Source organism: Macaca mulatta, chromosome 12 (assembly GCF_049350105.2).
Source record: "Macaca mulatta isolate MMU2019108-1 chromosome 12, T2T-MMU8v2.0, whole genome shotgun sequence".
Lineage (NCBI taxonomy): Eukaryota > Metazoa > Chordata > Mammalia > Primates > Cercopithecidae > Macaca > Macaca mulatta.
This window is the reverse complement of record NC_133417.1, coordinates 145,189,210-145,332,349: the sequence shown is the minus strand read 5'-3', so window position 1 is coordinate 145,332,349 and position 143,140 is coordinate 145,189,210. Positions and strand designations below refer to the sequence as shown.

The 143,140-nt window shown below is 46.3% G+C and overlaps 3 protein-coding genes across 4 annotated transcripts; all 3 read left to right on the top strand.

Annotated features, from left to right (window-relative positions):
* The first annotated feature begins 39,443 nt into the window (after positions 1 to 39,443).
* LOC715023 (olfactory receptor 6B3) lies at positions 39,444 to 43,243 on the top strand. The gene is made up of 2 exons (XM_028831308.2): positions 39,444 to 40,852; positions 41,715 to 43,243. Exon 2 carries the CDS (start codon positions 41,740 to 41,742, stop codon positions 42,664 to 42,666), a length of 927 nt encoding a protein of 308 aa, XP_028687141.2. The 5' UTR covers positions 39,444 to 40,852; positions 41,715 to 41,739; the 3' UTR covers positions 42,667 to 43,243.
* An 8,606-nt stretch (positions 43,244 to 51,849) lies between these two features.
* On the top strand, positions 51,850 to 52,788 carry OR6B2 (olfactory receptor family 6 subfamily B member 2). The gene has a single exon (XM_028831307.2). It carries the CDS (start codon positions 51,850 to 51,852, stop codon positions 52,786 to 52,788), a length of 939 nt encoding a protein of 312 aa, XP_028687140.2.
* Positions 52,789 to 57,397: 4,609 nt separating this feature from the next.
* On the top strand, positions 57,398 to 122,972 carry NDUFA10 (NADH:ubiquinone oxidoreductase subunit A10). Of its 2 annotated transcripts, XM_028831306.2 has the most exons (11): positions 57,398 to 57,503; positions 60,372 to 60,540; positions 61,294 to 61,509; positions 63,845 to 63,931; positions 67,582 to 67,703; positions 70,524 to 70,603; positions 75,315 to 75,369; positions 77,434 to 77,519; positions 91,916 to 92,024; positions 100,060 to 100,136; positions 100,975 to 101,077. In XM_028831306.2, exons 1-11 carry the CDS (start codon positions 57,429 to 57,431, stop codon positions 101,060 to 101,062), a joined length of 1,164 nt encoding a protein of 387 aa, XP_028687139.1. In that variant the 5' UTR covers positions 57,398 to 57,428; the 3' UTR covers positions 101,063 to 101,077. The 2 variants fall into 2 exon arrangements, with proteins under 2 accessions (XP_028687139.1, XP_014966984.1); XM_015111498.3 differs by lacking the exons at positions 100,060 to 100,136; positions 100,975 to 101,077 and adding an exon at positions 122,516 to 122,972.
* The last annotated feature ends 20,168 nt before the right edge of the window (positions 122,973 to 143,140 follow it).

Below are 143,140 nucleotides of genomic sequence, written 5' to 3'. Positions count from 1 at the left end.
AAAGTGAGTAGGAATGGAGGACAGATACATAAAATTCAATGTGAAGTTAACAAATTTTGAAATAGAGAAACCAACAATGGAAAAAAAATGTTTTCAGAAAGATAGTAGAAGGGAATTTTATGGCATTGAAGAAGGAACCACACTGAGAATTTAGTTTTGGGGAAAAATTGATGCAGAAGCCAACTCTGAGATGTACCCTAACAGCATGATGGTGATGATGAAGGTAGAAAATTTAAATATATGCAAAAGTAGAGAGTACAGTATAATGCACCTCAAGCAGCCACCACGCAGCTTTCATAGCAACCAACTCCTGGCCAATCTTGCATCCTCCCTACCCTACACCCACAGTCTCTGTAGTATTTTGAAGCAAATATTAGACAAATAAGAGTTTTATCTGTAAATATTTAGCATGCATTTCTTTAAAAAGACCATTTCTCCTAAAAATATCTACAATACCTAAAGAAATATAATTTCTTAATATCAAATATTCATCAGTGCTCAAATGTTCATTTTCTCATAAATTAAATGTAATAGATTTTTAAACTAGAGCTTGTTTTAATCAGTCAAAAATGGTTCACACTCTGTGACTGGTATAAGGCCCTTTTAATATGGCCTGACGCTGTCTCCCTCCCTCCCTCCCTCTCCTCCTTACTTCTGAAGGAAGGAAGGAAGGAGGGAGGGAGGGAGGGAAGGAAGGAAGGAGGGAGGGAGGGAGGGAGGGAAGGAAGGAGGGAGGGAGAGAAGGAAGGAAGGAGAGAGGGAGGGAAGGAAGGAGGGAGGGAGGGAGGGAAGGAAGGAAGGAAGGAGGGAGGTAGGGAAGGAAGGAAGGAGGGAGGGAGGGAAGGAAGGAAGGAGGGAGAGAGGAAGGAGGAAGGGAGGGAAGGAAGGAAGGAACATTCTTCTTTTTCTGTGCTTTTTCACATTATTATGGAAAGTTGGTACTATTAAGATTACAGTACCAAAATCTGACAAGGACACTATAAAAAAAGAAAATACATGGTGTTCTTACTCATAAACACATATGTAAATTTCCCAAACAAAATATCAGAAAACGTAATTCAACAACATATAAAAATAATAATATATCCACAACTCAATTGTCTGTATTCCAGGAATGCAAGGTTAACATTTGAAAATCAATTTACTTCACGCCTGTAGCAGAATAAAGAGAAAAATCATGTAATCTGAATAGACGTAGAAAAAGCACTAAAAAATATCAACATCCAGTCTAGGAGAGGCCCTGAGAGAGTCACTCTGCAGAGCTAATGGCACACATCTTTCATGGTGGACTATTGACAGCTTTGCCTTGAAATGGGAGCAAGGCAACATTGTTCACTCTCACCACTTCCATTCAGTGCTGTGCTGGAATCCTAGCCAGTGCAGAGAGGCAAGAAGAAGAAATAATTATGAGGGTTGGAGAGAAAGAATTTAAAGCTGTCATTTATAACAGGTGATATGATTGTATAGATAGGCGATCCATAATATGCAACAAAATTGTTAAATCTGATTATTAAATTAATTTTAATAATTAATTATCAATAATTAAATTAACAAACTATGAATTATTTTATATTTCAAAATTATTGAAATCAATAAGTTCATTTAGAAAGTTTGCTGAATAGCAGGGTAATGTAGGAAATTTGTTTTATATTTATGCATCAGCAACAACCAGAAAACGGGCATCCAAAAGTGACATCACTTAAACTAATATACAGATACAAAATATTGCAAAACCTCTTTGCTGCAAACATTTGAGAGAAGCCAAAGTAGACTTAAATACCATGACAGTATGTGCTATCTTTATAAACTGGAAAACTCAATTTTGCATAGAGGTCAATTCTCCTCAAACCAAACGGAGTTAATGCAATCTCAATAGTGTTTATTTGCGGAACTTAAGAAGCAGATCTTAAAATGTATATCAAAACGTGCAAAACCAAGTATGTCCAAGACATTCTTGAAGAAGAAAAACCAGCGAGAGGATTTGCTCAACAAGCTCCAGACTTAAATTCACAGCAATGAAATTGTGGTAGTGCCATGAGGATAGAGAAGTATACTAATGAATAGAATGGAGAACCTAGCACGATTCAACCCTGTGTTGATACAGACACCACATTTATGAAAAAGGCAGTCTATGGAAAAGTGGGGAAATCTAGGAAGATTGGATCTCCGCATGTTAAATGGTGAACTTTGACTCTCACCCCTACTCTACACGAAAAGCAATTACAGGCTGCGTGTAGAGCTCAATGTGAAGGCCAAACAGTGAAGGTCCTGGAAGGCAACACAGGAGACTATTTTCACAGCCTCCGTGCAGGGAAGGGTTTCTCAAATTTTGCAAACAGGAAGCGAAAAGTACACAATACATCGGAAGCACTTTGTGATGGGAGCCACATGAAAATGGAGATGTTCTTCAGTGTGAAAAGCCAGACCACAGTGTGAGAAAGGAAAGGAATAAATAGAGTACGATATGCTTGTCTATGCCTGCAATCTACACAACAGACAAACGAGGCATGTGCTTACTGTATGAATAATCCTACAGGCAAATAAGAAAAAGACAACCCAGTAGAAATATGGCAAGACACGTGTAGAAGTGCTGCACAGGAGAGAATATTCAAATGGCCAATAAACATTTGAAAACACACATCATCCTGTTAATCATCAGAAAAGGACCAACTAAAACCTTACAGTAATACCACTACCTACGCATAACATTGAACAGATGGGCTGTTACCAGGGTTGTTGAGGACGGGAGCAACTGGAAGGCAATGTGAATCAGTACAAGTTTGATATTTTCTTCTGAAGTTGAAGATACCTCGCCTTACCTATGACTTAACTTACCCTCTCGAAGGTATCTACCCAACAGAAATGTGCACACCGGTGAGCCAGAAGACCTGTCCAAGCCTGTAGCATTGATTGTGAGAGCTGCACATGGGGAAAAATGCAAATACCAATTCCTGAGGAATAAATAGAGTGTGATATACTTGTCTGATGGAATTCTACACAACCGTGAAAATGAACACACCACTGGTACATTAAACAACATGGATGTATCTCATGGGCATATTTTTGCGTAAGTATCATAGTCAAGGATGTCACTGTCACCAAGTCTATGGCAGTGCAGATCAGAGTCCACAGGAGCCTGGCCCTTTGCTGACCCATGGTCAGCTGCCACCACTTCCTCCTTCCTAAAGGAGCTCAGACCAAACTGAAAGGAAAATGTCCACTGCACTTTATTTACTTTGCAGATACCTATTAATCACCTGCTTTGTTGAGGGTCAGAGAGACGCCAGGATGAGTTAGAAATTCCCCTGCCTCAAATCGCTTGGGGTGTACTAGCAGCTTTAACCGCCACTCACAACTTCGTAGCAAGGATTCACCTTGGTCTTGGTAACCCGTCTTTCTTTCCTTGGTTCCTGACCTAGCTCTCTGGCTGCTTTTGCTAATCACCTTTTCAGGTCAACCATTCCCTGAGCGCCCATTTAATGGTGGTATCTTCTACCACGAAGGTGGTGTCCCTTCCTTAATTAAGGGGTTCTCAATGTCATTGTTTGCTGGAATCGCCCAGAGAGCTTGTGAAAACATGATCACCAGACCCCACAGTGAGGGTGTTTAATTCAGCAGGTCTGAGGCAGGGCCTCAGAATTGGCATTTCTAACAAGTCTGCAGGAGATGCTGATGATGCTGGCCCCAGAGACCACACTTTGAGAGCAGCTGCTAATTAAATCTCCAGCTTATGTCTCCCTTACCCTCAAGGTTCATAATTCCAAATGGTGACTGGTCGCTGATATGGTTTAGCTCTGTGTCCCTACCCAAATCTCACGTCGAATTGTAATCCCCACATGTCAGGGCAGGGACCCAGTGGGAAGTGATTGGATCATGGGGGCGGACTTCCCTCTTGCTGTGCTTGTGATAGTGAGTGAGTTCTCAAGAGATCTGGTTGTTTAAAAGTGCATGGTACTTCCACCTTCTCTCTCTCTCTCTCGCTGCCTTAGAAGGCATTTGTTTTTCCTGCGCTTTCCATCATGATGGTAAGTTTTCTGAGTCCTCTCAGTCATGCTTCCTGTTAAGCCTGTGGAACTGTGAGTCAATTAAACCTCTTTTCTTCATAAATTACCCAGTCTCGGGTAGTTCTTTATAGCACTGTGAGAACGGACTAATGCAGTAACTCCACCAGAACACCAATTCATCGTGTTCAAAACTGTTCATCTATATCCTTATGAAAGAACTTTCTGTCTAGGTTAGGGGCAGTGCCACCCACCAGCCACCCCAAACCCAGTTCGCTTTCCTCCTGGCAACATCCAATCTGCACCGCCTGCAACCTGTTCCACCTCCAACTGCACCACCTCCCACCTGTACCACCTCCAAGCTGCACTACCTCCTGACATTCTCCGCATTCAATCTTCCTCCCTCCACCTCTCCTGTTTGGCTTTGGTTTTTTGTACCTGTCAATCAGGCAGCTGTCATGGTTTGCAGACGAGCTCCAGCTTGTCCATTCCCCGATTTGTTTCCTACACAGCCCCCTCACACGCAATTGAGTCAAACAATCTGCAATTCAGATTTGTATTGCCCCTAATGCAAACAGGCAATAACTTCCCCACAGTCTGCAGAATGCAGGAAAGGGAAGCCGTGGAAGGACCTTGCTCCACTCCAAGTCTGCCCCAGACTGGTCCTCCACTGGGGGACCGTGCCCATCTGGAGCCTGCTCAGGACCTTCTTACTGCCCTTGTCCTTTTGAATTCCATGTCTTTGTTTGCATTCTGCATTCCCACAGAACCATGAGGTCCCAAGGGCTGGAATTGGTCTGATTTATTTCTGCATCCCTGACAGCACCTGACCGTGGTGCTGCGCTCAGAAGCCTGGTGATGCTGCTGGAGCCTGAGGAATGTGTGGCTGGTGACGAGGAAAGGGTGGTACTCCCTGTACCCCTCTGTTTATAATGAAAAGCTGTCCCCTCAGTATAAATGACTCTGCAGACGAGGCCAGGGCTGTCCAGGACAGGAGAGTGGTCACTGCTCCACCTGCAGAGAGCAATCCCTGAGTGCTTACTGCATACTTCAGCCCTGCTGCCTCCTTAGAGACATGAGCCCATTCGACTCCTGGCAGCTATGACAGGTGGGCACCTTGACCTCACCTTTTCCAGGGGAAGTCATGACTCACCCAAGGCCACACGGTCAGGACCTGCTTTCCCAGGGTGACCCGGGCTCCTGACTCTGTTCTAGGCTGATGATAATGAGGTGGGCATGGAGGATCACCGGCCACTCTGCACTTCAGCTATGGCTTCCTGTGCAAGGAAGTGAGAGTAGGAAGGGACAGAGGTGGCACCTGGAGTCCCAGTAAGCATGGCCCGGTTGCTCCAGGTTCTGGCTGCGAGAAGATCCTGGGTCTCTGGTGGAAGAGGGGAGGGAATGGGCTCATGCACCTTCCTCCTCACCTCATCCTGTCAGTCCAGTCTGGCAGCTGGTCAGGGTGCCTGCACTTGGGATTACTGTGCTGGGGAAGAGCCTCTGCATCTGGCAGGGCTGGGACTCGGGGCCTCTGGCAGCCAATTAGGTGAGACTCTGCCACCTCTGCAGTGCACCAGCCTGCCAGCTTCTCCAATATTTCTAATTTCTTAAAACAAACATTTGGTTTGTAAATTTTATATCTTTACTTTTTAATTTATATGTATATTTATACTTATTTATTTTAAAAAATTTGTATATATTTATGTACATATTTATTTTTTAATTTATATAGGCATATTTTAAAATTTATATATATATATAATATGTTTGAGACAGTCTTACTCTGTCACCCAGGCTGGAGTGCAGTGGGGCGGTCATAGCTCACCGCAGCCTTAAATTCCTGGGCTCAAGCGATCTTCCTGCCTCGGTCTCCAAAGTGCTAGGATTACAGGTGTGAGCCACTGAGCTCAGACTTTATTTTTTATTATGAAGATATTTAAGGTTTTAAAATATCCTCTGAGTGCAGTTTTCGCAGTGTTTCGTAGATTTGGTTTGAGGTTTTCTTATTTTGTTTCCCAGATAATTTATGATTCCTCTTTTGATTTTCCCCTTTGGCCCAAGGCATAGGTAGAAATATGATTCTTAATCTTTAAAAGTTATAATTCTTTGGTTCTTTCTAATAAATATTTTTCATTTGATTGCAGAAGAGGAAAGACCCTTGTTTTAAAAATCATTATTTTTTGTAATTAAGATTTCAATTTCACCTAGTCATGAGCCATTTCTGAAACATTCCACGAACAAACAAAATAAACTCAGCATATTATTTGTTCAAAGAATCCAAGGTTTCTATAAAAATATTTATTAAACAAGTTTGTTGACTGGTTTATTCTTATTATCTGTGTCCTTTCTTATATTTTTGCTGCCATATTTTTCCAATTCTGTAAAAAATCTCTCCTATCTAATAGCTTTAACTTTATGCATTTAACTCAATTTTTGCTGCATAGAATTTTATGATTGCTATATCATATGCATGAATTTACCTATTATTATTTTCTAACTCTTTATCCTGTTTAGAACTTTTGCCCTTAAGTTTTTGTCTGCTATTGATAATCCCTCTCACTTTTTCTACAAATTTAACTGCTATCTCTTCGCTAAAATAACAAAACATTGTTACTTTTAGCAGTTCATTTTTATTTTACTTAAGTTTCTTGTCCCTCATTATATAGCTGCCTTTTATTTTATCCCAACCTTATAGTCTGTCTTTTACTGGAGAATTCAATGCGTTTACATTTTGTGTAATGACTTTATATCTTACTCTCTATGTATTATTATTATTATTTTCTTTTTTGTTGTTGCTGCCCAGGCTGGAGTGCAGTGGTGCAATCTCAGCTCACCACAACCTCCGCCTCCCAGGTTTAAACAATTCTCCTGCCTCAGCCACCTGAGTAGCTGGGACTACAGGCATGTGTCACCATGCCCAGCTAATTTTTGTATTTTTATTAGAGACAGGGTTTGGCCATGTTGACCAGGCTGGTATTGAACTTCTGAGCTCAAGTGATCCTCCCGCCTCCGCCTACCAAAGTGCTGGTATTACAGGTGTGAACCACCAAGCCTGGCCAATCTTACTCTTTATGTATTATTAATAATATATTGGGATGCTTTACAGCAATGAAAATGAAACTTGCTGTAAGCAACAAAGAGATGAATATCCTAAGTACAATAATGAATAGAGGAAGGCAGACATGTAAGAATACCTACCATATGATTCCTCTTAGTTAAACTAAAGAACAGACAAAATTAATCTTCAGCATTAAAAGTTAGGGTAGTGACTAATTTTAGAGACAAAAAAGGGAAGATCAGAGGAATTCTGGATGATAGTATTAATTTTTCCTTGTCTGCAAGATAGTTTATATAGAGTGCTTAGTTTTTAAAAATTTATTGAGCTCTATATTTTGGTTTTATTCAACTTTCTGTTAAAATACCACCAACAGTGTAAAAGCGTTCCTATTTCTCCACATCCTCTCCAGCATCTGTTGTTTCCTGGCTTTTTAATGATTGCCTTTCTAACTGGCATGAGATGGTATCTCATTGTGGTTTTGATTTACATTTCTCTAATGACCAGTAATGATCAGCTTTTTTTCATATGTTTGTTGGCCACATAAATGTCTTCTTTTGGGAAGTTTCTATTCATATCCTTCACCCATTTTTGATGGTTTTTTTTTTTCTTGTAAATTTGTTTAAGTTCTTTGTAGATTCTGGATATTAGTCCTTTGTCAGATGAATAGATTACAAAATTTTCTCCCATCCTATAGTTTGCCTGTTCACTCTGATGATGGTTTCTTTTGCTGTACAGAAGCTCTTTAATTAGATCTCATTTGTCTATTTTGGCTTTTATTGCCATTGCTTTTGGTGTTTTAGTCGTGACGTATTTGCCTTGGCAATTCCTCAAGGATCTAGAATCAGAAATACCATTTGACCCAGCAATCCCATTACTAGGTATATACCCAAAGGGTTATAAATCATTCTACTATAAAGACACATGCAGCACTGTTCACAACAGCAAGGACTTGGAACCAACCCAAATGCCCATCAATGATAGACTGGATAAAGAAAATGTGGCACATGTACACCATGATATACTATGCAGCCATAAAAAGGATGAGTTCATGTCCTTTGCAGGGACATGGATGAAGCTGGAAACCATCACTCAGCAAACTAACACAGGAACAGAAAACGAAACACCACATTTTCTCACTCATAAGTGGGAGTTGAACAATGAGAACACATGGACACAGGCAGGTGAACATCACACACTGGGGTCTGTTGCAGAGTGGGGGGCTCAGGGGGGGGATAGAATTAGGAGAAATATCTAATGTAAATGATAGGTTGATGGGTGCAGCAAACCACCATGGCACATGTATATCTATGTAACAAACCTGCATGTTCTGCACATCTATTCCAGAACTTAAAGTATAATAAAAAACATAAATACAAATAAAATAAAATATTATATTTAAATATATTACTTTTTTCTGATCTATGAACATGATCATGTTGTCTGCAAATAATGGTCATTTTGATTATTTTCTGAGTCCTGTTTTTGCTATCCCTGGGCCCCGAATTTACATTTTAGTTAGTTTTTAACTTATTGCACTTGCTCGGAGCTCCAAAACAATGTTGCATTTAAGTGGCAATAGAAGGTGTTGCATCCTTGACTTGTTTTCAATTTTAAGGAAAAACTTTCAATATTTCTAAGTAGAAGTTTTAGGAAACCCTATTCCTAGTTTGCTAAGAGTTTTTTTCAAAATGAATATTGAATTTCCCCAGATGCTTTTACTGCAGCTCTTGAGATGATCAGATGTATTTTCTTTTTCATTCTGCTCATAATTTAAGGTACAAAAATTGATTTTTAAGTATTTAACAACCTTGCATTTCTGATGTAAACACAAGTTGGTTGTAATATATGATATTTGTCTATATGTATATGTATGCATGTGAACACACACACACACACACACAGAGTGAGACTCTTAAGACTTTTGTTGTTTTCCTTTCTTTGTTTCTTTTTTGAGACAGGGTCTTGCTCTGTCACCCAGGCTGGAATGCAGTGGTGCAGCCACAGCTCATTGCAGCTTCAACCTCCCAGGTTCAAGTGATCCTCCATCTGCCAAATAGCTGAGACACAGATGTGTGCCACCATGCACAGCTTTTTTTTTTTTTTTTTTTTTTTTGAGAGACAGAGAGAGACAGGGTCTCCCAATATTACCTAGGCTAGTCACAAACCTCTAGGCTCACGTGATATTTTCATTTTAGCCTCCCAAAGCATAAGATTTTTTTTGTTTGTTTATTTGAAAAATTTTCCATCTGTATTCGTGAGAGAGGAGGGCCTGCAGTTCTCTAATGTCTTTGTCAGATTCAGAAATCAAGATAATGCTGGCCTTATAAAATGAATTCATTAGCGTTCTTTCTATTTCTAATCTTGGGAATGCCATGGTCATGTTTTTTTCTTAAAAGTTCGGGAAACTCATTGGCAGAGTTTTCTGGGTCCAGAATTAATACACACGCAAAATTTGTAATTTTGAATTTAGTGTCTTTGCTTTCTGTATAATCTCTCAGCTTTTTAATTTCATCTTATGTTGGCTTTGTTAAGGTTGCATTGCTGTAGAAATATTTGTCCTTTGCATCTAAATTTTCGGTTGATTTGATGTTGCTTATAACATCCTCTCACCACTGTTTTAACATTAGTAGTCTCTGTGTGATGCCCTCTTTCATTCCTGACATTGGTCCCTGATGCTGTTTTCTTTTTGCTTAATCCACCTGGCCATGTGTTTATCATTCTCATTAACCTTTAAAAAGAACAAATTTTAACTTGATTGATCCTTTATATTGGGTGTTTATTTTTTATTTTATTAATTTATACTCATCATTATTTACTTCTTTCTACATTATTTGAGTTACATTTGCCCTTTTACTAATTTCTTGAGATGGAATGTCATTGAAAGAGATAGTTGTCTTTCATAAGATGATATGAATTTTTTTCTGTTGCTGCTTTTAGATTTTCCATAAAAAATTTAGTTTCCATAATCTTAACTGACATACCCAACTATTAGTTTTTGGTAATAAATATCTTACTTGAGGTTTCATCAATTTTGGAAAACTCTCACCTATTATTTTTTTCAAACATTGCTTCCAGCCCATTCCCTCACTCCTGCACTCAAGGACTCCACTCTTACATATGTTAAGCCTTATTACCATATTATTCCCTGTGTCTTTTCTACTTCTTCAGCATTTTAAAATTCTTTTGTCTCTTCATGCTTAAGTGTGGATATTTTCTTTTGATCTATATTCCAGTTAACTAAATCTCTCTATAGCTACATCTAATCTGTTGTTAAACTGATTCATTGAGTTCTTAATTACAATTACTTTATTTTTTAATTCCTGGAACATACTAATCATACTTATTTTGAAGTACATGTCTGAAGGATTCTGTGAATCTGCTTCTAATGGCTACTGTTTCTCCTTGTTTTTTGTCATTTTCCTGTGAGACTGGTTATTTTTGATTATATACCAAATATTGTATATCTTAAAATGTGTGGATAATCTCAGGCTCTGGATGATGTCAGCATCCAGACAAGCAATCTCTGACTACACTAATTCAATCTGAAATTGATAAGATTTGAATTTGGGAGATAGTGTGAAACCTTGTGAAAGCTAGTCTGCTTTTAGTTTACTGCTACTTCTAGGATATTGCTCTTCAAACACCCTTGTATTAGGTGCCAATTTGTGTTCACTAAACCCATGAATGCTAGTTACTCTTCAGCATCTCAGTAGCAACTTTAGCTGTTGCCAATTTTCACAAAGGAAAAAGCCCAGTACATTTTATTCTCACCTATCTTGGTTTCATCTACATTTCTATCTCAGTCCCCTAATCGTTGCTATCCTAGTCACTGTCTAATTATTTTAAACAATGTAAAAATATTTTTAAGTATTTCATATTTCATCAAGAGGATTTGTGTAAAGTAGTTCTTTTTTTCCATTGCTAGGAACAGAATTCCTGTTTTATCATTTTCCATTCTTTTTGAACTTTCTGTGTCATTTTGTTTTAAATATATCTCATGTATAAAGCATCAAAAACAAGTAGTTGTTTGTTTGTTTGTTTGTTTGTTTTACCATTCTGGGAGCCATTTCCTCTGAATAGGCTAATTTACTACATTTATCTTTGTTGGGCTTTTGATATTTTTAAATTTATAACTCATATATTTTCTTGTATTTTGTGTTGGCCATCTTACTTACCTCTTTTCTTACTAATTTGTGTACAAATCATTGAGTTTTTACTTCCACTTTTTATTCTCAGTATTTGTATATTACACATTTATTTCTATTTTTCCAGTAGTTACTCTTATATTTTTAATATACATGTTAAATATAAACTTTGTATTGATGTCTGGAGTGAATCAGAATCTCCATTCTTCAAGAAACCCAGAACATTAAAATGATCTTCCCCTTAGACCACCACCGTAATATTAACATCCTTCAAGCAGCTTAGATTTAAAAATACAAACATTGTATTACATTCTATATCAAAAGTCATGAGGCTTAAAATATATTTTACTTTTTTGTTTTTCACCATGATTTCTTTTACCTGTCTTTATCTTTCTTGAAAACATTTATTTTTCTGGAACACACCATGTACAACTGTCTCATTGTTTATTTGATAAAGGGGACCAGAATCTTGTCTTGTGACCTCTTTGCCACCCATCTGGGGATATACCTCTCTCTGCCTCCAGTTACTGCAAAGCATCACTCTTCAAACCTGTGGACAGGCACCTTCCCATATGCTATGAGAAAACTGGGGAGGAGCTGGCTGATCTAGACTGGTCCAAAAGTAGCGCCCAAGAGCATCACCTGGTGGATGGCCCGGAGTCTCTTCCTGTGTCCCGCATCTGTTCATACAGCCCAGCCATGCTTATCCCTTAGCAATCTTCTGTATACGTTTGGGGCTTTGTACTGTATTACTTACTCCAGAGATTTTTTTTTCCTTTCTGAAGAATTCTTCAAAGTGCCTTCTTGCTGATTACATTCTTTCTTGATTTTCCAAATTATTATGGATTTATTACATTCAGAAACTATCTTTTGTATTATCTACTGGGATCTGGTGTGGGAGAGAGAAAAGAAAATATGCATATTCAGTCATCTTGATACAATACAGCATTAATTTGTATAATGACATAATCAATGACACTTATGTCAGCCAATGTCAGTCAAGTATTTTGACTTTTATTATGAATTTTTTATTACCTTTCAAATTAATTAAAGCTGTCCTTTGCTATCTGGTCTCTATTCTAGCCCTATCAGAAGTGAGTCAGCCATCACTTTGAACTGTTTACTAAGAATCCCAGAACTTATTTGTTGCAACCCGAAAGTAACATACTCCCCCGGGGTTCTACCTTCAAACTAACTCTGCTGCTAACAGGCTTGAAACTCTTGCCTCATTAAAGAGTTTCTAATGAGCTAATCAAACATGGATAGAGTTTGGCCAAAGAAAGGCCCTTGGAGAATCTGGATTCTGAGACAGAAAGGAGAGGGAAGTAAACCCTGGAGACCTCAGCCTAGACAACATGAGAATCCTAATGAGCTGGGCCTGGCTGGCAGCCAGTTCAGTGAGTACGTGCAGTCAGCAGATCATAATGAGCCTGGACTTTTGGCCCCAGCCTCTAGTGAACTCGCTTGGCCAGCTGCATCTTCTAAGGGATTCAAGTTGTCAAACCACCCATATCTGCAAAGGCAGGTCCATCCATAGGCCCAGATGAGCAACCCATCCCCACGCAAAGCTCCTCCTTTGTCTAAACCATCAAAACACTGGGGTCCACATAGCTCAATATCTCATGGGACTAGAATCAGAGAACCTGGAAATATTCAAAAGTTCACTTAGTCCAATCCTGTCATAAAATGAAGCCTAGACAAACCAAAATTTTACAAGCTGTGTGCATTTTACAAGCCACATAAATTCCAATGTTAATCATAAACAGAAAAGGTGTAAAAATGACAAAAGCTAGAAAAAGAACAATGAGGTGGGATTTTTTTTTCAACCAGATGTTGACATTTATTATAAAAGCAGTGATTTCTGGCACTGTTGGCTGCCTAGAGAGTCAGCCATTTCGTCTGTTATCAAGTGATTAGCATCGCCACCCTTCCATGACAGAGACCAGACATGCAGATGGTAGCGCTCCATCCCCCTTGCAGCTGGAGTACCCATATTTGATGCAGTTGTGATTCATCATTTGGAAATCATCTGGGAAATACTTTCCTCGTGACTGAAAGAGACCGTAGGGCAAGATAGACTCTGTAGAAGAGATTAATGGCTGTCCTTTAACACTGATTTCCTTGTGTGCTGTTGTAATAGAATCCTTGTTGGTAGCTGTTCCGTATTCACCCAGAATAAAGACAGGAGCTTTCATCCTCCTGCAAAACACTGTGGCCGTGTAACCAAGTTGTGGTTAAAGTAGTATAGCCGAAGTGTCACACAACAGTGTCCCAGAACCTTCCTAAGACACAGCATGATATGTCTGCTGCCCTCTCATTTTTCTCTTCCTTTATCCTGCTATTTATTAGGCAGATGTCACCATGTCATCAAGTTTAACATTGGTGGAGCAAAAAGGCAGAAGGAATGTGAGTTACCATCATGCACCAGTGCTGCACCACCTGCCAGGAACTTCACATAAAAATAAACGACCCTGGCCGGGCGTGTTGGCTCACATCTGTAATCGCAGCACTTTGGGAAGCTGAGGCGGGCGGATCATGAGGTCAAGAGATTGAGACAATTCTGGCCAACATGATGAAACCCCGTCTCTACTAAAAATACAAAAATTAGCTGGGTGTGGTGTCACGTCCCAGCTACTCGGGAGGCTGAGGCGAGAGAATCGCTTGAACCCGGGAGATGGAGGTTGCAGTGAGCCGAGATTGCGCCACTGCACTCCAGCCTGGGCAACAGATTGAGAATCCATCTCAAAAAAAAAAAAAAGAAAAAGAAAGAAAGAAAAAAGAAAATGACCCTTTCTTTTATTTAAGCCACAGTTGTTTGGGTTTTCCATCACTCGCAGCTACTTGAACTGTAAGTAACAGGACTTTTCTCCATGTGCCTTGCCTTTCTGTCTGTGGCTATGTGGGAGTGAAGTATGATGTCCGGAGCTACAGTAGCCATCTTCTGCCATGAGTCAACCACCCTGAGCGTGAAAGTCAACACTCTGAGGGGCAGCGAGGAGGAGGAAGGAAGAAACCTGCACCTCTGAGCACTTGAAGCAACCTTCAGACCAACTAGTCCTGGGCTTGTTATGCACGATAATAACACTATTAATTTTAAACTACTTTTAGTCAAATATTGGTTACTTTCAGCCAAAAACATCCTAAATGAATCAGATATGTTAATTGAAACTGAATTGTTAGTGGAGAAATAGACAAACAGATCAGTAGAATAACCTCTAGAGTCCAAAACAGATGTTTATAAACATGGGATTTCAAACCAGTGGAGTTTGGGGCAATAGGCTTTTTACTTGCGGGGAAAAGTTAGAATCCTACCTCATATAATACAAAGATTAAACTCCAGAGGGATTGAAATCAAAATATAAAAGTAATATAAATAAACAGAAGAATATTTTTATGGTCTTGGAATAGAGAAGTTTTTTTTTTAAAATAAAACTACAAATCTTAAAGGCAATAAAAAAAATTTAAGCTTCTCTATAATGAAGGACACCAGAAATGAAGTTGGTAGATAAATAGAAAACCTGGAAACAATATCCGAAACATGCCAGGCAAGTGAAGAATAATTATTGGGATATATCGAGAGTTCCTACACATCAATAAGAAAAAGATTTTTAAAAAACTAACTGGAAGCTGGGCGCAGTGGCTCACGCCTGTAATCCCATCACTTTGGGAGGCCGAGCAGGGTGGATTATGTCAGGAGATCGAGACCATCCTGGCCAACATGGTGAAACTCCATCTCTACTAAAATACAAAAAATTAGCTGGATGTGGTGGCTGGCAACTGTAGTCCCACATACTTGGGAGGCTGAGGCAGGAGAATTGCTTGAACCCAGGAGGCAGAGGGTGCAGTGATGAGCCAAGATCACACCACTGCACTCCAGCTTGGTGACAGAGCGACTCCATCTCAAAACAAAACCAAAAGCAAAACTAAACTAACTGGAAATGGACAAAGGTTAGAAACACACAAATACAGTAGAGAAAATACAAATGAATGATCAACATGAAAAGATTGTAAGTCTCAATGATAAACGTCAATTAACCGGGAACAAACTATGAGGTTAAATATGCTTAACCTCAATTAAGAGATGTTAAATTCCAATGATTGGGGAAAATAAAACCCGAAATAGTTATGTTTTGTTCATAAGTTTATGAAACATTAAAAGGATCGCTGGCACCTGGTTTTTGATAAGAATGTCATCTTCACTTGGCTATCTCAGAGATCTCTCAAAATGGACCTATCCAAAAAATCCTCTATTAATCTTTTCTTCCCAATCTCTTATTTCATTTCTGGATCTTCCATTCATCACTCAAGCCAAAAACCTGAAATTCTTAAAAAATTATTTTTCTTTCTCTTACGATATCTAACTTATTTCCAGTCTTAACCTGCATCATTAAGACATTTAAAAGTGGAAACAAAGCCCAGCACCATAGCTCCTGCCTGTAATCTCAGCACTTTGGGAGGCCGACGTGGGCGGATTGCTTGAGCTTAGGAGTTCGAGACCAGCCTGGGCAACATGGCAAAACCCTACCTCTACAAAAAATACAAAAATTGGCTGGGCATGGTGGTGCACACCTGTCATCCCAGCTACTTGGGAGATTGAGGTGGGAGGATCGCTTGAGCCCAGGAGGTTGAGGCTGCAGTGAACTGTGATCATGCCACTGCACTTTGGCCTGGGCAGCAGAGTGAGACCCTAACTCAAAAAAGAAAAGAAAAGAAAAGTGAAAACAATAACACAAGTTTTAACATATGTAGGATAACTTCATTCATGTTAGAAACATTCAATACATACCCATGTGAAAATCAATGTATATAAATGCAAAGGGAAAGAACTGGGTGATGTAAGTCTATTTACATCACTTACCTCTGACAAGCATAATGGGGAAGGAGAAGGTAGATTGGAAAGTAAGAGGGGGCTTCAGTGTCTCATTTCTTATTCTTATATATTTATAGACTTCTTTCCATGTGACTGTGTTCCCAAGAAATAAGATAGCTGAATCAATAAACTTATTATTTTAAAAAATATGAACTACACAGAAGGCTATAGCTATTATGACAATTCCCCATAAATACCCAAACCCATTTTCCATTTTTTACTCATCTGTTCTAAACACTTTGTTGCATATTCTTCCAGATTTTTATATTTCTGGGTGCCTATCTCTGTGTCTGTCTGTTATTTTCTCCCACTCTTTTTCTGATAGATTCACAGTTTTTCTCTGTATGGGTGGACTACAGTTTAAATGCTTTATTTAACCAATGTCCTATTGAAAGATTTTTTTTTTTTTTGGCAGGGTCTCACTCTGTCACCCAGGCTGGAGTGCAGTGGCCTGATCTTGATTCATTGCAACCTTTGCCTCCCAGGTTCAAGTGATTCTCCTGCATCAGCCTCCTGAGTAGCTGGGATTACAGGTGCATATCCCTATGCCTGGCTAATTTTTGTATTTTTAGTGGAGGCGAGGTTTCACCATGTTGGCCAAGCTGGTCTCAAACTCCTGACCTCAGGTGATCTGCCTGCTTCAGCCTCCCAAAGTGCTGGGATTCCAGGCGTGAGCCTCCATGCCCGGCCCCTATTGAAAGATTTATAAGTTGTTTCTTATATACTTATAATTTGTTTCTTTATTTCCATTGTTTCCTAAGGGACTGTAACAAAACTCTGTCTGCACCAGAACAATGATTTTTGGAAGTGAGATTCATAATAATAGATGAAAAGTGTCAGAAGATAGGTTCCTTTTTCATGGACTGATAAATTATCCTCCAAACATGAATGCTAATTAACACTTCAAAGTGCTGAGTTGGCCTATTTCCCCACAACCTGTGATGATTAAATTTAATTCGTATTTTTGAATTTCAGCTACTCTGACAGGCCCGAAGAAAAAATGATACTTCAGTGTTATTTGTCAAACCATATTCACTTTTGAGTGATGTCAATCATATTTTCTTGCATTTCTTGGCCACTGATAATTCTTTTTTTGAAGTTTTAATTCATATTCAGTGTTTATCTTGGAACACAGAAGCTGTTGGAAAGTTTACCTCTCATAAATCCATTTTTTTTAATTACTAGAAATTTGACCAAATGCAGCTTGACTTGGGATAAAACATCAATTTAAGGAAAATAAATGTTCAAGAAACACAGCAGTGATTCAGAGGCAGAACTTCCAAAATGGTGGTGTGAGGGTTTCTATAAACCTGATCCTCCAGGCCAGGTACAGTGGCTTATGCCTGTAATCCCAGCCCTTTGGGAGGCCGAGGCAGGCAGATCACCTGAGGTCAGGAGTCTGGCCTGGCCAACGTGGTGAAACCCCCATCTCTACAAAATACACAAAAAATTAGCTGGGCAAGGTGACAAATGCCTGTAATTCCAGCTACTTGGGAGGCTGAGGCAGGAGAATTGCTTGAATCCAGGAGGTAGAGGTTTCAGTGAGCCAAGATTGTGTCATTGCACTCCAGCCTGGGGGACAGAGACAGACTCTGTCTCCAGAAAAAAAAAAAAAGACCTCCATTAAAGTAACCAGAATACTGGCAAAATTATCAAAGTCAACTTATTCAAAATTCCAGAAATTAGCCAAAGTTTATGACACTCTGAAAAGTGTTTACTAAAGAAAAAAATGACTGAAACTTGGTTAGAATAGCAAGGGCTATGGCGTTTTAACTTGATATCTCTCATCTCATCTTTCCTACCACCATGATGTGGCAGCCTTGAAAACCAGCAGCCTTACAGCCACCAAAAGGGGAAGGTTGGTTTTGAAACTTCTCAAGAAGCCTCAACCCTAGAGCATTGCCACTGTGACCTACAGTTCCCTGAGAAATCCATATTTATGTCATGGCTATTGGATCTGACCCAGAGAGCTAAGCTGTACCCACAGGGCATTGTTGATGAGTCAGTAGCAATTGTTTACTTTTGCAATTGCCTAATGCTGCAATATCATTATTTCTAGGGCAAAAAATTTAAAGGAAAGATATGGGGTGTAAGATATCCAGAGACTTTGAAAAGCTCCTATGTATTCCTGGGGATCTCTAAGTCTGCATACAAGCATATGTCTGCATACCTGCCCAGGAAAGACTAGAGCAGCCCCGTCAGTCACCTCTGACTGACCTTGAGGCCCTGTACAAGCAGAAAATAAAGGTTAAGACAGATTTGAAGGAGTGATCCCAAACACACACAGATATCCTTAGGAAAGGGTGGAAGACCTACTGGCTGATGGCATTTAAGAAAATCTAAATGAACGCTGACGGACAAATAAGTCAAGGTGAGTCAAGGGTGACTCTTAGAAAGCCAAGCTTAAAAATAAAAACCAGAATTCAAAAAATATCCAGAGGTTTCAGTGGCCATAAACTGTAGAGAAAACAGACTCTATAGAATAATCTGAGGAAGGTCATCAAACAAACAAATAGCAACAAAACCACCTACAACAAACCAAGAGTGGGCTTATTCCAGAGTTGTCACATTATATTATCTAAAATGTCAATGTATCAATGAAAAATGATGAGACACAAAGAAACAGGATAGTATGTCTCACACAGAAAAATAAAGCAGTCAGTTAAAACTGTTCTTAATGGGACCTAGATGGTGGTTTGTCTAAAATTTACTAGACAAACACATGAAATCAGCCATTGCAAACATGTTCAAAGAACTGAGGAAAATCATGTTTAAAAAATTAAAGGAAAGTATGTACAATGATGTCTTATCAAATAGAAAATACCAATACAGAGATAGAAATTACACATCATATTATTATATATAATACACATTATATATAAAGATATATATGTATATGTCCATTCACAAATATAAATTTTGGGGACAAAAAGTACAATAACTGAAATAAAATAATTTACTAGAGGTGCTCAACTATAGAAAAAAGAATCAGCAGACTTTAAGATAGGTCAATAGAGATTATTCAGACTAAGAAACAGAAAGACTAGACAATGATTCAGAATAATCAGAGCTTCAGAGACTTATAGGACACCATCAAGTGTACCAACCCATGCATACTAGGAGACCCAGAAGGAGAGGAGCAAATTAAGCATGAAAAAGATTTGAAGAAATAATGGTGGAAAACATCCCAAACTTGATGAAAAACATTAATCTATAAATAGAAGAAGCTTAATGAATTTCAATTACAATAAATCCAAAGGGATCCACTCCTAAACATATCAAACTTTCAAAAATAAGAGAAAGCAGCAAGACAAAAAATGACTCCTCATATATCTAATACTCAATCAGATTAATGCCTAACATCATCAGAAATGATGAAGCCAGAAGGTAGTGGAATAACATATTCAAACTGCTGAAAGAAAAATTATATAACGCTGGAATAACCTAATCTAACACTGGAATAACATGAAAAATGGCATCTGACTTTTCCTTGTACACAATGGAGGTTAGAAAACAATGGAACAACATTTTTAAGGTATTGAAAGGAAAACACTGTCAACATAGAATTCTATGCCCAGCAAAAATGTTCTTCAAAATGAATGCTAAATGAAGACATTATTAGGCACAGAGAAGCTGAGATCATTTGGAACCTTCAGACCTGCACTAAGAGAAATTCTAGAGGAAGATCTCCCAGCATAAAGAAAATAATATTAATTGGAGCCATGAATCTTCAAAGAAGGAATAAACAGACTTGAAAGGGTAAGAGTGAACATACGAACAAAGATAAAAGAATTTTTTTAGAAAGCATAAGACAAAAAAAGCAAAAAGTTCAGGAGGGGAGTAAATGAAATTATACAAATGTAACATTTCCATATAGTTCATCTTATAGCATAATATTAATTGAAGATAGACTGTAATATGGTAAAGGTGCATATTTCAACTTCTGGAATAACCCCTGAAACTAACTGTATTAACTTCCTATTGCTGCTGTAACAAACTCTATTATCTTACAATTCTAGAGTTCATAAAGTCTAAAACAGGTCTTATGGAGCTAAAATCAAGGTGTGAAAAGAGCTGTATTTCTTCTGGAGTCAATTCAGAAGAGTCTGGGTTTTCCTGCATTGAGAGGCTGCCCACATACCTTGGCTCTTGGTTGCATCACACTGGCTTGGGTTTCCACCATTACATCTCCTTCTGTGATTCTTGCCTCCCCCTTCCATATTTTAAGGGTCCCGTGATCACATTGAACCCACCAAGATAATCCAGGGTAATTTTCCTATCTAAGGATCCTTGTCTTAGTCACATCTGCAAAGTCTTTTTGCCATGTAGGGTAACTTTAGCAGATTCTGGAGATTAAAATGTGAACATCATTAGGGGATTATTATTCTGTCTACCACACTAACAAAATAAATGTAGCTAAAATATCAATATGGAATATAAAGCAGAACATTTTTAAAGTGCATAATTTATCCAAAAGAGGAGAGTAAAAGAGAAACAAAGAAACAATGAACAAAGGAAATAGAAAGACATTAAAATAGGAAACTTAAAACATGTCATTTATTATATTAAGTGTAAATTGAGTAAATACTTTAAACAAAAGAGTTAACTTTATTTTTAAAAAGCATTTTATAATTTTAAAATACGTAACTTTGCTTTAAAGAAGCAAATTGTTTTGAAACAATGAAGTTGAGTGCTGTTGACTAAACTTCTCTGCTGAATTCAAAGAGGCCTGTCTCATTTCCTTAGTGGTTTCCTGAGTTCTAATAGGAACAAGCATCTTTCTCCTCAAATATCCATTGCAAAGGCTGAAGAGTATTAAATTAGCATTTTCCCTTTCCCAGGAAGAATGGGGGATGTAGGCCAAGCAAAGCAGAAGAATTTTCCAGAAATGCTTGACTGTTGACAGGTTGACCAGTCAAAATAATTTTCATCCTATAATTAGCTCTAAAACTCAAAGACTAAATAGACAAACTAAAGTAATCCTTATGGTTAATATTGGTATTGCATTGCTTAGAAGGAAAGCTGTTCCAATAGAATTCTCTCTTTTTCTGAGAGCAGGAACCTCACAGAGATCCAAGGAATATTTAAATTTAGCAAAAGATTATTTCAGAAAGGTAGCAGAAAGGAAAGTTAGTGGAAAACAAATCACCTCAGACATTTTGTGGTGCTTATCCATATTTTTGCCAGCATGAAATGTCTTACCTTTCTGAAAAATGCCTTCCCGCAACACTGTGTGGTTTGGATGGATGCTGCCATCTTCTGACACGTTTGGAATCTTTGTCACTTTTGTTTTGCCAGAAGAAGGTACCTAACAGCAAATGGGACCTAGAGGACTTCCTTGAGATTTTTTGAAGCTGATAACCAGACGAGCAACCCACAACCCCCTGAGGAGGTGAAGCAGGATAAACAAAGCATGGAAACTGTTGGCAACTTTTTTGCTGTGTAGAGAAAGACCTCTGGGACAAAAAAGGCCAACTGATTAACAGACTGTATGAAATTCGAACATCCCTTGAGCCTTGTACCCAGGTACCCTTGAGACCAGCTGATCACCTGCTCTGCCTGCCCTTCCAGAAACCTTCCAGCAAATTCCTATTCTTCAATGTCTTAGTTGCAGTTGGAATCCCTTCCTTTCCAAGGTAGAATATATGATATTTTTCTCATAAGCGACTCTTCCCCAAGACAGCAAATATTTCTCTCCACCTCAGAGGTGACTCTTTTCCAAGTAGTTAGTAGTCATTCCAATTAGAGCTGAAGACCTCATACTATGATTTGCCTTTCTGACGTAATGTTTACTTTCTAGCTTCTGAGCTCATAATTGACAATCACATTACTTTTATTTGCAGCAGGATTTCTAGATGTTGCAAAAATCATTAATGAGTTTCTTTGATTTAGGCAGTTATAAAAAGTGAAAAAAATTAAAATGGCCTTTTTTTGTCTGTGTCAAGGACAACCAATATTGAAGATGACTGGAATTATAATAATAGTATGCCAATAAATTCAACAACTTATTATTTTTAAAATAGAGCCAGTGTCTCCATCACCTAGGCTGCAGTGGCACTATCATTACTCACTGCCACTTTGAAATCCTGGGCTCAAGCAATCCTCCTGCCTCAGCCTCCTGAGTAGCTGGGACTACAGGCACGTGCCACCAGGCCCAACCGAAATTCAAAAACTTCAGTGAAAAGTGCAAATATTTTTAAAATGTACCTAATCAAAACTGAAACAAGCACAATAGAAAACCTGAAAAAGCCATGCATCTATTAAATAAATGGAATTTGTAAACAAAACCTTCTTACCAAGAAAATGCCAGGACTATGTGGTTTCACTGAAATTGTTAACAAAAAAATTAATGAGAAATAACACGAATCTTTCAGAAACTGTTTCAGAAAATAAACGAGGTGCTCTTTTCCAACTCGTGGTTGAAGCTAGTAAAACCCTGCTATCGAAACATAAAGAAGACGCTACAAGAGAAGAAGACTTCAGACCAAGCCTTCATTAACATAGGCATAGACACAAGAGTCTCTAAAAATATTAGCAAACAAATCCAGCAATCCAAAATAGGGCATCTCATCATGACCAAGTAGGGTTTCTCTATGAATTCACCATTCGAATACCCATAACTTACCGTGTCAATAGAATAAAAGAAAAACACCATATGATCATCTCAATAAATTCAGAAGAAAAAAGACCTTTGGCAAAAATTCAACACACATTCGAAGTAAATAGTTCAGAAAATAGGAACAGAAAAATTGAATAAAACTGTCTCAAGCCCGAAAAAAAGCATCGACAAAAGTTAAAATTGACATCATGCATGATGTTGAAAAACTGAATGTTTTTCCCCTAAGATCAGCAATAAGGCAAAGATATCTGCTTTTACTACTCGTAGTTAACATTGTGCTGAAGGTTTCAGCAAATGCATAAGGCAAGGGGAAAAAACCACATAGAGACTGGACCAAAAAAAAGAATTATATGTTGTTTATTCACAAATAACACAATTTTCTACATATAAAATACTCAAGAATCTATAATTCAACTATTAAATCTAGTAAGTAAATTTGGTAAGGCCACAGGACATGATTATACAAAGATGAACTCTTTTTCTGTCTATTAGCAACAAACAAATAGGAAAAATAAAAATTTCTAAAAGTATGGAAGATGCCTACACTAAGAATGCAAAACTTTGGTAAGAGAAATTAAAGAAGTCCTAAATAGAGAAATGTATAATGTTTATATTATCTAAATGTGAATTCCCCCTAGTGATCCCAGATGGAACCATCAAAATATAAAAATTAATAAAGAGTAATTGAAGTATTTATAAGTAGGTAAACAATTATCAGCTGTTCGAACAATAAGAGTAAGGATACATACTTTAAGATTTATGTAGAATTTTCCAAAAGTTGAGAAAGATGAAATGAAATTAAACTGTTTTAAAGATCTAACATTATCTTAGTGGTTATAAATGTAATCATTCTTAATAGATTGTAATAAGAGAATAATGCATGTTGTCTTTTGTAGGATAGCCAGAAAACAATAAAGAATATATAAAAATTTAATAAAGGAAAAATTGAAATACAAAAAAAGTTAATTCAATTGAAAGCAGATAAATGTAAAAATGGGGATATAAAAGAGAGGCCAATTTTTTAAAAATAGGCAAAAGATGTCAAGAAAATTATGTCAGCATTTACGTTAAATTATTTAAATATTCTGTTTAAAAGACTGAGATTATCAGGTTGGCTAAGACACGCCTTAAATATAAGGACACAGAAAAGATGGAAGCAGAAGTAAGGGGAAAATCTGTGTCATAAAGTTAACCAAAAGAAATCTTGGACAGGTGTACCAATATCAGATGACTCTACCTTAAAGCGAGAAGTCATTCAAGAAATCAAGAGAAATGTTACAGTGATAGAGGTGGGTTTGTATGTTGTGCAACCTCGGCAGGTTGTCTTACAGCCCTTCATGAGCTCAGAATTTCTTGGCAGTGATGGAAACTCACCTGATGCAGTATCCACTTGAACCACTTAACGTTATCCTCGTGGCACCTGGGAATAGGCAAGGGGAAATGATGCAAGCATGAAGTTTGTACTTTCTCCCACGTCATGAGTAGTAAACTCTGTTGTCTCTACCTCCTGTCGGCATCCATGAAAGTGTGGCAGACTTAACTGGTAGCTCATAATTAGGTAAAATTTCAAATTCTTCACAATTCCTGACATATATGGATGGCCAATAAGCCCATGAAAACACGCTCAACATTGTTAGTAGAGAAAAGGAAATTAAAATCACAATAAAAGACCTGGCACATTCACTTGAAAAGCTAAAGAATGGCATTACTAAATCTAGATTAGGATGCAGAGCAACTAAAACCCTCATATGTTGTTGAGAATGTAAAATGGTACAGCCCATGAAAATTTGTTTATAAGTTTCTTATATAGCTCAAAATACAATTTCTACATAACCCAGAAATTGCATGCCTTATTTATCCAACAGAAATAAATCTCTGTACACACAGATATATAAACAAATATTCATAACAGCTTTATTCATAATAGCCAAAATATAGAAACAACTCAAATATCAATCAACAGGTAAGGAGATTAAAGTGTGTAGTATATTCGTATGCTGAGGATACTGTTCAACAATAAAAAAGGAACAAATTATCCACCCAACAATATGGATGAACCTCAGAAACATGTTGAGCAAATGAAGCCATACTGTATGATTCCACTTACACAAAGTTCTAGAAAAGGCAAACATAACCTGTAGTGACCAAAAGCAGATCGACAGTTCCTTGAGACAGTAGGCAGAGATCATTTGCTGCAAATAGACATAAATGAACTTGTTTGGGATGACTGAATATTCTATCTTGATTGTGGTAGTATTACACAATTGTATACATTTGACAAAATTCATAAAACTTTACACTTAAAATAGAGTATTTTAATACACTATAGCTCATAAGGTTGTATCAAAAGGAACATTCCAATAAGAAAAATCTACAGCAATTCGATACTTGGTCAAATATTATACGTTCTCCTACCTCCAGCCCCCACACACACCCCACACACAAAAACATTCAGGTTAATTTATTCTTATATCCATTGTTTCAAGATAATTTGTTGAAGAGGCTATCTTTCCCCATCAAGCTACCTTAGTACTTTTACCAAAAATCAATTTACCATTTATATGTGGTCAATTTCTGAATCACAGCATATTCTATACCACTGGACTACATATCTGTCATCATGCCAATCTCACACTGACTTAATTACTGTAACTTTATACTAGGTGTTGAAATCAGGCAGTAGATATCCTCCAATGTTGTTTTTCTTTTTTTTTTTTTTCAAAATGGTTTGAACTCTTCAAAGTCCTTTCCTTTCTATACAAATCTAGAGTCAGATTTTCAATTTGTAAAGCCTGCTAGTATTTTTATTGGGAGTGCATTAATCTATGGATCATTTGGGAAGAATTAATATCTTAACAATATTGAAATTTTTAATCCATGAACATGATATATCTTAGTTTAGTATGGTATATTTTATTTTAGGCCTTTGTCATTTTCTTTTGACAGTTTGTTTTAGTTTTTGGTGTTTTGCTTATCAATATTTTGCAGTACTCAGGCTGAGAATTGACAAATCAGTAGGGTCTTCTGGTTCAACAACTGGTTGGAGACCCAAACTCATATGTACATGTGTGGGTAAAATGGCTGAAAGGTGAGACTAATTTTTCTGGGACCCCTTGGCACAGGAGTCCAATGCACTGTGGCTTCAAACCTGTTGGTAAAGTCCAAAGGGGAGCTACAGTTAGATTGAGTAAATTGGACACACTAAATGAGACTCCATGGAATTGCCCAAACTCATAGAGGTTATTAATTTGAAACAATATAGAACACCTGGCAGACTAAAAGAGATTACCATTTTAATTGACAACAGAAGCTGGATTGGTTATAAACAGATTTTTCATTCTATAGCTTCGTGGGGCCTGTGAAAAGGTAGATGGATCATGGACACTATCAGTAGATAATCAACCCTTAAATAAAGTGGTGAAGCCAATAGCTTCATCAGTTCTTAATATGGTCCCAATAATGCAAAAAAAAAAAAAAAATACAGCAAGCAAAAGGAGATTGTGCTCAGTGACTGGTCTTGGAGGTGCTTTTTTCTCAATCTCAATCTCAGAAAAGAGCCAACTGCTTTATCTTTCATGTAGAAAGGATCTCAATTTACATTTATTGTACTGCTACAGGGTTGTTTGAATTTACCAGCTTGCTGTTATAATTTAGTTAGAAGACATTTCAAACTGATGCAGGTCTTGAGTGTAATAAAAACATAAAAAATTGATATCGCAATAATATCAGAAACTGAAAAGCTAGCTAGAACTGACCTAAAGAGGATGCTGATACACGTGACTAACAGGCTGGTTGATAAATCCAGTAACAATAGAAGGGCCTGTCCAAAGGGTGAAATTCTTAGGAATAACATGGGCAGAAACCACCCTTGATGCTCCACAGGCGGCTAAAAATTAATTGCTGTCATTGCCTACCCCTGGACCTAAGGAAGAAACAGTGCATGATTGGGGCATTTGGATTTTCAAGGATGCATATTCCGCAGCTGGGAATATTGGTAGCTCCAATTCATGAGACTGCCTGAAGGAGGCCACATTTGAACAGGGACCTGAACAAAAAGCAGTAGCTCTATCGATGTTCTTAGGAGCCCTAATGAGACACACTCAGACATAATTCCGGAATTATCTGCCACTCACACTGCATGCAGGCAGGAGCTTATAGCTAAAGCCTAGGAGTGCCACCCAGTGGCAAACACAGGGATTTTTAACCAGAATATTTCCAGATGCATCATAGACATCGACCATTTGAGAGATAGTAACTAGTTTGCTATTGGGCATTCATTGATACTGCCTCTGTGATTGAATGACAGGAAACAATCTTGAAACCTGAAATTCCCATAATGTCTTGGCTGATGTCAGAGAGACACTCTCATCAGGAGAGCCACTCCCAGAAGAGTTCCAGAATAAAATGGAAATGGTTTACACAAGAGCATGCTACAAGGGGATGCCTGGAAAGTACTCGTTGTATTCATAAAACAGTAGCCTCTTTTCCTCCATGGCTGACTTTAGGACCACCTGAGGGACTGCTAGATCCCACTGCCACATGGGAGGTGCCCTATGAGCAGCTCTGGATTGGCCAAGGATAAGCTGTTTGGTTTAGGGACAGCGGTTCCAAGGAGGATGGGTAGCATCCTGTTTGGAAGGCTGCCACCCTATGACCAACTGATGGAAAAACTGCTTGAAGAAGTTAAGAATAAACCAGCTCAGTGGGTGGAAGTGCATGCTGTTTTCCTTGTGGTATTGGAAGAATTGAACAACAATAAGAGCCCTTGTGTTTGGGTGTTTACTGACTCATGGGTGGTGGCCAATGACCACCCATGAGGGCAGGCGGGTGGGTCATGGAAACTGCACTATTAAAGAATTGGGTAATTCTTTAAAAATAGGAATTTCAGGGGGTGCGTTGAAGGACATATCACTGTCTGTCAGAAGAACCCCCTTCCAGGATCGGAACGTGATTGGAACCAGCAAATGGAAAACCTGGTGCACTCACTTGAGGTGGCCACCAGGTCCATGGAATGAGTGGACGTGGGGGCTGGGGCTGTGCAAGGAGGGAGTGCACCTGGATATGTGCCCCCTGCACCCTCTGAGGCACAAGAGTCCAGCAACAACTGTCCTGTCTTCAAATAAGAGGGACGGAGAGTGCAGACGGTGTGAAGCAGACTCCCTGGGTAGGGAGGGGAAGGCCCCACACATAGCCAAGCAGTAGACTGTCACAGCACTACAGGTCACTCCAGGACATTATACATTAAACTGGCCATGCAGGAAGAGACACTTGCTCTGGACTGGGCATTGCATACCCAGTGGTAAATGCGAATGCTCGAAATACGATGAAAGGATTGGAAGAGAAGATGCTACACCAGTTTGCTCCATGGAGTTACATTTCCTCAAGCAAGAGCCTAGGAGAGCCAGAGTGACATCATTTTAAAATCTACTCCATCTTAAAACTAGCCGGGAACACTCCTTGCCAGTCACGACCCACGGTCCTAAGATGTTCACAGCTGTGGAGGCAGCTTGGTAGCGCCTGCAAAAACACACTCCTCCAACAACAGAAAGTCCAGACGTGCCAAAGCCCATAACAATATAGGCTTTCTAGGTAATTCTAGCTACGCTTCAATGGACTCACACATGAAAATGTCAAGGACAGTTTTCTTTAAATCAATAGAAGAATGCATTTTGTCATGCTGTCAGCTCACCGCACACAGACACAGCTTATCTTAGTCATTGCGTAGACGAGACCCTCATATAAGAAAAATGTAAAACAAAGCTGAGGTGCTCCCCATCTTGCTGTTTTTTTTTTTTTTTTTTGAGACAGAGTCTTGCTCTGTCAACCAGGCTGCAGTGTAGTGGTGCGATCTTGGCTCACTGCAACCTCCACCTCCCGGGTTCAAGCAATTCTCCTGCCTCAGCTTCCTGAGTAGCTGGCACTACAGGTGCACACCACCATGCCCGACTGATTTTTGTATTTTTAGTAGAGATGGGGTTTCACCATGTTGGTCAGGCTGGTCTTGAACTCCTGACCTCAGGTGATCCACCCACCTCTGCCTCCCAAAATGTTGGGATTACAGGTGTGAGCCACCATGGCCAGCCTCCGTCTTGCTTTCTGAGAATACCCTGCTCTGTAACAGAGCAGCTTTCAATGAACTCTCTTCTCACTGCACTCTGTGACTGGCCTTGGATTCCTTCCTGCGTGAGACCCAAGAATCCTCTCATGGGGTCCGGATCAAGGCCCTTTTTTCCCAATAACAGACCCAACTTAAAACAGGTGAAAGGCTTGAGCAGGCACATCAGGGAAGGAACCACTGGCCAAGCAGCATGTGAGCAGGTGCCAGTGTTACTAGCAACGAGGGGAATGCACACTGGAAACACAGGCAGGTACCCAGATGGACAATAAAGATAGAAAATGTGAAATCATCCATGTCGTGTGGATTGATATTCATTTGTTCTGATTGCCAAACAAGACCCCAGCATACAGATGCACTCCAGTGTGCTTATCCATTGACCAGCAGGGCCATTGCCAGCTTTGGGAGATGATGGATGGGGCTGCTATAAACATTCATGTGCAGGCTTTTGTGTGAATATACGTTTAACTCAGTAACTGCGTGAGAAGCTGTGAGACCATTTTCCAGAGCAGCAGTAACATTCTCTGCATCCACACCAGCAGCGTGCGAGGCCCCAGCTTCCCTGCCTCCCAGACAGGACGTAGTGTTGTCCCTGTGTTTTATTTCAGCCACTCTAATGGGCATGCAGTGGTGTCTCGTGACGGCTTTGATTTGCATTTCCCTTGTGGCTAATGGTGATACACATCATATAAATCCTCTTTGATGAAGTGTCTGTTCCAGTCGTCTGCCCATTTCTTTTATTCTTTCTTTCTTTTTTTTTTTTTTTGACAAGGTCTTGCTCCATTGCTGAGGCTGGAGTGCAGTGGCACAATCACAGCTCACTGCAGCCTCTACTCCCCTGCTTGCTCAGGTGATCCTCCCACCTCTGCCTCCCGAGTAGCTGGGACTACAGGTGCGTGCCGCCACACCTGTCTGTTTTCTTTTTTTGTAGATATGGGGTCTACTATGTTGCTGAGGCTTCTATTTCTTAATTGAGCCCTCCTTTGCTCTACTAGCCTTCCTCAGAGGCAGAAAGACCTTGGCAAGTTGGACTATTTATTTACAGGAATGTCAACCCTCCCCCACTGCATTCTCCTCTCTTGGGTTGGGCTTCTCCAAACAGTGTAGCTCCCAGACTTCCTGGGCAGGGACAGGCCTCTAGGTGCTCCCATTTCTTTTGCCACCAGAAAACTATCTTTTGGAAATATTTGTAAGGCAGGCCTGTTTGGGTTAAGACTGATACAATGGTGTCTATGTTGGTCGTCTATTTGAGAAAAGAAATTAGTATCTTATGTCAGCAACTCACATTTCCCTGTCCCCTTGAGAGTGACAACATTCCTGGATTCTGGAATAGAGTAGGGTCCCTCCCAGTCCATGTTCCCTGGACCAGGCCATGGCCACTGAGTCTAGGAAATGCCTCTGTCCCCACGCAGAAGTCACAGTCCTCTCTGACCCCAAAGAGAGAGGGCAGCAGAAGTCGGGGTGGAGACAGGGCTGTATGGGTGGACTCTGAATGGACAGGGGAGGAAGGTTGGTCAAGAGGCCTGAATGTCTGGACAGGGCACCAAGGATGGTCAGCAGTAAGTGGGGTGAGTTTATTCCATCCAGGGTTGGGGCCGCTCCTCAGCCAGGCACCACCCCACACATGAGATTCCAGGCTAATTGGCAGTGTGGGGCAGTGACTTCTCCATGGCAGGATAATTGGACCCTGGAGTCCCCACATCTGTGCACGACAGGGAAGGAAGACACAGCCCCTTCTTCCCTGGTGCCACCTACAAACCAACTGGCTCTCAGGACTGGCCGGGCTGCATCAGAGGCCAATGGGTCAGAGGTGCCAGTGGGCAGGACAGAGGGAAGTGCTGGGCTGCGTCAGGCTGAGGACAACCACCGTGACCCACAGCTCTCCAGGGTAGGTTCCTTCTGCCAGCGAAGTGACTGGTCTGCGGGTCAGCCCTGGGATCTTGTCCCTCAAGGGCAGTGGTCGGGGTTGGGATCCTGCCCCACGACTGGCCGGGATGTGACTACACAATGTGGGACTCCCCCTCACAGGGTCCCACCTCCCACCCCAGCTTCCTCTCCCTCTGCAGCCTGAAATCTTCACCCAGGGGCACAGGCAGGATTCCTATTCCCATGTGCCCACCCCCTGGTTTGCCTGCCTGACCCCCAATGTAGAAAGATGGGAGAAGACTGCAGGTCTGCTCACCCTGCATCTGTGCCAAGCGTGGCATGTGGGTGGCACCTCCTCTGCCCTCACGCCCGTCCTGCCTGTCCACTGCACACCGCCTCTCCCTCCCTCCTGCTGCAGGCTTCTGAAAGGACGCTGGCAGGCACATTTCCGAAAGGCTACATTGGCTGGGTATCATGCCAGTGACTGGTTCCCTGCCGGCTGCAGGCCCTAAGCAGCCAGGGCTGTGCTGGGGGGCAGGCGTGGGAGGTGGTGGGCTAGAGCTGCTGCCACAACACCCACCTGTGCCTGTGCCCTCCCCTTGGGACACGGAGGGACCAGAACTCAGGGGTCAGGACCACCTCTCACCTGCTCCACCTCCTCTTCTCTAGTCTTCCTGCTCACTCTCTGTCTTCTTCTCTCCTCTTCTGCCTCCCTCATTCGAACTTCCTCTTACCCCATCTTTGATGAGGCTGAAAATGAAAGGAGGTTTTCCTTGCAATTGTGAGGTTTGAGGACTGCGAGAAAGGCAAACAGACTCAACAAAGCCCTGGGCATCGCTTCCCACAAACAAGCTGCTCCAGCCGAGTGGATCAAGGTGCCAGGGAGGTGTCCGTTTCCCGGACCCTGATCCAGCCACGGGCCTGACCAGTCCCCCTGCCTGACTCCCACGGGGAAGGATGGTCCTGAACCATCACACGAGGCCCCAGACTCAAACCTGTATCCAATCCCAGGCTCACCCCAAACTCCATCGCCAACTAGCAGCTGGGGGGCTCCCCTCATCCTCTCACAATGGGCCTGGGCCAGACTTCACCGTCTTGGTGATCTTGGGGACAGGCGTGATAAGGGATGGGCAGGAAGACACAGGTTTCTAAGCCCCTCCAACCCCCAGACCTTGCTGCTGCATCCTCTCCAGCCAGCACACTCATCTCCACTGCAGCTCAGAAGCATGCGCTCCAGGCATCGTCCCTGGGGACGGATCTTCCCCAAAAACATTCTGGAGGACTCTTGTTCGGTGTTTATACTTTCCATTGTGATATTAACTCCACAGAACTGGATTCAGAAAAGCTTTCAAGTAAAATACCTACTTAAACTTCAAGATACCAGAAGTAAAAGGATGAAATGTTTTGGGAAATGGTAAATTGCAAAAGTATACTAAATTGTATCATTGTTTTCCTTCGTCCTGAGAGGCGTCTGTTCCTGCTAGCTCTGTGCCACTTCCTTTCCAATTCTGCCTGCCCCGTTAACATTGAGCTTCTGCTCCCAAACCCTCCCTGATACGTTTTCCCTCTGCGGTTACCAATGGCCTCCTACCTGCCAATCAGGCTCCTGCCTCTTGGAGGAGCCCCCGTGTCCTGGCTTCGGCCACACGTCCCCGAGTGTCGCCCCACCTCTCCCACCACCTTCACCAGCTCCTCTTCCTCCTCTCTTCCTGCTTCTAGAGGGGGAGGCTTCTCAACCTTTATTCTTTGCCCTCTTCATCTTCACACTTTCCTTGGTCAATCTCATCCACATCCCCACAGTCAGCACAGATTGACTTGCTGGTGTCACTTTGATTCTCAGGGACCCAGCCGGGAAGCCTTGTTGAGGCTGCCTTCAGCACACACCAGAGAGGTTTGCTTTTCCCACGCCTCCTGCCCTGGCCTGCGCTCCTGCAGCCTCTTGCCCTGATGACCTCAGGGTCTCTGCACGGGCTCCCCCTCCTCACCTGACCCCTCCAGCCTGATCGCAATGCAGTGATCAGAGCCAGCCATTTACAGTGTGGGTGGTGTCATGCCACTGCTGTCAGAGTGAAAGCCAACGTCCTCACCATGGCCAGGAGGCTCTGAGTGGGCTCCTCCCGCTCTTGGTTGACACTGTCTCCATCCACTCCCTATCACTCTGCTGCAGCCAGCCTTGCCCCAGCCCTGTAACCCCTTCTTGCACTCCCCAGCCTGCAGCCTTTGCACCTCATCATCTCTCCACCTAGGTGTGTTCAACAGACAGACACAGGCTAACTCACATCTTCTTCAACACTCTGCCCTGGTGTCACCTCTTCTCTGGCATATTCCACCATGCCCAGGCCGCCCAGTCATGCCCACCCTGACCTCTTCCCATCTGCTCACCACCTCTCACACTCTAAATAATTTCCTTACATGTCATGGGTATTGTTTATTTTTCTGACTTCTTTCCTGGCTTCACTAGAATTTACATTTCATGCAGGCAAGAGTTTGGGACTGTTTTTTTTTTCCTCCTGATTTATCTCAATTGCCTGAAACAATGACTGGCACATATTAGACACTTACTACACCTTGGACAGAACACCCCTCCCGCCCCCCATCTTGACATCTGACCTCAGTCTCTGTGGGCGTTCTGGGTCTCAGGGATACTCCTGCAGCTCTCTACAGGGTGTTCTGTGGGCGCTGCAAACCCAGCATGCCCCAAACTAAGCGCCTCATCTTCCTCTCTCTCCACAAATGCACTTTTCCCCTCCACAGGGAAACCCTAATGCAAGCAGAAGCCTGGAGACCCTGAAATTCCCCATGTCTGGGAGCATCTAACAGCATCGGGAGCTCAGGTGAGCCTATCGGGAGGAAGCGACGCCTGGGGCAAGTCCTGAAGGGCAACTGGCAGCAGTGGGGACCGAATCAGCCTGGTGTTCTCATGGCGCTGAAGAGGGGCCTCCTGCAGCAGCCAGGGGTTCCAGGAGGGGCAGGAGCAAGACAGGCAGTGAGGCCACAGAGAGGCTGACTCGGGAGCAAGGCGTTTACGCTAAGAACATGTGATGGGCGTGGCCAGGAGACAGGGCTGCGTGTCATTCCCTGTCACTCGGATGATGGATCAGACAGTCAGGAGAGACTGGAGGAAGACCAGTGAGAGAGCGGTGACCGGTGACAATAATCCAGCCTGGGAGGGACGGAACTGAACAAGGACAGGCTGGAAGGCAGCCCATGAACGTGGAGACAGCAGACCTGATTCTGGAGGCATTTAAGATGTGGGGGAGAAGGACTCAGCGCCTGCTCAGGTGTGGAGGAAGGAGAGGGGAGGATGATGGAGCTCCGTGGGGCATCCAGGCAGAGTGGAGGCCGCACCACTCCCTGAGAGGAAGAGCACGGGGGCAGGGGCTGGACACAGGAGTTGGTTCTGCAGAGGGGTCAGGGGCGGCCTGGGGGTCGTCAGCTGGAGGTGACCACAGGAACCACAGGGGTGAGTACATTGCTCTGAGTATGGACAGTGGGGACGGAAGGCTGGGGCCACAGCACCAGACACTGAAGGAAAAGGGAGCAGAACAAGAGCCAAAATGTGGGCCCAGAAATGAGCCAAACATTGCTGGCATCTGGGGACAGCCAGTCCCGGAGGTACGCGGCGACAGAAGCCGCATGGCAGTGGGAGGAGGGAGTATGACTGCCAGTGAGTCTTTATGTATGGGAGGAAGCGGGGCACGTCAGAGGCATTCGTGTGAATGTGCACCCCAAGAAGAGAGGAGACATGGGGACCCAGAGGTATCTGAGCAGGAGCAGAGACACATCATTGCCTGACTCATGCCCTGCTCTGCAGCTGCAATCAGGTAACCGGTGCGCAGACGGGGCAGGTGCTCCCAGAGAGACGGGCCATGCTGGGAGCAGGGTGCATCTTGCACTGTCCACAGGGTGCACTATGAGTGCAGGACCGTGAACAGGGTTGCCTCAGATCTCCCAACTTTTCAAAAGAAGCCAGATGTCGGTGCCTCTGTGTGAAATGTTCTGATTTTCAAAAACAAAGGTCAAAGTGAAAGTTTTAGTGAATTGTCCTCTGAAACGTGCAGGATAAATGACATCCCAATATACCCAATATACAGGCATGTGAGGAATGGGCTTGAAGGGTGCTCAGAAGCCACTGGAATTCTCACCGTGCCCCCCATAAAATCTGTCTCCCTATTTATGTTTAAGAAGCGGTTGCTCATGCCCATAATCCCAGCACTTTGGGAGGCCGAGGTGGGTGGATCCCCTGAAGTCAGGAGTTCGAGACCAGCCTGGCCAACATGGCGAAATCCTGTCTCTAGTAAAACAAATACAAAAATTACCTGAGCGCCTTTAATCCCAGCTACTCGGGAGGCTGAGGCAGGAGAATCACTTGAATCCGGCAGACAGAGGTTGCAGTGAGCCGAGATCATGCCACTGCACTCCAGCCTGGACAGAGTGAGGCTCTGTCTCAAAAAAAAAAAAAAAAAAAAAAAGTCACAAATAATCTTTAATTGGATTATTCTTTAAAAATCAGTGCTGAAAGGAAATCAACGAGCAGACTATGCGTGTTGGGCCCACAGGCTTCCAGCTGGGGCTCTACCCTGTCTCGTCCACAGAACAGCAGTTTAGGAGAGGCTGGGGGACCTGCAGGCATAAAATAAATATCTTTAATATTTATTTTATTAAATTATTATCTTTATTTTTATTGTAGTTTTTCTATCCAAAATAGAAACTCCTCTTCATTAATCTGCTTCTCTTTTCTTCTTCCTGAATTATTTTAGCTGTTCTTATCTGTTTATATTTCCAGATGATTTCAAGAATTATTTCATCCTGTTTCAAGAAAAATAAAATTTGGTGAGATTTCAAATAGAATTGAATTAAATTTCAAAATTGATTTGGAGATGTTGACATCATTACAATACACTTTTTTTAACCTAAGAATATTCTAATTAGTAATTGTTGGTATATGGGAAGACTACATTTTAAATATTCATTTTGAAATCCTTTAATTCTAATAGTGCAGCAGATTTTTCGGGTTAAAAATCCTGTCATCTGGAAATAATGATAATTTTGTCTACTTCTCTATTGTGTTCTGTGGTAGCCAGTACAGTGGCACATTGTCACACAGCAGCAGTTACAACCAAGAGCCCTGTCTTCATCTGACCTTGGCGGAGCGGGAATGATCCTGGTATTTAGCTGTGGGGATGCTGCAGGCTGTTGCTTGAGGCTAGTATTATTTATCATATGAGGAAAAATCACTTCTTTGGGGATGACAAATGCATGAAAGCTTGGGGAGAGTTTTTAATCAAAGCCTTTTAGCATCAGCTAGACTTGAAATGTGATCCTTTTAGCAGATTTGCTGACCTCGAAGTCTCTTTGCATTGCGGAAATAATCATGCCAGTGCGACGTGAGCTCTTTTAATGTGCTGCTGGGTCCTGACTGCTGACATTTTATTTGAGTTTTGTAACGATAGTTAAAAAAAAATCATTGATGCATAGTTTTTCTTCCCTGCAATCTTCATCAACCTTTTGTATCAGGAGTTTGCTATTTTGTAAAATGAATGGAGACTTTCCCACACTCTCTAAGGGTTTACCTAAGGTAGGAAAGATCTACTCCTGGCATAGCTAGAAGCTGGGCACAGGTCAAGTATGTGGGCCTGTCGGTTTTCTTTGAAGCAATTTTAACATCATGATGCTGCTGAGTTGTCTTCACTTCACTCCGTTTTCTCAGAAATAGACCTTTTTCTTGACGTTAACATTCACTCTTACATGATTGCTTTTAATAATCGTCTAAGCCCCCAGTCTTTCTTGTCATCTGTAAACTGAAGCTGTAAGAGGACCACTGAATAGAACACATATGAGGTGCTTAGTAAATAGCGCCAACCCTTCCTGTCATTTGGTGCATCTCCATCTGCAGTTTACTTTTTATAGTCTCTGAAATTGGGTTGCATGCTCATATTCTCCTGCTCGTTAAACTAGCTAGAGTTCCATCATTTTACTGTCCTCAACTCAGCCTACGTCAGAACAAGTTTTTGCTGCTATCGATCAATTCTATTATTTTTTCTAATTCATGAAAAATGATTTTTATGCCATTGTTTTTAGGAAAATGTGTTATCTGTGATTCTGCTTTGGAGAGAGATTGAACATTTTTTGATGCTATTGCAGATGATTTCTCCACGTTTTCTAAACAAAGGTGTATGTTTTCTCAGGGCTGTGAGTTTATTATCCCTCAAATCAACATTTCAAAAATTATATTATTCTAATTCTAATACTTGGCATTCTAATTTGCTTTTACCTTTGAGATCTGTCAAGTAGTGAGAGGCATGTACTAGAGTCTGCTGCTGCTACTTTATTTCTGTCTATTTCTTCTTCTTCTTCTTCTTTTTTTTTTTTTTTGTTTCTTTCAGATGGAGTCTTGCTCTGTCACCCAGCCTAGAGCGCAGTGGTGCAATCTCCGTCCACTGCAACCTCCGTCTCCAGGGTTCAAGTGATTCTCATACCTCAGCCTTTGGAGTAGCTGGAATTACAGGTGCCCATCATGACGCCAGGCTAAGTTTTGTATTTTTAGTAGAGATGGATTTCACCATGTTGGCCAGGCTAGTCTCGAACTACTGACGTCAGGTAATCTGCCCGCCTTGGCCTCCCAAAGTGCTGGGATTACAGGCATGAGCCACTGCGCCCAGCCCCTGTCTATTTCTTCTGATACTAAAGTCAGGTTTTTGCTGACTCTGTGTTAAGGATGTATTATTCACTAAAAGGTTTATAAATAAAACAGACCATTTGGGGTCTGAAATTTTACTTGATCAAATGTTAATTCTGCAATCATGCTTTCTTTTTGTTTGATTATACATCTGAACCTATGGTTGTCATTTCAACCTGAGTTGAAGTTTTTTGTTATGTATCTTGGCATATTACCACAACTACGTTTGCACCAACCTAATAAAATAGATTCTTTTTCTATGACTTGGGCGTTTTTTCCTTTTACTAGGTGAGTTTATCCTACTTACATTTATTGTCACAACTGACTTTTTTCTTGTTGTTTTTTTTCTTTTTTTTTTTTTTCTTTTTTTGTTGTAGTTAGTTTTAGGTGCTTTCTTATGATTTCCTTTATTTCTATATTTTTTGTTCTTTCAAGATTTATAGGATCTATATCCTTTTAAAAACCATGATTTACTATTAAAAATTTTAAGGACTCATATTACTCTAACAATAAACTCCAGGAATAAAACATAGCCTTTTGATTATCTCATCTGAAAATGAGGCAAAACACACTTTTTTTCTTATTACAATCTTATCCTCTCCCAAGTTTTTCCTCATGGAAAAACAATTAGATAATCAGTAATTGGGAAAAGAAGAGAAACTGGTTTAAATATAGTTACTGGCTTTAACTGTATTTAAGCCCAGTTTCCCTTTTTTCTTTTTGCAAACAATTACTATTTTTCATTATATATTATCTCAATAAACAAGGACAGACCTTTGCATTTTGTTTTGTAGCTATCTGGACAACATTTGCTGGAATTGTATATGCTGTGTTTGAATGTGGTTTTCTTCAGACGCTGTGTTTGAATGTGCTTTTCTTCACTGCCTGTGTTTTTATGCTGTGAAAGTCTTGGTCAAGGATTGTTATTATGTCTCAAGTTAATACCTGTGACATTTTGAGTTTCATATTGAGGAAGAGTTTAAAACTCCTACATGCAAATCAGGTGCTTGTGCAGGCTGCCTCTCTGTTACCCTCAGGCGTGAATACTTCCAGGTCTGGACACAATATTCGAGTTTCATATCCTCCAGCCCTCTCTAGATGTTTCTCTGCTGTTTTCTGGACTCTTAAGTTTTTGATGAAAACTAAAGCTAACTCAACGGATGTTCTATTTTATATACAAAATTATATATATTTTATTCTGGCTGGATGCCTTTAGGGTTTTTTTTCCTTGAAGTTCCAAAACTAGCCATGATCTCCGTGGTACCTGCTGATAATGCTGCTATCCTTACTCTGTTTACAGCCACCAAGCTGCCCAGCCAGTTGCCTCTGCCCTTCTTAAATTTTGCTGATTTGGAGCCACAAAAGGATTTCCAAATACTGCATCCATCAGCCATACACCCCACTCACACCCAGCCCTCAGCCCTCCTCCCTGCTGACCCAGACAACTGTGAGATCCAGACTCCCACCATCCATGTCCCCTGGACCACAGAGCTCTCCGGGCACCCCGATGAGGCTTTCTGGACACCTTCTTCCCTCCCATGGGCAGGAGGGTGGTGACATCCTCAAAGACTCTTGGCTCTGGGCCGCCTTTCTTCACTAGCATTTGTGTCATGAGGATAGCCCTCTAGTTTTACATTTTATATGGAATTTCTCTTTTTCTTTAAAGATCTGGGATTTGAACACTAAGAGGAGAGAGAAGAGGGGGCAGGTGGTTGTGGTGGTGAAAATAAACACGTGCCACCACCCACTCTGCCAGCTTTTGCTGTACCATGTTAGTTTGGGCCCTTGTCACTCCTTTAACCTTCCCATCGACATTCGTTCCCCTATGGCTTGTGGAGTTTCTACTGCGTGGTGGGAAGTGCTCTTAGTGCCTTGGTCCGTGGTGAGAGAGGTATAGCTCTTGTCCTCCGAAGCATGCGGCCCAGTGGGTGGGCAGCAAAAGGCGCTTCACGAGCACCTTCCAGATAGAGTTTCCATCAGTCGTACAGCCCGGTCGCACCCAACCCACATCCCTCCTCCCTCATGAACATAGCAAGTGCAACCAGGAGAGACAGGGCAGAGAGGGGGGTGGGTGTGGGGTGACGGGAGCCCAGAGGACGGCCACAGCAGAAGCAGCCAGAGTGGGGACGGGGCTGGGGGGCATTCCAGGTGCAAGAAAGGATGTCAGCAAAGGGTCAGGGACTCCACTTCATGCAGTTCTACGACACACACTGCTGTGGTTTAAGTTCGTTTTGTGTTTAATCGGTATATGCAAAAGAAAGCTGTTTTATTAGATTTCATTCATGTAACTTCTAGGCACAATCTTGCTACCATTTATGGAAGGACTACTGCATGCCAACATGAATCAGGTGTTTTAACAACTCCCTACATTTCCTATGTGTTTTCTTTAAGGATCTGTTAAATTCATATTACTTATTTATATTCTTAATAATTTACCTACTTATTCATGCTCTAATAGATGCCATCAATATAGTTCTATTTAATCTTTAGTTTCAGTTTTCTTTTCTGTATTTCAATTTCTCTACTATTTGGGGAAGAAAATTGCTGTTGAGATTATTCTGCAGTTTCTGATCCATCCTCTGTTTTCATTACTCTTTGCAATATCATAATTGAAACCTTTGTCATTTTTAAGGCACATGATATACTGCACAATACACTTTATGCTCATTCAGCCATTTAATCTATGTATATTTTTCAGTATAGATTCGGAACTATGGTCTGGGAAAGTGCTGACTTAGTGAATTGCTAATCCAGTGTGTAACCTTTTCTTTTTAAAGGAGAATGTAGTATTTGCAAATAAGTAATGCTTCACTATTTTGAATAAATAATACACTCACGTGAAGCAAAATTCGAAAGACAGAAAAAGGGTTGCCATAAAAACATTTCCCTGCCATCTGTGTTCCAGTATCCTGCTCTCCCCCTCAGGGACGGTAAGTGTCCCCATCGCCTTGTGTGACTGTCACAGGTCGTCTGCCCTATTTACATACTTTTACTTGTATGAGCAGAGGCATACGATCCGTGCTGTTTCGAACATTTAAAACTGTAACTACAGACCTTGGAAACCATTCCATATCGACAGACAAACCTGCCCCTTCTTCAGTGACCACATAGTGTTCATAATAGGGATGTGACAAAACTTACTTAGCCCACCTCTTATTCATAAAAAATATGGTTGCTTCCAAGTCTTTTGCTTATTAATTCAAATATTGGCTTTAGGTTCGTTAAACCAACCGATGCCCTATATCCCCGTATTTCCTTCTGAAGGGGTCTTCTCTGCCTTTTTTTCTGAATAATACTATTTGTTTTGTGACTTTTTGTTTTCATTGCCTGTTAGTGTCACAGGGCAACCAGCAACTGTATCTACACATCTTTATAATTCAAGTGTTCTAGCCCACATCCACATGAGTTCACTGCTTCTGTTGTGGAAACCGCATTGAAAGGGCAGTGGCCCTGGTGTTAGAAGATTCCAGTCTGTGTCCTGGTGCTGCCCCGACCCTGGGTAAGTCCATGAACCTTTCTTTATGAGTCTTAGACTTTCCATCTCAACATAGAGATGTAAGCCTTGTTTTTCTCACGACTGTAGTGAGGATTAACAGTTGTGATTTATGTTAAAATACACATGCAGGTGTGGGTGGACAGCTCCTCCCTCAGCGACAGGCCCCTTGAAAATGTTCTAGACTTCCTCCTCTCTGCTGCCATCTGTTTTCTCTCTTCCAGGATTGTGTTGCAATCTCTCCCTCGCTGATATTCCCCTCAGATCTACAGGGATAAGGATGTGGCCACTTTCCCTTCTTGGCCGGGGAGGCTCCGGCTGCCGCTGTGGGTGTGCCTGGGTCTGGGGTCTGGCTAACTTGGACCTGGGCCTTACCCCTGCTATGGTGTCTCTTCCTTCTGTAAAATCAACCCTAAAACCGGGCGACAGGTCATACATATATCTGACAATTTAGAAAGAACGCATCAGACTCAAACAATACACCCAGAAGCCTGGGGCAGTCTGGGCTCGTCACCTGGAGGACACCAGACACCCTGTGGACCCCCTTCATGGTTATCAGGTCCCTTGGAGAAGTCCAGATGGTGAAAAATAGGACATAGTTTTGAGACGGATGAGGGAGACTGGTGGTGGCAGGCTCAGGAGGGTGTTCCAGACCCAGTGTTAGAGGCTCTGAGACCTAGAATCTATATCATCGGAGGTTAATGCTTAACATGCATCAGGGTGGGGAGCTGCTTTTGTTCCCCACTGGTGCTCTGGGGAGCCGCGTGGTCTCTCTTTGCACCCAAACTCCCCATCCAAGTCCAGCTCCATTCTCTCTCTGCCCCAGCTGCCCTGCAGCCCTTTCCTCTTGCTCTTTGATGTTTTGCAGGCCCACAGCTCCCAAGCACAGAGGCATGAGCGGGGAGAATGTCACCAAGGTCAGCACCTTCATCCTGGTGGGCTTCCCCACGGCCCCGGGGCTGCAGTACCTGCTCTTCCTCCTCTTCCTGCTCACTTACCTCTTTGTCCTAGTGGAGAACCTGGCCATCATCCTGACTGTCTGGAGCAGCGCCTCCCTCCACAGGCCCATGTACTACTTTCTGAGCTCCATGTCTTTCTTGGAGATCTGGTACGTGTCTGACATCACCCCCAAGATGCTGGAGGGCTTCCTCCTCCAGCGGAAACGCATCTCTTTCGTCGGGTGCATGACGCAGCTCTACTTCTTCAGCTCCCTGGTGTGCACCGAGTGTGTGCTTCTGGCCTCCATGGCCTACGACCGCTACGTGGCCATCTGCCACCCGCTGCGCTACCACGTCCTCGTGACCCCGGGGCTGTGCCTCCAGCTGGTGGGCTTCTCCTTCGTGAGCGGCTTCACCATCTCCATGATCAAGGTCTATTTTATCTCCAGCGTCACATTCTGTGGCTCCAACGTCTTGAACCACTTCGTTTGTGACATTTCCCCTATCCTCAAGCTGGCCTGCACGGACTTCTCCACTGCTGAGCTGGTGGATTTCATCCTGGCCTTCATCATCCTGGTGTTTCCGCTTCTGGCCACCGTGCTGTCATATGGGCACATCACCCTGGCTGTCCTGCGCATCCCCTCGGCCACTGGCCGCTGGAGAGCCTTCTCCACCTGCGCCTCTCACCTCACCGTGGTCACCATCTTCTACACAGCCTTGCTTTTCATGTATGTCCGGCCCCAGGCCATTGATTCCCGGAGCTCCAACAAGCTCATCTCTGTTTTGTACACAGTTCTCACCCCCGTCTTGAACCCCTTGATATACTGCCTGAGGAATAAGGAATTTAAGAATGCCTTGAAAAAAGCCTCCGGCTTGGCTTGAGCTGTGCCATAGAGGGCAAGCTTTCTACCTTTCTGGAACTCCATCTCGGAATACACAACCAGCCCCTCTGAGGAGGCCATTTGACTGTCTGCATTATGGTAGTACCGCATTCATTTAAAAATTACTTCCAAATCCATTTTTCTCTTTCCAGAAAAAAACTGAGGTTGAGGTTAATATCATAGGTATTGTTGTTGGTGTTGTAATACCAGTACTTTCTTCTTTTTATAGATGCGCAAAGCCGTACTTAGTAAAGCTTAATAAATTTTCCTCGCCTTTAAAATGACCACGCACATTTCAGAAAGCAGCAAAACATGCCAGGTCATCTGAGATCGTAAAGTCCCCAATAAATTGCAGTGTGTTAAAGCACTGAAATGTTTAACCATGTGGCAAAATGAGCTCCACATGTCCCCAAAGCAAAATGTGTCTCGGAAGAGTAAGGACACGTAGCTTTCTGTTTTATACCCAAAGAATGTTCTCTGATTGTCCTGGATGGACGCCCCTCTACCTTTTTCCTACATAAACCCCTACTCCGTGCCCAGTCAGCTGCTGAGAAAATAAAAAGTGTTTTATTATTGCATGAGTTGATTCTGATTGAACCTAAATACACGCAGATGCCCAGGCAGGCAGGGCCACCTCTGTCCTGTTCACTGTTGGACCTGGCAGCCCAGCACAGTGTCTGGTGCCCAATGGGCATGCAGGAGACAGAGGCTGGGTATGGGCTGGGTTGGACGTGTAAGGGATCCACAGTGCAAGGAGAGATAAAGCAAACCCAAGTGGGGGCTGCAGGGAGGGGTGGAAGAGGGTCACCTGGATGGCATGATATTTACACCTTAAAACAGGAATAGAGGTTATCCAATTTAAAGGGTGGAAAAGAGGAAGGGTGTTCAATTTCGATGATAGCAAAGCCTCAGAGGCAGGAAGCAGCATGGAGCTGTGCAGAGTTCAAAGATGCAGCATCACGGGAGCCTGGTGTTCACCAAGGGGGAGACCTGAGACAAGAAGAGGACAGAGCCCCAAGAGCTCACACGTATGGTGGGTCAGAGCCCTGAGAGCTCCCAGGCGTGGCAGGCAGATCAGGACCTGAGAGTTCCCAGGCATGGCGGGCAGATCAGGACCTGAGAGCTCACAAGTGTGGCGGGCGGATCAGGACCCTGAGAGCTCCCAGGCGTGGCAGGCAGATCAGGACCCCGAGAGCTCACAGGTGTGGTGGGCGGATCAGGACCCCGAGAGCTCACAGGTGTGGCAGGCAGATCAGGACCCCGAGAGCTCCCAGGCGTAGCAGGCAGATCAGGACCCCGAGAGCTCCCCGCGTGTCAGGCAGATCAAAGCCCCAAGAGCTCCCAGGCGTGGGGGGCAGATCAGAACCCCGAGAGCTCCCAGGTGTGTTAGGCTGATCAGGACCCTGAGAGCTCCCGGGTGTGGCAGGCAGCATGGACTCGTCTGGCAATTAAGGTGGGGGCAGAGGTACGTTCAGTTTCCTGCCTTGGACAGGCTATTTGGCAGGTGTGTGAGAGATGTAGAGGGGACCCCGTGGGAGGCAAGGAGGCTGTGGAGGAGGCTGCTGGGATTGTCCACGTGAGGGATGAGCACTACCCTGAGTTGAGCAATGGATGCAGGAGCTGGATGTAGTGGCCGGGCCCATTTGAGAGCCATGTAAGTGTTCAAATCAGCATTTGGGGTTAGAGTGGGAACACAAGGAACTGAGGAGTGCATCCAGATATCTGCTGGGGACCCAGTGGACGCCAGAGCTGAAGGAGGACGTGCAGACGAGCGAAGGCTGTTGGGGGCTGAGGGAGCGGGTTTGGGCTGTAACTGCCACAGAGGGCCCCAGGGAGTCAGAACTGGTGGCACCTGATCTTACAGTAGGCAAAGGGGTAATTCCTATCAAATGGGTAGAAATCAGATCCAGGTGAAGACTTGTTCCAAGGCCAAGGGAGATGTAGGATTTCATGGGAGGGCAGGATGGGGTAGCAAAGGGCTTCATGGGGTCTGATTTAAGGGATCAGGCTGACTTGGGGTCAGGAATTTAGAGCCTGCCTCTCAGCGGGTGTGAGCAGGAGAGGGCGTCGGGCTTGGGTTTTGCTTGCTCCCAGTGAAGGCTGGTGGTGCCTTGGCCACATGCACACCTGTTCATCCACAGCTCTTCATCCACAGCCCTTCATCCATGGCTTTTCGTTCATAACTTTTCATCAACAGATCTTCACTCATGGCCCCTCATCCACAGCTCTTCACCTATGGCCCTTCATCCATGTCTCTTAATCCACGGCTCTTCATCCACAGCCCTTCATCCATGGCTTTTCGTTCATAACTTTTCATCAACAGCTCTTCACCCATGGCTCATCCACGGCTCTTCACCCACGGCCCCTCATCCACAGCTCTTCACCTATGGCCCTTCATCCATGTCTCTTAATCCACGGCTCTTTGCCCACGTTCCTTTATCCATGCCTCTTCACCCACGGCCCTTCATCCACGTCTCTTCACCCACGGCCCTTCATCCACGTCTCTTCACCCACGGCCCTTCATCCACGTCTCTTCACCCACGGCCCTTCATCCACGTCTCTTCACCCACGGCCCTTCATCCACGTCTCTTCACCCACGGCCCTTCATCCACGTCTCTTCACCCACGGCCCTTCATCCATGCCTCTTCATCCACGTCTCTTCATCCATGCTTCTTCAGCCACAGCTCTTGCCTGGTGGGCTGCTCACAGCAGGGCGATGTCTTCCTACCATCCCTCTCCTTGCTGCTGTCTGCCAGGGCCACCTTCAACACCTGTCTTCTTGTTTCAAACACGTACTTTCTAATAAGCTCTTACTAAATCTATCTTAATCAACTCTGGCATCCATCCAGTCCTCTGCACATTTTTGAGCCAGAGACAACCAAGAAAACCTTCTTCAGCTCATACTGTTAAGTTTCATCCCACTCTAGAATTGACCTTGTGAGTCTGGTTTTAATATAGAAACTGTTTTGTAGTTGATCGCAGCATCCTCAGACTGCACAGAACCCTGAAGCCCATCCTCCTCTGTACCGGCCAGTTCCCTGCCAGCTCCCAGGTGGCCAGGTCTGCTCTCACCCTCTGGGAGGAGGGCCACTCAGACCCCTGGGAACCCAGTTGGCTTGGAGCAGCTGTCTGGGCAGGAAGGTTGCACAGTGGTGCATCAACCACCACTGTACGTCCACCACCGGGAAATGATGAAGGTCTAAAATCTGCCTGTATCTGTATCTGAGTTATGGAGAAGTTGCTTTTCCTCCTCTGTACTCATTCTGACTGAGTTTGGATCTGTTTGCAGAGCTCGTGTCCACCCCATTAAAACCCACTTGTCACTTCCACATCTGCCAACCCCATGCTTGACACCCATGTTGTTGTATAGAAGCACCACCGTCCACTGACTGTCCACCTCCAGCTCATGTCCTTTCCAGAGTCCACTGTCCTTCTCTGGCCCCCTCTAAGCTGGTACAGAGTGAGTGCCGAGACTTCCTGCCACCCACAGTCAGGACCTCCCTCCTGGGCCTCCTGGGTGTCATGACCTTGAGTTTACCTCCTTTGTGTGCAATTGATCATCTGGGTCTCCACCCCTACTTAGCCGGCTGGGTCAGAGCCCATGTCCCTGCCTTATTTGGAGGAAGGGCACTAGGCTGGGTAGCCAGCCCAGGGACCCAGGCACAGGCTCAGAGCGATGCTACTGGTGCCATTCTCGGGGCTGTGGAGAGCTGATTTTTCCATCCCAGGCAGCTGGGCCAGGACATGGTTTGTCTCCAGTTAAATTACTCCATATCCTCTGTCCACACCCTTCTCTGGTCACAACTAACTGAGTCATTCATTCATTTACTCATTTATTCATCCAAGCACCTACTATGTGCCAGACACTCAAGGTAAACGATGAACAACATCGACAAAAATCTCAGCCCTCATACACTTTACATTCTATTAGATGACAGAGAAATACACAAAATAAATAGGTAAAATACTCGAATGGTATTCAGGGATACATGCTAAGGAAAATAAAAATACATCAGCTCTAGTCAGCTGAAAAATGGCCCCAAAATATAGGTCTATGTCAAATCTCTGGAACCTGTGAATACAACTTTATTTGGAAAAAGGGTCTTTGCAGATGTAACTAAATTAAGGATCTGGAGATGGGGAGATCAGTGTGGATTAACCAGGTAGGCCCTAAATGCAGTGACAAGTGTCCTCATAAGAGCCTGCGTGACAGGCAGATCAGAGCCCCAGGAGCTCCCAGGCATGGCAGGCAGATCAGGACCCGAGAGCTCCCAGGCATGGCAGGCGGATCAGGACCCAAGAGTTCCCAGGCATGGCAGGCATACCACCTGACTTCCAATTATACTACAAAGCTACAGTAACCAAACCAGCATGTTACTAGCATAGAAACAGACACATAGACCAATGGAACAGGACAGAGAACCCAGATATAAATCCACACATTTACAGTGAACTCATTTTCAACAAAGGTGCCAAGGACCTATGATGAGGAAAGGATAGATTCGTCAATAAATGGTGCTGGGAAAACTGGATATCCATGTGCAGAAGAATGAAACTGGACCCCCATCTCTCACCACATAAGAAAATTCAATCCAAATGGATTAAATACTTAAATCTAAGACTCAAAACTACAAAACCACTAGAAGAAAACATTGTGGAAACACTCCAGGACATTGGTCTGCGCAAAGAATGATTTTGTGCAAGACCTCAAAAGAACAGGCAACCAAAGCAAAAACAGACAAACAGGATTACATCAAACTAAAAAGTTTCTACACAACAAAGGAAACAAGCAACAGAGTAAAAAGGCAACCCACAGAAAATAATTACAAACTATCTATCTGACAAGGGATTAATAACCAGAATATATAAGGAACTCAAATAACTCAATGGCAAAAAAAAAAAAAGCAAAAAAAAAAAACAAAACAAATAATCTCATTTAAAAATGGGTAAAATATCTGAATAGATATTTCTCAAAAGCATACATACAAATGGCAAACAGGTATGTAAAAAAATGCTCAACATCACTAATAATCACAGAAATGTGAATCAAAACCACAGTGAGATGCCATCTCATCCCATTTAAAATGGCTTTTATTTTTAAAAAGACAGGGAATAATAGTTTTTGGTGAGAATGTAGAGAAAGGAGAACGCTCATTCGTTGTTGATGAGAATGTAAATTAGTACAGCCACCATAGGCAACAGTATGGAGGTTTCTCAACAAACTAAAAACAGAACTACCATATAATCCCACATTTCCACTACTGTATATATATCCAAAAGAAAGGAAATCAATGCACTGAAGGAGTCTCTGCACTCCCATGTTTACTGCAGCACTATTCACAATAACCAAAATATGGAATCAACCTAAGTGTCCATCTGAATGAATGAATGGATAAAAAAAGTGGTACTATATGCAGTGGAATATTATTCAGCCATAAAAGAGAATGAAATCTTGTTATTTGCAGGAACTGGATGTCATTATGTTAAGTGACATAAGCCAGGCACAAAGACACATATCGCATGTTCTCACTCATATGTGGGAGCTTAAAAAGTGGATCTCATGGAAATAGTAGATTGGTGGTTATGAGAGGCTAGGAAGGGTACGGGGGACTGGGGTGAAGCGAGGTTGATTAATGGATGCAGATATATAGTTTGATAGAAAAAATAAGACTGAGGTTAGAGATCAGTAAGGTGACTATAGTTTTCAGTAATCTATTGCATATATCAAAATAGCCATAATTTGAATGTTTCTGGTATAAAGAAAAGACAAATATTTAAGGTGATGAATAGCCCATTTATACTAATTTGATATTTACAAATTATAATTGCATTCAATCGTATGTACTCCAAAAATATATACATCTATTATGCATAAATTTGAAAATAATAAACACACACTCAAAGAGACACACAGGAGAGATCTGACACACAGACCATGGGGAGGCGACGTGACCTGAGATGCAGAGATCGAAGTGTTGGTGCCACAGACCCTGAAGCCAGGAGCCCCCAGAAGCTGGGAGAGGCTGGACAGGGTTCCTCCCCTGGCAGCCCAAGCTGACTCATCTGGCAGGAGAGGAAAAAGGAATGTCCTGGCTGGGTGTGGGATTGTAGGAAGTGAGGGAACAGGCGGGCTGATGCAGAGGGAGAACATTCCAGAAGGCACAGTGAGTCCTAAAGCCCCAAGCAGGGTGGCAGGAGCCAGCCTACTTGAGGAGCACCTGGGGCCATAGAATTAAAGTGGAGAGAACAGGGGAGGTCAGAAGAACTGGACCAGAGAGGAAACAGAAGTCAGGTGGGACAAATCCTTCCCTCAGAGGGTGTGGGCTGCACAGGAACAAGGGTGACCCATGGACAGCAGCGCCTTCAGTAGGGAGTGTGGGAGATAGCCACTGAGGAGGGTGAAGGGCCCAAACGGGGGGGCCAGGAGTGGCTCAACAGCCTCTGCTTGGATGCCCTCAGCCAGGCAGGGGCCAGCCTGGCCCCAGAGGCACCGGCTCACCTAATTGGCAGTGTGGGCCTTTCCATCAGCAGGGGGATAATTGGACCCTGGAGTCCCTGTGCTCATCAGAAAAAGCCACAGTGGTGTCTCCCCAGTGCCTCAGGCAGCCCACTTCTCAAGAGCACGTTCAAGGCTTGTCTGGTCACTGTGGCCAGCCTGGGAGTTGCTGGACACAGGCAGAAGCTACTCTTCACTCCTGCAGGCAGCTGCAGCCATTTGCAGTGAGGCTTCCCGACAGGCCAGGTAGGGTCCAGCACTTTCCAAGTTGCTGATGGGCTCATTTTGCTGTGATTTTAGGGTACGATGTATTCCTTGCTTGGGGAGAGAGCTCTTCGTTTGTGTGTGTGATTGACACTCCCCACTCCACATGCCCCCCACATACAATCTGGGGCAGGGATTCCCCTCTGCAGTCTCATGGCCAGCACCAAGCAGGATGGCTCATGGATGCTCCATAAGTGGCCCTTGCATTTTTGAGTACTGTGCTGAGCACATATTCATAGGCATCGGGTTATGCCCTGATGTCTAACATCTCACCCAGAATTAGCCAGCAGCCTCAGGTGGCTGAATGGGGCAGAGAGCATCTGCTCACTCATCGTTGATGAGGATTGGTTCTAGGTGGCTCTGCCAGGCACCAGGGAAGGCATCAGAGTAAATGGCGGCAGGCTGATGGTAGGTGCAGCCGGGAGGAGCTACCGCAGTACCCGTCTCATGGACCACCCCAAAATACGTCCGCTCTGTGGCATGGAAAGCTTCACTTTCCTCTCTCAGATTGGAGACCTAGGTTTGAATTTGTGACTGGGCAAAAACAGTCTTTGTAACACATTGGAGAACCTTGTTTATGATGAGAGGATGCCAGCCTCCCTCGGCAGCATCCGCTTGGCCTTTCAGTCTGTCTACAGAAACCAGGGAGGCACAGCCAAGTTAAAAAGGCAGCCGTGCCCGTAGCTATGGGGGACCCTGGAACAGAAACGGGCATTTGAGGAAAAAAAGATGAACGCCAAAGTCTGGAGTTCAGTCCACTGTAATACCAACGTCAATCCCTTACTTTGATGAACAAACCCTCTTCATGCAGGAGGAAGCTGAATGCAGGGGCTCCCGGGGCTCTCTGCACTCTCTTTGTAACTTTTCTGTAAATCTAAAATGATTCCAAAATAAAAAGTTTGTTTAAAAGAAAATGCAGCCATTGTCTAAAGTTCAGGGGATGGAGACAGTGTGTTGTAAAGGGCCCTGAATTTGTCAAGTAACACAGTTTCAATTTAACGAATCAATCTGGTATTAACTAGCCAACCCATTAGAGATCAGTTACCACTATCCAAATCAAGAGAAATCTATAGGGGCCTCCACTGTCCTGGGTTAAAAGCATAAGAACCAAAGCTCGCTACCCCCACCGCCAGCTCTCCCCAGCAAACCCAGTTGACAGGTGGGGGCCGCTGGCCTTCCAAGGAGCTTCTGTGGCCCCCAACTTTCCTCCTTGTGGACTTTAAAGCCCTCTGTGGCCACTCAGCTGGGAAAGGCACACAGTCACCACCCTGGATGGTGTCTAAAGAGGCAACATTCAGACTCATATCTGGAGATCCCTTTAACGGCAGGGTTCTTATTGCTTTTGTTTTGGGGAGATAGTAGGCAGTGACTGCAGTGAGTAGCAAATGCTTGTGAAATTGATCCTAAACTCTGAACTGCACGCTGGCATTTTAAGGCAGGGAATGGCCATGCCACCCCAGTGGGTGATCTTGAGTTCCCACAGAATGCTCACCCTAGACAGCAGCAGTACAGGTGCGTTTCTCAGTATAAACCTGTCCCTGGACAATTCCTTTCTAGAATTTCGTTTTTCAGCCTGGAACTCATCCATGAACTCCAGACTCGTATAGCCAACCCCCTACATGTCACCGTGAGGCTCTCCAGGAAGTGCCGTGCACCACACCTCCCCCAGCACAGCCTCCCGATTATTCGGCACCCACCTGGCCCTCTCCTAGTCTTCTCATCAATTTTCAGCATTCTGGGCCAGAAACCTGGAGTCACCCTCCCCAGCTGTGAGCTGGTGGAAGTCTGCCATTCAACCACCTAGACTGCCAGTGAAGCAACCACCAGGTGCCCTGTGGGGCAAGGGGCTGCGGCTACCCTCTCTCTCCCTCGCCTGTGGACCAGGTCCCCGAGAGCCAGGCAGCCCTCTCCTGGGAGCCCTCCCTGCATTCCTCTGGCTGGTTAGCCCGGTTTGGGGTCCTGCCCTGGTAGGCTGATAGCCCCTCACCTCGGGCCAAGGTTGCTGCTGTGACTTGCAGGAACCCTCAGGTGAAGGACCCTAAGGAGGGCCAGCTCTGTGTCCATGCCCACTTGGATTCTGAGAGCTGCCCCGAGCATGTGTGGACTGGTAGTGCCCCTAGACTCAGAGGTTTGGGTTTCACCCACCCAGGAGCTGCCCGGCTCTGTTCCTCAGCATATTCTCTTCCTTATTCCTACTTCATGGTTATATCTAAATGCAAGCACACAGAAGTTTTCTACTTTAAAACTCAGAAGATCAGCAGATCACTGCTCTCTCCTGGTGTTCTCAGGAACCGTGTGGCCTCTCTTTGTACCCAAACTCCCCATCCAAGTCCAGCTCCATTCTCTCTCTGCCCCAGCTGCCCTGCAGCCCTTTCCTCTTGCTCTTTGATGTTTTGCAGGCCCACAGCTCCCAAGCACAGAGGCATGAGCGGGGAGAATGTCACCAAGGTCAGCACCTTCATCCTGGTGGGCTTCCCCACGGCCCCGGGGCTGCAGTACCTGCTCTTCCTCCTCTTCCTGCTCACTTACCTCTTTGTCCTGGTGGAGAACCTGGCCATCATCCTGACTGTCTGGAGCAGCGCCTCCCTCCACAGGCCCATGTACTACTTTCTGAGCTCCATGTCTTTCTTGGAGATCTGGTATGTGTCTGACATCACCCCCAAGATGCTGGAGGGCTTCCTCCTCCAGCGGAAACGCATCTCTTTCGTCGGGTGCATGATGCAGCTCTACTTCTTCAGCTCCCTGGTGTGCACCGAGTGTGTGCTTCTGGCCTCCATGGCCTACGACCGCTACGTGGCCATCTGCCACCCACTGCACTACCACGTCCTCGTGACCCCGGGGCTGTGCCTCCAGCTGGTGGGCTTCTCCTTCGTGAGCGGCTTCACCATCTCCATGATCAAGGTCTGTTTTATCTCCAGCGTCACGTTCTGTGGCTCCAACATCTTGAACCACTTCTTTTGTGACATTTCCCCTATCCTCAAGCTGGCCTGCACGGACTTCTCCACTGCTGAGCTGGTGGATTTCATCCTGGCCTTCATCATCCTGGTGTTTCCGCTCCTGGCCACCGTGCTGTCATATGGGCACATCACCCTGGCTGTCCTGCGCATCCCCTTGGCCACTGGCCGCTGGAGAGCCTTCTCCACCTGCGCCTCTCACCTCACCGTGGTCACCATCTTCTACATGGCTATGATTTTCACGTATGTCCGGCCCCAAGCCATTGATTCCCGGAGCTCCAACAAGCTCATCTCTGCCGTGTACACTGTTGTCACGCCAATAATTAACCCATTGATCTACTGCCTGAGGAACAAGGAATTTAAGGATGAATTGAAAAAGGCCTTGGGCTTGGGTCAAACTTCATACTAAGACAACTAAATGTCCTAGGGTAAAAATCTGTAGTGATGAAACAACATTGTATACGGCACTTTGTGCTCTTTGAATTAATTTTTAAGTGAAATTTAACAAACCTACAGAACTGTGCACAAGTAATTAGCCTTCGTCTACATATGTTTTCACAAAAGGACCGTGCTCATGGAACCAGCTCCCAGATCAAGAACTAGAAGCTGCCTTCATGCCCTCTCCCAGTCATTATCCCTCCTCCACGAGAAGCACTATCCTGACTTCCAAAACCAGATGCTAGCATTGGTGTTTTTGAAGGGTTTATGCATAAAGTATGCACCCTGTTATGTTCAGCTTCTTTCATTCACTGTGCTGCCTGCCCGAATCCTTGATGTTTTTGCATGTAACAGTAACTCATGCATTCTCATGGCTGTCCAATATTCATAATTCATAATACATTTATACTGCATAGTACATAAAGCATAATACATTTAAACTGGATAATACATATACTGGAATAATGCATATACTGTATTATGTATTATGTATACATAATACATTACGCTGGGAGAAACCCTGTCCTGCCTCTCCCAGGAGGCATAAGCCACGGTGCTTGGCCACAATTTAGGTATCTAAATATAGAAAAGGTAAGTAAAAATGTAGTATCATAATCTTATGGGACCACCATCTTATATGCTGTTCGCTTCATCATTCACCAAATGTCGTTATGTGGTGCGCTACTGTGTCAGTTGAGAATATGGCTTATTTCTGGATCCTCTGTTCTATTTAATTGATCACTGTATCTATCAATATCACACCCTCCGTCCACACTACACAGTCTTGATTGATATGATTATGTAGTAAATCTTGACACTGGAAGAATGACTCCTCCTACTTTATTACTCTGTTTCAAAATTCTTGTGACTATTGTACGGCCTTTACATTTTTATACAACTTTTATAGTAAGCCTGTCTATGTCTACAAGAAAACCTTGCTGAGATTTTGCTAGAAATTCCATTAAACCTAAAAATCAATTTGGGAAGAACTGACTTCATGACTCTGTTGAGTCTTTCAATCCATGAACATCGTAAGCCCCTCCAATCACTGCGGTCTTCTTCATTGTTTTAATCAGTGTTTTGTACTTTTTAGTATGCAGATTCTGTGTATGTGTTGCTGGATTTAGACCTAAATATTATATTTTCTTTGAAGCAACTGTAAATGGTATTCCATCTTTTATTTCAGTTTCCGTCTGTTTGTTGTTAGTATGTAGGATGCAGTTGATTTTCATATGTTGACGTTTCAGTCTGCAAACTTGCTGCGCTCACTCATTAGTTCTAGGAATTGTTTGTAGATTCCTTTGGGTTTTCTATGTGAACAGTCATGTCAACTAAAAACAGAGTTTTATTTCTTCCTTTCTGATCTGTATGAATTTTATTTTTTGCCTTCTTGCATGGCCTATTACCAGAACTTCCAGTGCTCTGTTGAATAAGAGTGGGCAGAGCAGAAATCCTTGCCTTGTTTCCTACTTAGAAGACGAGCACTCAGTCTTTCATGATTACGTACAATGATGCAGTTTTCGTGCATGTGCTTATCAAGCTGAAGCAGTTTGCTGAGAGCAGTTTTTGTTTTTACCATAAATGAGTATTTAGTTTTGTCCTTATTTGCTGACAGCAGTTTTATTTGCTGATAGTTTTTGTTTTTACCATAAATATTTAGTTTTGTCCTTATTTGCTGAGAGCAGTTTTATTTGCTGAGAGCAGTTTTTGCTTTTACCATAAATGAGTATTTAGTTTCGTCAAGTGATGCAAAAAACTGCATCAGGCAATCTGGTCATAGATTTTTTCTTTCACCTGCGGATAAGGTGTATTACATCGGTTGATTTTCAAATACCAGATTAGCCTTGCATCTTTTGAATAAATCACCTTGGGTTGTGGTGTATTATTCATTTCATATAGTGTTGGATTCAATTTGCTAACATTTTGTTAATGATTTTTGTGTCTATGTTCATGAGCGATAGTAGTCTATTGGGGTTTGAAGTTATTTTCATCCTGTCTTTGTATGGTTTTGGTATCATAAAACAAGTTGCAAAGCCTCTTCTGCTTTCTGGAGAAGATTGTATAAAGTTGTTTAAACATTTGCTAAAATTCTCCAGTGAGATTATCTGGAACCGGGAATCTTCTCTGGCGGGGGGTGGGAAGTGGGTTGTGTGTTAAAATTACAGATTCAGCTTCTTTAATGGGTACAGGACTGTTCAGGTTATCAAATAATTAACAGATTAGGGCTCATGTCTGCTGTGTTTTGTCTTGTTTCCTTTGCCTTTTTTTTTTTTTTAACCTTCCAATGAATACAGTACATTTTTTTAGAATTCAATCTTGATTTACTGATAATGTCTTGGGAAATATCATTAGGTATAGTTTTTGTAGTGGTTGCTCTAGGTATCACAGCACACAGATGTAACTTCTCACAACCTATTTGTGTGGATGTTTTACTGCTTCAAGGGGAGTATCACAGAATTCTTTCATGTAGGTGCTTTTACCCTCCCCATTTTTTATATAGTGATGGTCGTATTTCCTGTATGTGCAGTAAGCACTACATCGACGATGTTATGATTTTTGTTTTAACCACCAAATATAATTTTAAAAACTCAGTGAGGGATCGTTTACTATATTTTTCTATTTTACCTATTCTGTTGTTCTTCCTTCCTTCTGAAGGCCCCAGCGTTCTTGTGTTACTTTCTGTTTGAAAGCTTCCTTTAGCCAAACTTTAAAGGGGGGAAGAGCTCACTGGAAACAAAGTCTCTTAGATTTTTCATCACCTGAGAATGCCTTCGTTTCTCTCATCCCCCCCACCCACCAAAGAATCGTTTTGCTGGGTGTAGGATTTGCTGCCCAGCGGGGCTCCTTGTTCCTCTGGATTGACGAGCCCTCCACCACCACCAGGTGAGCCAGGCACCATCAACCAGAAGCCCCGCCTCCATGGATTTTATCTCCTTCAGTCCTGAGGCCCTGGAATCCAGCTCCCGATGAGTATGTCCAGGGAGAAGGCAGTGTCAGAAGTGCCTGACACGGGGAGCCAATTTCCAAAATATAATGGTAGGTAATAAATAATACCAAATGTTCAAAAGAAGCTTTAGGACGGCGACGTCCGGTAATTATTTAATTTTATATTGTTTCCTATGGTGATCTCTCTCCTTTTCTTATACCATCAGTAAAAGGTGAAACACTAGAATCTTACCTTAGAAAATAAGATAAAGGCGTGTCTTCACCTGGGGTAAAGCTGATGAGAAAAATCTGAAAACGTCCCCGCCATCCCCCATTCATTTCCCAGAATTCTCAGAAACACCGAAAAAGATGCTGGGCTTTCTAGAGATATGGAGATGTGAAGGGAGGCCTTGAGTCCTTCTATTTGAAGATTATAAGCTGTGACTCAGTGGGGCTGGAGGATTCAGGGCTGTCTGGTTACACCCTCCAGTTGTATGTGTGTTCATACAACTTTCTTTGTGGCATATGTGATGTGTCAGGAGCTTTGCATGGGGCTGGGGGCACAGCGAAGGATGTGGACGTGGTCCCTGCTCACGGAAAACAGAGTCTAGACCAGTATTTCTCTCATGTGGACTATTTGCATCAGAATTGGTTGGAAGATTGTTAAATGGATTTCAAGGTCCCTCCAGGATCTGAAAACCAGGCCCCCCCCCTGCGTTGGGGACGGGGAATCCGTATTTCTGACAAAAAGCAATTCTTCAATTATGGAAACATCCATACAACCGGCCTTAGTTTACACAGCCGCATTCCCACTGTTTTACAATCGCATGATCATTTCTGAAAAGTTGAAAACAAAGTTAAAGAATATTTCAGGGGTTAAGAACAAAAAGCCCGAGGAACACAAAAGATCATAAAAACCCTTCCAAACAGGAGGCGTACTTGGAAGGAAACCTCACACGCAAGGTTCCTACGTGGAGCCCAGAGCCCAGGTCCTGACGGGAGCACAGGTTTAAGAGATGGACTTGGAGCGTGTGCTTTTCCGTTTGTTTTCCCCTCTATTCAATGTGTTCACAGCAGGTCCCCTGGATGAGACCACTCAGCCTTCAGCCCCAGAGGCGACCCAGGCCGTCCTTGCCAGGTCCCTGTCCCGGACTGGCGCCCCGCGGCAGAGGTTCCACCCCGTCCCTCCGCTCCTCGCCCCGCTTTCCCCGTTTCCCTCCCCAGCTAGAACGTTCTGAGAGCTAGGAACGTTCTCTAGGAGGTCGCTTTGACGTCCACACCGCGCCTGCGGGATTCGGGGACGCGGGGAGCACAGGACCCTGGGACGCAGGACCCTGAGACGCAGAGGTCGCTCCACGCCCGGGGCTGCCTCAGCTCTCCCGACACTGCAGCAACTCAGAACCTAGGCAGGGGCCGGGCAGCGAGCCTGCTGCCCCCACCCTCACCTCCAACCCCCGCCTCTCAGCCCTCAGCCCAACCCGCAGGACCCCCGGCAGCCCGCTGGCGATCTCCGCGGAAGCCCCCGAGGGCCTCGGCGCAGCACCGCCCGGACGCGCCGCTAGAAGGTTCCCGACAGGCGCCGCGGGCACCCCAGCCGTGACGTCACGGCAGCGCGCCTGCCGCAGGAAAGGGCCCCGCCGCGACCGCGTCCCCTTGGGTCCTTGAGCCTGAGCTGACGGGGTAGCCATGGCCTTCCGGCTCCTGAAACTGGCCCCGACGACCGCGTCCGTCCGGGTCCTGGCGGCGGGCGCCCAGCGCGTGGTGAGCGGGCAGCGGGCGGCGGCGGGCGAGGTGGGGGAGGGGGGCAGTTCCACATCTCACCCGGCCTCTGGCGGCGGCTCCCAGGGTCGCTCTCGGGGTGGGTTTGGGGGACCCCTCCGGCCTCCGGAATTGTTTGGTCTTTGGTCGTGGACAGACTTCAGGGGGGCCACGAGCTTCTGCAGGCCATTTTATCTCAGCTTTAAGCAAAACGCTGGAGCGCGGAGGTGATCGCCCGGAGGCTGCCCTGATGCGGGAGGCCAGTGTGCGGGTGGCAGGCCGGGGGCACGCGCGCTTGTCATTCGATAATTCACGTAGCAGCCCTGTCAAGAGCCATTTAAAGGTCGGGCCCTGCTAGGTGCTGGGGTGATGCGATGTTGAGCAGAAACGGAGTCCAGTGCTTGTGTTCTCTTCCTTCTGCCTTTACTCTTACTGACTACTCATTTCTTAGCAGTTTGCCCCCGCCTTTTTCAGTGAAATTGTTTCATACATTTGTAACACAGTTGGATTGCTTTGTCATACTCTGCTTTACATCCTGGGATCCTTCTACCTAATGAGTTTTCAAAAATGTGCATACATTGCATGCATTCTTTGTGCTATAAGGTTCTATGGATTTTTTTCTTTGTGCTATAAGGTTCTATGGGTTCTGACAAGTGTATGATGGCATGTCGCCACTGTTATAGGTTCATACAGAGTAGCTTCCCTGCCTTAAAAAATTCGCCTCTGCTTTACCTATTAAACCCTTCTTTTCCTCGAACCCCTGACAACCACAGGTATCATTACCATTTCCATAGTTGCCTTTTGTGGAATGTCATATAATTAGAATTATACAATATATTGCCTTTTCAGACGCCTTGAATACTTGGAAGTATCTGTGTAAGATTCACTTATGTCTTCGTGGCTTGATAACTCATTTCTTTTTAATCACTGAATAATATCTCATTGCATGGATGTATTTCAGTTAATCCATTCAGCAATTGAAGGGCATCTTGGTTGCTTCAAGTTTTTGGCAATTATGAATAAAGCTGCTGTAATCATGTATGTGCAGATTGTTTTTGGAAACACATTTTTATATCAGTTGGGTAATACCTGGAAGAGTGATTACCGGATCATGTAGTAAGACTAGTTTTCTAAGCAGGTGCCAAGCCATCTTCCAGAGTGACTGTGCCATTTGACTCCCACCAGCAGTGAAGGCTCTCCTTGTTGCTCTGCATCTTGCCAACGTGCGGGGCTGTCCGTTACTTTGGATTGCTATCCATTCTGATAGATGCGTAGTGGTATCTTGTTTTAACTTTGGAATATCTCATGACATACAGTGTTCAGCATCTTTTCATATGCTTATTTGCTATCTGAGTTAATTTCATTTGCGAGAGGTGTTCACATCTTTTGCCCATTTTTAAATTGGGTTGTCTGCTCTGCATTGTTTTGTAACTTGTTTCTTCCTTACTCTTCAGTTATCAAATAAATCAAGATCGAAAAATATCTTGATATTTTATATTCTCCTGTTTTATTTAAATTTCACAAAGAAGTATTTTAATATTTTTATATTTTCTTGAGTACTTAGTATTCCGTAATATGGATATGCCTTACATTTTTTTTAACTATTCCTTCGTTGTCGGACATTTAAGGGTTTCTGTTTGCATTTTTGATGTTCCATATCATACTTCATTGAGCATCCTTATAGGTCAGTCTTATGTATATAGCCTTTGAATGGATTCCTAATGCTGTAGACCCAGTGTCCTCTAGGTTTCATTACCATTAGCAGTTTAGGATGGTACTCATTGTGTTGTCCTAACTCTGTAATCATTTTAAAAATTATTTCTCATTTTGATACATGAAAAACTAATGTCTCTTGATGATAGTCTTTTGTTTTTTTTGTAGCAAGATTAACCACTTTTTCATGTGGTTTTTAGCTGTATTTTATAATTTTAAAATAAGCTATGTGTTTTTATTCTTTGTTTTGCTTCTTGTGCTATACAATCTCTGTATATGGTAAGGCTATTATCCCATCATACGTGTTGAACTTTTTCAGTTTATTTTACTTTTGGTTATGTTTTTTTTTCTTTTTTTGGAAGGATTGTTTTGGTTTTAGCGTGGAGAATAAATTGGGACGCTGGAGACAGGAGTTGAAGCAGGTCTTTGCCTTATAGATGAGAGGTGTGAGGATGTCTACAGAGTCAGCACATAGCATAGGGAGGTGATGCAGTGTCCAAAGAGTTTGAAGAGTTAGGATTTTGTGCGTAATTCTGCAGTTGAAGGAAGGTGTCACTCAAATTTGCTCTCTCTTGCTTGTTAGGTAGTGGATATTCCCTGCTGTGAGGGAAAGCAGATTTGGGGGCTTTTCACCTTAGCTGTGTTACCTTCAGGTGCCTTCAGGACATCTAGGTGGAGCTGTTTAATAGGCAGTGGAGTAACTAGGTCAGGAGCTGGGGACAGAAGCTTGGATTAGAGAAATATTTTTTATTCCCTTCCCTTCACTCCCAAGCTCCCCTCCATCCCTGTCTTTCTTCCTTCCGTCCGTCCGTCCATCTGTCCATCCATCCACCCATCCATCCATCCATCCCCCCTCCCTCCCTCCCTCCAATTTTTATTGAACATAGTAAACATATTTAATAAAAATTTCAGACACTGTTCCAGGGCCTGAGGATTTAGCAGTGAACAAACAGACAATATATCTGCCCTTAATGAAACTTGCATGTACAGAGTGGTGGGGGATAGACAGCTAATTAAACAAATTAATAGGCAATAAAGATGTAGATGTTGGCATTTTTATCACCAAGAGATTTCTCAGTATTTTTACCTAATAATTGCTAATGCCTACAGGAACCAGAGTGGTCACAACGTGCTGCTGTGTGATTTTGTGTTTTTCAGAGAGGAATTCATAGCAGTGTGCAGTGCAAGCTGCACTATGGAATGTGGCGTTTCCTATTTGGGGATAAAACAAGCACAAGAATGACAGAGCACAGCAAGGTGATAACTGTAGATGGCAATATATGTACCGGAAAAGGCAGACTTGCAAAAGAAGTAGCAGAGAAACTAGGTACGATTTTATGTTATACAGAATGATACGTTTTTCTCAGATATATGGTTGCTTATTTCACTGGTGTTTCTTCAATATTAATATTAAATAATATTAAATGTTTAATAATTGGACCTAAGATGGGTATTTCACATTTTTGTTTATTGAAAAAGCTGTTTTATAAAACAAGAAAAAGCTGTTTTTAATCTTTTGTGTTTGGAAAATTTGTAAAAATCCATGATGGTTGTCAGTTTGAATTGGAATTTTATGTGGACAGTGTAAGCAGGGCACTTCCACGTAAACTGTTGTGTTTGAACTTTGCGACAGCCTCTGAAATAGAGCTGAGGATGGTACTCACTCACAGATGGGTATACTCCTAAGTGAGCGGCTGCCACATAGCTGGGTCCCACAGCCAAGGTTAGAGCCCCTTCCGGACTCCTGGTGCAGCTGTGTGTCCCTCGTACCTTTCTGTAGCACCTGCATGACAGCAGCTGCCCGCTAGAGGGGGCTCCTGTGGTTACAGGGAGCAGTGCTTTCAGGAGGAACCTGGATAAGGGCACGGTGCAAGCTCCTTCGCTCACATGCTTGCTCGTATATGTTGTGTATTCCCTTCATACATGATGAAACCCAGGCATGAAGGTGACTTTCTCTAGGTCTTTGACGCCATCCCTGGTGGTGATAATCGGGCAGGCTGTGTGTTTTGGCTAGGCCACACTGCTCCCTGCGGGAAGTGAGTGATGTACGTGAGACTGCATCGATTGTTTCTCTTTTCAGGCTTCAAGCACTTTCCTGAAGCGGGGATTCATTATGTAGACAGTACCACAGGAGATGGGAAGCCCCTCGCCGAAGACTATAGTGGCAATATTAGTTTGGAGAAATTTTATGATGATCCGAGAAGCAATGATGGCCACAGTTACCGCCTGCAGTCCTGGTTGTACAGCAGTCGCCTCCTGCAGTACTCGGATGCCTTGGAGCACTTGCTGACGACAGGTGCAGTATTTCTGGGCAGTTAGACTTGTTCTGTACTTGAATGCTGTTCTAGAATTCAGCCACGTTAAATTGCCACTGAGTCGAGCTTTCCTTTAAGGGTGTTTGATGAAGTAAGCTCTGTCTTTCCAACAAGATCATGAATTTCTTGAGATTGTGTTATTTTTGCTTCAGAATTAATTTAATGCTATTTCACTGTGGATACTGGAGTGAGATTTATGGATTGTATAGAATTCTCAAGGCACTGCTTTAGGCTTCTATACTTACATATTCATTTATATATGAAATGTGTCAAAACAAAGGGGAAAAGAGAGCATAGAAGTGTCCAGGAGGAAATGGGATCACACTTATGAAGATTGTGCATGTGCCATACAGACAGAGATGTGGATGCCAACAAAATAGGGTTGTTCTGGAGGGCCCAGAGATAGGCTGGAATTCACCATAAAGCCACAAGGTAGACGTTAACCTTGATAAGATGACGGGGGTAGGGAGAACACGCAGAGTCCCATAGGCCAGTGCAGGAGGAGAGGATGCTTCCCTTGAAGATGTCCAAACAGGAAGGAAATGGGCAGGAGCTGTGTACTGGGGAGGCTGGGAGGTGGAGACGGGGATCAGAAAGTAGAGCTGTGTACTGGGGAGCCGGGGAGATGGAGACAGGGACCAGAAAGTGGAGCTGTGTACTGGGGAGTCAGGGAGATGGAGAACAGGGATCAGAAAGTATAGTTAGGAGAGGAAGGGAATGTTGATGAAAGGGCAGGAACATGGACTACTTGTGTGCAGAACGAGGTCAGGGTCCAGCCAGGGGCGACTGTAATCATCCTGGGAAACAGCAGTGCATGCTAGACATCCTGAGAGTTGGACCGCAGATGCACTGCCGAGTTGTGGTCAAAGCTACCATGCCACGGCAGTCCTGAATTCACAGGTGGCAGCAAAGGGCACATCTGTGTGCAGAGAGAGGGAGCTGGGTGGGTTCTTGGGGCCTGTGTGTCTGTTTTACATTGCAGTGCTTGCCACGCTCATCGATTGGCAGTGCCTCTGATGAGCTTCTCACACAGAAGCTCAGCTCCCGCTAGGGTTGGCTTCATGGGGTCTGAGCTGTGAGAACAAGAATGTGGTTTTCACCAAGAGTGGCCGGCTGACAGGGCTCCTTCTCAGAGCTGTGCTCAGGAGCCGCTGCCTGTGCTCCTTCAGGTCTCCATGGATGCAGTGTGTGTCCATGACACGTATCTACACAGTTGTACAGTGGTGGAGTTATTGTCTTGCTTTTTCAACATTTTATTAGTGATTCTTTCTTTTCTTATATGAACGTAAGCCCTGATCTTAGTTAGTGTTACTCCTAAGAAAACAATGTGGTCTGCTGTTTCTGTTTTGAGGTGCTTTACCAGGAGCCAATCCAGGAGCTGATGTCGTAGCATGGACTTATACTGACATCCAGGCTTACTCCATGTTCTTTTTGAAGCATTCTTCAACCCTGTCTTCTGACTATTCATTTCTTAAAATGAAAAAGAAACATTTTACTTGTTAAACAAAACCTTGTTTTTTTGTGTGCTGTAGTAACCTATTTCCCGTTTAGAAAAAAAAGGTGCAGCTTGCTCCCATCTCAGTGTTCTTGGGGCACATTGGCGCTGGGTGAATGTATTCATTAAATATTTAGTGCATGACTGCTGTGTGCCAGACCCATTCTGGGAGCTACGGGTGCCACAGGGAGGGAAGCCTGTGTTTTAGTAGGGGGACGAAGACTCGATGTGGAAACAAGAATGTCTTGTCCCAGGTGAGTGGTGGGTGCTCTGAGGAAGGAGGCCACGGCGAGAGGCTAGGTAGGAAGATTAGGGGAAGCCTCTGCCCAGACACAGCAGGGTTGACCACAGGGAGGCTGGCTGGGAACCGGGGACCAGTGCTCTGAGCTGCACCAGTCTCCGACGGGGCTGCTGTGATAGTAACACAGCCAGTGAGGCTGGGAGTGGACGGAGGTGAGGTTGAGAAGTAGCCCAGCATTGGTAGACCTGACTGGAATGGTGGGGGCAGGAGCAGGATGGGGGTGGACACTGTAGGGATGGAATACATTATTTAAAAACAAAGCACTTTTTGTATTAACTGGATGCTTTCCGTTATAGCTGACTGAATGAAACAATGTTATATTGCTCAAAACTGAAAAGACAATTTCAGTTTTTGAAAATGACTTTCCACTTTTAAATATGTGTATGTTCTTTTCAGTATTTTGGTGTGGAAATGGAATTGTAAATGACTGTTATTTTCTTTTTTCTGAAATACAGTGATCAGTTGACAGTGCTATGCTCTGTGTCTGATTTTCAGTTTCTGTTTGCTTGTTTTTAAACAGGACAAGGTGTTGTATTGGAGCGCTCCATCTTCAGTGACTTTGTGTTCCTGGAGGCGATGTACAACCAGGGATTCATCCGAAAGCAGTGTGAGTCAGGGTTGCAGACAGGCTTCTGGGTGTGTGGTGTGTCTTTGCAAAGGCTGTGATAGACTCACCTTGCACTTACTGTGTTTATGAATGTTTGTTGATGAATAAATGCCATTACTTAATTGGTCTCCACTGGAAAAAGGGACTTCCTAAGATGTCTTCCACCCTTTCTCCCTCCTAAAATAGGTGTGTTTTGTGCTATCGTGTCTCCCTGTAAAAGCAGATTGAAGCCCCGGACCTCAAACACACACAGCTTAAACTGCAGTCCCCACAGCCTCCCGTTAGAACCTGCCCCGCGCTCAGCCTGCCCTAGCAATACCTAGGCTGTAGCTCTAATTGTAATAAACGCTCCAGTTTCTAGTGTATGATTTTGATGAATTGGGATGTTGGCCCTGCCAGTTGCCGGCATCACCACAGTCCTTCCCTCTGACACGTTGCCATTTTTTAGGACAGTAGCTTTGTGTTGCTGTATTGGGGAAGGTCTGACAAGTGGCAAATGGAAAGGAACAAAGACCATGTGGTTTGAAGCAGGCTGACCTTGAGGAGTCAGGGTGGGGTTGGGGTGTCTGTGACTAGGACTCTGTTGGGTGGTGTGTTGAACAGGCCTGGTAGACAGCCTGACTGACGGCGTTTTCATCTGTAGACTGAGGTGGCTGGAGCCAGTGGAAAACTGGAATCTGGGAACTCAGAGGAAGTACTATTGGTTAGTGAGTGAAAGAGGAGGCCAAAGCAAGCCAGGTGACGATTCTGCGGAGGAGACGCCTGCTCCTGGCTGCTCGTGTGTCCTGGTGTTGCGGGTACTCCACCTGTGAGCTTGCCGCCCACAAGAGCACTGCAAGCCCTTGCTTCTGATGGGGGCTGATCCTCCCTGGGTATGCTGAGCAGCGGGTCAGGTCACCAGCAGGTGTTTCTGGAGTGCCTGTGGTGTGCCAGGTTCTCTTAGGTGCTCGGGATATGAATATGAAGAAACATAAGACAAGGCTCCCACAGGCCCAGGGTTGGGGGCTGTTGAACCAGCGGAGATGGTTAATTGCAATCAAGTGTACTTAGCAGCTCCTGAGCATTACTCCTGGCTGCTTTAGGGGCACATAGGAGAAATGTGTAACCAACTGGGAGATGGGATAGTGTCAGGGACAGCTGTTTTGACGAATGGCCTGTCATCTGTAGCGCAGCAGGAGTGAGGGAGGCGTGGGGATGGTGGAGAAGCCCGCATGTGCCGCAGGCTGGTGGTGGTGTCCTGTAGTGAGGGCTGGGTGCTGGGGGAGAATGATGCTGGCTGAGGCTGCACGAGGAAGGAGCTGCGCCTTGGCGAGGGATGCTGGCTTCTGTCCTGAAACTAGTGAGGGACCACTGGAAGGTCTTTAGCATAGCAGAGGTGGTTAGATGTGAATTTAAAATGGTTGCAGGCCTTCGTCTGAAGGATGCATTTGGTGAGGAGAGACGGAAGTGGAAGGAGCCTATCTGGGAGGAAATTGGGGTGGGACAGGTATCCCCAGCAGGGAGGCTGCGCTGGGCGATGGGAGTTGCTGCTCAGGAGGGACACTGGGCAGGCCTGGGTGGGTGGCTTCCTGCGTGCACAGTGGGGAGTGGCGTGGACCTGCCCTAGCTGGTGGGCTGCTAAGGGGGAAGGACGCACAGGGGCAGTGGACCCAGGTGGCTTCATGTTTGGGTAGGTCGGATTCCTGAGTGTGAGGTTCCCATGGCAAGGTGGCAGGAGACACCTGTTGGCGTCTGCTGAGTGTCTGCTGAAGTCTGAGGACTGCCCTGGGCTGGAGGTAGTCTGCAGGCGTTGGGGGTCCAGCACTGACCAAGGGCATGCTTATCTTGGGAAAGCCCAAGTAGTGATGGGGGAGGGCTGAGACCAGATCCTTGGGGGACTGTTTCTGGGGAGATGAGACCCCCCTGACGGATTGAAGCTGAATGATCAGAGGTGCACAGGAGGAAGCAGAAGGGATGTGGGGAGAGTTGGTTGTTGGTGTCACATGTGCTGTAACTGTGATGAGAACTGAGAAGTGACTGTCACGTTTCACCTTGTGGGGGCTGGTGACGTTAGCCAGAGTCGTTTCAGGGCTGGGCTGGGGGAAAGCAGATCATGTTGGCTAAAGGACAGGTGGCATAGAGCAAGGTGGGAACCACCTGAGAAGTGAGTGTATCGGCGGGAAGGAAGGTGAGAGCAGAGACTCGATGAAGGAAGGTTTCATCTCAGCAGCAGGAGAGCCCAGCCTGCTACCGGCCCAGCAGTCAGGAAGCAGACCTGAGGCCCCGTGTGCTCTGCCTGGCTGCGGGTTTGTTTCTATACTCAGGTGAACGGTATTCCACTGGCAGCCTCCGTCCTTCGCTTTGTCACACCTCCTCCTGGGTGGTCTTTTTCTTTAGCTCATGCCATCCCTGACCATGAGCCAAGGCCCATGCCGTGATCGCCTCTAGAGTAGGTTACTAGGAATACTCACTGGAACTTTTCTTTAAATTTAATTTTAATTTAACTTTTAAAATTTTTATTTATTTATTTTGAGACTAGGTTAGGAGACTGGCTAATGTTTGTATTTTTGGTAGAGATGGTATTTCACCATGTTGCTCAGGCTGGTCCTGAACTCCTGGGCTCCAGCGATCTGTGCCCACCTTGGCCTCCCAAAGTGCCAGGATGACAGGCGTGAGCCACTGTGCCCAGCCCATTTCCTCAAAATAACTGTCTTTCTGTGGACCCTAGTGTGGCCATCTGTCACTTCTGGAAGGTTCCACATGTGAAAAGCTGCAGAGGGGATGGCTTCTCAACGTGGCCTCTCCACATGCACTGGCGTGCACTCTCTGCTGGCTTCCGGGAGGTCGGGTGTGCACGAGCACATGCGGGTGTAGAGTGTTCTGAGGAGCGGCAGGGTTCCCTTGGGTGGCATGGGCCCTGCGGATGCCGTCTGGATTATGCATTCTGTGTAGTGATCACTTTAGGAAAATTATTCCTCAGCCTTAGCTGCTTTCAGTTTCATTTTGTCACTAAATCAGACTCAGTAGATACTTCTGTGCAACTGATTATGCTTACTGAACCGGGATAAATGTAGCTTGATTTTCAGCTGAGTTATTTGAAAAATAAAGTGTTTAAAGCTGTTTTTTATTTTCTAGAGAAGACCAGACTGTTGTATCTATTGTTACTATGAAGAAACATAGTAGCAGGTATACACTGCAGGTATATGGAATATATTTCAGTTCAAAGATCACTGAACTGTGACCTCCATCTTGCGTGAACTACGCCTTGCCTCAGAAGCAAAAGTGACCCCTTAAATGTGGCTAAGATGTGCTAACGATCTGTCTTTTAGGATGATTAAGGTCACAGTTTAAATGCTGATATTTTACTTGTGTAAGTAGCTTAATTTCTCTGGTCCTCAGTCCTTTGGTTTGTAAATACAGTAGAGGCGAGAAGCCCTGTTTGCAGGGTTGTGGGCACCACAGCTGCTGTCTGCACATGCCCTGTGGCACCTGGAGCACAGTCACATGCCGTGTGTGGTCAGTGCTTAGAACTGTGGCTGAGCTAGGGTCTGTAGATTGCTGCTTTCTCTGAGAATTGCACGTATGTTTGCCCTTTTATTCAGGGGGTAGCGTGTTTTAGAAACCTGTGTGGGGACTGGTAGGTGACGGTGCCCATTTCTCTTGTGTGCCAGGTGTGGACCACTACAACGAAGTGAAGAACATCACTGCCTGCGAATACTTGCCCCCGCACCTGGTGGTCTACATCGATGTGCCCGTTCCAGAGGTCCAGAGGAGGATTCAGAAGAAAGGAGATGTAATGCAGTTTGAAACCAAAGGCCAGGCGTCTCCATTTTTCATGTAGATCAGCACTAAAAGCCCTGTGTTAATAGCACACTAATTCCCACCAGTCCTCACTAGGAGGGGTGACACACACCCTGGTCCCACCCGAGAGAGGGCATCTGCAGGGGTGGAGGGGAGACCCCAGGGCTTGGCCTGGTGCCGCCGCCTGAGGACCTGCTGCCCACCAGTGCTCTGCGGTCCCACTGTGGTCCCCGAGTCCCCTCAGCTGTTTAAACTTTGGAGACTGGGGAGGGCCTCCTGGCAGAGCATCCTCCATCCCTCTGTCACGTACCTTTCTGTTCTGTGATGAGGTTTTTGTGTCCTATCGTTTTCTTTCACACTGAAAGCAATTTCTTCTATCCCTCATCACTTCAATCTATTTAACGCAAATCGTGCCTCTCCCCCTTTTTCTTACTGATTCCAGCACAGTAGAGCGGTGATCTCCACACACATCCATTTACTCTTTGTAGTTTTTGTTGGATCTTAATTAGGTGGCCTGGAAACAATGCCTTTCGAAGGGACCCTGAGTCTGTGGGTAGCTGTGTTGGCGGCTTGGTGGAGGATCCAGAGATGAAACAAGGACTGTCTTTGCCCTGTGGCGAGTTCTTGTTTAATACTGTGTTATTTTTCCCTCGAGGAGAATATGGTCTCCTTTTTGATACTGTGATGAAAATGCAGGACTTCCTGCCTGTTCCTCGCTCTGGTGCCCACCCTCACTGCCGGAATTCTTGTAGGTGCTCAGGAAATACCTTTCTGGATGGTGTGAGGGCCACAGTAAAGCTCTGGGTATTTTTTGCTGCTCCTGAAAGATCCAGGAGACTAACTTTCCTTCTCTCTGCTGCAACAGTAGAAACAGCAAGACATCTGTGTATGCCTTTCTATTGCCGCTCTGGACCTGTTACTGTTTAAGCATATGCTTTTAAGTATGTTGCATAGTTAGACTTCCAAGAACCTTCCATCAAGTGGCAAAAGGAGGGAACTGCAAGTTCAAAATGTTTGTTTCTCAGTGGAATAACTGGACACTTTTGCTTATTATGCTGACATTTACTGGGAAAAACAAAGTCATATATTTAACATTCTTTAGGTAATTCTTTTGTTATCTGGGAAAACAGTATTTCAAAAATAATTCTGAGGTCTAAAGTAGAGCTGTCAACTTTTTAATTTTTCCAAGTAAAGTCTTTAATACTGTCACCAGCTGAAATTACCCCATTTTATAAAAGATGTCACATTATTAGTAAGTCTGTGTTCTTATTTTGATTTTTATTTCAATGCAGTCTGTGTCTCAATATTGCAGCTTTTGGGAATAACTGATGGGAATATCCGAAAACCATTTCTAGATTCTAAGAAAACAGTCAAAGTGATCAGTAACTACATGTTTTATCAATTAACTTCAGGTCTGATTTCTGAGATGGTTGTGTTATGTTGCATGTTATGGGCTTGTATTACACTAGAGTTTCTTTTATAATCAGTAAACGTTTAATCTTATTCTACTTGGAACATAGCTAATGATAGAGATTTAGAATCATATCACCTCTTTTATACTTTTGTTAATTTCACTCACTCCTCTAATACAGAGCACCTCATATATGCAAGGCACCTGTGCCAGGCACCTTGGAGGCTGCAAAGGTGAACAAAGATGGTCTCTGCTCAGACACCAAGTTCTTATTGGAATATAGAACTCCCAATTACAGTCTTTCCCCCTTTTGACAGAGCAAAGAAATGCAACATTGCCTTTATCATCCTTTCCCTGTACCCCGTCTCATTACTGGAATTAATTACGTGTTCAGTAAATATTCTTTGAATGATAGTGTTTTTCTTACTTTGAACAGCTTTAGTGAGGTATAATTCATGCTTCGTAAAATTCACCCATTTTAAGGGTACGATGGAATGATTTTTGGTAAATTTACCAAGTTGTTGCCACTCTTGCTGTAATCCAGTTTTAGAATGTTTTCATCATTTTGTAAGTTGAAACAGCAGGCTTGTTCATTTCTTTCTTCCTTCCTCTCTCCTGTAAGTGTTGATTGAGCATCCACTGTGCACCGGACCCTGGTGGTGCTGGGGACATACCAGTGAGCAGGGTGGGTGAGGTCCTCCCCGTGAGCTCGTGTGCTGATGGGGAGACCTACAGCAAACAAGGAGATACATAATAAATATGTCAAATAGAGGCAAATGACGTGAAGAAAATGAAACAGGCTGAGAAGATAGTGTGAAACTGTAAGGAGTTTTACATTTTAAAACTTGCTACTTGTAATTGGATTTTCAAGTTTCTGAAATTGGCATAGCACATTTCAGATGATGAGGGAGGTGAGAGCTGTAGAAAGTGGGAGGAGTGGTTGCAGGGAGATGGGTGAGCGATGAAGGTGGAGAGCAAGTTGGAGAGATGCAGGGAGAGTCGGGACAAGAAGAGGGTGTGCCGAGGACAGGTGGCGGACAGACAGGCCGCTGCCCCCAGTTTTTGGTGCAGCTCTTTCTTTGCTACGCTCAGGCATGAGGCACACAGGAAAGACAGGCAGTGCTGCTTGATAACAGGCTTCTTTCTTGCCCTAAGTACGCATCTTAGGATGTGTGGAGAAAGTCACGCTGTGGGAGCACATGGGCAGGCTCAGGTGTTCACTCCCGTAGATGGAGAATGATTCCAGCTGACGTTGGGGCCCTTTGCTGTCACCCCACAGTCCCCACAGTGCCCGACGTTAGTGGTGAGAAAATAGTGCCCAGTGATTTGCATTTTATATATGTACAGGTCAAAGAAAATGAACTCTAAATGTTCCTGTTTGATGTTTCTGCTTTTGTTTAGCCACATGAAATGAAGATCACCTCTGCCTATCTGCAGGACATTGAGAATGCCTATAAGAAGACCTTCCTCCCTGAGATGAGGTGAGCCAGACGCACGACCGACTGACGGGACTAGAACTTCTTCGCCAGTCGTTTCTCAGGCTCCAGTAGCCCGGGCAGTGTTCTGTCTTATTTACTGCAGTGGATATTGTCTGAGATGTTTAATCTGATGTTTATAAATAAGAAAAACAGGAGACATTTCAGTTTGATTTTTGTGGGGTTTATTGGTTTGTTTGTTTTGGTTTTCTTGTCAATACTTTTGCTCTGCTATATTTCCGAAGTTTTTTGATGCTAGAAGTAAACCAAGCTCTATTCCATGACAGGTTTTACCGTAGAGAACTTACGTATTTTTACTTCAGGTGTCAACTAAACATTTGTGTTTACCTAGAAGGATTGATTGGGAGTGTATTCATGGAGAAAATTCGTGAAAGATAACATTTTCTCTAGACATTCTTCATTGATGTCCTTGAGAGATGTTTGGATTAGATGAAGGAAACACCACCAGACTGTCTTTCTTCCTTTTCCCCCTTTCTTTCTTTGTTGAAAGCACACGGAAAATGTGGTTTCGCTTGTCCTATGGCTTGTCATTCTGTGCTTCTGGGGTATATTCGTGTATAAGGAGTGTCTGCCACACTCATTCAAGTCCAGTTAAACTCAGATTGTTTGAATAATGCTTGAAATGAAGATTTTTATACTGTTTCTCATACGTTTTAAAAACCTAAGCCTCTTTTGGTGCCTAAAAATCTCATCTTCTTGCTGTTTAAAATTTCAAAGTAACTGTGAAGTTGGAAATAAAGAAAGATATAGTAATTTTAGAAAAAAGTTTTATTTTAAAATTTATTTTAGTTAAATACTGAATATTTACAATGAACAACCTCAGAAGATAATATTGTTAGACCGTAGGTAATTAATAAACAATAAAAAGTAAGAAAAATGTTTTATTTAGCGAGTTTTTTCTGTACCATAAGTATTAACGTTTATGTCATCTCTGCTTGTTTGTGGTGAGCGTTTCTTTCTTAGGTGGTAAGAAGACAGGGTGGCCTCTGGCTTCCTTTTAACCTGTTGTACTGCCCTATTTCCAAGGCCACAATACCAAGGGAAGTATCTAGAGCCAACGTGAATAAACAGCATAAACAGAGATAGTTGACCCTTGAGTTTCAGGCTCAAAAATTACTCTTGGAGATTTTCTGGCTTCAGAAACATCACTGCGAATGAGCTTTCTCATAAGTTCTCAAATGGAATTTCTAGCTACAGCATCAGCAAAATGATGGCTGGTTTCAGCCTGCGCACGGGGCGAGTTTCTTTTGCTTTGCCACCCTCGTAGACTCGTTAAGCCTCAGGCGTTTATTTCTTACCACTTGGGCTTGCTGTGCTTTTAGCTCTTGTTTTAGGAACAGATACAGTCTCTGTTCATTGTTAAAGTAGATCTTACCTGACAGCTCAAGCCTATGGATTGATGGGAGCCAATTGGTGTAGGGGTCGTTTGTCACACATTGAAGAATGAGTACCAGATGTACTCTGTGCAGTATGCATTATTTTAAGTGTTGAATTGTAGACCAAGATCAAACTGCAGCTTTGTGATGGACTTGGATCTTAGAAGTTTTCTCTTAGAAATTCACTATGAAATTTGGCTGAAACTATTTTATGTAAAATTTCAAGAAGCCTATAATGAGTTGTATTTTAAAATTTATTGGCCATTAGTGTTTTAGAATTCAGGAATTATTTCCCGACAGAAACAATATTAGGTTTCCTGGGCTTGTATATTTAAACAATCGTTTAGTTAAACACTGAATATTTTTATTGTTAGATCTTAGACCTTAGAAGACAATATCGCTAGATCATAGGTAATTAATGAACAGTAAAATCAAAACTAAGTAAGAGAACTGTTTTGTTTAGTTTTAATACTAGTGTTTGAAATAAAGCAGATCGACCTGACAAGATGATGGCTCCGTTGAAGTTCTTTGTCTCCTGTCTTCCTCTGAGCAGTTCCTCCTGTGTTAGCCCTTCTCTCTGTCACATGCTGATATATGGTGATGCTTCACTGTTTTTGTATGTGTTGCTTATGAATGCCTAAAGAGCATTGCAGCCTTTTCCAAAATATTTGTATTGTGGGATTTTAAGAGGCACAATGAGCTAACTCTCATAGGAATGTGTGTTTTCTGGCTTTGTCAATATTTATGACCCAGATCTTAGGCGTACATGTCTTTATCCTCATTACCTTAATTATGAATGTGTTAATGAGTATGAGTATCACTTAGTTTCACAAACATTTGGCCATTCCCTTGTTCAACATCTGTTTATTTACTCAACTCCAACAATGCTAGCTCCCAGTGTCAGTGTTAGCTGAGACACAGAGGTACTCAAGACAGGGTAGGGAAGGCCTTTCTGAGAAAGAATCATCTCCTCTGAGATTTCAGAGACAAGAAGAGAAGCACTGAGTGGCCAGCCTGACATGTAGCGAGTTTTGTAACTGTCCGTTGTTTCAGATTGTTCTAAGGTGGGTGAGGAGCTGGGGAGGCTCTGGAAGTATTGAAGTAACTTGCAGGTTCAAGAATACAGCTTGTGGCTCTCCTCGGCCCTGAGCGACCTGTAGGAATAACCACCATTGAGGTGGCACGTGAACTGCCGGCCCAGTCCTTTGTGGGGTTTCCTCCAGATCCCTGACTCTACACTTGATACCTTCTTATTTTAGGCCTCCTTTCACGAGGCAGTGGGAATGAGAAGCGGATGTGACTGGACAGAGGCGATTTTATTTGTCTGTTGCCGAGATTGTCAGCATGCTGAATCGAGGCACACAGAAGATAGAAAATGGGCTCTCCAGGTTGCTCTCAGTAGGTAGTTTGGGGTCTGGAGCTCATTGAGGGCAGGAGCCCTGTCTTCCCTACCTTCCGTACCCCACACAGCGCCTGGCTCCTGGTGGGGCTTCAGCTGATGACTGTTCAGTTATGTGTGTGTAATGTACCTGTCACATCATCCTGATCTCTCATGTCCACTCTTGTGCAAGTATGTCAAATAGTTTGTGACCTTTCATATTGCTGTGTGAGAACAAATAATGTTTCTGTGCCAGCCCTGTTCATCAGGGATGCTTAAGACCTCTGTCTCCTGTACGCTTCAGTTGAATATTCTCTTAGGTGACTTGCAGAGGGAATTACTCTTCTTTGTCACTTTGTGCCTTTCTCTTCGTAATAACAGTGAGTAGCTGTAGACGGTTCAGGAAGCAATACAGCAAGTCCTGTATTTAGCGTGACCTTTTCCTTGCCAGCCCTAATGGCAAGTGCAGTAAGTTACTTTCCTCACTATGGATTTATTGTTCACTCTGCTTACAGTTTCTGACCATTTATGTTGATCTTAAGAGCGCTGTGAGGGATGCAGTGATCTTGTTGCAGTAAGAATCTGTTACCCAGTTGTATGACTCTGTGAATTGTGTGTTACAGACTTGTGTGGAACAGATGTGTTACTGAGTGATTGTAGAGCTTGAAGACTTTTTTCTTTTTCCTACACTTTGGAAGTGATACGAGTCAGTAACGATGAGACTTAATAAAATACAAGCTCTTTACCTATACCGTGGAATGTGACTCACCAGTGGTCTGTTGAAGATGGTCAGCAGGGTAGGTGAAGTTTGTTTGGTACCATTGTAGGGGTCAGATGCTGATTTCAGTATGAGAATAAATAGCTTGTACATTCTTGGGAGTATTTATTTACCCTGTATGTTTACATCCTAAATGTGTGGAGGGTACTCCGGTATAAGGATGCCCTCTGCCTGTGCTCGGTTAGGCCCTGGGTTTTGTTGTCCTTTCCTGCAACCGGCACCTAAATGAGATGTCCCTTGTTTATACTGGGCAGATGATGCGTGGGCCACAGTAGCCCCTTGACATTATGCTGGAAGGGGCTTCCAGCGTTTCTGCCGTGGTGGGCACTCCATTGAGCCTCCTGTTCCAGCCTGTCTGCTGGCCTCTCTGGCCAGGATTGGGACTGCATAGGCTCCCTCTGGGTGGTCTGGAGATGATGGCAGGGGCAGCTTCTTCATTTGGTGAGGTATGGACATGCTAACCTGCTGCTTTTCAGTCATCCCCTGGCTGGACAGCCAGGTCTCTGAATGGTCAGTGTAGGCATGGGGGAAGCGGGCATGGTGAACTGCTGCTCCCTTCCTTCTGGGACCTGGTGCTAAATTCTCAGTGGCCAGACTAAAGATCAAGGATGAAGATAACTGAGTTGCTGCTACCCTGTTGTATAGTTTGGCTGAAACAGGTTACTTTGAGGGTTTCATTTGTCTCGTAAATTCTAAATCCTAGTAGCTCAATTAACCTGTGTCCCACTTTGCCAGTTTTGTGCCCTCTGTGCCTGTCCTCAGTTAGGCCCTGGGCTTCGTTGTCCTTCCCTGCAGCGGGCACTGCATTTGGCGATGGTATGTGCAGCTGCCCACGTGGCTCATGTACCTTGTTCCTGTGGACAGTGATGGCTGTGGTCTGTCATGCCCTTGGCTTGGGGGCAGTGTAGTCAGGAGAAGGGAAACGAGGAAATGGACCTGCTGTTGTCACTGTCAAGCCAGCCATGAGAACATTCTGGCTTCTTTCAACATGTCCTCCTGAACCAGTCAAGCTCTAATGCGCCCTCACATGCCCAGCATGGTGCCCAGTGCAGAGAACGTGAGGTTTTAAATTCGAGCAGGAGACTTTAGCGGTTTGTATTCATTAGCACATTTAACTTCAGCTTGGAAAAGTTTACATGAATTTCATCTTGTTTTTTCTTACAGTGAAAAATGTGAGATTTTACAGTATTCTGCAAGAGAAGCTGAAGATTCCACAAGGGTAAGAAAATGGTTGAAAAGTTGAAAGTTATTCCTACATTTGATTCATGTGTAAGGTTCTTGCAAATCAGATCGTCAGTTAGATTCCCAGTGGTCTTAACAAACATCATTATTTTATCACCTAAAAGCAGTGCCAGTCAAATCCATCACCACACTCCCCTGGCCATAAGGTTTTGATATTCTTTTAAGTAATTCAGTTTCTATGATCTGAAGATTATAGAGGCCACGTAATCGGGGGCCATCCACTCCACCATTTTTATTAAAGAGATGGAGAATTGAAAGTTAGATTAGTTAATGGGAAAGATTTACATGTAAAGATAACAGTTTTCCCTAAATTAGTGTATTTTGTGAAAGTCTAGTAAATCTTGGTGTAGTTTTCAGGGAACTTTTTGAATAATAGCCAGACAAACGTTAAAACATCTGAAGAAGAGTAACGAAAGAATATTTGCCCTCTCACGTATAAAAACAAACTATATGATTATAGTAAGGAGAGCATTGTGGTGTTAATGCAAGAATTAATAAAGAGCCTAATGGAACAAAACAAGAGTCCAGAGACACGTATGCACCTGTGTATATCTTCAGTTTGGCAAAGTTAGTTCCTTAAAGGATAATTACAAAAATGGAAGTAGAGGAAAATGGTTTCTTACATGGTACTGAGGCAATTGAACATCCATTTGTTAAAAAACAAGTTTTTTATTTTGTATTTTATGTATTAAGCATAAATTACTAAAACCAAAACAAGGTATAACAATTCTAGAAGAAAATACACATTTTAGGATCTGGTCTTGAAGTGTGAGTGGCGTCCGTGTAACAGAGAAGCTTTGCATAGTTGGCTGCTGGGATGACAAGCACGCTTCATTTGCCTCTCAGCATTGGGAGGATGAGAAGAGGGAGGTTAACTGAGCTTTTCTGCACAGAGAGGAGCATTCTCCTTGCAGAGGGAAGCCCTGCATTCTCGCCCAGGCTCTCCTACTACCAGTTGTAAAGTTCTTTTGAGACCTTGGTTTATTCTACTCAGACTGATTAAATTACATTTCATTTTCTCCTCGGCCTTCTGTTTCTGTTTTTAGAGTATTTATATACCTTTGAGAAACTGTTTAGGTGGCATGTATCTTAGCAGAAGAATAGTACATTTTGTCTCTTACACTATATTATTTGAGTTTGTTTTTCAATCTACTCAAATTCTCGAAACTAAAGAGGGTTCCTGAGTTTGGCCTGTTTTGAGGAAAGAATGCTTATGGAAGGATTACTCCTCTGGAAGGTCAGACTGTGCAGACAGCCAGCCTTGGGGCCGGGCACCTGGATCATTAGGTCTCTCTAGGAAATGGGTTTATATCTTATTCTTTTGTCATTTTGAGAGGCTGGGTTTTGCCTTTTAGAATGAACTTACTTGGGAAGAAATGAGTAGCCTGTCCTGAAGGCTGATCTTTCTCCCTAGTCTTGATTGTTCTCGCCTGTCCTGAAGGCTGATCTTTCTCCCTAGTCTTGATTGTTCTTGCCTGTCCTTGTTCTCCCAGCCTGCAGGGTAGTGTCTGCACTACTTCCTGATCCCTGAGTGTTAGCTAGGCAAGGCCATACTGCCATGCAACACTCAACCCCACCATCTCATTAAAGGTCAGCCAGCTTCACTTTCATTCTGACTGTTATGGTGTGATTCTTCCTGCTAGATATTCATAGCTTACAATGTATTAAAATGTTACCTCTTGGCCAGGCATGGTGGCTCATGTCTGTAATCCCAGCACTTTGGGAGGCTGAGGCAGGAGGATTGCTTGAGCCCAGGAGTTAGAGACTAGCCTGGGCAACATGGCGAGACCCCATCTCTACTAAGAATACAAACATTAGCCAGGTGTGGTGGCGGGCGCCTGTAGTCCCAGCAACTCGGGAGGCAGAGGTGGTCAGGTGGGAGGATTGCTTGAGCCCAGGAGGCCAAGGCTGCAGTGTGCTGTGATTGTACCATTACTTTCCAGCCTGGATGACAGAGCCAGACCCTGTCTCAAAAACAAGCTACTTCATTTACATTTCTAAAATGGGGTTCTCTGTTTAACCTGAATTTTTCCTGTCTTAGGTGGTAGAGGACATTGAATACCTTAAGTTCGAGAAAGGGCCGTGGCTCCAGCAGGACAATCGCTCTTTACACCACCTGCGATTACTGTAAGTGCATCTGTGTGGGGGCTGCTGCACGTGTGGGGTCTACTTGCATAATGGGGAAACTTAGGGAAATTTGAAATAATTACGTTTCAAGTTAGGTGTTAGCACGACCAACCAATACTTAGATGCATTTTCTCTTCCAAACAGCTCCTGAACCCCCTGGTCTGATACTTAATTTATTGAGTGCCATTATTAATTTAACAGGTATTTTGCTTCCACTATGTGCAACACCGTTCCAGATTTAAGGGATTTAAGTGTCAGATAAAATTCTTGATGTCTTTGAAAATGTGTTTTAGTGGGGGAGACAGAGTAAACAAATAGATGAAACTGTCAGGTCACAAAGGCCAGGGAGAGAAGTAACCCGGAGTAACAGGGTGGTGAGTAGCTAGGGGTGACAAAGGGCCCGTCTTGGGACAAGGCCTAAGTGAGGCCAGGATTGGGTCCTGTGGGCTGTCGGGTGAGCAAAGGGCAGGGGCTCGGCAGGTGCAGAGGCTCTGAGGCAGGACTGTGGTGGGAAGGTGCACCCAGCAGCCAAACCAGTGTGGCTGGAACAAGTTGGGGGAGGGGAGGCCACGGCGGAAGGCGGGTAGGTCATGGTGCATTTGGTGGGTTTTTAATCTGATGAGATGAGATGGCATTTGGGGGTTTGAAGCAGAGGAGTAACACGATGTGATTTATATCCATTCAGCTATTGTGTGGATTCTTTGGTATCTATTAAATGAAAAACAAAAACTGTACCAATTCGGTAAGTTGAAAAAAAAGCTGTCTTCATCTACATCACTCTATTGAAACTGCTCCTGCCAAGAAGACGGCCTTGGAGCTCCAGATGCAGCAGACCCTTGTCTGTCTTCATGCTGCTCCCTGGCCCTGGAAGCAGCGCTGCGCCCCTCTTCTCCACTCCCTTCTCCTGGTTCCATGCCCCCCGACTCCCCCAGTCTGTCACTCCTCCACCAGCCACTGCCCTCTGGGGCCGGGCTCTCCTTTTGCGGTTCCTTCTGCCTGCCGCTGAGCTCTGGCAGGCACAGTGACCCGGGCAGGGTCTTGTCCGTTGACTTCGATTTCTTGAGGACATACCTAGTCACACAGCTGTGGATAGCATGGATACCACCGTAGCTCCTAGCCCAGACCTTTCCCCTATACACCCCGCAAATGTCCCCCGGGTGCCTCTTGCAGTGTCTCTGTGCACTGGCCTTCCCACCAGTGATCCCCAGCTCTGCCTTTTCTGTCCTGGCTGGTGCTGGCTGCCTGGGAATCTCACCCTGCTTGGGTCTCTCCTCTACCACCCACCCCAGCTGCTGCTCATCGCTGCAACGCCCAGTGCCTGGCACAGGCCTCATATCCAGCGCGCACTCAGGAGATTCATCTGGAACGAGTGACTTTGATTTCTGTGTTCTTGGCCCTATGAAGCTGGTGTTCTTAGACCATTGGTGCTTACCTTCTTTTTCTGCCTGATGGGATATGAGTGATACAGTATTCTCCTAGGATGACCAGAGGGATAGCTGGCTCATTGTACATGTCACTAAAAGTTCACTGATCAAAATGTAAACAGAATGTGTAATAAGTCTACTTCTGGCCAGGCAGGGTTCACGTCTAAATCCAGCACGTTGGGAAGCTCAAGTGGGAGGATTGCTAGAGCCCTGGAGTTCGAGACCAGCCCGGGCAATATAGTGAGACCCCATTTCTACAAACAATTTAAAAATTACCTGGGTATGGTGGCGCATACCTGTGGTCCCAGCTACTTGGGAGGCTAAGGTGGGAGGGTCACTTGAACCTGGGAGTCTGAGGCTGTGATGAGCTGTGTTCACGCCACTGTGCCAGCCTGGACGACAGAGACCTTGTCTCTCAAAAGAAGTTTACTTCTGTTTTGATGTTTTTAGTTTAGCATTAATAAGCAGAAAATGGATTTACATAAAAAAAAAAAGTCATTCTACTTAGTTTGTTAATTCCTGCCACACTGTTAAAATGGTGTTTGCAAAATCAGTTTTCTAGTTAGTGGAATGGATACTGAAGGGTGAGTGAGGTAGGCATACTGTGGGGTCCTCATGTCAGACTGAGGAGACAGGAAGGGTCAGGTCAGCCCTTAGCTGGCTGTGTGACTTGGCACAAGTAACTTTATCTGCCTGTGCCTCCATATATAAGATTATGGTAGCCTAGAGTGCTAGGCTGTATGTATTGAAGGAAAAAACAAATATAAATTTCATATATTATATTCCATATATTCACTACTGTATAAAATAGTATTAATCTAAAAGTAGCCTACTGAAATGATTGGCTCTAGAAAGTCTTTTTAAAGGAATCTAGCACATCTTCCATTAGAAAGTAAAACAACAAAACCTGCTTTCTTTTTTTTTTTTTTTTTTTGAGTTGGAGTTTTGCTCTTGTTGCCCAGACTGGAGTGCGGTAGTGCGATCTCAGCTCACTGCAACCTCCACCTCCTGGGTTCAAGCGATTCTTCTGCCTCAGCCTCCTGAATAGATGGGATTATAGGCATATGCCACCACACCTGGCTAATTTTTTGTGTTTTTAGTAGAGACGGGGTTTCGCCATGTTGGGCACACTGGTCTCGAACTCCTGACCTCAGGTGATCCGCCCGCCTCGGCCTCCGAAAGTGCTGGGGTTACAGGCGTGAGCCACTGCACCGGCCTTCCTTGTCTTTCTGAGCCATTACTAGGAGATGGAATTAAAGCACAAAGCACTGCTTTTGGCCTCTGAATCAGTATTCTGTCTCCTGGAGACAATGGCCAGAGGTTACAGTGCCTGCTCCACATGGACAACACATCTCAGCCTGAGGGCCGTGAGTCCGCTGATTGATGGGGCGACTGACCAGAAATGAGAGGGGTCCTCTGAGATGTCTGAATGTAGAAGTTTCTCCGAGTCATTAAAGTCAGCTGATCATTCCCTGTGCAGCCGTTTTTGTGCAAAGTCAGTGTGTGCTTTGCTGTGAACTGTGGCAAGGGCCATCAAACATTGGTTCATTCCGAGTAATTTTAACTTTCGGACAGAGATACGTAGGTGATGGAGACCAAGAGGGGAAAATAAAAGTATATTTCTGAAAAGAAAATGATTGTTGTGATACCAGAGACTCACCATTTCATAACCAGGTCAGCCGGATCCCTTGAGAGGAACTCAGCCAGTCACCTGTCGCTGTGCCCCTGGGCAAGGGGCCTAACCTCTCTGAGCCTCTGTCTGCTTCTCGTAAAGCAGGGAGAAAATAGAAGCTACCTCATAGGACTGTTGTGGGGATTCAATGTGCGAATAATTTGAAAGGCTCAGAACAGTGTATATCATAAGCACTAAAGTTGTAGAGACTATGTTATACTGTTTGTGATATATTACACTCTGATTGTAGATTCATTATGTGCTTACATTTCTCTGTTAATGTTTTTGTTCTTTAATCCTAAGCTTTTTTTTTTTTTTTAACTTTTTAAGTAGTGTTTTTCTGATCTCAGAAATAATTTATATTATCCTCAATTCACGCATTATGGAAATCTACAGTGAAGTTGAAACCACATGCTGAGGACAACTGTGATGAAGATGCTATTCATATTTTTTTCTGTGCATGCGCCAGTGCAGTTTACTGTTTTGTTGTTGTAATCCAGATTCCCAGTGCGCCCCGCCCCTTGGTGGGAGAGCTGACCTGAGTGATGTGCCCCCCAGCCTTGCAGGGTTGAGCGCCACGGGGCTTAGCACTGCCTTGTATATGTAGTTCTGTGTTGCTTAACAACAGGGATATGTTCTAAGAAAGGCGTCGTTAGGCGATTTCATCGTTGTGAAAACATCGTAGTGTGTATTTACACAAGCCTAGATGCTGTAGCCTGCACACCTAGGCGGTGTGGCGGAGCCTGTTACTCCTAGACTGCAAACCTGTGCAGCGTGGTACAGTACTGAACACTGTCGCCAGTTGTGACACAGTGGTAAGTGTTTGTGTATCTAAACATAAAAAATAAAATAGTATAAAAGATAAAAATGGTCCACCTGCCTAGGGCAGGCACCGTGAGTGGAGCTGGCGGGACTGGCAGTTGCTCTGGGTGAGTCAGTGAATGAGTGGTGGGTGAATGTGAAAGTCTAGGACATGACCGTACACTACGGTAGACTTTGTAAACAATGTACAATTAGGCTACATTAAATTTATATAAAAAGTTTTTTTCTTCAGTGAGAGATTAACCTTCACTTATTATAACTTTATAAACTTAAATTTTTTTTCTTTCTTTCTATCCTTATTCTAGAAGTATTTTCTGAGTTTTAAAATTACTTATTTTTACTTTTTAAACTTTTGTTGTTGTTGTTTATTAAGATACAAACACAGTGGCCTAGGCCTACACGGGGTTGGGAGCATCCACACCTGTCTCACTGGAAGGCCTTCACGGGCAGTAACACACATGGAGCTGTCACCTCCTGTGACAATGATGCCTTCCTCTGGATGCCTCCTGAAGGACCTGCCTGAGGCTGTTTTACGGTTACTTTTTTAAATAAGTAAGATGAGTACTTTAAAAATCACGATAAAATGTCTAGTATAGTAAATCACCTAAACCAGTAACGTGGTCACTGATGAGAATATCAGGTATTCTGTACTCTGCATAATTGTGTGTGCTGAACTCTTCCACGACTGGCGGTGCAGTAGGTTTGTTTATACCGCGTCACCGCAAATATGGGAGTCACGCGTTGAGCCATGGCACTGTGACAGCTGCTGTGATAGGAAGCGTTTAGAGTCTTGTAGGACCACGTTGTGTATGTGACCTGTTGCGTACTGAAGCACCATGCTGTGCGTGTGACTGGAAACCGGCAGGAACCTGCCGCACTGTACAAACAACGTGGGTTTCACAGGAAGGCCACAGGAAGGCTCTGTCGTTCACTGTCCGTCAGTATGACTTTGTGAATTTGCCGTCACGTTTCCATTTTCCCAATATTCAGCTTTAGCTGCAGCTGCCAGGTTCCTCGTAGGAAACAGAAGGCACATTTGACCAGAGAACAGAAGAGGGTTTAGTAAAGGAGCCATTGATGAAGAGCAGGGCAGGGTTGAGGAAAGCTGGGATGGTGAGACACCCCGGCCATCTACAGTGGGAAACTGGCGGGTGAGGGTAAGGGCACTGGGCTTTGGAGTCCAGAGCTGCTGGGGCTGCTGTGGAAGAGGCTGTCTAGCATCAGATGGAGCCCGAGGGGGATGGGGAACCCATAAGCAGGGAACCAGCAGAACAATCATCCACCCAACTATACTTCATTGAAGTCAGAGGGCAGTAGAGCCCCTCTGATGCAAGGAGCCAGCCTCTGGGCACAGAGCACTTTGGAGGAAGGGTGGAGAGGAGATCTAAAGGGTCAGATGGACAACAGCCCCAGACTGTCCACCCAGGGAATGCAGAAGATGGTCAGCATTCACTGTTGTCCTCTGGCCAGAATGAAAATGTACGTCCCTATGTGGGACAGGGGCAGCCACCATGTCATTGTGCAGTGATGACCGTTCATAGTCTTGAGTTGGTCACCGTGGGTGTTTTTCATATAAAGTAGAGGGGGAGAGAAACAACCTGCCACAGAGTTCCTAGAGTCCCCGCTTCTGTGGCAAATTCGGAGACCCGAGTTCACTTTGGTGGCTTCCTTGGTTCCCACAGCCTCCTTCCCTCTGCAGGCAGCTCAGCTCCATGTGGGCCTTACCTGGTGCAGCATCCTGATCCTGTGTGCTGTGGGTTGGAGCCTTGGGGGCTGCCCTCTGTGGTAGCTGCCTGTCTCCTCTGTTCAGAATAAGATTCATCACTGTGAATGAGGACAGGTACACAGATCACTACAAAAAAAGACTTGTTGGACTCGGGAGAAATCCATGCACAGGCTCCCCAAGCTCTCTTCCTCTTGTGAGGGACACAGAGACACTGACACATGGATAGAGCTACTTTCTCTAGCAGCGAAAAATACAGTAACATATGGGCAGTATTTCTGCCTGGAAAGCCCTTTAGCTACTCAGCACCCATAATTTTTATTGGGGGCTGGTCACGTAGGAATCCTCCGCTTCACAACTATTCAGGTTCCAGACTCCCAGAAAGAAGGCGGGTATTCTCTGTAACTCCTGTCGTACCCTGGTAGGGCTGAGGTTGCTGCCCAGCCTCAGCGTAGGGCACTTTTTAGAAGTTGAGTTTCCAGAAGCCAACCAAGGGCCAGCCTCGCAAGGAGGCCCTGGCAGAGACAGCAGCGTAGGCCTGCTCTGTGTGTGGCGAGGGAAAGGCTTTCTGAGAGTGCAAGAGCCGTGCTTCTGGCAGAAGAACTTCAGGCAGGGGAGGCAAATCCGTACCCAGGAAATGTGGTTTTTCACCATGGCCAGAGCCTGGGATTTTAACAAGACCGGGGTTTTGTAAGAGAGGGGCAAGGGAACCGAGTATAGACAAAATCGCATGTGAGTAGTGGTGAACCATGACACTTAGTCTGGGTAAGGAGGGAATTGAAGGAGGGAGGGGTGAGGGGACTGAAATGACAAAATGGTTGAGAGGCCAAAGGCATACCCTCTTGGAAGAGAAAGTCGGGAACAAAGGTTGAATATAGAATCAAATCACCTGTGGTTCTGCCGCCACAGTGTCAGGAGTGACAGTTGAATGCAGGTTCTTCCAGTTAAATGTGTGTGTGTGCATATATTTCTAAATATATCTTGCATGTATTTTTGTATTCTACTTCCAATATATTGAGCATGTACCTGTTTTGTTAAACATTTTAAAATTTGATTTTTTCATGGCTCCCCATATAAGGTGCACTTACCATTGATTGAGATGCAAGTCAGGGCTTGGCAAACTGTTTGGCCTGTGGGCCAGATCTAGCCTTCAGCTGCTAAGAAGATCCTTACATTTTTAAAGGATTGGAAGGAAAAGAAAGGATTATGTGATGGAAACTGTATATAGCTCTCAAAGCCTGATATTTGCTATCCAGCCGTTTACAGAAAAAGTTTTGACCGCAGACACAGCATAATCCATTTACCATTGCTTTAAAATAAATCTCTTGGGTTATTTCAGTTTCTTCATGTTCCTAATACAGTAAAGAGCATGTTGTACCCCTTTTTGTTCAGTTTCAGGTTACTTAAGGTATAAAAGTGGTCAGAGTATATGAACGCATTTTACAGCTATTATGTTTTTGCAAAATGATTCTCCAGAATATGTGTACCAGTATTCATACTTGTACCTGGTCCTCTGAATTTCCCTATACAGACAATATAATTAAACAAAATGCAAACAAAAACTTTCAATTTTGATACCAAAACAAGTATTTGTTTTACTTTGCATTTTATAAACACTGAACTTAAGTTTATATTTTTATTGGCTATTTATTTGCTCTTTGTGAATTTTCCCTTCATATTTAAGTTTTTCAGAGAACTAGGTTTTTGTTTTGATGATTTATGCAGTTGTTTTCCATTTTATTGATGTATACCCTAGTTTTATTATTTTCTCCCTGCTTTCTTTAGGCTTTTCTTACCTTCATTTTCTATCGATTCCTAAGCTTTTTGATTTTAGATCTTTTTTCTTTTCCAATATAGTCAGCCCTTTGTATCCCTGGGTCCGCATCCTTGGATTCAACCAATCTTGGATCAGAAATATTTGGGGGGAAAAAAAAGCCAATAAAAATAATACAGCAATAAAAAATAATAAAAATGTAAAAATGCAGTATAACAACTATTTACATAGCATTTACATTATATTAGATATTATAATACTTATAACAATTATTGTATTACATTGTTTTGGATATTATACATACTCTAGAGATGATTTAAAGCAGGGGTGTCCAGTCTTTTGGCTTCCCTGGGCCACATTGGAAGAAGAAGAATTGTCTTGGACCACACATAGAATACACTAACACTGACAATAGCTGATGAGTTTTAAAAAAAAAAGGCAAAAAAATTTCATAATGTTTTAAGAAAGTTGATGAATTTATGTCGGGCTGCATTCAAAGCTGCCCTGGGTGGATACAGCCGCGGGTTGGACAGGCTTCATTTAAAGTGCATTGGGGGTGGATGTGTGCATAGTTTATATGCAAATACTGTGTCATTTTATGTAAGGGGCTTGAGCATCCTCAGATTTTGGTATTAGTGGGGTCTTGGAAGGAAGCCCTGGAGAACAGAAGAATGGTTGCATATGCATTCAGTGCTGCCACTTTCCCTCTAGGTACTGCTCTTGCTGTATTACACAAATGTGGATAAGTTGTATTTTTATTTTCATTCAAAATGTTTAAATTATTTTGAGACTTTTTCTTTGACCTATGTGTTATTTAGAAGTGTGTTGTTTAATCTTCAGGTGTTCAGGGATTTTCTAGGTATTTTTCTGTTGTTGATTTCTAGTTTAATTCTCTTGTGGTCTGAGAATACGCTGTGTATGATTTCTCTCCATTTACATTTATTAAGGTTTTATATGGCCAGTGTTTCCTATCTTGATGAGTGTTCCAATTCAGCTTGAGAAGAGTGTAGATTCTGCTGTTGCTGGAGTGTTGTAGTGTTGTATAAATGTCGGATTGAGCTGATTGATAGTGGTATTCAAGTCGTTGGTATCCTTACTGATTTTCTCTCTGCTGGGTCTGTTGGTTACTGAGAGTTGGGTTTAAATTTCCAACAGCACTGGATTTGTCTGTTTCTCCCTTGAGTTCTGTCAGTTTTTGCATGATATATTTTGAGGTACTGTTGTTAGGTACATAGTGTATTATCTTAGGTTATTATCCTCTTGAAGAATTGGCCGCTTTATCGTTATGCAAAATGCCCTCGCTTTCCCTGACGTTTGTCCTTGTTTGAAGTCAGCTCTGTCTGAATTTAATAGAGCCACTCCAGCTTTCAATTAGTGTGGGCATGGTGTGTCTTTCTTCCTCTTCTATCTCGAGTCTTTAGTTTTCTCATAGGTAGTAAGTAGTAGTTGGGGCCTGTGTTTTAATCTACTCTGACAGTCTCTGTCTTTTGATTGCTGTTTGGACCATTTGCGTTAGAAGCGAGCGTGAGGATAATCAAGTTCCATTTTACCGTTGCTTTTCCCTGTTTTCTGTTTGCTGCCTGGGTGGTTTCTCCCTGCCTCTTTTTCTGCCTTCTCTGGATTTCATTGAGCATTTTATATGATTCTCTTTTATCTTTTCTCTTAACATATTGATTGTACTTTTTAAAAATGTTTGTAGTGGTTGCTGTGGAGTTTCCAGTATACATTTACAGCCCATCGAGGTCTACTCTGCGATGGCACTGCTGCTCCAAGGGGCTGGAGGTACCGATGGCACAGTCTTCTAGGTTCCTCCTGCTGTCACTGTGACATGGCTGCCATTCCTTCCACTTTTTTTTTTTTTTCTTTGAGACAGAGTCTCACTCTGTTGCCTATCGCCCAGGCTGCAGTGGCATGATCTTGGCTCACAGCAACTTCCCCCTCCTGGGTTCGAGCAATTCTTCTGTCTCAGCCTCCCAAGTAGCTGATACTACAGGCGTGCACCACCATACCTGGCTCATTTTTGTATTTTTAATAGGGATGGGGTTTTGCCTTTTTGGCCAGCTGGTCACAAACTCCTAACCTCAAGTGATCCGCCTGCCTCAGCTTCCCAAAGTGCTGGGATTACAGACGTGGGTCACTGCACTCGGACTCTTCCACTTTTTGTAAGCTGTAAAATCACTCAATTCGTTGTTGTTGTTAGTCCAAGAAAGGCCATTGATTTTCAGTTTTTTCTTATTGGAAGGATGGAAGTTACAGCTTCCAGCCTTCACCATTTGGAGCTGAAGCTGGAAGTTCCGTCTTTGTTTTTTAAAACTGGTAACATTTTGGACTAGATGCCTATATTTGTATGTGTGTTTATAAATTTGCCTAAATGATATACTCTATTATTCAAAACTTTGCTTTAAAAAAACTCCATCTTCTCTTTTAACTGCTCTATTGCAGCAGTCCCCAACCTTTTTGGCACCAGGGACCAGTTTCATTTCATGGAAGACAGTTTTTTCACAGACTGGAGCGGGGGTGGGGGGATGGTTTCAGGATGATTCAAGTGCATTACATTTATTGTGCACTTTATTTCTCTTATTATTACATTGTTATATATAATGAAATAATTATACAACTCACCATGATGTAGAATCAGTGGGAGCCCGAGCTTGTTTTCCTACAACCAGACGGTCCCATCTCGGGGTGATGGGAGACAGTGAGAGATCATCAGGCATTGGATTCTCATAAGGAGCGCACAACTTAGATCCTTTGTATGCACAGTTCACAATAGGGTTTGTGCTCCCGTGAGAATCTCATGGCACACTGGTCTGACAGCAGGCAGAGCTCAGGCAGTAATGCGAGCGAGGGAAATCGGCTATAAATACAGATGAAGCTTCGCTGGCTTGCTCACTCAGCTGCCGCTCACCTCCTGCTGCGTGGCCAGGTTCCTTACAGGCAGAGGTTTGTGGCCCGGAGGTTGGGGATGGGACCCCGCTGAACCGTGTTCTGCTGTTACGTCTGAAATCTCATAGTTAACAGTAGATGTCAACACAGCGTCTAGAAGGTGTTTCGGAAATAATTTGTCCCACAGCACTCCTGTGGGGCGGGACTCCCTCATTTTACAAGGAGGAGACCACAGCTCGGAGAGCTCGAGCCTGCCAAGGTTGCATGCCTGTGTGTGGGACGTCTGACCTCTCGGGCTGCAGGAGATGGAGCTGCTGCTCTCTGCATCCTCTGTGCAGTCCTGTGCCCTGGGCCGCCTTGCCTTCCCTCCTGCCGTCTGGTCAGGCTTGAATCCTGGTGGAAGCTTCGACTCCTCCGTCACCCATAATCCTAGCTTGAAGCCTCCTTTTTCCCTGCTGACCCCCTTATCCTAATCCTCCCCTAAGTCACACCCTGCAGGTCAGTGTGCCACTTTCAGTGATTTCTCTCCCATGTCTCTAACACTTCTGCTCCCTTTGGGGTGTAATCCCCTGGTTCTTGGTCTCTGTTCCTCTGCCTCTTTATTTCTTCATCCCACTCCCACCAGGTTTATTTTTTTAAAAAGTCACAGTGACCCCGTTTTCTCTTTACTTGAATCTTTGCGTGGCCTATCTTCGTTTAGTCATAGATCCGAATTTCCTTTCCCAGAATTAATTCGGAATCCCAGTCTGCCCTGGTTCTGCGTCTTCCACCGGGATACCAGGTAATCTCCCAGGCTTTTCTTCCACCACCACCTGCCCAGTAATTACCTAGAAATCCTAGCGGTCTTTAAAGCTTGGCCGTAATCACCGTGTTTTCTCCCTGACACCTTCCCTTAACTCTTGTAGACTGTTACTTATATGAATGTATATGGTATCCTTGTTTGTTAGTATTAGCTACTGCTGGGCATCATATGACATCTCACAAACTTACCGAGACAAGGGATTTTGTCTGACTTGACCTCTCTGTGGTAACAGTGTCATTTTCTAAACACGGTGTGAAATGTGTGTTGATTCGATTCTGCACCGTTTGTGTAGTTATTTAGTTATGCACTTATCAGAGCATAGAGAAGGATCCTGTAATTCCCCCGTAGTGTATCAATTACAGCATTCAGTTGTTTTCATCTAGCTCACTATGAATGGTTTTGTCCTTTTTTCTCCTGATATTTTGCCTTTCTTCCTCCCCAAAGATGTTTCGTAAGTTTACAATATCAATTGTGTTTATTTTCATTTGAGTACCATTTGTCAATTGAGGGACTCAAGTGATAATTATGACCAATTTTCTAACATAATTATTGTAAACATGCCATTTACCAGTGACATTCATTTTATCCAGAACCTGACCAAATTATTGGTTTAGAACATTTCTGCACCATCTCAGTTACGTGTTGCCAGTGTCTAATTATGTGTATGTGTATAGCTATGCTTGTGCTGAGAGGCAGTAATTGTATTTTTCAGTCTTATTCATATCCACATCCCTAACTGACTGGCGCCTGCCTGGGCTGGTTTCGGTCCAGTCAGGACCTCCGACGACACGTCAGGCCTCCAGCTGTGCGGGCTCCTCGCAGACCATCGCTGCCTCTCCAGAGCCCAGAGCTTCACACCCACCCTCTTTTGCTTGATTGCTAAGAATTTTACATGACTCCTGGAGCACATCTTTTTAACATGAAATTTCAGTGCTACAGAAACTGTAGCATGTGAGTTTGGTATCAGAAGTACAGTGTTTCAGATAGAACTTTGCAATTCAGGAGAAACTGAAAAATAGGGTTTCGAAATGTTATAGGACAAAGTGCTGACATTCTGTTAATTGTGAAACAGCTTGAGTCATAAAACACAATTTACAATTTTATTCCTTTTTGCGTCTTCCTGCCTTACTCTTTTGTTTTAAAATATGTGACAGAACACCTCATATCGTAACCAAGCTCTAGTATATTTTATCTTCTTATTTAGACACTGACTTATGATATTAAAAGGATACGTTATCCTCAATCAGTTTTGAATTCTTCATAATGAAGCTAAGTGCTTTGTGAAGAGAATATTTTCTTTCACTGCCTTTTGCTTCCTGAGTCATAAAATGATTCCTTGTGTCTTTATTACTTAAATCTAGAAGTTTACTGGAGATATACCATAGACTCTTTCTAGTAGTCGTCATTAAGCTCATAGCAATAAATTGAAAGGGTAGTTTGGTTAGGTATAAATAAATTGTAGAATCATTGCAGCAGATTCTTTTTTTAATCTTCAAAAATAGTTGGAAGCGTACTTGTTAAAAGATTTTCTGGGGCTACATGTAATGTTGCCAAACTAAGCATAGATGGCGCTGTTGCTTTCTCTACTACACATGCTCCAGGCCACTGATTGCTTTCATATTTTCTAGCATTTTCTTAGGTTTTTCAAACTGTAAAGAAAACCATGTCACCTCCCTGCATTGATATTTGTTAACATTTAAAATATGAACTTCATTTTTAATTGGAATTTCTTATTGTGAGATCACTTCAAAAGTTATCCTTATATTTGAGTTAACAGTAAGAAGATACGTAGTTGTAGATTATTGACACATGCATGGAAGCGTTTAGATAGAATGCAAAAGAAAAGCTAGCAGCAGTTTCCTCTGGAGAGGGAACTTGTAGTCTTACAATTAATGCAGTCTTACAAAATATGGCATCTTTATGCCCTTCACACGCTTTCTGTTTTGCTTGCTTTTTAAAAAAAAATATTTGAATATCTTTTGGCAAGTAAAACCAACTTAATACTAAAACTAAGAAAATGATCTTATCTGTAAGTGTGTACATTACAGCCATGTGCCTACCCGTGTGGAAACGCACATAAATACGCTTAGGAAAGCAAACGATCGTTGGTATCCTGGCAGCAGTTTCTTGGGGGGGGGGGGGCGTTTACATTATTGGATCACCAACCATGTACGAGCAACACAGTTTTTACTAGGATGCTGCTGATGCTATACCTACCGTCCACTCATCTTCAGCTTGCCACAGATCCGCAGCTCTGTGGCTGTCTGTGAAAGCATGATTCATGGCTCCTGTGAGCCTTCGGTTCTGGTCAGGTTGTTCTGTTTGTGGGAGAGCCTACCTGGGTACCGTGGGGAATAGGCCTTGGGTTTACTTAGTGGACCTGGACTGTCTCACAAAGTCTGGCCGAGAGCCAGATACACTCACATAATTTCCATTTGAACCATTACAAATGAGAAACGTCTCCTGCTTTTATAACTCAGTAATGGGAATGTGGCTGTTGAAAATAATTATTTTCTTTGTTTTGAGCCCTTAAGAAAAGAGACTTTATTTTAATGTTTTTTTTTTTTCCCCCGAAAGCTCAAGAAATGCTTTTTATCTTTAAGTTTAGTGGTTATATTCGGACTATATTTAATTTAAAATAAGCAAATTGTAACAAAGTATAAATATTTTATCATTCAGCACAATGAAATGATAAAGCTAAGAGACTATCCTATGATTTGTGTATTTATTGGTGCCAAGAAAAGTGGAGAATTAAACCTTTTACAAGCCGTGGTACGACAGACCATCCTATGTCGGCCTCAGCGTACAGAACAGATCTGTAAGACACTGGCTGCAACTGCAGAGAGACTGAAGCTACTCACCGTTCCTGCCCCAAGATCCACTCATCTGGAAAATTGTTAATGGGGGCATGCTTTGTGTGTAGCACTGTCATATAACCATTTGCTTCTAGCTTTTGATTCCTGCTATTCCTGTGTTTAAAGCATACTTTGTCTCCTTTTTCTATGTCTTTTTCTACGGCATCCGTTCCCAGAAGGTCATCATTTGTAGGTACTGAGGCTTTTTAAAGATGCTACCACAGGTTCTGAGAGTAATTTTAAAAAGCAGCTCCAGATCGACCACGTGGTCTTTGGGAGGAAGGCTTTGCTTCTGGGATGACTGCTTGGCAACGAACAGCATTTATTGGAATGTATAGATTTTTTATATGGATGTTTAAAAAAAAATCAGACTTAAGCTGCTTTTATTGTATTTATTTTGATGGTTTGGTGTGATCCACATGTGTCTTATTTTTTTAGGGTTCAGGATAAGTTTGAGGTGCTGAATTACACAAGCATTCCTGTCTATCTCCCGGAAATCACCATTGGAGCTTATCAGTCTGATCGTGTCTTGCATCAATTCAGAACGGTAAGACTGTGGAAATGGAGAAAGCTGGCTGGGGGTTGAGTCTGCAGCACCTGGGGACACTGTAGTCACTTCTCCAGAAAGGAGTTTTTGTTGTTGTTGTTGTTGTTGTGTTTTGTTTGTTTCAGTGAAGGAGCCTCTTTTTCGTTGAAATAATTCTCCCTTTTCCCCGTATTTCTGTATGGGAAGCTGGGGAAGTCCTCAGATGGCAGCCCCAGAGCAGAGATGTTCGTCATCAGGCATATTATCTTGATAGGGGAACACTCTGTTCATCAGCTATTATGTCACTTTCTTTACTGTCAGGCGTTACTTTTGGTCTTGTCTTACTCTGTCTGTAAATAATGAGGGTTCCATTCCTGCAGAAGGCCCTTAGGGCATATGGGAGGGCCTAAGGAGGGCAGGCAGAGCTTGGGACAGACAGCGAGGGTGGAAGTTGGTAGGGGCAACTGTGTCATTGATCTTCTTATCCAATTGCCATACCTTCTTAGTGAGTTATTTGTTGTGGCAAGATTCCATTGGTTAGAGGCATGTGTAAGTTTTGTTGGGAACCGGCGGGTGAGTTGCAGCCTGCGCTGCGAATCCGATGTCAGTGGACTGGGAAGAGCACGATCCTTATCTGTGGCAGTGGTGGCTGTGGTTTGTTATGGGTAAATGTGAAATAGTTGTATTAAATCAGAACTCCAGGCTATGCCTTCAACATGTAGATGAGTTGAAATCTAAATTTTTTTGCATTCCTCTGATTGTCCGAGTTGATACCAGCAAATTGCCTGGAGAACCCACTGAAAGTCTGAGTAGATCCCCTTGCTTTCTTTCTTACTCGAGGTACTTGGCATTTTCTTTTAAGTAAATTTTTTGGATTGTTTTGGAAGTGGTTTTTTTTTTTTTTTTTTTTTTTGAGACGGAGTCTGGCTCTGTCGCCCAGGCTGGAGTGCAGTGGCTGGATCTCAGCTCACTGCAAGCTCCGCCTCCCGGGTTCACGCCATTCTCCTGGCTCAGCCTCCCGAGTAGCTGGGACTACAGGCGCCTGCCACCTCGCCCGGCTAGTTTTTTTTTTTTTTTTGTATTTTAGTAGAGACGGGGTTTCACCGTGTTAGCCAGGATGGTCTCGATCTCCTGACCTCGTGATCCGCCCGTCTTGGCCTCCCAAAGTGCTGGGATTACAGGCTTGAGCCACCGCGCCCGGCCTGGAAGTGGTTTTATTCAGTGTGAGGATTTGGGGAAAACACATAAAACCGTAAACATATCTCTCAGAGGCACTGGCGGTTAATAATCTGTGCACACCTCCTTCTGTCCTTGTATGCGTGTGAGTGCATGTGCCATTTCTCCCTCTTTGAGTGGGGCTCTGTGGATTTGCTTCCCTGGCATCATTGCTGTAACTGGTGCCTTGCTTGCTGCTCTTATGCAGGCCAGAAAACCCACACTTGGTGTTGGTTCCCCGTGTCTGCTTTTGTGCGTGGCCAGGTCCTGTTGAGTCTGTTTCACAAGTGGCTTCACTTCTTCCTGTTGACATCCAGGCTGCCATCAATCCCACCTGAGCTTGTACGGCAGCTTCCCCTCCGGTCTCCTTGGGTTTAGTCTCTGCCCTCAGTCCTTCTCCAGTAAGGCAGAAGCAGCCACGATCTCAGTGCAGAACCCACAATCTCAGTCCTGTGCCTGAAGTCCTTCCTCTCCTGTGAGAGGTGTGTTAAAGTCTGCCGCTCTGTAGATTTGTGCCTCCTTTCCGTTCTGTCTCCTTTCCGTTCTGTCAGATTTTGTTTCTTTTTTGTTTTAGGGCCGTGTTATTAGATGCATACAAATTTAGAATTGCATTGTTAGTAGAGTCACCCTTTTCATTATGATATTTTCCTCTTTACCTTTAGTGGTGGTTCTTATTGTAAAGTTTATTCAATATTTATGTAGCATCTGAAACTTTCTTTTGGTTAGTATATGCATGATGTAACTTTTTCTGTGTCCTTTACTTTCAACCTTTCTATGTCTTTATATTCAATGTGGTTACCTTGTAATTTGCAGTTATTTAAAAAATTTGTATTAGTCTGAATATTTGAAATATTTATTCACATTTAATGCAATTACTGTTTGTAAATAGCTTATCTTACTGTTACATATTTTTTCTACCTGTTCTATGTATTCTTTTCTTTTCTGATTTTTTTCTTTATTCCATTTACCCCCACCTATTTCCCTACCAGTTATCATTTTAATAGCTTTTTGTGACTAACCTGATAATTAAAATATTTATCTTTGGTTTAATGATGTTGAAGATCAATTAGCTTTCCAGTTCCAGAGCAGAATTACCCACTCTCGTGTTTTGCATGATCTCTGTCGTCTTAATTCTCCGTACGTGTTAGCCCCACAGACGTTTGCGACTGCTCTGAGCGGTGCTCGGCAGCTCTGCCTGTGCATTTGCCCCACGGCCACCCGCCCCTTCCCTGGGCGCTGCGCCTGTATGTAGCATCCTTGGTCTTCTGCCTGAAGAATTTTTTGCGAATAATAAATTCTCACACTTACTATTTAAAATGATCTTTATTTGATCATCATTTTTACCTATTTTATTTATTTTTTTGAGTTTGGAATGTTCCAAACTTAAAAATTCCTCAATTGGAATGTTCCAAACTTAAAAAAAAAAAAGAAAAGGAAAAATAACTTTTCCTGAATCATTTAAGGTAAATTATTAACATAATGCTCTGTTATCTTCAAACACCTGAATGTGACGGTTCGCAGAAGGTGGTGTCTGCATCAGGATCGTTTGAGCTGCTGTTGGGAATGCAAGTTCTCAGGTTTCAGTCCAGGCCTCCTGGATTAGACACACAGGGGATGGGGCCCAGAAATGTGTTTGAGTGAGTCCTCCTGTCAATATATAGTGCCCGGTTTGAGAATCATGGCTTGAATGTGTAATTCTCACAAACAAGAATGTTCTCCACAACCCCAGTACAGCTGTCAGAGTCAGGAAATGAGCGTCACGCGCTACTGCTGTCTGATCCACAGGCCCTCTTCATGAGCAGTCATTTATCCCAGCCGTGTTCTTCTGAGCAAGAATAGCCAATCCAGGGTGATGGCTTGCATTGAATGGTTTCCTCTGCTAGTCTCTGTGAATCTGGTTCAGTTCCTCAGGCTTTTCTTGGCATTCAAGACCTTGACATTTTTGAAGACTACAGAACGGTTACCTTGCTGAATATCCCTCAATTTGGTTTTGAGGGATATTTGGCATATGGTTCCCATTTGTCCCACCACTGTTTTTGTTACCTTTGTTACTTGTTAAGGTGGTGTCTTCGCTATAAAGTTATCTTTTACTCTTATTATTTAGGATTTTGAGGGGAACTACTTTGAGAATATGTAAATGTCCTCTTCCTCATCAAACTTTCACTCAGTAGTTTTAGCATCCGTTGATTTTTCTTGGCTAAATTATTACTATGATGATTGTCAAATTATAATTTTCTGTTTCTGTCATTCTTTCTATATGACCAGGTCGTGTCCTGCTAGAAGCAAATATTTTCCCTTCTCCCCATTTATTTATTCACTGATCTCCATATATCACTATGGACTCGCAGATTCCTGTTTATTCAGATACATCGATACTTGTTTCTGTGTTTCTCTCTATTTGTTGAAAACCGTGAATACACACCAGTGTCTCCAGTTCCAGTGCAGCACAACAAGGTTCATTTTAGTGCCCTCCTCATCCATGTCCTTCTCAGATGATGAGAAACCCGGCCCCCGTGATCTCAGTGTATTTACCTGCCGGAATTCCGCGGGGCGTAACTTAGTCTCCTGTCTCTGCTACTGTGGCGTCCCTGATCCCTGCCACCCAGGCAGGTGCGGGTATTCTCCAGTCCTGCAGAACAGCTTTCCATTTGAACCTGAAGGAAGAAAGGCTGTCTTCATTCCTGCAGGTTGGTTTCATTGGGTATTGAGTTTTAAATTGCCAATATTTTCTTTCAGTGCTTCCAAACTTTGCTATTTTATACTTCTGGCTTTTGTGTTTCTAATGATAGTTCCTCTTCAGAAGATACTTCTTATTTCTTTGACAGCTTTTTTCTCCTTCTTTTTTAAAGAGATTTTTCTGACTTGGTTTCATGCATTTATACTCTCTGGGGTGTGTGTTGTGTAAGTAGGTGTGCATGTGCGTCTGTGCTTGCTTGGCCTGAGGTTCATATGCGTTTATACTCTCTGGGGTGTGTGTTGTGTGAGTAGGTGTGCATGTGCATCTGTGCTCACTTGGCCTGAGGTTCGTATCTATAACTCTTTGAGCCTTTGGCTGGTGTTCATTGTCTGTATCACTTTTTTTTTTTTTTTTGAGACAGAATCTCACTCTGTCACCCAGGCTGGAGTGCAGTGGCGCGATCTCAGCTCATTGCAACCTCTACCTTCCACGTTCAAGCGATTCTGCTGCCTCAGCCTCCTGACTACAGGCATGCGCCACTATGTCCAGCTAATTTTTTGTGTTTTTAGTAGAGACAAGTTTTCATCATGTTGGCCAGGCTAGTCTCAAACTCCTGACCTGAGGTGATCTGCCCGCCTCAGCCTCCCAAAGTGTGTCTGTATCACTCTTGCCGCATTTTCTGTCTGTCTTTACCTCCCACAGTGTGTCTGTATTCCTCTTGCCATGTTTTCTCTCTGCTCTTTCTGGTTCCAGTCGGTCATATGTTGGTCCTTTTCACCATGCACCGTGTTCTTCATGCATCTGCTCCTTTCTGTATTTCTCATCCTGTTTTTTTGTTTTTGTTTTTGTTTTTTTGTTCTTGAGTGTGCATCAGCCTAGATGTGTTCTTCTTAACTGCCTTTCAAGTTACTAATCATCCTTTCAGCTCTTCCTAATCGGTTGTTAGACCTGTATTTCTTATATTTGAGTTTCGAATTTTCATCCTGGTTTGTTTTTGATTCTAGAGTTTTCATTCTTTTATAATTTCAAGTTTACTGCTGAAATTATTTTGTCATCTAATTTCTTAAACGTATTCATCACAAAGTTACACAGAATTATGTGATAATTGCAGTATCTGTGTCTTTTGTAGGTCTGTGTGAGTGGTCTGGTCCCTCATGTTTGGTTTGGGGTTGTTGAGTCTTGTTGTTTGGTGGCCTCATCATTGGTGTTTTGTTGTTTTCCAGTGGCAGTCATTTTTTGTGGAGACTTTGCCTGGAGTTGTCTCACTCTGGAGAGGATGTGCTTTACCATCTTCTGGCAGGCATGGAAGTCAGGGCAGGTCCCCTGAGAGCATTCAGGAAGCAAGCTGATGACACTGAGCTTCTGTTTTGTGGGGCCTGGGTGTTTCCAGCTTGCCTTTACTGAGAGGCCGTTTTTGCCGGGGTCCTTTCTTTTTGATGGGTCCTGAACTGCATGTTTGGCCCCACAGTGCACTCCCGCTGCTGAGAGCTCTGCCGGACTTCTTAGCCCCTCAGCTCTGCTGGTGGGACTGGGGAGCACCTCAGGGAGGGGAACGATGCCACCTGTACAGCCCAGCTGTTTTTGTTTCTTCTGTGGACATTGGCATCCAGGGCCCTCCCTGCCCTGTTGCCTTTACAGCCTGATGTTGCCTTTGTAGAGTCCTTTTCTACATTGTCCCCTGTTCGGTTGTTCAGGAGGGGAGGGTTGGTCTGCATGACTAGTCCACCAGCTAGATGTGTTAGCCGTTTTAACCAGTTACATGGAGAGTTCACCTAGCAGTTTTTCATTACTGTGTTTTATGTGGTTTTGTCTGCTTTTCAGTTTGTGAGCATTGAAGAGAATCTAAGAGAATCTATGATATTGGGCTTGTGGTTTGAATTAAATGTTTAGAAATGTTAAAATTTTGAATCGTATTTACATGACTGGGGAAATCTGATTTTTAAATTTCTAAGCATTTAAAAAAATAAACGAATGTTTAGAACAGTTTTAGATTTACAGAAAAATCGTGAAGGTAATAGTGAGCTCTCATATCTCACATCCAGTTTCCATTTTATTAATTTCTGTTAGTGTGGTACATTTGTTATAATTAATGAATTAATAATACTTACTGGGTTTTTTGGTTTGTTTTTTGTTCTTTTTTTGGAAACCGAGGCTCACTCTGTTGCCCAGGCTGGAGTGCAGTGGCATGATCTTGATTCACTGCAATCTCCACCTCCCGGGTTTAAACGATTCTTGTGCCTCAGCCTCTCAAGTAGCTGGTATTATAGGCACCTGCTACCGTGCCCAGCTAATTTTTGTATTTTTAGTAGAGATGGGGTTGCACCATCATGGCCAGGCTGGTCTCAAACTCCTGACCTCAAGTGATCTGTCCGCCTCGGCCTCCCAAGTGTTGGGATTACAGGTGCGAGCCATCACATTCGGCCCTTATTGTTAACCAAAGCCCACACTTTGAGTCATTCAGATTACCTTAGTTTTTCCCTAATATGCTTTTTCTGTTCCAATATCCCATCTAGAATATCACACGACATTGGATCCTCATGTCTCCTTAGGTACCTCTTGGCTGTAACATTTTCTCAGATTTTGTTTTTAATAAGGAGTGCTGGTGAGGTATTTTGTAGACTCTCCCTCAACTGAGGGTTGTCTGATGGTTTTCTAGTGATTAGACTGGGCTGTGTGTTTTGGGGAAGAATCTATAGAGATGAAGCATCAGGAGCGCTTGCTGTCAGTGCGACCTGGCACCCTGGCCCTGACCGTGGGCTCCTGGCTGAGGTCGTGCTTGCTGGGTCTCCACTGGAAGCTGCTCTTCCTCTTTCCAGAAAGCCTCATGCACACCACAGCCTTTATGTTCCTCTGTTGAGTAAGAATTGCCTGACTATTTAGAGAGTTTTGTTTAAGGAAATTCAGTTGCTTGATATTAAAAAATTATCAGTTGAATTTAAATAGTAATAAATAGTAATGACCATTTCTGTAAATTCATAAAATTCCTTTTGTCCATCAGAGACACCAGCAACAGTTCTCATTGCATTTCCTTCTGGAGACAGCATTGTGGGGATACCTGGAGGTGAATGAACAAAGCTCCTCTGGGTTTCACGTGCAGCTGTTTCAGATCTGGGAAGGTTTGTGGCTTCTCACAAAAGGCTCTCTGCACGGGTTGCAGAGCTGCTGTTTAGATTGGCTTCTCTGGGCACTAGGGAAGCCTCCCTCCCTTGGGGTAGTCCTGTCCCTCCTGAGCCTGTGCTCAGGGGGCCCCTCAGGGAGCTTCATTCTGACCTGAGTGACTTCAATAGAGCCCTTAGCAGACAAGGAATGGAATACCGAAATGTCTTGTGTGAAGCCTTCTGTAAGTGTGTCTCCTTGCACACACCCCTGAGAGTGCAGGCCTTCCCCTGGAGCAGGAGGAGATGGAGGGTTTTTATTTCTAACAAAAGGCCCCACCCTGGCGAGAGTGGCTTCCTTTTATCTGGCCATCTGACAGACAGCTTGTGCTAGCAGCGATTTCCGTCAGATGCTGAGGGGAAAAAACAACTGTTGCACAAAAAACACATTAAAAATCAAACCCTAACTATAAAACCCATTTTCTCCAACTCTTTTCCTTCCTTTGGAAACAAATACTCGTGGTGTACTAGGAAGGGAAATGTTCATGAAAATGGAGTTTCTTTTGAATCATTTGTGTTTCAGGTTGCCTTCATCTCATTCCTGTCTAGTTCAGCTGAAGACAACAGGCATAGCTAGAAAAATGGAAAGTGTGTAGGAAGAGAGAGGGCCCGGAGACAGGAATGTGTGCAGGTGGAGGTGTGTCTGATCTCATCAGAACAGACAGAGAACATACCAGAGCCAGGAGCCTTCAGTCTCTGACACCTCAACTCGCAGAGGCCACCGGGCAAGGACAGCTGAAGTTGTTTTTAGTTGGGTCACAGTTAGAGGTTCTGAGGTTTAGCAAGAATTATTGTGAAGTTTGAATTGCTAACAAAATTAAATGCTGTTTTCCATAATTACACATTGGAAAAAGAAACCGTAAATACAATCAAGACAAGAATCAAGTTTTTTAGAAAAGAATTCAGGTTTTGCTTTATGAAAATTGCAAAAGACAAGTAACTGAAGGAGAGTAAAGTCAGCCTTTGTCAGAGACGAGGTAAACAGAATTGCCTCTTCCTCACCTTGCAGCTGGGGATCCCCTACCCGCAGTGGGCTGCGCAGAGTGAAAGAAAGGGTCCTGAAATGCTTCTCACCGGTCTTTGGAGGTGAGGAGACCTTCTTATCGGTCTTCAGGTACACGCGTCAGGTCACTGGTTTGCTGCAGGGGAGCAAACAGCATTCGAGGACATTCCACAGAGAACGTGTGAATATTACAGCAGAAGGTATTTGGCGGCCAGTTATTTCCGGGAGCAAGTGGAGGCCATGGATGCCTTTTCATGTCAGTGGTTCCTGGAAGCCCATTACCTTGGTAGGCAGTTTCTCGCTTTCTGGGAGCCTTTTTTTTTTAATCTTAAAAATACGTGTTTTAGCCAAATTCTGTCACCAACATGAGAATTTCTATAATCCCAATTAATGTTACAAAAATAATAAAATTACTAAAACTATGTTTTATACTTTCATGAGAAACTTAAAACATACTTGCACTGTGCTTCTATAAATAGGTGGTCTGTGTGTTGTAACACGCCCAGGACGTTGCATGCGTATTTTATGGTGGGTATTGTCCTTGTTGATACTTGGAGGTTAGGAGTTATTAGGTAGCACTTCTGATTCTTGGGAAAGGAGTAATGCTTTGACCTTTATTCTTTAGAGTAAGGATTATAGTCTTCGTTTTTCTTCCAGGATTTTCATGATTTTTCTGACTTTAGTGTTTTTGCAGTTTTGCAAGATGGGTCTACATTTGAATTTTTCTTTATGTGCTATTTGCGTCTTGTTGGTAGGGTCTTATTCCTTGCTGGTAATTCCCGCTTGCTTCTCTTTCTGTGGACATTGTAAACCTAGTTACTTTATGCTCTGTCTCTGGAGTGCTACTCTGGACACTGTTTGATCTTGTTCGTTGTTTCTTCTTCTCACCCATGGTGACTTCTTTTCTTCTCTGTGTTGGAGACTTTGGGTGCTGAGCTTCTGCCCCGTGGGGCTCCATCCGTGGGCATTTGGTGAGAGTGGGTCCCTCCTGAGTCAGGCTGCCGGATGAAGTACAGGATGCCAAGGTAAGTTTGAATTGAGAGCAGCTAGTATTTTAGTATAAGTATGTCCCAAGGATTTTACCCGGGTATCCTATATGATTCCCAGTCCTGGCAGCCTACTCCTGAAAGGACCCTTTGCTGCTGCCAGGCCGCAGATTCCTGAGGAGCAGGGAGGGATTGATGGCACCTTTGTTGCTTGTGGTATTCCAGGCCCTGGAAATAATGTGAATTTCCACCCTCGAACCTGTGTGGGGACAAGCTCTGGTTACGAATTCCCAATGGAGGGTGGTTTCACCACTGGGTGCCAGCTGGGGTCTCCTTGCTGTCAGGGGGCCTTCTCCCCGCACGGAGGGCGTGGCCCTTCAGGAGTCCCCTCACAGGGACGCCAGGCCGTGTCTTGTGGCTCTCCCCGCACGGAGGGCGTGGCCCTTCAGGAGTCCCCTCACAGGGACACCAGGCCGTGTCTTGTGGCTCTCAGCAGCTCTTAGGCGTCCCCAGGGCTCTGCGGCTTCAGCTCACCACTCTGGCTTTTCCACTTGCTCTTCGTTCTCAGCCCCTTGTGATTTCTTGGGCAGCTCAGCAATACATGTAGAAGCATTTCCAGAGGTTTTTATATCAAGAGGTTTTTCAGCATATTAGGGCTGTTGTTTTGCTAGAAATGGAAGCCTCCCCTATTTTTCTTTATATTTGGAAACCCTGTTTTGGTGCTGGTTCTTTCTGTAGCCATTCTGTGGAGGGCCTGTCTGAATTAGAAAGTCTACATTTTATATACTCAATAGGTATTTACCCGGTGAACAATCCCCCAGAATGCAGGTTTGATTAAATCCCCAAACCCGAAGGCACAGAAGGGAAACCTGGCTGATCAAAGAATTCTTGCCTTTTAATTTAATCAGAGTTCTATCCTGGGGATAGAGTCAGGCATCTTGGGAGCGCTAAGGTAGTAGGAATGACAGTTTACCCCAATACCTGCTGCCAAGCCTGACATTTCAGACCCCCTGCCCGACAGTGTCATCTCAGTGTCCTACCACTTCTGCACTTAGCCCTGAGCAGATCTTTATCATGCCAGGCACTGTTGCAAGCATTGGGGCCACACCCGAGAGTGAAGCCAAGCCCTGCCCTCGTGGAGCTCACCTCCTAGTGGGCAGGGAGAGCAGATGATAGACAGACAGGTAACAGGGCGCCAGGGTCTTGGAGAAAGCACAGCCGAGGAGGCTGCCCTGGAGAGAGGTCTCAGGCACCTGACGCAGGGGACTGAGGGATGTGGGGGTGTAGGGGAGCAGGCGCTGCAGGGGAGTGAGGGATGTGGGGGTGTAGGGGCAGGCGCCCCCTGGAAGGTAGGAACAGGTGGACACGTTCTGGAGCTAGAGAAGAGCCCGTCATAGTGAGGTGTGATGCAGGTGGGGTGAGCTTGAGCAGGGAGTGAGTTGAAAAGGCAACAGGCCAAGGTCAGCCGGGGTCCGCAGCTGCCGCGGGGACCTCAGTTCAGCTGTACTCCTGGTGAGGTGGTGGCGTTGGCATGCCGGAGAGTGGCAGCATCTGGGTTTCAGGTTCAAAGGGTTGCTCTGCTTGCCATCTTGAGTTTCAACTGTGGGGCAAAGGCAGAGGGCCAAGGCGGTCAGGGAGGATCCTGGTGGTGCAGGTGAGGGTGCTGGTGCCATGGGCTGGGGCCCTGAGAGTAGGCATCATCTCTTTTCCCAAGAGCCCCGACTTACCAGAGGCATTGTCGCTCCTCCTTGCCCAGCCAAGTTGCTTCTTTGCTGTTTAGGTTTTCAGAATTAAGCAGACTGTTGCTGAAGGATTCCAGCAGAGGGAGTCAGGGAGGAGGTGCAGGGTGGGGTGCAGGGTGGGGAGCGGGCTCTGAGGGCCTGGTGGTGGCCTTTCCTCACCGGGCGGTGGAGCGCTGGGCCTCTGCCGTGTTGCCTCTCCTGCAGAGTTGTGTGTGTGACTGGAGGAAAGGGGTGGAGCGAGTTCCCCCAACTCTGGGGTCTTGCTATAAAGCGCATTAGAGACAGGTAGGGGCAGCTGGGTGGGGTGGGGCTCTAAGATAGGAATTTGCCATTTGTAACAACAGGACTTTGGTATAAAGGCTTTAGTTTGGGAATCCCAGGCATACTTCCTCATGGATCTTTTCCTGACCCTTATGTTTAATTTACTGATGGATGGATGAGCCCAGAAAGGGTTACTCAGGAGAGCACTTCTCAGGGAGTGGTGTGATGCTGGGGAAGCTTGCCCACCCTGTGTCTGAGCAAATTTCTGAAATCTGTTTGGAGCTTATACATTGAAACAAAGCCGTTATTCTAACTTTCATATGAAAAGAGTTCCATGTCTTTTAAGACACTTTTTATTAGAGCTCAAATTCTTTTATAAGCAGAAACTCCTTTTTTAGGTTTCTAAAAAGCATACAAACAGTGGGAAGACAGAATTCTTCCCCACATCACCTACAGGTGGTTCGCCCACACCTATTTCAATAGACCTTATTTTAGCGACTCACCTTTATCAAATGGTTCCAAAGTGTTTCAGCCTAGATTTAACAGAACAGCAGCTCTTCCTTTTCAGACTCATAGTTTTCATAACATTTAATTAAATTTTGTAATTGCAGTGACAAGTACAACTGGCATCGCTGCTGGGAAACAGACCACTGACTCATACCACTTGGTGGGAGGGATAGAAGTGCCTGTGGTCCAGCGGGAGCAGATCCTGCCACTTGGTGTGCTGTGTAAGCTGGCCTGTGAGTGGTCCAGTTAGGGTTGGTCCAGGGGAGCTTTCTGCTGAAAGGAGGAGGAGCTGGTGAAGAGGACTAAGCTTGTCAGAGTGTTAGGAGGCAGGCCAGACCGCATGGGCCCTGGGTACCAGCAGAGGAGCCTGTAGAGGGGCCTCAGTGTCTTTCAGAGGCTGCAGGAAGGTCAGGGGTGGTGAAGGCTGACCACGCCCAGGATACTGCGTTGATGACCAGGTCATAGGTGAACCTTGAGAAAAGTGTCAGGAGACTGGTGGGAATTAGAGATTCCATCTTCTATAGCTTGTTATTTTGTCTTGTTTTTAAGGGCTAAGGCATTCTCAGTGTGTTTATAGACAAAAGGGTAAGTGCTTGTGGAAAGAGAGAAAAAACGCAAGAGAGGAATGGGACCGTTGATGGAGCAGGGATCCCAGAGGCGGCGGCAGGGGGCCCCTCTCGGCTCATCAGAGATCCGAGTTCACCAAGCAGGCATGGCCAGGCCAGATCACCGCTCGTTTCATAGGACCCCAGCCTAGTCTGCTGAGGGGAGGTGGAGGGATGGGTGAGGGCTCTTTCCTCCCATGGGGAGACACTCTCTGTTGGATTGGCCATGTGTGGAGTGGAGGCACAGAACCTATATCCAGGGTGCTGGGAGGGTAGGTGAGAAAGCCAGCTGACCCATGCTGGGTGGTTGACCAGGCCCAGTGACCACGTTGGCCATTGTCATTGAAGCATCTCATTCCTTGATTAAAATCCACTGGTGCTCTTCACATCACAGGGCCAGTTCCAGACAGTAGATTACAGCCATTTGATGTGTCACATTTATGTTCTCCTAGCGTGAAAGCAGCAGTTTGTGTGCCTAATATAATAAATATGCATGGTTGAACATCCTGGATGTGATGGCTCATGAGTCTTTCTGGAACAGATTGATCTTGGAGATGTCTTGACTGGCCTGTAAGGGGCACGCTCGTCCAGCTGTGGAGCACGCAGTGGGTCAGATCTCCACACAGTGGTTCTTGTCCGTGTGAATCCTCTCACCTGCATGAAGTGGTTCTTGTCCCTGTGAATCCTCTCACCTGCATGAAGGGTCTGGCTGCCTTTTCTAGGTGTCTGGGAAGCCTGCTGTTTCCCATCAACTGCACCCTTGAATGGGGACTCCAGAAACAGGAGCAGCATCAGGGACGAGTTAGAGGGCCTAGCATGCCACACTCAGGGACAGTGGCGGGACACTGGCAGGAACAGTGGCAGCTCGTGGCGCTCCGGATCCCAGGTTCCTGTGCCTGCCCACCTGTACCTGCCAATGGATGGGTGACTTTGAACTAAGCGAGAAGATGGCAGTTGGGGGTCCAGTGGCATTTGTTAGTTAGGAAGAAGCTCCAGCTACCCATTCTAGACTTCCTGTCTCTCTCGTCTGTCTTTCCTTATCCCTGAACCTGGCTTCCAGTCTGAGTCTGGGGAGATCTCCTCGGGGGGAAGGTTTCCCAGCTCTTCCTGTGACTGGATGGAGTCAAAGGCACCAAGACCTGAGTCTAGGAAGGGTCCAGCCAACTCATTTTTCTTCTTGGGGTTCTGTAATTTTTGCTTTGTTTGCCCTTGGGTAATTAAGAGGTGCACAGCTGCTGTTTGGGATGCAGTTGTCTAAATCAGTGATGCCCCAGAAGTTGCTAGTGTTCTCGGAGCTGCTCTTACTGAGGGAATCATGTCTTTTTACTGGAACTCCTTCCTAGGGCCACTCTGAGCTCTCACAGCCTCTGCCGCTGCTCATAGTTTCTGGCTCCGCATGGTGGAGTCGCCTTGCCTTCTGCTGTGGCTCCTGCTTGTCACTCTGCAGTGCTCTCAAGGCCATTCAGCCTGTCGGCGGGAGCTCCACCTTCCCTGTGCATTCATCTGGCCCCCATTTCACTGCACTCGGTGCCAGACACTGCACCAGGGCTGGAGACATAGCCCAGTTTCCATACCCTGGAGACTTGGCAGAGGCACGTGCGCAGAGGGTGCGATGGAATCGCAGAGGCTGTGGGGACCCGTGAGAGGATAGGGATGTGCAGTAGGCTGCTGTGTCTGTGGTCTGAAGGCTCGCATCTCACAGGATGGGTATGAGTTTGCCAGGTAGAAAAAGAAGAGTCTTGGGGGGTAGTTGAGGGAGGAGGAGGATGGCTGTGAAGGCCGGAGGCTGCAGGGCATGGCCGGCAAGGGCCATGATGTGAGGGGAAAGGAGATAGTGGCCCTGGGACGAGCATGATCTGAAAGGAAAGGAGACAGAGCAGGTGGGAGGGTGATGAGTGGGGGGAGATCGCACAGGGTCTTGGGGTGGACTGTGGAGCTTAGTTTTCATCCTAAGCCACATGGGATTACAGCAGGCATGAGATGAACCTGAGGAGTTCCATATAATCGAATTAGCCTTGCACATTGTTATATAACCAAGTCTTGAATTACAGTATAAAGAACTTCTTATCAGCATTGATGGGATAATTAAGAAAGGTTGTCAGAAGTGTTGGAATTTGAACCAGAATTTAAGATTCATAGATCCTGAGGATTTATGGGCTTTATTTAGAGTAACTTCTTGACTATTAGAAACCCTATCAGATAAATTTTAAGGGATTGGAAAACAGAGATCCAGAGAAGTTAGCTCAAGGTAAGACTACTAAATGGATGACGTGGAGTGATGGTTAAGATGACATTTTTCTGGCTGGTGCCGTGGCTTTGGTTGGAAACAGCAAGAGATACAGAACCGACGGGCTGGGTTCTGGGAGGGTGGTTGGCAATAGGAAGTGTCGACGCTTGAGCCAGGAGGCTCTTAGGATTAATCTGGCAGCCGTGGCCTGCGAGGTGGGGAGAGGCTGGTGGAAGGAAGGATTATGGGCTGGGGAATGGAGTGTCATGGGCTGAATAGGACCTGACAGGAAGGAGAAAGAGCAGAGAGACGGAGGCTGAAGGGGCACCACTTCTGCTGCTGATCACAGTGGTAACAATGCCAGGTCACCCCGAGCACCTACTGTGTGCTGGGCACCATGCTGTTGCCACAAGAAGGCACTATTATTCTTATTCCCATTTGCAAATGAGCAGTTGGACACAGTGGCTTTTTGAGGTCCTGCAGCTTCTGGGAGGGCAGGACTCATATTTGGGCAAGTGTGATCGGGTGGCCGTGCTGCTTCCCAGTCCGCTGCTTCTTGCAGGGCCCCTGGGGTGAGCACCGTGCACAGACTAAGGCATGGGGGTTGTATTAGGCTGTTCTCATGTTGCTATAAAGAAATATCTGAGACTGGATAATTTACTTAAAAGGGTTTTATTGGCTCAGAGTTCTGTGGGCTGTACGGGAAGCATAGCAACTTCTGCTTCTGGGGAGGCCTCAGGAAATTTACAGTCATGGCAGACGGTAAAGGGGAAACAGGTACATCCTAACATGGCAGGAGCAAGAGAATGGGGTGGCAGAGTGTCACATTTTTAAATGACCGGGTCTTTGGTGGCAGAGTGTCACATTTTTAAATGACCGGATCTTTGGTGGCGGAGTGTCACGTGTTTTAAATGACCGGGTCTTTGGTGGCGGAGTGTCACATTTTTAAATGACCGGGTCTTTGGTGGCGGAGTGTCACATTTTTAAATGACCGGGTCTTTGGTGGCGGAGTGTCACATATTTTTAAATGACCAGGTCTTGTGTGAACTCAGAGTAAGAGCTCACTCATCACCAAGGAGATGGCCTAGGCCATTCATGAGGGATCCGCCCCCGCGATCAAGACACTTCCCACCAGGCCCCACCTCTGACACTGGGAATTACATCTCAGCATGAGATTTGGAGGGGACATCCAAACTCTCATTTGATGAACATGCTGGTGACACGGGTACACAGACTAGTAAAGAAAGACCTTTTCACAATAGAGTGGATCTTAGATTTTCATATGAATAGAAGGGTTTATGATTTTTGGTGGTGTTAGTCCTGTGACCTTGGAGTTTTTGACCAGTCCTGTCGCAGGTCTGGCTAGTGTCCTGGTGGCTCTCAGGCGCCTGTCCACACTCTAGGTGACACCCCGCGCTAGGGCACTGATGCCTCAGGAATCCAAGTTTTCATCTAAAACAGCGTTTTCATGGGGTGTGGTGCTCACGCCTGTAATCCCAGCACTTTGGGAGGCCGAGGCGGGCAGATCACTTGAGGTCAGGAGTTGGAGATCAGCCTGGCCAACGTGGAGAAACCCTGCCTCTACTAAAAAACACAAGAATTCGCCGGGCATGGTGGCGAGCGCCTGTAATCCCACCTACTCGGGAGGCTGAGGCATGAGAATCGCTTGAACCCGGGAGGCAGAGGATGCAGTGAGCCAGAATTGCCAGTGCATTCTAGCCTGGGCAACAGAGTGAGGCTCCATCTCAGAAAAACTAAAATTAAATAAAAGTAAATAAATAAGTAAAGCAGCACTTTCAGAGGGGCATGTGTACCTGGGGTCTGAGCAATATTTATGAACACCTTTTTTTATTGGCGACCCTCATTGTGTGCTTGGAATTGACCCTGTGTAAGTTCATGAAAATACTGAATGTGTGCAGGACAGGCTGCTAATTCTTTAAAGTCACGTTTTAAACATTGTATCAGGTCACTTTTTATTTCTGTGCAGCCCTGCCTTGGATCAGACAAACTGTGATTTGGTTTCTACTTTACCAATTCGGTGTCTTTTCAATGGAAGGAGGCCAGATGCCGTTAAGATACTGCACTTCCTCCTCGAAGCTGATCGTGTCCAAGATAGTTGCTAGGACAACAGAATCTTCTGTTTTCTCTCCTGCTATTTTTATTTCTTTTACTATCTCAAGTTGTTTTCATTTTCAGTATTGAGTTCTCCCTTACCATTTTTTAAAATAGAGATGTTTTTAATAACTTTAATGTTAATACTGTATGTTCTTGCCTTTATGAAATTCACCTTACAGAAAAGCACTAGGATCAGTTTACCTAAACATGCTGGAGACGGAAGGCAGGACGTGATTGCTTTAGATTCCTCATGACATTCAGACCTTACTTGGAACTCAGTTTGGTATCTAGTTGTGTTAAAATACAAATTTTCAGTTTAGAAGTTACTTAATTGGGTTTGAAAGTAAATGCATAATGCCTTCAGTGTTCTCTCCACTTTGTGCCCTGCCACATGCACTGTGAAAATTAATCATTGAAACTCAGCATTAATCTGTATGCCCCAGTTATTTACATCTCTGTATATAGAAAATTATCAGCATGTGTCACTTGAAGAAGATGACTGGCCCGAAGGGTGCTCTTTACCAGGTACATTGGTTTGTATGTGATTGCTGCTGGTATGTGGTATCTGCCTGTCTACTGATGGAAAGTGATAAGATAATGTCTTCCCTGCAATCTGGAAAACCAAGTGCCCTGACTTTACTGTATGTTGACATATTATTTTATTTATTTTAGAATTTTTAGAAAGCATACCATTTTCAGGTTTAAAACAAGCGCTTAGGTTAGGAACTTTTCTGTTATTCACAGCTAATAAGAGTTAAGGAGGATTAAGACATTTGAACTGTTGTTAATACTCATTGCAACAAATTTGACAGCTAAATAATGATATATTTGTAGGAAGCTATAGTTTTATGTGCCAAAAAATAGAACACACATTTTCAAAACAAAAATATGGTTTTTGAAAGTTGACTGATAAAAGATTTTTTGAAAATTGATGCCAATTTTGTTATACTGGATTTGTGTTCTACAGTAACGGAAATTAAGGGAAATTGTGTATCAGAGAAATGTCTTTAATATCTATAATCCTCTTCTTTAAAATTAATGAAAAACTCTAAGCAGAATCCATTAGCATTTATATGTTATAATGGAAAATAGGAGTTGGAAACTGGAATTTCCAAATCACCCCGAATTGTGCAGTAGTTCGGAGCTCCTTAGTGCATCTAGAGAGAGGGGAGCCAGTCATGCCTGGCATAACCCATTTCTTGCCCCAGCGGAGTGAAGCCGACCCAGTAGACAGGCCGCCCTCACTCAATCCTTTTTTTTGTTTAATTTATATTTACAGTAGTACAATAAAGGATTTATTGCTGGAATATACATATATTTATTTATAAGTATGTTTAATATTTATCAATATATTTACAAATATATGTATACATGTACACACACACACACACACACACACACACACACGTCCTTCATGAAAACTCTTTCAACTGGGAAACTGTGAGCATCCTTGAATGTCCCTGAGGTGACTACTAGGATATAAACATCCCCCAAGGGAAGTTCTTTGAGTTACTTACGAAAGGAGCTACAGAAAGATTGGAGTCACCTTTGTCGGGGTGGAGTGGATTGTGGATCATAACCTAACAGACACCCAAGAAATCTCATAGCTGAGACCTTGAGCAACATACGTTTACTATGTGCTGATTGACAGATAAATGGAAAATTGGAAGGAATGAGGGGATTTCAGTAAAACCTCATATAAGTAGTATATGATTGAGGAAAGAGTTTATTATGTTATTTTTAAGAGTTAGCACACTAAAAGTCACAGTTTAATTCAACGAATATTTACATGGTATAGTGGGGAAAAGATCCTGGACTTGATCATTAAAAGGCCTGGGCTTCTCTTTCAGCCTGCCACCAGCTAGCCACGTGTCCTTGGGCAAGTCAAGTCTCTGAACACCCGTGTCTCTTTTAAAATAGAGACTGTGCCCCACGCTGTCAGGGTCACATGGAATAACACTAGCGAAAGGGTTTCTACTTAGAGGCTGCCCGCTAGTATCAGTGAGCATATCAGTGATTGCATTGGACATAACTTTTTGATGAGTACTAAAGGAAAAGTCGAAGGATGAAGGGAGCTCTGAGAAGGAAGGGGCATTATTTCATGGCATGATTCGAGGAGGCAGAGGTGGCTCAGGATAGCACTTCACAAGAAGAGTGAGTGGCATAGGCGCTCAGTAGAGAAAAGCCACGGCCTTGGCCAGGAACAGCAAGTCAGCTGCCGCGCTCGAGGAAGGGCTTCTTGGAGGCCTTTGTGATGCACCTGGGCGGGGAGATGCTTGTTCAGGAGTTTTCTTTGGCTTTCTCCTGAATGACATTTCCTGAGATAGATCAATCAAGTTAATCACACTCACGCACCAAATAAGTTCTGTTCTACTTCCTTTTTACAAAGTCCCTTTTGAGAATGTTTTTATGTGGTACTTCTTTCATTACCATGGTTCTTCGATAAGTAACTGCATAGAGCAGCAGGTAGGGCTGTTAAGTGTTAGAGGCTGTCTTTGCAAAAACTGAAATAATGACGCAGAGAAGTTTGTCCATACAAATGAATGATTCAGTGACATCTGTTGTCATTACCAAACCTTGGATAGGAACTTTCTTAGAGGGAGGGGAGGTGCCCTCTCTGGCTGAATTACCTACTCCTTCTTACCTTACATTTCAACTATGTATAATCGCAGATGAGATGTACATTTACATCTTTTCCTGGGTTCTTTTTAGACTGGTTATGTACTGTAGTTCCATCTTATTTCCTTTGTGGACTTATGAGCTATCCCTCTTTATTTCATTTCTGATGATTGCCTTAGGGTTTCACCATGGGCATCTCTGACTTGTCACAGTCAACCCACACATTGTCAGCATTTAACTGCCTCACACAGAATGCAGGTATCTGGCCCGAGGCCACAGCTGTTCCTGCCCTCTGTGTTCTTTGTGCTGTTTTTCTCGTACACTTTGCCGGAAACCACACAATGGACTGTTGTGATTTTGGCTTTAAACGGTAACTTTTAAAGAGATTGAAACAGAATTTTTTAGTCTTTTATCCTTCCCTCCACCATTTCTGATGTGCTTTATTCCTTGTGTGGATCTGAGTTTCCACCCAGCGTCATCTTTCTCCTGTGTGAATAACTTCCTTTAGCAGTTGTTACAGAACAGATCTGGGAGCAGTGAATTCTCTTAGCTGTTGCTTTTCTGAAATACGTAGTTCAGTTTCATTTTGCTGGGTATTTTCATTTGATGTACAATTCTAGGTTGACAGTTTTTGCCCCCTCCAACACATAAAAGATACTCCGTTGCCTCTTGGCTTGCACAGTTCCTGGTGAGAAGTCTGCAGTTCTTCCTCACTTTGGTTCTTGTGCCTCACGAACCTTTTTCCCTTCGGTTGTTTGCAAGATTCTCTCGTGATCTTTTTCTCATTAGTTTTTCATAATTTAATTATGGCGTGCCTCTGCGTGGTTTTCTTGGTGTTTATCCTGCCTGGGGTTCATTGAGTGTCTTGGGTGGCAGGATTATCATTTTCAGAACACATGGAAAATGTTTGGTTATTATTCAGATTTTTTTCTGTCCTCCCCCTTTTGGGGACTCTTATGTATCCATGCATTAGGTGACTTGCTGTTTTCCACAGGTCCCTGTGACTCTGCCCATTTGTTTTTGGCCTTTTTCTTTCTGTCCCTAATTTTGGATAGTTGCTGCTGCACTGCCTTCAAGCTCACTTCTGTTTTCTTCTGTGGGTGTATGCTATGCTGTTAACTGCATTGTGTTGGTTTAGGTCTTCCAAGAATCAGAAGCCAAGGGATTAGAAGTTGAAGAGGCCCATTGGAAGAAAACACCTTTGAAGGATCAGGGAGAGGAAGCCTGAGATGGCAGGAGAGCCTTTGCTCTTCCTTGCCAGACTGTGACAGGAGACAGGAAGAAAGAATCCAGGAAAGATTTGGCCAGACGGACGAGTGTCCTAGAGCCAAAGATGCCTGTCAGGGAGTCCCACGTCCATAGGAACAGCTGGCACCAGAAGCTCCTCTGTGCTCCATCACTGACCGGGCATGTTCTATAACGTGCGTGGCCGTGGCATGAGCAGGCAGCGGGTTCTGAGGGTCGGCAGATGCAGGGTCAGGGGCAGCAGGAGCGTTGCAGAGGAGCACACTGTCCTCCCTGCGGCAGGAGCTCTGCAGAGCACATTTTCATGGCCACCACGCTTACCCAGTAGAATCGTGTTTCAGGAATCCTGTTTTTTAGCTCTAGAAATTCTGTTTGGTGCTTTTTATGTTTTCCAATTCTCTCCTTATTATGTTTTTCATTTAATTCTTAGAGCGTACTGAACATTTTTATAACAGCTGTTGTAATGTCTTTGTTTCCCAATTCATCGTCTTTGTCGGTTCTGAGTTGGCTTGATATTTTCCCCTTGTTATGGGTTACATTTTCCTGTTTCATATGCAGAGAGATGTCTCATTGCTTGCCATACGTTGCATATTTTGTGTTTTTGAGTGCTAGATCTTGTTCTGTTCCTTTGAACTGTGTTAGAACTTTTTTCTGACAGCAGTTAAGGTACTTGCAAGTCAGTGTAAACCTTTTGAGGCTTGATGTATCAGCTTTCTGGTGAGCCTGCAATGGGCTTTCTTCAGGAAGGGCTTAGCCCGGTGCTAAGGCATGGCCGTGGGGTCCCTGTTGAATGGTGCATGTGTGCAGCGAGAGGCCCCTCTGCTCTGGCCAGTGGGAGCTTGCCGACTCAGCCCTAAGTGAGCTTTGGGAGTCATCTGCTTGCAACTCCCCAGAAACTGTTCTTTCCCTGAAGTCGACTTTGTCCAGCTTCATGGAGTTTTACCCCCTGCACACACTAATTGGTACTCAGCCAAAGACCAAGTGGGTCCTCTGTGCAGATTTCTGGAGCTCTTTTTCTGCCTAGGCCTCACCCCTTTAGTGGTGTACTCCCTAAAATCTAGTAATTGTGTCCTGCCCAGAGTCAGATGCAACCATCCAACTCAGTTTCTCCAGCTTCTAAATGCATCTGGCTGGGAGGCAAGTTCAGACCCTGTTACTGCCTCATGGAAGGAAACTGTTGACTGTTACTTGGCCTGATGCCTCTCACACAGGCCCTAACGGTGTAACTGATTGCCCAGGAGCTGCATAGTTCACGTCGACTGAAGTCTGGGGTATATTTCGGGAGGAGGCATTTTTTCATGATGGGGCTTCTTTAAGACCATAGGGCTCAAGTTTACGCTTGCTACTCCGCGGAGGCCGTGCTTTGTGCATTGTGTGCCTTTGCTGCCTCCTCCCTGCTCCTGAATGGCCACCTCTTCCCTACTGATCCGCACCCTGTCCGTCCCTGAAACCTCTGTCCGCCCCTGAAACCTCTGTCCGCGCCTGAAACCTCTGTCCACGCCTGAAACCTCTGTCCGCGCCTGAAACCTCTGTCCGTCCCTGAAACCTCTGTCCGTCCCTGAAGCCTCTGTCCGTCCCTGAAGTGTCCGCCCCTGAAACCTCTGTCCGCCCCTGAAGTGTCCGCCCCTGAAGTGTCCGCCCCTGAAGTGTCCGCCCCTGAAACCTCTGTCCGTCCCTGAAGTGTCCGCCCCTGAAACCTCTGTCCGCCCCTGAAGTGTCCGCCCCTGAAACCTCTGTCCGTCCCTGAAGCCTCTGTCCGTCCCTGAAACCTCTGTCCGTCCCTGAAGTGTCCGTCCCTGAAGCCTCTGTCCGTCCCTGAAACCTCTGTCCGTCCCTGAAACCTCTGTCCGTCCCTGAAGTGTCCGCCCCTGAAACCTCTGTCCGTCCCTGAAGCCTCTGTCCGTCCCTGAAACCTCTGTCCGTCCCTGAAGTGTCCGCCCCTGAAACCTCTGTCCGCCCCTGAAGTGTCCGTCCCTGAAACCTCTGTCCGTCCCTGAAGTGTCCGCCCCTGAAACCTCTGTCCGCCCCTGAAGTGTCCGTCCCTGAAACCTCTGTCCGTCCCTGAAGCCTCTGTCCGTCCCTGAAACCTCTGTCCGTCCCTGAAGTGTCCGCCCCTGAAACCTCTGTCCGCCCCTGAAGTGTCCGTCCCTGAAGCCTCTGTCCGTCCCTGAAACCTCTGTCCGTCCCTGAAGTGTCCGTCCCTGAAGTGTCCGCCCCTGAAGTGTCCGTCCCTGAAGCCTCTGTCCGTCCCTGAAACCTCTGTCCGTCCCTGAAGTGTCCGTCCCTGAAGTGTCCGCCCCTGAAACCTCTGTCCGCGCCTGAAACCTCTGTCCGTCCCTGAAACCTCTGTCCGTCCCTGAAGTGTCCGCCCCTGAAACCTCTGTCCGCGCCTGAAACCTCTATCCGTCCCTGAAGCCTCTGTCCGTCCCTGAAGTGTCCGCCCCTGAAACCTCTGTCCGCGCCTGAAACCTCTGTCCGCGCCTGAAACCTCTGTCCGTCCCTGAAGTGTCCGTCCCTGAAACCTCTGTCCGCGCCTGAAACCTCTATCCGTCCCTGAAGCCTCTGTCCGCGCCTGAAACCTCTGTCCGTCCCTGAAGTGTCCGTCCCTGAAACCTCTGTCCGTCCCTGAAGTGTCCGTCCCTGAAACCTCTGTCCGTCCCTGAAACCTCTGTCCGTCCCTGAAGTGTCTGTCCCTGAAGCCTCTGTCCGTCCCTGAAGTGTCCGTCCCTGAAACCTCTGTCCGTCCCTGAAACCTCTGTCCGTCCCTGAAGTGTCCGTCCCTGAAACCTCTGTCCGTCCCTGAAACCTATGTCCGTCCCTGAAACCTCTGTCCGTCCCTGAAGTGTCCGTCCCTGAAACCTCTGTCCGTCCCTGAAACCTATGTCCGTCCCTGAAACCTCTGTCCGTCCCTGAAGCCTCTGTCCGCCCCTGAAGCCTCTGTCCGTCCCTGAAACCTATGTCCGTCCCTGAAACCTCTGTCCGTCCCTGAAACCTCTGTCCGTCCCTGAAACCTCTGTCCGTCCCTGAAACCTCTGTCCGTCCCTGAAACCTCTGTCCGTCCCTGAAGCCTCTGTCCGTCCCTGAAACCTCTGTCCGTGTGGGTCGGGTGGGATTTCTCCACCCTTTTCACCCTCCATCACCTTCCGTCTTCTACTCTGGGTTTCCCCCACATTCCAACTTGTTTCTAGGTTTTATGGAGCCAGAGAAGAGAGGATTGCCTTCGTTCATCTCTCTCAAAGCAGTTAGGACCCAGTGTTCATGAGTACAAGGAGTTTCCTGCGTTAGAATGAGTGTGTGTGTGTGTGTGTGTGTGTGTGTGTGTGTGTCTATATATATTTCCTTGACTGATTTCTATGCGAACAGCTGGCATTTGAAGCACTAATGTAGGAATGTCTAAATTGTGCACCCAAGAGAAGCACCTGGGAGAAGCCTCAGTGTGCGGCCTTAGCCTTCAGTATGCGGCCTCGGCCTCTATGGCACAGATCCCAGGTTGGCTGTAGCATTTAGAAGTGGGCACCTTTCTAACATCAGAACTCAATCTAGTCCTCACGTTGAATCACACAAACTCAGTAGAGTCACTTTGAATAAAAGAACAGCATGTTTCATCTTCCTCTGTAACCCCACCTGAAGCTGGGGAATCACCCTGTTCCCTGCTGTTGCCCAGCACAGGACCTGGCACCTGTGGGTACTTACGAAGTAATTGTGGACTAAGTGAACTTAAACCATGTCGTGGACTCAGCTTTACTGTCTTGTTACCTTCCTGTCTTTCTTAGGCCAGTGATGAGCAAAGGTTTCCATTAAAGAGCCAGAGAGTAAAGATTCCTAGCTCTGTGGGCCACACAGCCTCTCACAGCCGCTCAGCTCTGCGCTGTGCAAAAGCACCACCAGCCAGCGTGTAAATGCATGGACCAGGCTGTGCCAGTGAGGCCTCATTTACAGAAGCAGTCAGTGGCCAGATTTGATCTGTGGGCTATAGTTTGCTGACCCGTGCATGAGGCACTAAAAGGCCAAGAGCCTGGTATAAATTCCTAACGAGAAACCCAGGCTCTGAATCAGCCCTGAAATGTAAGCAGCAGCATAATGATCTGAAGCAGCGTCTTGGCATTATTAAATTAAACCCATTCTGGTGGCTGCGTCAGCATCTATGGCTCTGTTTATTGTTTTTCCTTAAGCAAGCAGTTCCATTTCTAGAAATTTATCTTAAGCACATAAATCTAGAGGGGGCACATCAGTGTTATTTATGATGGGAAAACTGGGAACGGACACGACCATAGGCTGGAAGAGGCACAGCCTGACGTACAATGTGGGCCAGTGGTTAGGAGCAGACTCAGGAGCCAGCAGGACATGGCTCCAATTCTAGCTCTGTGAACAGACTGGCCATGTGCCACCCTTAGCAAGTTACTTAATCTCTCTCTCCTTAGGGGAAAAACAAAAAAGAAAAAGGAAATCCTTGCACATGCTGTAAAATTCGAAAGATACATCAGAGTGTACAGATGAGAGTCATGCTCCTCCTTTGTTGCCTAGCCGCCCAGGGCGCCTCCCTCAGGCAGCCCTGTTCAGGTTTCTTTGTGTGTAGCCTTCGGGTTGGTGGGGGAGAGGGTAGCAGTACCCACCTGGGTGTGTGTGCCATTCACCCCGTTAACTGTGAGGGTCAGGAAAATCATCATGTTGGTTTACATTAAGCGTGGACTTCTGACACACAGAGTCGTACACAGATATTTGGGGGAAATCGGGAGTGGGTTTGATGAGAGTGTCTGATACTCTCTTTTCCTGTCTTTCCTGTATGTGAATCAGGATGCGTGGGTAGGAAGAAGTCCAGTCTTGCGGGGTTTTCCGGGAGAAGAAAGCCCAGATCCACATCCCCAAACAGGCTGGGCTGCAGTGCGTACACACCCCTCATAGGTCGTTCTGTATTTGCTGATACAAACGTGCACACCCTCTGCAGCCTGGGATGGAAGCCCACCCTGCTCGTCCTCCGTGTCTGGGCTCCGTCAGGGGGCGGCTCCATCAGGGGGCGGAGGGAGCTGCCATTTCCAGCCCAGCCCCCCGTGACCAGCAGCTCTCAGGGAAAGGAACTCTTTTTCTACACTGAGTCAGCCCAGGTTGCCGAGGTGACTGGGCAGGGAGCCTCCCAGTGTGCTGTCTGAAATCCCTTCCCGGCTCCAAGCCTCGCCCTGGAACACTCTGGGTGGGCCACCAGGGACTGACGCATGCCAGGGTCACGGGTGGAGGGCAGCTTAGCTGCTGGGCTCTGGAATAGGACTTGGAATGTTTGGCTTTGTAATTTATTGAGGGTTTTTTCCCTTTCTTTAGTAAACTTTACTTTTGATTTCTAATGGAAAATGGAATGCAGGGAAAGAGCCTCCTGAAAGTGTTAAACTTGCCAGATCACCGTGAATCTAATGAGTCCAAAAGGCCTTGAATTCAGAGATCCAGCGAGGGAAACTGTTCACATTGTGCAGTAGAAGGGATTGCAGAGGATGAGCATTGGAGGGGTTGGTTCCTTTTTCTGTTAGGCGCTCTTTCTTCTTTTGCTCCTTAAGGATTCTTGGTTTGCTCACCCGGTATGCACTCAGCAGAAGCCCCAACTTCTGACAGGAGGAAAATGATTTTCTTTTCATTTTAAAGTAGGTGTACGGCCCGCACCTGAGATAGTTCACCACATGCCCTTTCCATCTCGGCCTTTGGACGCACAGCCACACACGTGTGTCACGCACCCAGGCACCGTGAACGAGCAGATCCGGGAAAGCGTGGCCCAGGAGGAAGGTCTGGCGAGGCCTGGTGCAGGTCCCGGAGTGGGGCTGCCCCGTGAGGGAACGGGCTGTGCTGCTTTCCTCCCCGAGGCATTACCGTGCGCTTTTCCTCGAGTGATGAATGAGCGCTGGGTTTGGGGGTTGAGGCTTATTTTAACTTACCAGATACAGACGTGAAGTAGTAATGTAAACGGGATGGTTTTGCATTTTCCTGGTGTGAGATGCTCCAGATGAACTTCTCCCCACTGCATGGGTCTCTGTTGGCCTAAAACACTGAAAAGAGACCCCCAGGATCTGAGAACCCTCCTGGGTATCAAAGGCCAGAGAAGTCCAGAGACAAATTTTCCAAGACAATTAATGGCCACTGGCTGGACTTAGCAGGTTTGGTATTCTGCAAGTTTCTATTATCTGCTCTGATTTAAAATTCTATTTGCAAAGATGAAAACGGAGCCAGACTATCCCAAACCCAGCCCTTCCTCTGTCAGTACTGCTGTGAAGAAACCTGCATGGCTGGTCCTGTGTTTGGGTAGAACATTAAATGACAACTGTAATTGAAAAACCCTGGGGAAGCTGACCTAGAGCGTCTTAAGAGAGGGGCCCACTGGCCGTCGTGTGGGTTTGCAGCAGGTTGGTTAAACGGGAAAACCTTTCAGGTAATCTTTTGTTCAGATGTCAACTTTCTGTTCTTTGGACATAATTCTGCAGTTGGGCCTTTAGGGAAAAAGAAACGAATTTCTGGCAGGACCACCTCTTGGATGTGGAACCAACTACAAACACTGTTACTGTTTCCTGGCTGCCGCAGTCGTGTTTGAGTGCGGTTCTACTGGAGGCGTCCTGGCCTCCAGTGTGCCTGGAGGGCCTTGCTGCTTTCGCAGCTCTCTGGCCTGCCCCTTCCTTGTGTTGTGTCTTGGGGGTGACCCACCCTCTCCTGCATCCTCGGCCTGTTCCCCTGCACAGCTTTCTTCTTCCTGTTGTACAGACGTGCCCCGGTGTCTCCCATCATAAAAAACAGACACCCCGCAGGAGTCACCTGTTGCTGCTGCTGCCGGCTACTACTCTCTAGTGGCTTAAAACAGTACTCGTGCATCCTCCTAAAGTTCTGGAGGCAGAGGTTCTAAAATCAGGGTGCGGGCGGGGCTGCCTCCTTCTGGGGGCTTAAGGGGAGATCCATGTCCTTTCCCTTTCCAGTTTCTAGAGGCCACCCATGTTCCTCAGCCCCTGGCCCCACATCTCTGTGGCCGTTGCTTCCATTGCACATCTCCTTCTCTGATTTCTGAGGACCCTAGTGATGGTCTGGGGCCCCTCAGATGATCTCCCAGTCCCCTAGTGATGGTCTGGGGCCCCCCAGATGATCTCCCAGTCCCCTAGTGATGGTCTGGGGCCCCTCAGATGATCTCCCAGTCCCCTGCTGCAGAGGCCCTTTTGCCAGGTGAGATCATGTGTTCACAGGCTCTGGGGGCTGGGCATCTTGAGATGGAGATCTCCACCTCTCTTTGATGCAGAGACCCCGCCCACCAGCCCCCTGCACATGCATGGGCATGCAGGTGCAGACACATGTGCCATTACCTGGCGTGTGAAAGGCAGCCCGGGCGTTGCGTCCCCTTCCTCAGCTGCTGACTGCTTCCCCACTAGTGTGGTCTCCTTCCACCCCGCTCCTCGTGTCCTTGTGCAGAGCTCGTGGCCATCTGGTGACCATGACACGAGGCAGCATGTGTCACGTGTGGTCACGCCCAGCTCCTCCTGTGGCCTGCGTGCCTCACTCCTCAGTCCCTCTGCAGCCTCAGGCCTCAGCCGTGCGGTGCTGCTCTTCAGCCTCTGCTCTTCGCCCTCACCCTAGGTGGCCGGCTCATGTGGCACTGGCTCCCTCAGTAATGGGAGGTGGCTGCACAGCCCTGTCTTCTAAGCCACAGACGCAGTTTTCCAACTGCCCACGGGTCATCTCTGTGGGGCAGCCTGCCGTGGAGCCCCCACACCCTGCACTCATTCTGTAAGCAGACCCGACACTCACCTTCCCTGGGGTTGACCAGCTCTCTCTCTCTGTCACCCAGGCCTTCCTGACCCCGTCAGGCCCTTTGAGGCCAGCCCCAGGTGCCCATCACTGCTCCCCAGTCCAGGAACAGCACCTGCAGCCCGTCTGACACAGGTCACACCTTATGCCAAAGGTCTCGTCAGACCGTGACGCCAGAAAGTCACGGCCCTCTCCTGCAGTCTTCCTGCCGCCTGTAGACACCTGTAGTTCGAGCAGCAGTGTTGGGGGATCCCCCTGACCCTGGAGGGTCCCTCACTCTCCAGACACCTCCCTGGACTCTGCCAGACCAGCTGCCTGCGTTCCTGCTGGGATCCCACAATAGCAAACCCTCTGGGCTGTCTTGGCGTCACTGGCTGAATGACCTGTGCTTTCATCTCAGTCTCTTTTCAGATTTCACACTCCTGAAGGAGCTGGGCTTTTCTTTTTTCTTCTGTGTCCCAGAATTCTGGTACCCAGACAAAACCGTCTGTATCCACACTGTATCCTGGGCCAGAGGGCTGGAGTCTGGCTGTGCCACCCACCCCTGCCTGCCTTTAGATGAGCATTGATGTAGTTCGGATGTCTGTCCCCTCCAGATCTCACGTAGAAATGTGATGCCCCATTGGAGGTGGGGTCTGGTGGGAGGTGTTTGGGTCATGGGAGTAGATCCCCCATGAATGGCTTGGTGCCCTCCTTGAGGTAATGAGTATGTTCTCACAGAGTTCACATGAGACCTGCTCATTTTAAAGTATGTGGCAGCTTCCACCCCCCCACCCCTCACGCTCTTGCTCTTGTTCCTGCGTCCGCCATGTGGCATGCCTGCCCCCGCTTTGCCTTCCGCTATGATTGGAAGCTTCCTGAGGCCTTCCCAGAAGCAGATGCTGGCACCACGCTTCCCACACAGCCTGCAGAACTGTGAGCCAATTAGACCTCTTTTCTCTCTGCGTTTCTCAGCCCCAGGTATGTCTTTGTAGCAGTGCAAGAACGGACTAACGCAGCACCAGCCCCTCCACTCCAGGGCCCACTTCACAGCTGCACACCGAGGAGAGGAGAGGCTTTCTGGGGAGGAAGGAGGGCGGCTCCCGGGCCTTGAAGATCCTCAGAGCTCTGCCTGTCCTGTGTCTGAGATGGCTGGTCTTGGGGCGACCTCTCTGCTGCTCCGTAGGATACGTTGTGTGTTCGTCTGTCACTGTGTGGCACCGTGGCAGAGGCCGAGCTGGCACATTTCAGTGGCGTGGTCCAGGCAGCCTTGGCTGTGCGGCTGGCTGCGAATGCTGCTGCTGGTTAGGATAGAGGAAAAGCTGATTCTTTTAAAAATGGTTTTAGTACCCGCTCTTAAGGGCAGAATTTGGAAGGGGTGTGTGTGTGTGTGTGTGTGTACACAAATTGGCTGTGTGCTCGTGCTGGTTGGAAAATAGGAAAAAACTCATCGTTTTCCCACCTGCCATCGCTGGGCGACACACCGTGACGGGCGCTTTCCTCCGGGCTCCACAGTGAGGTGGTCCTGCGGAGCAGCACTCCTCCTCCGCCTCAGCCAGCCCTGTGCTGGCCACCTCCCCTCGTGAACAGGCGTCTTTGTGCTGGCGGGGGCTCTTGTTGCCCCCTAGATCTCCCTGTGCCCTGTGAGGTTGGCCTCTGTGGATCGCCACCTGGGTCCCTGACCTCTCCCAGATGGTGGGAGAAGTGGGAGCTGTAACATCCCTCCTGCAGCTCCGTCACTGCCCAGCTCAGTCCCTGCTGGCCTCTCCGGCAGCATCTGCTCCTCCTGGGCTCTGTGGTCCCTTCCTCCTGTTGCTCCTGGAGCTGTTCAGTGGCTCCCACTAGGGTCAGTCCTGCAGTGCTTCCCCCTCCTTTGCTGGTTTTCCTCAACCCTGCCCACGTCTACTTAAAAGGCCTGGATGAAACTTACTTTCCCACTCCGCCAAGGGCCCCTTCCAGCCAGCGGCCCAGCCCTGCAGGGACCCCAAGGGCCCCTGCAGACTCTCTTCAGAGGGGATTTCACCCGGGGGGTTTTCAGAGATAACTTGGTGTTTCCGTTGGTGAACTGTGGTTTCTGGGCCCGAGCCCCATCCCTGTGTCTGCGTGGCTGTCCCTGTCCCCCTCCCATGGTGCTTGTTGCCCTCCTGACATTAATGAGGACACTCAGGTGGTTCCTTTCCATTTGTGGCTCCCAGCCCCGGAACGGAAGCTTCTGGCAAGCAGGGCTGGGTTGTGGTTTGTGTACCTGTGGCATCCTTGCACTCACAGGATAGACCTGCCACGGATAGGTGCTCACCAGCATTGTTGAATGAACTCGTGAATTACAGGCATCTGCTGGGTAAACATTGAACTAGGAGCTGGGAAAACATTCTTTCACTTTAAACAGAGTGCACCAATGCTTGTTTCCCCCCACAGCTGCCAGGCCGCAAGTACAGCCCTGGGTACAACACCGAGGCGGGAGACAAGTGGATCTGGCTGAAGTGAACGGGCCGCCTTCTGCTCCAGCTGCGTCACAGCGACAGCGACGGCCAAGCTGCACCAGCCGCACTCTCCTGGACGCCATATGGCTTTAAGATCGGGGGAGGGTAAATAATGCGAAAATTGCACAGTGGAAGAAGTGGTCTCACAAAAAGCCATCCATCCTGTAGTGTAGGTAATGGAGTCGGGGGAGCAGCGTCCATTCTGGATGTTTGGAACCCTCTGGCTTTGTTTTGGAATGGCCCACCACTCTCACTGGAAAACAGTGGTCTGCTGTGAACGGCCGGCTCTCGGCGGCCCCTGTGGTTTCAGTACTGCCCCTCTGTGCCATTCAGGTTGTGTACGTTGTTTTTCTTCCGACTTCCAGAAATAAAAGCGTTTCCGTGGGACTTTCCCCATCGTGCGTCTGTGTGCGTGCGGTCGTGTCGAAGCTGCACACGTGCACACACGCTGCTCTGTGCCCTGTTTGGTGTGGTGTGGTTTAACTGAGACTTACATTATGCTGAAGAGATTTTCTAAAGGCCTACTGTATTTATTTTAGTAATGTGCTACATTAGAGTGGGAAAAAAAAAGAAAGTGGGCCGGATGCGGTGACTCAAGCCTGTAATCCCAGCACTTCGGGAGGCCAAGGCAGGCAGTTCACAAGGTCAGTAGATCGAGACCATCCTGGCTAACACAGTGAAACCCCGTCTCTACTAAAAATACAAAAAAATTAGCCGGGCGTGGTGGTGGGCACCTGTAGTCCCAGCTACTTGGGAGGCTGAGGCAGGAGAATGGCATGAACTTGGGAGGCGGAGCTTGCAGTGAGCGGAGATCGTGCCACTGCACTCCAGCCTGGGCCACAGAGCCAGACTCCGTCTCAAAAGAAAGAAAGAAAGAGAGAGAGAAAAAAAAAAAAGAAAAGAAATAATAAGAAAGTGAAGAAGAAATAGCAAAAGGAGAAAATTACCATAGATTTACAGAATAATATGTTTTAAGAGAGACATTGAAAAGGTTCACGTGGTGGCTGTCCTCAGCGTCTCAAACTCCTTCCTCTGAAGGAGATTTGAGCTTAGACTGTTGATGGCATAAAATGCAAAAGCAAAATGATATACTCTCTTTATTACCCAGAAAATCAAGTTGCCAGTCAAAACTGAGAAATGAGAAAGAAAATCACATTTCTTTATTCACCTCTGTCAAAGCCTAGAAAACCAAAACAAGCTGGTTGTGGTTCAGCATCATCGTTTAGGAATTGAGCTGTCAGTTGTGAGTCCTATTGAACTGTGAGTTTTCCACTGTAAAGCTCCACTGTGTCCAATATGGTAGCTCCTAGCCACATGTGGCTATTGAAATTTAAATGAGCTAAAATGTAATACAGTTTAAAACTGGGTTCCTTGGTTGCACTGGCCATAGTTCAGGTGCTCCGTAGCCGCCATGGGCAGCAGTTCCAGTGCTGGTGCAGGGGACGATGCTCTGCTCCCCACGGAAGCTCTGCCAGGCCTCGCTGCCACGGAGCATGCAAAGAAGATGCACACTCCTTCCCTCCTTCCCGCCTTCCCTCCTTCCCTCCTCACATCCGCCAGCCTTTTTCCCTCCTTCCTCCTTTCCTCCTCCTTCCCTTCCTTCCTTCCGTCTGTCCTTGTTTTCCTCCCTTCCCTCCCTCCTTCCTTCCCTCCTCCTTCCCTTCCTTCGTTCCGTCTGTCTTTGTTTTCCTCCCTTCCCTTCTTCCTTGCCTCCTTCCTTCCCTCCTTCTTCCCTCCCCCTCCCCTCCCCCTCCCCTCCCCTTCCTTTCCTTTCCATCTGTCCTTGTTTTCCTCCCTTCCCTTTGTCCTTGTTTTCTTCCCTTCCCTTCCTCCCTGCCTCCTTCCTTCCCTCCTCCTTCCCTCCTTTCCTTCCTTCCTTCCTTCCTTCCTTCCTTCCTTCCTTCCTTCCTTCCCTACCTTCCCTTCCTCCTTCTCTCCTTCCGTCTGTCCTCATTTTCCTCCCTTCCCTTCCTCCTTGCCTCCTTCCCTCCTCCTTCCCTCTTTTCGTCTTCCTTCCTTCCTTCCTTCCTTCCTTCCTTCCTTCCTTCCTTCCTTCCTTCCTTCCTTCCTTCCCTACCTTCCCTTCCTCCTTCTCTCCTTCCGTCTGTCCTCATTTTCCTCCCTTCCCTTCCTCCTTGCCTCCTTCCCTCCTCCTTCCCTCTTTTCGTCTTCCTTCCTTCCTTCCTTCCATCTGTCCTTGCTTTCCTCCCTTCCCTTCCTCCTTCCCTCCTTCCGTCTCTCCTTGCTTTCCTCCTTTCCCTTTCTCCCTGCCTTCCTTGTTTTAAGAATTGAAAATAAAGTTTCCCAGGAGTTTTGAATTGGAGTCCAGATTTAAGTGTCTGAAGTTTTGCATTTCACTAAGAAACCAACAGCTTTAATCATGAAATGAAAGCACAGCTGGGCATTGGGCCAGTCACGGAGTATCTTTTGCTCTAAGCACCTCACAAACCCATTGCGGAGGGGAGGAAAGAAAAAGAAAACCATCTTTAATTATCTTAGCTGTTCCTAATGTCTTTGGCTGCAAAGAGCTAGCTGTTTCCTTCAACCTTGGTGGTTGCACGGGTAGTGTCCTCAGCAGTGAGAGGGCAGGTCTGCCGTGTGGTCAGGATTGCCCTTGCAAGGGGCAGAGCTGTCCAACCACACAGGGCTCAGTGTCGGCATGGTGTGGACTCGGGTGCTCTGATTGCCCCTTGCGTTTGTGTCTGACCCTGTGTGGTTGCAGTCCCTGGATGGAATGGGAAGTGTGTAATTTGTAGTGCTGAGGACATTCATCTGTTTCATTTTCTGGTGTTTTCAATGATGTGCGTATTCAGCAGAGAAAGACGAATAAACACTGTCCAAGTCTTCTCTCCACATTGAAGCCTCAAGAAGAGGTGAGGAGATGCCCTGATTTCCTTATTTCAGAGCAGTACATGAGTTCGTCTCACGAAAGCTCTTACAACTAAAACAGCAACTGCAACAAACCAGGATCAAAATAATCATGCATTTTCCAAGATTCCATGTTGGACTTCTCAGTGCTTTGGAGATCAGGAAATAATCACGTTGTTGCAGCAGTGTGGTTTTGTGTGTAGATTTTATTCACACAGGTATGTGTTTACAGGTGTGAGAATTTTGTATTGAAGAGAAAGTCCTTGTTTTTTTCTAACGTATCTTTCTGTTCCATCAACTGTTATAACAAAATTGTTAAGAGCATTGAGCTTCTTAGGAGAGATTACATGCAGCTACTTAGGACCACTTCAGCAAGATGGGGTTGCCTGGGTAGGTAGCAGCAGCAGCTCACCAGCCCCTCGCTGCCAGGCTGCTGGTTGCTGTCCACCAGGCAGCCATGGAGCCTCCGTGTTCTGCCCAGGTGTTGCGGCAAGAACAGCAGGGAAAGAGGCGGCCACCTCCAGGCCACAGGCGGACCCAGGGACCTTCAGTTACGCTGCTTCAATTGAATTCGTGTTGGTTTCTCTACTACAGCAGAAGTGAAAGAAGCTCTTGTCTTGCTTAACATTTGTCCCATTTTTTGGCCATTAATTGACTTTGAATCTCTCTGTGTCCTGCTTACCAGTTAATAGCTTTCTGGATTGGCTGTTCTCAGCAGTGCGCATGTCAACACAAAGAAGCAAGCAGGGGGCTAGTTTCTGGGAATAAGCACAGTCCGTGCTCACGCTGGATGCAAATCTGCAAGATTTGGGAGTTTGGCAAAATAGGGGTGGAGGGAAGGCCGTGATGAGAGAAGCTTTTTCGAAGAAAAGCTTATGTAGGCAGCAGCCACTGGCTGGCCAGAATTCCATGAATGGAAGCAGGTGCCCGAGTGATCTGGGGCTTTACATCCGGATGTAAATAGAAGCTGGGAGCCTGAGGCTTTGCTTTAGGAAAATCATGAGCCAGAAAACAGAGGAGGTGATTCTCAGTAGTCACCTCTCGTGGCTAGGATTTTCTAATACTCTCTTGAGTTATACAAAGCAAAGTACCTTTTAACGGCAACCCATCTGTGACTGGAAACCGCGGGCTGCCCTCGGGGAGAGGAGCCTCTTCAGAGCAGAGGATCCCAGCCGTCCGTCCTCCCCCATTGATGTGCTGGGCTCTGTTCGTTCGGATGTCGGACATTGCCACCTGACTTCCAGGAGGCTGGGGAGCTCCAGCTATGGACTTGTCCCCAGAAGAGTGGTGCTGTTCTCAGAGTGATAGATGTTCCACCGGAAGTGTCTGTCCCCTGGCTCAGCCTGGCCGCACTTGCTTGGAGGAGGCTGCTTTAAGGGTTCCACTAGGAAGCCAGATGAAACTATCACATTTTGTGTTGAAGCATGTGAGTAAGTTTGCTCCTTTGCTTTCACTATTAATGTATAGTTTTAAAATTCTTAATTTAAAAATTATTTTAATAGTAGTAAATTTTTCACAAGTGAACACTTTATATCTTTCAATTAAAATTTGAAGCTCCCTAGTTAGATCCAATTGCTGGTTACATTTTGGGAAGCACTCGTTTTAGTGCTGTGTAGTTTCATTGAATAAACATTTTTTAATGAGACTATACCTGGTGATATTAAAAATCCCAGCTTTTAATTTTTACAAAGCCGTTTCCTCTGGCACGTCCCATGTGGTAGCGTTGGTTTTCTTACAGTGAATGTCCATGGGGCCTCCTACATCCCAGGCAGCATCTCAGCGCTGGACACATGGCAGTGAGAGCAGAAATGTGAGCGGCGGCTCAGGGGCGAGGCCCGGGTGGAAGGAAGCCCCTGATGCAGGGCCGTGCATGTGCAGAATGGGAAAGCTGTGCCACTTGGCGAGCCCACAGTGGAGGGGGTGTCTGAGCTGTGAGGAGGGTCTGGTCTGAACTGCAGGGCACCCAGCAGAGCCCACTGTAGGTATTGGAGAGCTGAGGAGAGTGCAGAGGGCCTGGGAGGCGAGGGAAGGGGTGAGGCGGCTGGGCCGGGTCAGGTGCTCCACGTGCGTCAGGGAGGGGAGGGCGGCTGCAGTGGCTGTCGACGTGACTTCGGCAAGCTATGTGTCCGCAGAGCGGGGCTGAGCTGGCTGGGGCAGGGGTCACAGTGTGGGAATTAAGGAAAGAGCAAGCACATAGGGTAGAGAGCCGGACTACCCTCAAAGCACGAGTTTTCTGTTGCCCAGCTCCGCCGTGACGCCGCTCCTCCCACCAGAATGAGTGCGTTTGTCTCCGCGCTCTCCCCGCCTTGTCATGGAGCTTTGTTCTGTTTAGGAAGCACGAATAGAAAGGTGGCTGTGATTGGCAGCGGGCTGGAAAGTGCGTTTCCACTGGTCTGCTCTCTCCTGCAATAAGGCGAGCTTGGTGCGGAGCGCTCGACCGTCCCGACGGCTGGAGCAATGCCGGGGCTCCGAGCACGGGAGGCCTTTCCTCCTCTCAGTATTGCAGCAGGCAGCGCACAGCCCTTCTGTCCAACTCTGGGGACCCGAAAGACCGTCAGAATCCTGCTGTTGTAGACGTAGTAAGAGGAGCGGGTAGGACCCCACATGTTCGGGCCCCATGCCTTGGATCTACCCCCTCTGCAGCCAGAGGGACAAGCAGCTGCTGTGCTGGTCATGGCCGGTGGTCCTGTGTGTGACGATGGCCACTCACATCTTCTTATTCTACAGAAGTTAGCACCGTGAGTCAGACTTTATATTTGGATTTTGTGCGTCTTGCATGTATGGTGGGGATGACCGACCTCACCTCCCAGTGCAGGCGCTGGAGCCCCTGGGGTCGCAGCGCTGCTGGTTCCTGACAGGTGGGTTGCACCTGTGGGAAGGGTCCAGGCGTATCTTTCTCTTGGGAACCAGTGATGGGTGTACCAGGAATGGCCTGGCGTGCGTTTCCATTCGGAAATTCCCGGTCCCTGTCTGGAACCTGGCTCCTTTTGCTGGTTTTTGCCCCCTTTCCTGTCCCTTTCCTGGGCAGCTGGTCCCTGCTGTCGCCCCTATCTCCCTGGCTGCAGAGCTTTCCTCTGGAGGACTTGTCACAGAGCCTGCGCCGTCTCCCACTCTGGGCTCTGCTGCCCTGCCCTGCTTTGGTCTCTCAGGTTGGAGTCGAGGTTGCATCTGCCGAGAGCCATGCCCACAGGCGAGGCAGCATCAGGGTCCGGAGCCAGAGTCCATCGTCCCCTGGCCCTGGGTTTCGAGCTGCCGGCCACCCCTCTCTGAGAACCCAGCCTATGACTCGGCTCCCCTTGGGCCTGCCCCCAGCTTTCCCTCCTGCCCTGGTCTGTCCTCCTGCAGCCCCGTCAGTCCTCATGGCTGAGTCAGCCAACAGCAACCCACACACAGGGGCCACTTCTGGACGGGTGTCTGGCAAGGTGTGGGTCTGAATTCAACCTTTTGCCTCGCGTGCCTACCCCCATGTCCTGGGTTCTCCAAGAGCCACCTTAGGAAGATGGGGAGTAGGTCTGGACCACTGGGCAGCTGGTTGTTCTGTGGGTCTGGACCACTGGGCAGCTGGTTGTTCTGTGGGTCTGGACCACTGGGCAGCTGGTTGTTCTGCAGCAGGTCCTGAAAGTCCTCGTGGACCGGGACCCTGATGAGGACAAGCTCTCAGCTCAGAACAACACAGAATCCAGCGCTGGCCGCAGGACGACTGTCTAATGGTCCTTCTCTAGAAACGTCTCCGTGCCGTCCTGAGAGTGGAAAATGCCGGCGTTGGTCATGCGAATTTGCACGGCTATTTTCATGGTCTCTCACCCACTCTGGCCCCTTGGTGTTTTGTGGCGGGAATAGCAGACCTCGCCCCCCGCCCGTGTTTTGAGGTGGTTTAGATACCTTCAACCTGGGGAAGTTTTCACATATTTTCTGTCTGTAGTATTTGTATACTTCACACGAAGCCTTATTAGTGCATAAATATAATGAACTCCTTCCTATTGAAATAAAATTTGAGAAGAACATGGTACGTGCCAGCCAAAGCCCATATTAAAATGAACCCTTCTGTGAAGGGGAAAAATCAGTCTTGTTGAGAGAATGTAATTTAGATGCAGAAAGAATCCTAGCTGCGTAGAAATCCCCGTTGCCAAAAGCAGGTGAAAGGAACCCCTCGTGTGAGGAAACGTTGCTGTCCGGGGCAGGTTGGGTGGCGGCACAGCAGCAGTGAGAACGCGGGACTCTCACATCTGGGCGTGTCGCCAACATGGCCAACCAGTCGTCACCTGTCAACAGTGCCACCCAGTTGGGGGAGCATAGATGGTCTTGCTCTGGTTCTATCCAGCTGTTTGTTAGCAGTGAGTACAAACAAACAAGACAAAACAAAAAAACTAATGATATTTTTTAGCTGGTCAGAAATGACTTGAAAGACCTCAGACTGTTGAGTTAACAAAAAACAACCCCCCGCCCCCGCTTTTTTTTGCATCTGACAAAGTACTTGTGTGTGTTCATCTAATGGGTAAATATGCAGCCTCTGCTGTTTAAAGGAAAGTGAAAGGCTCAGCAGTGTGTGTTATCTTGCCCTCCTTAAGGCGTGCTTTTCCTCTGAATGCCCTTGGCTCAGAAAGCTGGTTGTCAGGGAGCTTCACTGGGGTCTCTCTGGTGAAGGAGCGCGTGAGGACACAGGAGAGCGGCATCTCTGGCTGGCACTCTGCCGGCCGGGCAGGTGGAGCCCACTCTCACACCCCCGAGGCGGTCACAGCCCGACCATCGGGGGAACCCACTCTCACAGTCCTGGGGTGGTCACTCAGCTAGCCTGGCAGGTAGAACCCAGTTTCACAGCCCCGAGGTGGTCACTCAGTCCAGCCTGCGGGTGGAACCCACTCTCACAGCTCCGAGGTGGTCAGTCACTCAGCCCAGCCCAGCCCAGCAGGTGGAACCCACTCCCCACTGTCGCAGCCCTGAGGCGGCGGGGGCGTCCTCCACCTCGCTCTTCCTGGAGAGACGCCAGTGTGTGGGCTTGGAAGTGGAGTCTATTTTAAGTTTGCAGTTCCTGAAGAAGCCTGTGTGTGCCGTGCTGTCTCCACGTGGTCACAGCCTTGAAGCCTCCAGCCTTTTAAGGGCAAGCCTCTGCCGGCTACCTGTGGTCCAGGCAAGCCGCTGCTTACGTTCGCGGTGCCTGTTGCGTTTTCCAACCTAAGAGGGCACAGGAGGAGGTGGAAGGGGACTTAAGAGCGGACAGTGAGTGTCCAGAGCTATAGGAGTTCTGAGAAGACACCGAGGGCTCCTCCTGCAGGCCAAGAAACGGGCCTTGGCGGGTTGAGAAACCCACCTGTTTCTGATTGCCTCCTGCACCACCATGCTCAGGTCACCGGGCAGGCACCCCTCCCTGGGGCTGAGCAGTTTCCTAGGGCTGCGGTAAGCAGCTGCCTTGCACTTCGTGGCTAAAGCAGCACAGATCTATTCTCCTAAGTTCTGGAGGCCAGGAGGCCTCCAATCAAGGTGTCAGCAGGGCTGGTCCCTCCTGCAGGCTCTGCAAGGAAACAGTTTCCTGGCCTGCCCAGCTTTTAGAGGCCACCCGTGTATATGGTCTTGTGACTCCTCCTCTCGTCTCCTCTCTCTGCTGATCCCTGCTGCCTCCCTCGTACAAGGACCCCTGTGATGGCATTGGGCCACTCAGTCCAGGAAACCCCCCATCAATATCTTCAACCCCATTTGCTCAGCCCCTTTGCCACCCGAGGTCCCACGTCCCAGGAGCTGGGGATCAGGATGAGGCTGTCCTTGGGGCACTCTTCTGTCTACCATAGTCCCCACCTCAGGCCGACAAGAAGGCCCCATGGAGACTGGCAGCCACAGGCCCTGCTCTGGGTGGCCCTTCAGCTTCTTCTCACCTCCCAGGTGGCCTGAGAGGAGGGTCTCACCCACTGAAGAGATGGGCCTTCTGCCTCAGAGAAGGCGTGGGGCCGCGGGGCTGGCATCGGCAGCCGTGCCCTGTGTTTTCTGGCAGCTGTGAGCAGCCTTGCCTTGCCAGCTTGGTCAGCAGAGCCTTGCGTCTGCCGTGGGCTGGCTGTACCCCTCTGGGGCCCTGGCCCAGGCTCATCCCTGTCCCCATGCGGTGCACACTGTGGGGAGAGGTGGACATAGGTTGTCCCATGTGTGGTGACAGGTAGTCTCCATAGCTACGTCTGGCACAAGGTTGCCCATCCAGGGGAGGGAGGCCTCTGGGAGGAAGAGAGGGGAGGCTGCTTTGCCCATCATGGAAGTTCAAGAAAACCAGAAAAAGCCCTGCAGGGGTACCTGGAAGCTGTTGGTGCTCAGAAGCTCTTCCCACCTACAGATCTCGTGATGGAGCCTGGAGGTGAGTGCCCACCGGCCAAGAGGAGCCCCAAGCCACACAGCTGGGGCCCTGTGGGCCAGTGGGGGCGGGTTTGCTGTGGGCTGCACAGCGCTGGCTTCCTGAACCCTTTACCTTCCACAGACAACAGCGTCCTCATCTCTGCCCAGTAGGTCTGCTCCTTTGTGCTGGGGCCCCCCACTCTGCCTGCAGAGCCCTTTGTGCTTTGGCCCCTACCCTGCCAGCCCGCTCCCTGCATCCCCCTCCCCACCGCCCAGCCCTTCATGCAGCCTCTCCTCTCCCTGGGCCTGCAGGTCTGCCCCACCAAGCCCCCATCCCAGGATGCAGCCAGGCTCTCTGCGAGCAGGTGTGACGCACATGTTGCTGGTTCATTCTGTGGACTCACAGGGCGGCTCGTGTGCAGACCTCTAGTGGATGTGGGACTGCAGGCAGCTGCCTTTAGCCTCTGCTGGCCCACGCCCCAGGAGCCATGCCACAGCGCTGGCCGGGGGAAAGAGACCAAGGGGCATGCCCCGTCTCAGGTCTGGAGAGGGACAGAGCCAGGCAGGAGCCCGGGCAGGCATCAGCAGGGCCCCCATGTGTCGGTGGGTCCCCTGTCCGTCCTGCTGCCCAGGGGATGGCCAGGCTGGAGGCCTCGGTGTGCAATGGGGACAGGCGTGGGAACCCCTCTGGCCTGTTTCCCCTTTTTTAGTTACACAAATACTTTATGATCACTTCTTAAAATTTAGGAATTTTAGGAAGGAACAAGGAAGAGAACTTTAGCGTTATATACATTTTCTTTGACTTGCCATTAGAGTCTTCCTAGACCCTGCTTCTTAAAGATGCCTAACCCTCCACGCCCGGATGTGACCACGCCTGCCGCCCTCCATCGTTGCTGCTTCTCAGTGTCCGGCACGTCCTGTCCTGGGTGCTGAGGGGACCCAGGGAGGGTGTGGTGAGAGGAGGACCCTGACCAGGCATCCATGGGACACGGCTGCCCAGCATGGTCCGCACTGGGGAGCCGGGGGTGGTGAAGGGGAGCCAGCGGCACAGGAGCGTGTGGCCCTCCCGAGGCCCCTCCCGCACACCTGTGGGCACCCCGAGTCCCATCGGTCACCCTCGCTGCAGGGTTTCCTCTCTCAATAGCAGCCTCCCAAGACCCCTCCGCACGCCTCACAGGCACCCCGAGTCCCATCGGTCACCCTCGCTGCAGGGTTTCCTCTCTCAATAGCAGCCTCCCAAGACCCCTCCGCACGCCTCACAGGCACCCCGAGTCCCATCGGTCACCCTCGCTGCAGGGTTTCCTCTCTCAATAGCAGCCTCCCAAGACCCCTCCGCACGCCTCACAGGCACCCCGAGTCCCATCAGTCACCCTCGCTGCAGGGTTTCCTCTCTCAATAGCAGCCTCTCCTTCTGATGACTCGTGGTCAGATGTTTGCAGGAAAGGGCCACAGAGCCCCGGCGAAAATCCAGACTCAAAGATGAGACTGAAACGGGAAGTGTCAGCATTGTTTTAGGGTTTTTCACTTCAAAAGCCAATAATCCTCTGAAGCAGGGCCCTTCTGCACTCCTTCCAAGCTCAGCAGCTACCTGACAAAGGAACCAGGGGCTGAAGCGGAACGTACTGGAAGCCCTGGCCAGCAGGTGGCCAGTGGGACGCTGACTCGAAGCCTCTTTGAAGCAGTCGTGGGAGCAGTGGGAACAATTGCCCCGTAATTGTTGGACAGTGTCACACAACTAGACAGGCACCTACTTGAATCACAGAACGGAGCTGTGTGGCGTTTCTGTGACACCGGGATGAAGCTGCAGGCACGAGCAGGGGTCTGCACAGCCGACCACGGGGACAGAGACAGGCATGCGGCTGTCACTCACCTGCACATGGTGGCCGTGTGACATGCACAGGCCTTGCCTGTGTGGGGCCCCTACACTGAGGGCACCAGGTCTAAACACAGGTGGGAAAGGTCAATGTTTACATCTACACTTCAGATGCCTAAAAACAGAGTCTTCGGGGAACAGGGAGGAACCGTTCCCCAGGCTTCCAAAGGGCGTGCTCTGAGGGGGCAGCTTGGTGGACTGGAGCTGTGTGAAGAAGGTGGTGGGCCGGGAGCCCTGAGCCTCCCGCTTGGGCCAAGGCATGCCCACAGCAGACCTCTTGTCCACTCACGGACTGGGGGGCCTGAGGGATCCCTGAGGAAGCTGTGAGTGATGGGCAGCTGTCTGGCTGGCAGGAGATGCATCATCTCAGCTTCTTTAGAACAGGGCCAGCCTGTGCTGCTGAGGAATGACCAGAGCCACACAGCGTGGGGCAGAGGAGCTACAAGGACTGGAAACCTTTCTAAATCTCTGCCACCACTTCGTGAGCCCACTCTGAGGTGTGCGCCCTCCCTAGATTCTCACAGCAAGCCTGGCTGCAGATGGGGACAGCCTGATTTTTCTGCCATCATGTACATAAGAAAATGGGTTCTGAGGGTGGGACTTCTCCTGTCTCCCAGATGGAATGTGGTGGGTCCAGGTTCAGGCTCAGTCAGGGCTCTCCTGATAACCGGACCCACAGGAGGTAGAGATATGGAGACAGTTATGATAAGGATTCTGGAAGCTCAGAAGCCCCAAGATCTGCTGTGTGCAAGCTGGAGACCCAGGAGAGCCAGTGGTGCAAGTTCCAGTCCAAGGAAAGACCAATGTCCCACCTCAACAGGCCAGTGTCAGGTACGGTGGCTCACGCCTGTAATCCTAGTGCTCTGGGAGGCTGAGGTGGGAGGATTGCTTGAGGCTGAGTTGGATCCCAGCTTGGACAACATAGGTGAGGCCTCGTCTCTTCAAAAAGTGAAAAAATGTGTGGTGGCACACGTCTGTTGTCCCACCTACGTGGGAGGCTGAGGTGGGAGGATTGCTTGAGCCCAGGAGTTTGCACTCCAGCCTGGGCAACAGAGAAGACCTTGTTTCTAAAAAAACCAAAAACCAAAACCAAAAGCAAAAACAAAAAACAGGCAGAGAGTGGGAATTCTTTCTTCCACCACCTCTCTGTTCTTTCCAGACCCTCAGCGGATTGGAGGATGCCTGCCCACGCTGGGGAGGGCCGCCTGCCTTCCCGAATCCACCAGGTCACATGCTGATCTCATCCCCCACAGATACACCCCAAAAATCATGTTTGACCAAATACCTGGGCAGCTGCAGTCCAGTCAGGTTGGACGTCTGAAGCTGATCTGTACAATTTCTAACTGGCTTCGCCCTCTGAGCCGTGCATCTCGCTCCTCAGACACAAATGATCTGTACAATTTCTAACTGGCTTTGCCCTCCGAGCCGTGCGTCTTGCTCCTCAGACGCAAATGTTGGTGCTCGTTCCTGCCCAGGCTTCTGTCTGCACCAGTGTTGGAAGAATCCACTCAATCAGCAGTTGGTTTGCTTTGATTTTACCTTAAAATCCTGACGCTATTCTGGTCATGATGAGCTCTCATACATCCATCCCAAAGAAAGACATGTGTCCTTGCATTTGTGGGGTTTAAGCAATGAGAAAGCCTGCCCAAGGCCGGAAGCCTACTTGCTTTATCTTTGTATGAACCGTTCCCTGCAAAATAAATACACAGGCCTCTGCTGGCTCCTGCCTAGGCCAGGATGGTGCGAGGCTCGGTGAAGTCCCCAAGGAGGGAGGGCCACTTCAGCTGGCTCTAGTTTTTTCTGTCCCAGACCCACTGGAGGCCTGGCTTTGTGGAAGATGAAGGGACACACCGAGTTGCATTGTCAGGCTGGCATCCGAGCCGCCTTTGCAAGCCCTAGTTTGTCCTTGTATTTGGAATGCTGGAGGCTCGAGTCCGGATCCAGGTCCCACCAACGTGTATTCGTGCTTTCAAGATGGCTGGGGCTTTTAGCCTTGGCAGCTTTGCTTGGGCAGTCCTGCTGCTTTTTACATTTGGTTTTCCAGCGACTCCACTTACAGCTGCGAAATGGAGAGTGGGCTGTAGACCCTGAACAAGGTCAAGTTAGTGCAGTGTTTCGAATGCCTGTTACTTTTCCATCGCCACTCGTGGAGCAGAGGCTGTGGAGATGTCCCGGTTATCTTCTGTCCCGTGGGAGCTCAGGACCCAGCTGCAGAACCAGCCTTGAATGAGACCACAGGGAGCCTCTGAACAGGGCCTTGAGGGGCCAAAGGGAGAAGAGCAGCCCGGAGGCCATTGTCCTGAGCACAGCCTGACTTCGTCTCTGGAGTGCGTGACTGAGGCTGGGAAGAGGGACGTGTGGGCAGGGCCCAGGAGGTTCCAGCTCTTAGGTGTTGGTGGAAATGAGCTGCTGTTTCCCTAAGAATTGTGCGCAATCCTGGGCCTTGCTGTTAATGGAACCTCTGGGCTTCTGCTCAAACAGCTGTAGTGACGGCAGAGCTTGTCCCCCCACCTCACCTCCCCCACCTCATCGCCTGAGGATGTAAATTGGCTAACTTGGACTTGGAGGGCCAGCTTGAAGGGCAGGCACACCTGTGCACGTGGTCACCCAGTGCCCACGCTCAGGAAGGGCCCACTCTTGGTTTAATGTGCAGCTGTGGCCGTCCTGAAAGTTTTGACAAGTTTTGGACAAGAGCCTCCCGTTTTTGTCTTGCACTGGGCCCTGCAGGTTGTATCGCTGCTGTGGGCTTGCTGAGGCACCCCCCAGTGCTTCCTGGAGCCCTTGCCCCTCTTGCCATCTGGCAACAAGAACTAGACTGGCCTGTTGCATAGTCCTTGAGGCCTTCAGTGGATGGAGCAGGAGCTCATGGCACCAGGAAGGCCAGAGTGTGAGAGGAGCCCCGGGGAGGAGCCCCACGGGGATCCTGGGCCTGGAGGCCTGAGGCTTGGCAGGGAGGGCAGGGCTTGCTCTGGGCCCCAGAGAGTCAGGGGCGGTCCCTGTCTGTCTGGTAGGCAGAGAGGGCGGGGCTTGGTGGGCCCTGGAGAGGCAGGGACCATGCCTGTCTGTGTCTGGTAGCAGGGGCCTCCCAGTCTTTGTCCAGCTTCTTCCTTAGGCCGAGCATTTGGCCCAGTGGGGCATGGAGAAGGCAGTCGCACAGGACAGTCGCCGAGCCGTTTTCCTCTGTGGTCCCCGGGAGCTCTGTCCCTGGGGACTCTGGGAGTTGGTGTGGGATGCAGGCCTCAGGCACCTGCATTGGTACAGGGCTGTTCCGGTATGACTTCTTGGTACTCCCAGGCACGGATGCCTGCTGCCAGATAATGTCCCGGGCCGTGGTCCAAGCGGTGTGAGCAGGCCGGACGGCCCCAGGTGGCCTGGTCTAGGTCTCCAGGGATTCTGGCCCCAAGAGGAAGGGGCTGCACTGCAGCCTGGATCCCATTTCCTCACTCAGGATCCCACCCTCACTCCCTGCTGAGCACTGGGCTATGGAACTGAGGAGTCCCATGGGAGGCACAGCACCCACTGCCATGGGCTGGGCGTCCCTCTCCTGGGCACTGCCCTGGCAGTTCATACAGGGCTCCCTCTCTCCTTCCACCAACCGTGTGAGGTCGTGGCCTTATCCTCATTTCACCAAAGGTAGCTTGAGGTTCAGTGAAGTTAGGCAGGGCATCAGAGACACACGGCAGGCATTGCCAGCATGGGGCCCTCGGGCCCCAGCGCTTGTGCTTGTAGCCTTCTCTCTGCTTGCAGGAGCCTCACTCCGACTTTCCCCAAAATCTGACTCAAGGGAGTGAGTGCATTTAGCACGCCTGGGCACACGTTCATGTCAGGTGTGCCTGACAGAACCTCGGTCCCGCCTCCTTCAGGGAGGTCCTGCACCGGCGTCAGGAGCCGTTGAACTCAAAGCTTTTATGTGGACAGCAAAGGGATTCATTGAGATGAGCTGGAGCTGGGCTGGAGAAGGTGTAGCGTCCATCAGCGTTGACTTGATCCCTGGACGAAGTGGGGGTGTTTGTGATTGCAATGAGGCCCTTGGGCTTGAGGCTCACTCCATGGCCCTGAGCGCAGTGCCTGCGGGGAGGACCCCTGGAGGCATCGCTTAGGGATTTGCAGGCCCAGAACCTCACAGAGCATGCGGGTTAATGAGCTAATTCCATAGTTGGTGGAAAGGGACGTCCTCCCCCAGTAACGCCCTACCCTGCGGAAACCCTCCCAGCTCATCACTGTACCCATCTTCCCGTCTGCTGGGGCCGGAGCTGCAGTATGGGGTGCAGGGCTCATGACCACCTGGGATTTGAGGGGTCTCGAGTGGCCGGGTGCCTGCCTGGGAGGGTAAGAGGAGCAGGTGGGAGGAGCGTGCAGCCGTCCTTCCTCGACTTCGAGAAGTCACTGGAGCAGGGGCCGAACACACACAGCTGCCAAGGTGTGGCCCCTCTCTCTGGAAATCTGCAAGGGACACGTCTGCCCTGGAACCCTGGGCTCCCTGTTCAGAACGGAATCCCTGGGGCCCTCCTCTCCTGTCCTGGTCTTGGGGTGCAGCTCATTATGTGAGGCTCTGGGTTGCTTTCTGTCCGTAAGCAGATCCCATTCTCAGTGCAGTCTCCTCTCCCATCCTCCTGCTCCCGGCACCTGGGTTGCACACAGGACGCTTCTGGCTTGCAGTCCCAGAGCCCTGTGGGCCCTGCAGCCTGGGGACGGCCTTCAGGGGGGTCTGGAGTGGTCCACTCTGCACTTTTGACCATGATGTGTGGTTGAGTTGCAGCACTTCTCCTGCTGTGTGCATTCACTGTGTATTTAAAAAGTACAAAGTAACTGGGTGGAAGCTCTGGAGATGCCTCTGCTCTGACATGCTGGCTTTCATCCCAGGGCCAACTGATCCATTCCATGAGAAAACTGTTCATGAAGGACCAGTATGTGGCCAAGTACTCCGTGGAGGGAGCCTCAGCCCCCAGGATCCTCCCAGCCTGGCCATACCGAGCAGACTGCAGCCCTGACCGGCTCGGTGGGGCGCAGGGAGCCTCGTGGTGCAGCCTGTGCTCCGGTCAGAGGGTGTCCACTCGTCCCCCGAGGGGCATCCCAGAGTCTTTGGAGCGAGAGCGATGCTCAGAGGTGAGCAGCTTGGTCTTGGTAGTGAGGAGGCTCTGGTTTCCAGTCTCCACTCAGCAGCAGCATGACTTTGGGCAAATTGCTGATCTGTGAGCTCGTGTCTTCCTGGCTTCGAAGCGGAGGAATGATGGCGCTGCGGCCGCGGTTGTGGGAATGAAGGAGGCCAGCGTTTGCAGAGCCGCCTGCTCAGCGCCTGCCGTTGACCTGGGAAGTAGCTTATCATTTCCTCCCCAGTCAGGCCCTCCTGCGGGAGGGGTGCCGGGGCTCTGACGGCTGTCACACATGCCTGGGTTTCTGTAGAGGACAGAGAAAGAAGAGAGGCAGGGAGGTTTGCCGGGGAGGCTGCTACCAAAACCGTGGAATTCTGTCTCGGGAGGGACCTTGCAATAAAAAGCAGCCTCCACAGGCTCCCTGGGAAGTCATCCCCGTGGCTGTGTCTGGAGATGAGCTCTGGGTGGGGCGCAACCTCGGGTGGTCCTGCAGCCTCTGCCTTCTGTTGCTGATGGCAGTGGGTTGGCTGAGCTTTGGGGACCAGTTCACTCCCAAGTTACTGTGGCCCCAAGGCTCTGGGGACAGGGGCAGGTGGCTCTTGGCATGGACAGAGCTTGCTCCTTGAACTGGAAACCCTGGCTAATTAGCGAGCAGAGGCCCTGGGGCCACCAGGGGCTGCCGAGCCGGGCTCTCCAGGCCGCCAGAGGCTTCCATTAGGCACATTGGTGTTTGATTTTGTTTCCTTGGAATACCTGGGGCTTTTGTCGGCTGCGAGTCATTTTTCTTGATCCGGGCTGCCAGTTCCTTGAAGAAAATCACCTCCAAACAGGTGTGGAGGAAACTGTACCTCCTAGCTTGTCCACACCCAGCCTGAATTCACACAGAAAGGAAATCATTTCCCCCATGAGTTCACTGAGAGTCTGACAGCACTGTGAGGGGAGGTGGCCAGCCAGGCACCCAGCCTGACCTGTGGCCAGAGGTCAGAGCCAGAGGTGCAGCCTTGGGATCACAGCCTGCAGCACTGGGCCTGGGGCCACACTCAGCATGGGGGACGCCAGGCTGGAGCAGAGGCCAGGCCCAAACAGCCGCTTTGCCCCCGGGGGACCTTGGCAAGGCTGCTGCCTACGTGAAATGATGGAAAGGTCTAGGCTGGCCCCAGGTCCTTTCTGGCATGGCCTCAGGATCTTGGCAGGAGGACAGCAATGCCAGGAGGGGGTGTGCTGAGTCATGTGCCTCCTGTCAGGGGCAGGGTGGCTCATTGTGCGGGCACTGGTACCCTGCACCTGGGGGAGGACCAGCAACCCGACTAGCCAGGCGGCCGCAGGCTCTCAGGACACAGGGAGGCCCAGGATGTACGGGAAGGAAGGAGCAGAGCATCTGAGTCTGGGGACATCTGGGGACAGGCACTGCCCCCAGCGGCCTCAGCTTCCCCCCATAAAAGGGACAGACACTGCCCCATGCTCTTGACTTCATCACTGTCCAGGGACAGGGACCGACCCTAGACCCTTCACCCCCAAGGAGTCTTGGGCTGCAGGTCCAGCTCTGCAGAGGGGCCGCAGGGAGTATCCAGTGCTCACACCCATCTGCTCATCTCTCAGCCGCTGTGCTTACTGAACACCGGGGGGTGCCAGTGCTGTGCCACGAGGGGCGGTCGGTGCTGAGCGAGGCCTGCTCCCCAAATCAGACACATTGTTATGAGACTAAGATTTGTCCCTGCTCATGGACATTCAAACAAATGTCAAAGACAGCAGGATTAAGCAGAATCACAGTGCCCTGCCCCCAGTCCCTAACAGAATAGAAAGGAAAAACTAGAAAAATAATCCCAGCAGAAAACAAACAAGGCCATACGCTTTGAAAATTGGTAGCCAAAGGCCAGGTGTGGTGGCTCACACCTGTAATCTGAGCACTTTGGGAGGCTGAGGCGGGAGGATCACTTGAGCCCAGGAAATTGAGGCTGCAGTGAGCTCTGATTGTGCCACTGCACTCCATCCAGCCTGTGTGGCACAATGAGACCCCACCTCAAAAAAAAAAAAAAAAATTAGTAGCCAAGAAAAGAAGCAGAAGATTTCAGAGCAGAGCAGAAGTTCGACAAGTTCGAGTCCCACTGGTACACAAGCGGAGCCCAGGCCACCTCTGTGCTTCGGATCTGGAGACGGGAGTCTTGCAATGCCTCTGGCAGACATGGGAAGATAGCAGTGAGTTGAAACTCTCCGTAAGAAGTGGCGGCTCCAGGGATGCGTTGGCCTGTGGGCGTGGCCTGCGACCGGGACTGGACGCACCACTCCCCCTGTCATGAGGTGAAGCCAGCTCTGGTCCGGGCCATTTCACAGGATTCCAGAACAGCGGCAGAGCCTCAGCATTTGAACAAACTTTCTCCCACTTCAGCTGAGCTCCTCCTGCCACCACCATCCTTGCAGGCTTCCTGAAGGTGGCCTGAACACAAACTGCCTGGGTTTCCCGTGTCTAAGAGGGGAAGACGAGCCTTTGCCAGGTTTTGTGGAGAGTTAAAACCCCTCCAGGGCTGAGTTAAAGCATATAAAGACCCGGTCAGAGCTGCTCAGGCTTGAATAGGATGGAAAGGCGGGGAAGGGGAGGGCAAGCGACAGGCCAGCGTCCCACAGAGAAACCCGTGACTCAGTGCTGGAGAAGGGACCACAGCGTGCGCAAGATAAACATGCGGAGGGCAGAGGACGCACAGCTCGTGAACAGAAAAAAGCATTCCTGTGCTTTGCCTAAGAGAACAGTTTGATAAGAACATGAATTCAGTAAAATAAATGTTAAAAATATATAAGACTTAAGAAATGAAAATAAGATGTCAGACCTCAGGAAGCAAACTGAAAACCAAAACAGTGTCAATACCGAACTGATACATTTCAAACAGCAACTAACAACATAGCAAGGCTGAAATTGCTATTGACAGAAATCAGTCGTTCTCCACGTGTGGCTCCTGGACCAGCGGCCCCAGCCTCCATCTGGGAGCTTGTGGGAAATGCAGGTGTCTAGGTCGCACCCAGGCCTGCTGGCTCAGGCGCCCTGGCAGGTGGGCCTCAGCGGCACCTGCGTTTAGCAAAGTGATTCCAGCGCACACTGCAGCGTGAACACCGCTGCCCTAGAAGAAAGGCTGAAGACAGCCACAGTAAGTAAAGGTAAACGTGGTAGAGGGATGAAAACTGTTACGCACTTTGTATATGTAAATCTAATTTATAGGAAGATGGACAAAGGCAGTCGGCAGAAGAATCGTCGGTGTTTAGACCGAAGGGATTCCAAGTGAAATAGTTTGTGCACACGTCGTGTGATCTTTCAATATACAGAATCCATTTGTTTTTCTCATTTCAGGGGATTTTTCAGGGGATTTTAAAATCTAAGGTCCATACGGTTTTGGTGCAGAAAATTCTCTAGTTTTACTTTCATTTGCTTATGTTGAAAACTGATATTAAATGTAATTTAAAATAGCATCGATAGATCCCATTTCATGAAATCATACCTGTCTTTCTGTTGCTATACAGGCGTAAAAATATCAGGGCGTTGTTCACTGATGTAGATGGTTTTCCTGAAGAGAGGAATTTGGAATTTTTTTTCCTTTCTTCCTTGAACTTTTTTTTTTTTTTTTTTTTTTTTGAGACGGAGTCTTACTCTGTCGCCCAGACTGGAGTGCAGTGGCAAGATCTTGGCTCCCTGCAAGCTCCGCCTCTCAGGTTCAAGCATTCTCCCACCTCAGCCTCCTGAGAAGCTGGGATTACAAACATGCGCCATCATGCTAATTTTTGTATTTTCAGTAGAGATGGGGTTTTACCATATTGGCCAGGCTGGTCTCGAACTCCTGACCTCGGGGGATCTCCCGCCTCGGCCTTCCAAAGTGCTGGGATTACAGGTGTGAGCCACCATGTCCTTGAACTTTGTCGTTTTGATGGAGAGGAAGGAACCTCTGACAGCGAGGTTGGAATAGCCACAGTTCTACGCCCCTGGTGCATTCTCATCATCGGGCATGGGAAGTGCCTGTCCCTGTTTGTGATGATATTTATTTTTACCCTACGCGCCACTCCTATTGCCCTTGTCTCAGGAGGCTGGTATTCCCTGTGCTTGATAGATCTTTTTGTTTGTTCTGACATAATACGTTGTTTCATGTGTTTGCATTTTTAAGGAATATAAATGGTTATGGGTCATATGTCTGTTGCCTGTGTGGTTTTTTGTTCGTTTGTTTGTTTGTTTTTGAGACGCAGTCTGGCTCTGTCGCTCAGGCTGGAGTGCAATGGTGTGATCTCAGCTCACTGCAAGCTCCACCTCCAGGGTTCACGCCATTCTCCTGCCTTAGCCTCCCGTATAGCTGGGACTACAGGCGCCCACCACCATGCCCGGCTAATTTTTTGTATTTTTTAGTAAAGATGGGGTTTCACCCTGTTAGCCAGGATGGTC

What these genes read in the sequence shown, in the direction of transcription:
- LOC715023 (XM_028831308.2), top strand. Translation starts at nt 41,740, where the DNA reads ATGAGCGGGGAGAATGTCACCAAGGTCAGCACCTTCATCCTGGTGGGC.
- OR6B2 (XM_028831307.2), top strand. Translation starts at nt 51,850, where the DNA reads ATGAGCGGGGAGAATGTCACCAAGGTCAGCACCTTCATCCTGGTGGGC.
- NDUFA10 (XM_028831306.2), top strand. Translation starts at nt 57,429, where the DNA reads ATGGCCTTCCGGCTCCTGAAACTGGCCCCGACGACCGCGTCCGTCCGG. An exon ending in ACCTTCCTCCCTGAGATGAG is followed by an intron (nt 70,604 to 75,314) that starts GTGAGCCAGACG and finishes TTTTTCTTACAG; the next exon opens with TGAAAAATGTGAGATTTTAC. An exon ending in TTACACCACCTGCGATTACT is followed by an intron (nt 77,520 to 91,915) that starts GTAAGTGCATCT and finishes TTATTTTTTTAG; the next exon opens with GGTTCAGGATAAGTTTGAGG.